Genomic DNA, 121,896 nt, shown 5'->3' with positions numbered 1-121,896 from the left:
ACCGGAGTCAGAGGAACGGAGGGTACGGGTAGGTAGGTAGGGGGATAGTAGGTCAGAGAGGTAGGAGGGAGCAAGGCCGTGAATGGCCTTGTAGGTGAGGATGAGGATCTTGAATTCGATCCTCTGGGGGATGGGGAGCCAGTGGAGGCGAGCGAGGGTGGGAGTGATGTGGTCGCGAAGCAACACTAGCCACTGTGTAGAGGGCTCAGTGTTGGAGGGAAAATGTATGTTAGAAGCTAATTTTCTCCATAACCCAGCAACAAGTAATTCAAATCTTGAGACTGTTTTTAAATAAAGATGAGCTCCTCTTTAATGACACTGCTCTGAACTTTATAAATTGCAAAAGGCATATCTATATAACACTCAAGTGGTCCGCAGAACAGCAAACCTAAAAATAACATTTTTGACACTTACAATGGGGTCCAAAATATAATGTTCACAAGTGGAGTTTTTGTGTTACTTGCAGCTTCCAGCAGATGAATTTTGTGTTGTGAGGTTTATAAATCTGCAAATTGTGAATCCCAAGTCAGTTAATTTGGTGAAAATAGCTGGTATGTAAAAAACCAGCAGAAAACACAATCAAAAATTATAGGACACAACTGTTAAGTTACTGTTTGTTAAAGATTGGCTACTTCTGAATTCTTTGAGAGAAGACTCTGAATTTGCACAGCAACAATTAATGCAGCACTAGAATCTGTTCTCAGTAAATGGGAGACTGGTCCTGTCTGTTCTTCCTTCCTGTTTCTTTTTACTCTGGTTTCTACAGTATATTTCACTCTTTCTTTGCTTTTCTCACTTACTGTCCTTTTAATAATAGCACCTTATCACATCTTCTTATTTCTTTCCAGTTCTTCCCAGTCAATATGGTTTGCTCTGTTTCTTGCTTCATCGTTGCAGCCTCTTGTTTATTTGTTGGTAGGCTGATATTCCAGTGTAACGCTGGTGGAGGAGTGCTGTGTTGTTGGAGGTACTGACTTTAGGATGGGATGTTAAACTAAGGTCCTGTTCAGGGGGATGTTAAAGATCCCATGACACTATTCAAAAGGATAAAGGAGTTTGTCCTGGCCATCAATCATCCAGGTAAAATTGGTCATTCGGTTCATGGCGGTTTATGGAACATTGCTCTATGCAAATTGGCTACCTCGTTTCCTTACTAATACACAGTCACTGCACTTTACAGAAATTCCCATTGAAGCATTTTAATACTTTTCAATGTTGTAGGCACTATATCAAGTGTGAAGATTATTATTACAGTATAAAGTCCTTTGGGCTATTTGCCTTGCTCCCTCTCTTCATCTCACTGTTCAGTTTTATTTCATCTTTCACCCATCTTTTAAATTTAAAACATTCTCTGAGATGGTTGGCAATGTATGTGAAAATCATATTTCTTTTTACTATTGTTAGATTGTGTATTGTATTGAAAAATATTGATGACAGCTTTAAAACTGATGACAAGCTTCTTTTCAAATAAGCAGAGCAACAAGAGAAACAAAACCAGATACGCTCATGGTGAGGGAGGGAGACTGGGGAGAAGTATTGCTTTCCTGACTGTAGGAATTGAAAAGGGTGCAAAGGAAATTTACCAGAATTATACCAGGTATGAGGGACTTCAATTATGTGGACAGACTAAAGAGGCTGGGATTGTTCTCCTTAGAGCAGAGAAGGTTAAGGGGAGATTTGATAGAGGTTTTCAAAATTATGAAGGGTTTTGGTAGAGTAAATAAGGAAAAACTGGCGAGTGGGACGGTAACCAGAGGGCATACATCTAGGATGATTGGCAAAGGAACCAGAGGGTAGACAAGGAGACTTTTTTTTATGCAGAGAGTTGTTACAGTCTGGAATGCACTGCCTGAAGTAGATTCGATAGTACCTTTCAAAAGGGAATTGGATACGTACTTGAAAAGGAAAAAAATGCAGGGCTATGAGTTAAGAGCAGGGGAGTGGGACTAGTTGGTAGCTCTTTCAAAGAGACAGGACAGACATGATGGGCTGAATGGCCTCCTTCTGTGCTTAAGATTACGATTTCCCCAACAGATATGGGAACTTGAATGCTGCATCTACATTTGTTACTTAGGAATTCCACTCCGTGAAGGACAACACTTCATGAATTAAAGTGTTTTGACAAGCTGTCTCGTGTATTTGCAGACAGTGAAATGTCCATTAACAGAGATGCAGAAGGAAGGGCTTTTTGCAGTGGTTATTGACCATCCACTGATGGTTTCTGGTCAGTGTTAACCTTTAACAACAAAGTTACTCAAATGATAGCCTACACTTTGAGATTACTTGACTATGACTTGAAAGAAATTGAGCAAACTTTGTACAGGTCACTGGGCAGATCAATTTGAAATACTGTGAGCCATTTGGGGCACTTTACCTTTCAAAAGGACAATGAGGCTTTGAAGAGGGTCCTGAAAAGAGCAACATTTTTATTTTATATTTGTAGCCAAGGTGAATTGGTGAATGAAGCTATCTCAATTGTCTTCAAGTGGATAACATTTTTTCTCAGTATGTCAGGCAAAAACAAGCTTACAACAATAACATTGGCAAGCTATACAGTATTAGCTAGTTAGACTCCAGCAGTACCCGAATGCACACTCTGGGGGGGTCCCCAAGCCTTGGGTCTTGTTAACCTGTGCCTAGTACTTTCTGGAATTAGGTAATCAGGATGTGTCCCTCCAGGGAGAGAGAGCGCATTCCATTCCAACAATCTATCTCTGGAATTTCCATGTGTGGGTGGGATGCATGGAAATCTCAGTTTGGTTTTGATACTCTTAAGCATGGGGATGGGTTTCCGCATGTGTCTGACACCCAGCTGACCAAAAAAAGGCAATTTGAGCCCTGCTTTATTTTTACTGCAGGAGGACTAATTGGGTCACATCTCACTGTGGAATGCCAGACCACACTGTCCGTAGGTCTTGTCTTCTCGCTTTATTAAGCCTAACCAGCCAAGAGTTGAACAGCAATTATTTTTGAATGGTTCATCCCCCAACAAAATGGTTATTTGATAAATTTGGAATTTCTTTGTTTAAGCAAGGAAAAATAATAAATAGCATTTCACTGTAGTAATCTACTTTGAATATGAACGCTTTGGACCATGACAAGTTAAAATCTGAAGTCTATAGGGTAATAAGTGTATGCGTGCGTGTGTGCAATGAATGCCTAATATATATGCATTCAGACATGGCGATAATGTCTTTGTTAAATACAATTTCATGTCCAGTTATTCAGAAAGTATAATGAGGCTGATCACAGTCAGCAGAAGGTAGTATTCTGATAGATAAAGCTGCAAAAATTATAAAATGGGAATGAGAAAAAAGAATTCAAATTGGGGTGAGTATCCATGAGATTACTGTTGGGCACTCTACTCCTTCGAAATGGTGTAGTGGAAGTCACGCAACCTGTGCTCCACTGTAACAAATCCTGGGCGGTCAGCAGCGCTGCAGAGTAAAAAAGAGAGAGCACTTTGGATAGACATTGCAACAAAGTGATGAACTAATGCAACAGCTGGATTCACAGAATCATGAATAACAAAAATAATAATCCACAACTATTTGTGTGACACTGGTGTGCGCATTTGGCTGCCGCGCTTCGCCCACAAAATATAAAGTCAATTCACTTTACAGTATATTCTGTGAAGGGCTTTGAGACGTCTCAAAGACATGATAAGGCACTATATCAAATGCAAGGATATTATCATCATTATTATATTATATGTGGAACTCACAATTCCCAGCAAAAGCAGCAGGATATTTGTTCATAGAATCATAGAATTATACAGCACCGAAGGAGGCCATTTGGCCCATCGTGTCTGTGCCGGCTCTTTGAAAAGTGCTATCCAATTCAATCCCACTCCCCCGCTCTCTCTCCATAGCCCTGCAAACTTGTCCTCCCCAAATAATTATCTACTTCTATCTTAAAAGTTGTTATCGAATCGGCTTCCACCACCCTTTCAGGCAATGCATTCCAGATGTGAACAACTCACTGTGTGAAAAAAATTCTCTTCACCTCCCCTCCGTTTCTTTTAACGACTATTTTAAATGGAGCCCTCGGGTTACCGACCAACCCGCCAGTGAAAATAGTGGAAATAGCTTCTCCTTGTTCACCTTATCGAATCCCCTTATAATTTTGAAAACTTCTATTCAGTCTTCTCTTAACCTTCTCTGCTCCAAGGAGAATAATCCTCGCTTCTCTAACCTCTCCTGATAACTGAAGTCCCTCATTCCTAGTACCATCCTAGTAAATCTCCCTTGCACCCTCTCCAATGCTTTGACATCCTTCCTAATGTGTGGTTTTGATTAACTCCTCAAGAAGCATTTGAGGCATCAAATATCATCTTAATGCCACCATTGTCTTAAAATTGTACAGTGGAGTCCTGTAGCTCAGTGGTTAGAGCACTCGCTTTGCAAGCGAGAGACCTGAGTTCAATTCCAGGCAGCCCGAAACCTAGGGCAAGTTTCCTTACTCCACACGCCTAATAATAATCCCTCCAAAACCAAAAACAATAATAAATTGGTCATTTTCAATCTACGACTGTTCGTGGGACATTACTGTGCGCAATTGGCTGCCACGTTTGCCCACAAATATACAGTCAATTCACTTTACAGTATATTCTGTGAAGCGCTTTGGGACGTCCTCCCGACATGAAAAGCGCTATATCAAATGCAATGATTATTATTATATTATTATTATTATTATTACATGTAGCAGAATTTTGGAGAATGCTTAAATTCAGTCTAAATTTTGAAACTGGTTATCTGCAATTCTTAAAAGAGGATATGAAGTTTCACAGTGAGGAAATAGGCAAAAAGAGGTTTTGCAAACAAAATTTGAATTAGCCTTGGAGTAGAGTCCTGTAGCTCAGTGGTTAGAGCACTCGCATTGCAAGCGAGACAACTGGGTTCAATTCCAGGCAGAGGGCGAAACCTTGGGCAAGTTTCCTTACTCCACACGCCTAATAATAATCCCTCCAAAACAAAACAATAATAAATTGGTCATTTTCAATCCACAACTGTTTGTGGGACACTGCTGTGCGCAATTGACTGCCGTGTTTCGCCCACAAATATACAGTCAATTCACTTTACAGCATATTCTGTGAAGCGCTTTGAGACGTCTAGAAATGTGAAAAGCGCTATATCAAATGCAAGATAATTATACTATTATAGAGATTCTTCCCTATATACATCACAATATATATATATATGGCGGATGGCTTTCCGGGGGTAATTATCCCTCAAGAATAAATAAACAAATAAATAATTTCGCCACTCAATCCACAACTGTTTGTGGGACGCTGCTATGCGCAATTGGCTGCCACATTTCGCCCACAAAATATACAATCAAATCCACTTTACACTATATTCTGTGAAGCGCTTGAGATGTCTCAATGGTGGGATGAGGTGGACTATTAAATTAAGGATTATTATATATATATATACATATAACCCTGAAGTGAATGGAAGGCTGCAGACTTACTTTAATGTCCAACAGTCTTTCATCAGCTCATACATTTCTGGTGGACATCTGGCTGGAGATTCCAGTCTCTCATTGTTTTCAAGCATTGGTAAAACTTCTTGGATTTTCTTTCCCTGCAGACAAATTAAAAGCATCCAGAAACTTATAGTATTTCACACACAAATATATTGAACTAATAAACAGCAGGTTATTTAACCCATAGCAGCAAAGTAAATTTTGGAACCCAAAATATCTTATGTTCATAGGCTTAAGGCTGTTATCTTACTATTTATGATGATGTGGAACTTTGCAAAACAGTCCAATTCAGCCTTAATTTGATAGCTGGTTTTCTGCATTACCAAACAAGAACTGTGAAAAATCAGTTTCTAAGTTAAGAATAAATTTATGTTGTTTGCAAAATTCCTCACAATGGTAAACATGAGGGATTTAGGGCTTCCCTTGGCTTGGTATCAATGCCCCACCATGAAAAGGCCAATATTTCCCAAGGTTTTCCTGATTCTCATCATGGTAGCCTCCTCTGGGTTTCTTCTGTTCTTGTTTGACCTGCTTGAAATTCTTCACACAAAAGCAATGTTGAACTTCTTTGGACTTCTACATATTCAAAACACTTGAGGTATTTTAGATAAACTTCATTTTCAGTAAACAAGATTTAATTGAACTAGCAAATAGTTTTCAGTAAACAAGATTTCACTAAACTAGCACATTTGAAGCTAAGTCATTTAGAGCATTTCAAAAGAGAATTAGATAGACCCTTGAAGAATAAAGATAACAACAAAAGGGTAGAAGGAAAGAGCAGGAAAATGGAATTAGAATAGGTAGCTTTAGTCAGGGTCATTAAGTTGCCATCACTATCACCTCCATCTTTGCTATGCATTCACAACTGTGCAGACTTCAGAATGCAGAAGAGCACACGACACTGCCAATGTTGTAGATTATTTAGTATTAGAGTAAAAGGAAACTCACTTTGTATGGCTTTTGACCAAAGGTAAATGCCTCCCACATCATGACCCCGAAGCTCCAGACATCGCTCTTACTGGAAAACTTGCTGAAATTGATAGATTCGGGTGCGTACCACTTGAGCGGCCATTTACCTGTAGTTTTAGCCTACGGTTAGTTTGGAAGGAAAGAATTAAGTTGTCAATTTTAGTAGATATTTTGTAAACAAAATAAAATAATGGGGTCCAACATGCTGGTTATGAAAACGAGGGAATTATACTTGTCCTTGATGTAATGAACAATTTTTGTAAAGGCTTATAGAATCTGTGTTTTATCGGTTGTTATTTCCAGGGCATCTGTAATTCCCACAATACACATGCAGTACAAGAGCATTGAGTTTGAATCTCACAATATGAGGCATCAATATTGATACTTCTCCAAATCTGAAGAGGGTTTGTTTAACACTTACTTTGTAGTAATTCTCTTCTGCGTTTATAGCCTTTGATAGACCAAAGTCACTGATTTTGGCATAATGCTGAGTTACCAGGAGCACATTTCGTGCAGCCAAATCTCTGTGAACATAATTCTTCTCTTCAAGATACCTCATACCCATGGAGACCTGATGGACCAATTCCACTACATTGGTGATGGTAATAACATCCCTGAAAATGCAACAATATATACTTTTATTTTAAAAGTTGTTTGAAGAGAAACATGTCATAACAAACTACAATATTGTCACTGATTAGTAAATTGGTTTTAACCACTCAACGCATCGCAATATGCAAATCCTAACGGCCGGTTTTCATACTCTTATGATGTCCAGGTTTGACATTGCCAATCCCCCATGTGCCGGACTCCCCAGCTCTTCCCTACACAAGTTGCAGACCATCCAGACCAGGGCAGCCCATGTTCTCTCCTACTCCAATCTCCACAAACCTATCACCCCCATCTTTGCTTCACTCCCTATCCTCATAGGTTGCCATTGATACCCTGATGTGAAAAGCAATGTATATCTGTATATTGTATTCCATATTCATGGAACCTGCTGTTTTATATTAGACGTTCAGGTGACCAAAGCTTCAGTCCCTCCAAATTTGCTGAAACAATGATCTCAAGAATCAAGTTTGGTGAACAAATTTGACTGATTTATAATCCTAATGACCATTTCTCTGATAACACTCTTGAGGTGCAGTGTCGAGCCATCCTGCAACAATTGGAACTCTTATTGGGAGAGTGAAAAAATGAACCAACAGATTTTAGAAATGCAGTGGTTGGATTTGCATTTTTCCTTAGTGAGATATTAAAGAATCTCACATCCAATTTGCATACATGCAGATTATTTCTGGTAACGGGAAATGTGTCATATTGTCCCATGACAAATATATTTCATCTATCTCCATCTATCTCCAAGGCAAATTTTCCATGGATCAAAGGCAATTCCAACAGGATGCCTTATTAAGGAATCTCATTAAGAAGTATTGCAAGTTATACCCAATTCTCATTCCTGCCGACAGCAATTTCTATTTTTAAATAGGTCAAGTTCTAAAAAAAATTTAATTCCTCTATCCTTAGGCCCTGAAGTTATTGATGTACATGTAAGTCACTTGAACGCTTTCAAATAAGCAAAAATAAAATAAACTATTTGGGCAATGTGTTACGTGTGAAATGACATGACTTCTAAATTAAGACCAAAGTAAGAATTTTCCTAACAATTTTAAATGTTAAGATAAATGTCTTAAGGCAAAGGCCATGAGAATTCTTGGGCCTCAGAAGCAAAGAAATAGAATACAACAACAGCTTGCATTTATATAACACCCTTCACATCTTGGGAGTGCTTTACAGTGGGCTGGAGGAGTGGGGTTGGGGTGGGGGGGAAGGGCTGGTGGACACTCAACTAGGAGAAAGGGAGGGGAAAGGTTGGTTTTAAGGTGGGATATGAAGATGGAGGGGGTAAGGCTGAGGGATAGAGGCAGAGAGTTCCAGAGGTTGGGAGTGTAATGAGTGAATGGCTCAAAATAGACTTACTTGTGAGCTTGTAGAAATTTGTTGAGTTGACCTTGTTCTGCAAGTTCCATGACCAGCATCAAGCATTCCCGTTCACAAATGCCAATCATACGGACAATGTAAGGATTATCAAGCTGATGCATGAAGTGCGCCTCCTTCATTAGCTCATCTTTTACTGCAGGGTCATTGCTTTTCAGCACCTTCACTGCAACACTAATGTCTTTCCTGTCCAAACAGATGCAGATTGTAACAGTTGCAAAAGTATTATAAAAATATATATGAAATAAGAGGGCGATAAAGCAGGACAATACTTTCAAGCATGTTCCAGCAGCAAGACAAGAGGGCACATGTTAATGGATGTCAATCCAATTTTAGGACAGGCACCAGGAAGTATTTCCTTACACTCAGCATGATTAACAAATCAATTGGGTTAATTGAAGTAATAATTTGTTGCTATAATTGGAGGATAGTAGTAAGGGAAATTAATTTTTTTTTGGATTAAACTCATAGGTTCAAGGTAGAAGAATTCCATGTTGCAAAATATACTTAAGAAATACAACCACATTTTCCTGTAAATGTTGTGATTCTTTTGGAGAGGCAAGGAATTTGTCAAACCTTTAGAGTGAAATTGTGAACTGCCCTAAACATTTCCCTTTGCCTTTTGTGTCCAATTTATTGTATCTAAGGTTTACTCATGCTTACTTTCTCATTTTATAGATGCCTTTCTTTACAGTGCCAAAGTTCCCAGATCCCAGTTCCTTTTCTTCCAAAATAAGAGAATCCTGTTTCAAATACAGGGTCTTTTCTTTCAGTTCCTCAGGGTCAGCATACGGACTTTCATAGACATTTGAATCCATAGGCATATCCCTCCGAGCACCTGCAATACAACCAAGTTTGTTTGTAAGTTAATTCAGATAATAGTTTCAGAGTGACTCAATTAGAAGCAACCTAGCTTCTGGCTCAGAAGGTTTTGAGTTTAAGCACTAGCTAAGATTTGAGATCATAGCCTAGACTGAGACTTGTGGATGTCCTGCACTGTTGAAGGTGTTGTCTTTTTTCAATCTGGGCATGTAACACGTGCGGAAACCCACTGTATGCTTAAGAGTATCCAAACCAAGCTGGGAATTCCATGCATCCCACCAACACTTGGAAATTCCAGAGATAGATTGTTGAAATGGAATGCACACTCTCTCCCTGGAGGAACACATCCTGCTTACTTAATTCCGGAAAGCATTAGGCGCAGGTTGGCAAGAGCCAAGACTTGGGGACCATGGAGTGTGCATTGGGGTCCTGTTGGAGTCTAACTGGACAAAACCCCATAGCTTACCATTGATATTGCTGCCTGGTAAGCTTTCATACTGCTTGTCCAGCTAGGACCATCCTACCTATTAGGGCTTTGGCTTGCAGGGTTAACAGGAGTAGAATGGGATAACTCCCTGCCCCCAGTGACTGGTCTGCCCTTCCATGTCCTGCTGATGAGCCAGGCTGGCTGTGCTGCCATCAGCAGTGGCCTGGAATACTGTAGACCTGTCTGGCTCAGGAACCGGATTATCGAGACCGCCACAGATGGTTGGCTCGATTCCGACATTCTGTTGCCAAGCATGTCACCTGGGAGCCAGTTCAGCTCCAAGGACATCATGCCTCCACCCACCCCCCATCCCCCCGTGAAATGTGTGAGAGCATTGTGTTGTTCTTCAAGTAACACAAGATAAAAATTAATTGAGTAAATCTAGATTTTGGTGGAATTTTATCATAAGATAGCAGGAATCACTAGACAGTGATCAGGAGCAGGAACACAATTGATTTGGTCCTTTACCCAGTCAAGAACACTGAGACTAATTATAGTACCCCAGAGATCAGCTAATTTAACGCAGACCTGGGATCTCAATGGTCTTGGTGTGGCTGAAATTCACACTAGGTAGTCGCCAACTGAGTCATTGGGAGCCCACAGTTGTTATCTTTTGAAGACAAATGATGGATATTTACATAGCTGCATCATAAGAAACATTAGCCCAATAACTTTATCCCCTTTGTGAACTGATGAGTTGTAAATATTAACAAATTTCCTACAAAATACTGGATACTGCATTTTAGAGTATATCTGTGAAGCGCTTTGAGATGTTTTCCCAACATTAACATTATTACTCACCTTCACCTGCCTCACCGGGCATTCTCTGGGGCCTGGATACATATGGATTAACGTTTTTTGCACTATTAGAGCGATCAACTGAAGAGGGCTTCTAAATGGATACAAATCAACATCAGTTAGCAGTGAACAACTTCATCCCTTATACATTAGGGAAAATGTTGCTTATCAAACAGTTGGAAAAAAAAACACTGAAAGAAGGATGTTAATTCTCCAGATTGTAGCATGTATTTGAAGCATGTAAAGCGTATGCCAAAAACCCATGTTAGTCCTATTGTGCAAGCTGAGTGTGGAGATCTATTGCATGAATATACTGAAATGAAATGACTTGAGGTGCATAATTTGTTGAATGCTTATCCAATGAGCAATTAGAAAGATCAACATTTTGACTTCTGTTTTGTGAGTAGGGGCTCCTGAGGAGCAAAATATTATTTGTTTCTGTAGTTCTAATGATCCGAAAAGTAAAGTTAGGAAATAAAGTTCAAGGCGTCTTAGATAAGGTAGTACCATAATAGACCTAAGTGGGTTTCTGAGGCTCTCCCCACTTCTAATGCTAATGGAAATTCAGCTTCACGCTGCTTGTATTTTACTGTATCAACAACAACTTGGATTTATATAGCGCCCTCCACGCTGGACGGCGTCTCAGAGTGCTTCATAGTAACGGATCCCGGGGCCGAGCCAGGGGGAGGGGGAGGAAGGTGACCAAAGGCGTGGTCGAAAAGAAAGGTCTTCAGCAGAGACCTGAAAATAGGAAGAGAGGGGACGAGGCGAAGGGAGTGAGGAAGGGAGTTCCAGAGCCTCGGGGCGTAGTGGCTGAAGGCACAGCCACCGAGGGTGGAGCGGAGGACTCTGGGGACAAGGAGGAGGCCATACCCGGAGGAACGAAGGCAACTGTTGTGAGGAGAGAGGTCAGAGAGGTAGGGAGGTGCAGAGGAGTGAAGACAAAGGTGAGGATTTTTAAGTTGATCATTCTTTTAAGATGGCATAGGGAAGACCATTCATCCGAAGTGCTATGTTTATCTCATCAGTGACAGCAAAGAACTCTCCTGTTCTCACCCAGCACGCATCACTCTTCTTGTTGTTTTTATTTTGGTGACCAGCATGAATGACAGGTCACTGTGTAACCGTTATACTGCACAATGGGATTTTATTTGCAGCCCTGCACCCAGTCTGGTGCTGAAGGCAGCATTTTTTTCCTGTGTCTTCATTTTGCAATGATGTAGCATCTCAAAAATGAAGGAGCACAGAAATTTTAATACAGTAGCAACAATTATGCAGTTATGCAGTTGTGATCCTTAATTTAAAACGTCTGACTTGAAATTCAACTCTGCGTCAGTTTCTAACAATATTTCACCTTAAAATGTAAAACTGCAGAGAATTGCATAAAATTCTTAAACCAAGCGTTAATTTGGAAGGTGATTTAAGAATTTTCCACAATTCTGTACAATCTTATGTTTTAAGCCAAAACAGTCTTAAAAGCTAAGACGAGATGTAATTTAGGATCTTAAGATCTCAAAAGAGTGGTGAGAATGTGGAATTCATTGCCGGTTGAAGCAAAAAGCATCAACGTATTTACAAAGAAATTTGACGCATATGTGAAGAGAAGGGAATAGAGGGATATAGAAGAGAAAATTTGGAGGGGTGGAGGCTCGTAAATACCTCACAGAGGCTTTGGAGCAAATTGCCTGTGTCTGTACAGTAATGTGTGAATGTAATTAGTTTTGCATTAGGGACTTTCAGAGCATCTCTAACATGTACAATCGGCTTGAGACTTCTCAGGGTAATTATTTTAACTCAAATGATTAAGTGCTCTGTAATGTTGGATTCTTGTGGTGCTCATGGAGAGGAATAAATGGGTGAGGGAAGAGAAAATATTTGCTTTGGTTGTTGATTCTAAATATGTAACGGAGTTCTTCAATCATCCAGTAGGGGTCTTCTTCATTCTATTGTTGGTTCGTCATACTCCGACTGCCCTGCTCCTCGGTGACTTTCTGCTATACATTTGCTGCTAAAGATGTCCACCTGCTCTAAAGCCTCTGTCAAAGCATCTATTGAGATGATCAGCAAAAGACGAGAGTGACTCGCCCTCTCTTTTTTCTTCTCACCCATCCAGTGAACAGTCTCGTTCGCTGCTTGATGGCAGTCAAGGTCTTCTGAAGCTCTCCATATGGAGAAACTAAGGATGTGCACCCACAGCTGACCACACTGTGGCGCTGCATGTTCACTGTAAACAAACTGGGAACAGCAAAGCTCTATACAACTGCACAAGACAAAGGACAAAGGACAGGTATCACTCCTTACCTGGAAACTATACTTAAGGTTAAAAATATATATATATGTTTTACTGTTACATGTCGGGCATTTTGAGTCTAGCAGCAACCTTATTTGAGGTGCATTGAAAGAAATTACAAAAATGGAAAGAGAATTATGAAAAAAGGAGATTAAAAGGGAACAAAAGAATTGATCGAAAAGAGAATTATGGTTTCAAAAAGAAACTGTAAAGATAATTCAAAGTCTCTCTGTAGCAAAGTCTTTAAGGGAAACAGTTCCAGACATGACAACTTATGGATAATTTGTGCATATTAAGCGCTTTGAGACATCTAGGAGATGTGAAAAGCGCTATATCAAATGCAAGGATTATTACTATATTCTACCATTTTGTCATGGATTCTCGTGTTCATGAATGAGGTTACCAATTTATGCTTTGTTTTAGTTTTGATGGATAATATTGTTGATTTTTTTAAAAAATCTTTCACTTTTCGACTATCAAACTGTCTGCCTTCAGGGTTGCAAAGCTGCCACTGCCATCCTGTGGAGTCCTGTAGCTTAGTTGTGAGAGTACTTGCCTCACAAGCAAGAGGACTTGGGATAGATTCCCAACAGGGTGAAAGGTTAGGCAAGTTTCTTTAGTCGATGGTTAGTCGATTGTCAGATCACTTTTAGCGGGGGTAATAATCCCTTAAAAAAACAATTTAAAAAAAAATTTCATCCCTCAAATGTTTGTGGGACACTGCTGTGCAGTAGGACAATTGGCTGCTGAGTTTCGCCCACAAAATATACACTTTACAGTATATTCTGTGAAGCTCTTCGAGAAGTCTCGAAGACGTGATAAGGTGCTATATCAAATGTAAGGATTACTATTATTATCACTAACACCTCTAACATCACTCTCTGCCCACAGAGTACCTGCACACTATACAGGAAGTCTGTGGTGACGTTGCAAGCGGAAGTTAGGCATTCTTCTAATTCAAAATCTTTTAGAAACTAAAAAGATGTTTAAAAACAGAAGTTAATTTTCTTTATTTTGGAGAAAACTGGAAAACCCAACAAGTTGCATATTTTGCCGATTAAAATCAAAAACCGGCATGAGTATGAAATTGTTATGGAGGTATAATTTATCGTCTTTTAAGATGTTTTCTTAATAAATGTTTCTGTGTCCAAGTTCTCTGACTAATTTTTCTCACTATCGGCATATATGTCTGGACCCTAGCCTCTACATGCACTTCCATGGGCACTTGTTGCCCTTTGGTACCTGGTCCAAGTGGTTATTACTCATGGATGAATCTTGGCAGTGAGTGTCGCAGGTATGTAGAGAGCATCACTGCTGAGCCTGACCTTTCTTCATCCAGCTGTCACACATGTGCACTATTAGTTGTTGTTGAGGATCAGTAGCAAGAAACTATGGCTTTTCCCCCTCTTTCACCTTGAGAAAGTCTAGGGCCAATATCTTAAGATTTCTGCATAGGAAATGTAAAATTATCACATTTCTAAAACAGTCAATGTGCTGAAGATGGTGTTATTTAGTCTGTTCAATGTTTCAGATATTTGATAATTGTTTATTGCTTGTTAAGAAATGTATTAGGAAATATTGCCAATTTATATCTCTCATTCGGGATTTGACATCAGGGCTTTGCACAATTCCTACATTCTGCCTAGTTGAACACTTTCAAATCTAAACCAAAACATTTTTAGGTAACAGCAAATTAAGGAACTTGCAATTCTCTATTATGCTAAAATATTTATATGTCGAGCCACTGAATTCTTTCAGTGGGCACATCGGCTTGGATTATAGGAGTTAAATATTACTCTGAAAATTTGTACGAGTGCAACTAAATGACAAGAAAAATGCAACTAGCTTCCCTCCCACAGTCTGAGCCGAAAAATCAACTCAGACTGGCAAAGAACTGCAAGAAACTTTTCCCACTTTGATCTCTGTGAATTAAGATTTCTGAGGCTGTTTTGTTCCTTCGCTGAGAAATCGCCAACAACAAAATGAAGGTGCATTAGTTTCCAACCCGAAGAAGAATTAAAACAACGTGGTCCAGATTCTCACAGAATTCACGGCACTGGCTGAGAGCTGAACAGTGACACCCCTTGGTTCAGTGTGTCAATCGCAAAGATGCCAGCAAGCATTCAAGTCATTATCATTTCCTTACAACAGTAAAACATCAACAACGATTCACATCTGCTGCGGCACATACCACACCATTAGATTCTCAACACCTTATGCAAGAATCAGTCAGTTGGATACTAAACTTAGAAAAGCGTAAAAGCAAATGATGAAGCTGGAAATGATTAACGGCCACACCATTATGCTTGAATAAATCCCAGCGGGTGGGACTGCGATCACATGCACATTTTTGAAAACTGTTAGTAAATGCCTCCGAATAGAGAAAAAAGCATTGATTAGCAGCTCTCACCACAAATTAGTTCAGGTCATGCAAAAATCATATTAGGGGGTTCAGCATCCCATTAAATTACAAATTATGAAATAGTACGTGAATAAAGACCTTCTTGAAGCCAGGCTTTGGAAAGGATGAGGATTTGATCCTTGAGAATATTCCACCAACTGCCTCAAGCTAGAAACCACAATTTCAGAACAGGAAATTTTAATTTCTCTTTTAAGGCATTGCACTTTATTCATTCCTTACTCTCATATATTTGGTAAGTTCTTCAAAGAAAGAGTTGAATGCAGATCTACTTTTCGTTCAGGCAAGGAACAACATGTGTGAAAATGCTTAACTCTGTAAAGTGTGCCTGTTGCACTCCTCCTCACTCCGAACCAGCCTGAATCTGGACTGGCAATCATTCTTGAGTTGGATCCTTCGGAGGTGTTAAACAATCATAATAATGCAAAATGGAAAGTTTAATACAACAGGTCACCTTAAAGGCCCCAATTTGTTTCACCCAGAGGGACTCTCCACATAGTCTCATCCCTACAGTCCAGATCTCCTTTCAATGTTGAGCAAAGCCATCTGTTTGTCTTACACAAGAGATTTTGATAAAGAAGGTACCTCAGCCTATTTGATCTCTAATTTGATCTGCCATACTGCCCACCTTACCATTCTTCCATTATTGGAATCAGAAATAAGTTGGGCAAGTTTTCTTATTCCACACGCCTCTGTTTACCTAGCAGTAAGGAGGATCCTGGTTGTTATGCGATTGGCTGATCGATTTTCCGGTGGTAATAATCTCTTCATATAAAAAATAAGAATAATTTGGTCACTCAATCCACAACTGTTTGTGCAACACTACTGTTTGCAATTGGCTTCCGCATTTCGCAACAAAATACAGTTAATTCATTTTACAGTATATTCTGTGAAGCGCTTTGAGAAGTCTAGAAAACATAAGGCACTATATCAAAAGCAAGGATTATTATTATTATTAAATGACACTGGTACTGCACCCAACAGCCAGCCTGTGGGAACTCAGTCCTGTATTTCATGGGGCCTAACCCATTGTTGCAGTGGATGATGTTTGTACAGTGAAAGCATTATTAAATCTTTGTGTGTGGAAATGTGACATTGTGACCGACCAACCATGAGTCAGTAATTCGCACTAACGATGAATGTGTTGAACAGACTTCTTAACCGGGTGAAATTCTGATTTGGGTTACAGAAAGTGCTTTTGCTCTGTAATAAATATAATCCTTACAATTGATACTTCTTATCATGTCTTCGAGACATCTCAAAGCGATCCACAGAATATACTGTAAAGCGAATTGACTGTATATTTTGTGGGAGAAACGCGGAAGCCAATTACGCACAGCTGGTCCCACAAACAGTCATGGGTTGAATGACCAAATTATTTTTTATAAATTATTTTGAAGGAATATTACCCCTGGAAAAGCGTTTTGCCAATTGACTAACAAATGGGTTCCTACTTACTGCTAAGTAAACAGAGGCATGCGGAGTAAGGAAATGTTTCGCCCTGCCGGGAATCAAAACCAAGTCCTCTCGTTTACGAGGCGAGTGCTCTATCCACCAAGATACAGGTCTAGTCCATGTTGGCTAGTCCATGGGATTTTCTCCCCCATTATCATGCATTGTCAAAGGTGTTATGCATAACCCTGGCCAGAATTTCAGTCCACAAATTCCTCAAAGTCTTCCCCCCCACACCCCCTGAACAGTGACATTCTAAAACTGAGTTTGAAATTCCTGACCATGACAGAAAGCAGAACAAGAAATGATAAAGCAATTCCGCTTGTTTGTCCAAAATAAATCACACTAATGAATGGAACAGTCAAGAAGTGTATTGATCTCGAACGTTGACTGGTGAGGGAGCTACTGTGGAAAATTATCGTGACCGTCAATAAAATGACAAATAAGGAATTGGAAAGAATAAAATATAAGTATACCCTGTGAAGCACTTTGAGTCATCTCAACGATGTGATAAGGTGCTATATCAAAGGCAAGGATTATTAGTAGCAGTAATGGTTAAAGCTTATGTTGGTAGGAAAATCATTATCCAAACCTTGGAACATCTTCCTGATGTGAACAACAAAATTGCATTTGTATAGCGCCTTTCATGTTGGGAGGACATACCAAGGTCCTGGACAGTCAGTGTTTCAGACCTGAGCTGGGGTTGGGAATCAGGGAGGGTGGAGGGCAGGGGTGGGGAAGGAGGGTGATCAGAGGCACAGTTGAAGAGGAGCGTCTTGAAGGAGGCAAGCGAGGGGTTGAGGCAGAGAAACTGCGGGATGAAGTTCCACAGGGTGGGGGCAGAGTGGCTGAAGGGCTGCCTGCCTTGGTGGGGAGGACAAGGTGGGGGATGTGAAGCCGGCCGGAGCCCACTGAGCGGAGGGAGCGGGCAGGTTGGTAGGGCGTTAGGAGGTCGCAGAGGTAGGGGGGAGCAAGACCATGGAGGGCTTTGAAGGTGTGGACCAGGATCTTGAACTGTATCCTCTGCGTGATGGGAAGCCAGTGGAGTCAGGCTAAGATGGGGCGGGTAGGGTCCTGGAGCCTGGTGCCTATGCAGGGAGGAGTTGGGGGGCTGACAAGCAGGGCATTACCATAAGCAAGCCTGGATGTTATGGATGCGTGTATGAGGGTCTCGGCAGCTCGCCGAGACAGTGGTGGAGCTGGGCAATGTTGCGGAGGTGGGGAAAGGCAGAGCGGGTCATGGCATGGATGTGGGGTAGAATGGATAGTTGAGTGTCAAACAAGATGCCAAGGTTCTTGAATGGCTTAATAAAGTGGAGTGTGCATCCATGGAGGTGATGCTGTCAGTGCCTGAGGTGCGGAGGCGCTGACAGGAGCCAATCAGGAGGGTCTCGGACTTGTTGAAGTTCACCTGGAGAAAGGTAGCTCTCATCTAGGACTTGATGTCTGGCAGTGGTCCTGGAGTCGAGGGTGGAGGCAGAGAGGTACAATTGCGTGTCATCCGCATACTTGTAGAAGTTGACCCTATGTTTGTGGATGATGTCACCAAGAGGGAGCATATAGATATTGAAGAGGAGGGGACCAAGGACAGAGCCCTGAGGAACACCGCACGAGACGGTGTGGGGGCTAGAGAAGAAACCATTCGTGGAGATGAAATGGAGACGGTGTGAGAGGTAGGATCTGAACCAGTCAAGGACAGAACAGTGAAAGATGCTATATAAATGTAAATTAGTATTGTACTGCATTACTGCCGATCTTTTGAGAGACCTCAGAATAGGAAAGCAATCTGAGATACCAGTGCAGGTTAATAAATTTTGGCCATGTTTTGTGGAAAAAGTGACTTCAAGGTGACTGAATGGACTTTTACAACATTCTGAAGGGAATTCGCAAAGTTGATCCAGGAGGGTTCTTTTCCCCACAAAGACAACACAAGTCGTGACCATGCTTTAAAAATAAAGAACTTTGGAGTAAATAGATAACTCAATTGTAAAAGTATGTTACTCAATGGTGATAAGACATGAGTAATATTTTTTTAGGGAAGGGCATTGATGCACAAGTTATCAGTAGATATAAGAGACAGGAGGGAGTAGACATGGTGGAGAGCTGAACATATTGAGTTGAGATTCTTTGAAGGATTTTTTTTGTGTCAAATGGTCCTTTCCGGTTACTAAAATACTCTTTGTTGCTATGGAGAAAGCAACTGTTGGCTATTATTGGCTAGAAAGCTTTTAAAAACGGGATTCACATCTGTGAGAGCAGTTGTGGATTTCATTCAGGCACTCTGCATATGTTGGTCCCAATTGGCTTATACTTTAACTTAGAAAACTGTTCAGAATATGATGAGGAGGCAATTGGTCATTGCATTGATCTGTATTCTGATCTCTGACCACAGAATCAGAGCATTTTATCAGCTCAGAAGAAGGTCATTTGGCTCATCCAGACATTCAGTAAAATGTCCGTCCTTCCTCCCTCAACACACACACACACACACACACCACACAAGCACATCTCCAGTGGTCTGTATACTTAAAATCTAGAGAAGATGAAAAAGCGCCGGAATAAACGCAAACCCACCTGAAATTGAAACTTCACTTTGGAATTAACATTAATGTTTAGCTAAAATACAGTTCTCAATTTTTATATTTGACTAATAATAATAAGCCTTCTATATTTTTAATATGTTAACAAATAGTTATATTTAGATTGTGAATGGATGTGTTCTATTGTCTCATTGCTCCTATGAAGCTGTAACTTGCAGTGAGACCAGAATAACATCAAATGTGTTACAATTGACATCATGAGATGCTGAGTTCCCAGAATAATTTGTTACCAGACAAGTTTCACTTCAACATATATTTAAAAAACTGAAAAGCACACGAATTCATGAGTTTTGCAATCAACCTTTTTTTTTGGATAAAAGGTTAAGTAGCTGTAGGTGGTAGCTGTATTACAAGGGGATTTCTGTTGGTTTAATTTAATATTGACCATTTTAGAAACGAATAACTTCAGAAAATGAACTTTTGGATTGTTCTCCAAGTTTCCCTTCCTCTCCGAACACATGCTTGGGAATATTACCATAAAGGAGCCACATTCAGGTACCTCATCCAAGTCAAGGGGCCATGGGCAGCAGCTGTTAACGGATTGTACCACCATCGAGCATTGCAGCCAATCCCATTTTTACCCAACATACATACAAGCACACACAAACATACATGCATATTCTTCCTCGCAGGACTCATTGCACGCAAAGAGCATTTGATCTTTCTACCTCAATATAGTCCATGAGTGTTGAGACCAATAGGGACACCCATCGTGTTATCACATCTGAAAACAGCAAGCTGGCTGTGTCAAAAAAAAGTGTCAACAAAATGCAAATTACTGCAGATGCTGGAAATCTGAAACAAAAACAGAAGTCACTGGGAACACTCAGCAGAACTGCTCGTGGACCCGAAACTTTGACTCACTCTCCTTTCTCCCTAGATGCTGCCTGACCTGCTGAGTGTTTCCAGTGACTTCAATTTAAAATGTCAGAGTGGCTCAGTTGGTGGCACTCGTACCTCCAAGTCAGAAGATTGTGGGTTCAAGCCGTGCCGGGACTTTGAGCTCATAGTCCAGGTTGATGCTCCAAAACAATTGAGGGTGCGCTGGTCAAATAGCCAGGAGCATTGGGCCATAAACTTACTCAGGTTTTGATTTCACCCCTGTAATTTCCACATACAATTCATTCTAAGAATGGTCATATGGGAGGAGCCAAGTAGAGGCAAGGAAATTGCCCAGAATGAGGGCAAAGGAATCACAGGGTCAAGTTGCATTTTTTTCTCGTATCATTCAGCATCTTGTTAAACAGGCAGAAATGGTAAAAAAGAAGTTGCAAAATGGGAAAGGGTTGTTGTTGAACAACCTGCATATGAACAAATTGAAGCATTAAGGCCTGAAATTCTACCTAGACGCTGCCTTTAAGGCCATTCCGCCTTAAAATGTAAAATTGTGACTAATAGTGGAAAATTTATCAATTCCGTCTCAATTTGGAAGCAGATTCTTTTCATGTCTTCAGAAAACTGGCTTCCAGATTCAGACTACATTTAAGACTTTTTACACAGTTCTGTGCCATTTTAAAGTTTGAGGCGAAACATTTTTAACAGGCTAATATTAGACGGAATTTGGGGCCTAATTACTTTTGACAAGTACCGCATACAAACAGTGCCTCTTTGTGATCTACTTTACCACAGATTATTTCTATTAGGCTTTTTCTTTCAGTGATATGAAAATGTCATCACAGTAACACTCAAAATTCCTCCGGGTTGTTCTGCCTGAGCTTTCAGATACATGTGTTCCAATAGCTCAATGCCTGATGAATTCTGTGATGTTTCTGACTTGTGCAGTTTTTAACTAGTCTTGAGTGACAAATGCATACTTACCCGAGGATGGTTACTTGGAACTGGGGGAGCTGGCATCAATCCAAATGTATCTGGGAAAAAAAAATTTTTTTTTAGAACTGGAATTAACCACCATCGATTTTTATCTATCTGAATATTTAGGTGATGTAGTCGTGGAATCCTGTAGTTGTAGTTAGCGCGTTTGCCTCGCAAACGAGAGGACTCGGGTTCAATTTCCAAGCAAGGCAAAACCTTAGGCAGGTAAGTAGGAACCCAGTTGGTATTCAATTGGTGGATTAATTTCCGGCATAATAATCCATCCAAAAAAATGTGGGTCATTCAATCCATGATTGTTTGTAGGACACTGCTGTCTGCAATTGACTGCCGCATTTAACCCACAAAATAGTCAATTCACTTTATAGTATATTCTGTGAACACTTTGAGATGTATCAACGATGTGATAAGGCTCTTTATCAAATGCAAGAATCATTATTATTATGTAAATATAAATCATGTCTCTTCAACTACAGTGTGCTGAAACATCAATACTTTCTGAATAAAAACATGGGAAATATTAACCATTCAAATCAAGAGCCATATTCGGGACAAAGTATGGTCTTGTTTTTGGAACAACCACATTGTAACCGCAATAAATACTTAAGTTGTGAGTTGTTCACCGATGGTTCTAATTGCTCTATTTTCAGTGAAAGGAGCCTGGCAGGGCACTGAAAGTTTACCATGAAAATGCAGACTCCTGATGCAAATGCTACAAGAAAATGTCAATGATATTAATAGTGCAGTCCTTTGCAAAATCAGGGGAAGGAAGGAAAGTGATAGTTGCTACAAATACCAGCATTGGGCTTAGCCCTTACTTCCCGAAAAAAAAACCTTGAAGCACCAAGCAAAATGAGTTTGAAATACAGGATGGCTGGATTTTGATCTAAAAGAACAGGCATTCAAACATATATTCAGTCCAGTTTTACCTGACATTTCTGAAATGAAAAACTGTTCCTCATTGGCACTACAGTTTAAGTAGTTTATCATCAGTTAATTTGGACACAAATTCAACTGTCTTGATGAAAAGTGCAGCCTTTCATGATCTGGTATGTGCCTTTAACATCTAATGCAGTTACTTTCCCTCTATTTTCTGCCTTTTTCTCTCATCTGTCACTCACACTGGAAAACAGTTCCACAGATATCACCAGCTCTCTGATGCCTCATCCAAGAAAAGCCATGTGTGATCTTAGACAATAGGTTATTCAACCACGAAGAGACAAATAAATTGGCCCTATCCTATTTCTGCTCAACATCATTATGTATGCACAACAGAATAACGGGGTTACTGGATGGTGGCAACCCTGGAAAGTATTTTTACCTCATAGCCAGGATACCCTGAAGCCAATTGTAGTAACCAAAGGTTCCTGGGCTGAGATCAATTAACTACAATTGGACCCAGTTTGTATGGCTCAGGACCACACCAAAGGGGTAAGTACTCACTGGTACTTCTTGGGAGCAAAAATACAGTGCATGTGCTGATTATCACATCGAACAAAATACAATTAGTGTTAAGAGGTCATTTGTCTCAGAAGTGCCCCCACCCTCTACATGATAATTATCTGTTGTGATGATATCCATTGCTGTAATTCCCCTCTCGTTGCATTGATCACACTAAGGCTATTTTATGGACAAACTTCTTTGGCAAAAAGTTTGATTACCTGTCAAAATGAACTACATTTTGAATGGCCATTGCTTAATCTACACCCGGTCAAGAAACCTGTGTGGCATGTGATAAATAGAATAGGAAGTACAGGAGAAATTCATTCAGTAAAAGGCTGAACGGCTTGGAGAACAAGCCACCAGAACAGGCAGTGGAGTAAGGAACAATTGAAGGCGTTCAATAAAGGAAACAAAGTTCATACCTAGAAATTAACAGGAGTCAGACTTACTAGATCAAAAATAGGTGCTCAGCTACATCTGCTTCCTCCACCTAGTTCTACTGTTACCCGATGTCCTCTCTAGAAGCTCTAGTGCCTTCTTCTCTGGTTCCCATACCATTCCTCAGGGCTCTATATATGGTCCTATCCTTTTTTTTGTCTGCAAGCTCCCTCTTGGTGACATCATTTTCAGATATGAGGTCCACCTTCATATGTTTGCGGATGACACCCAACTCTGTTTCTATCCTTGACTCTAGTACCACTGGGGTTTGTGAGAGATTGACTGACAGATATGAAGCCCTGGATTTAGGGCTAGAGTAGTTAGGACATGAAATGCCCTGTCGGGAGCTGTAGTTGAGGTACAATCCATTTTGGCCTTTAACAGGAACATAGACAAATACCTTAAAAAGAGTCAGCTCCAGAGATATGGGGAAAGGGCACATAAGTGGGGCTGAAAGCATTGTTCTTGATGGAACCGGGACAGGCATGATGGGCTGAATGGACTTCTGTGCCATAAAGTTCTTTGGTAAATTTCTTGGGATGTCTTCCCGACGTGAATGGCGCTTTACAAATGTAATTTTGTTGGTGGTGATGGTTCTATGGATGAGCGTTAACTTCCTTCAGCTGAATGTGAATCAAAGTCATTATGTCTGATTCTCACCAGGGCCTCAGCCTACATCCCTAGCGACTTACTCCAGCTCATCAGCCACTGTGCACTTTTCTATATTTTTGACCCTCGGTTCTCCTTTCACCAAGTCCGCTTTCCTTCTCTCAGCAACATCACGCACCGCCATGCTTACCTCATCACCATACTCTAGACTCTCATCCATGACTTTGGCCCTTCAGATTTGTTTTCTCCAAGCCTCCTACTTACTGCTAGGTAAACAGAGGCGTTTGGAGCAAGGAAACTTGCCAAATGGTCTATTTCTGCCTGGAACTGTGACTATATTACTATGGTGTTTCCTCCCTCCCATTAACAGTTATAATGCAAGAGATATAACATACCAACTGGATGATCAGGATTGGAACAGGGCTCAGTGAGAACTCGAAGCAGCCCGTCTGACTTGTGACAGTAATGATCAACCATCTAGGAAGAACAGTTTATATAATTAAAGACATAGTCAACAGCAACAAAAATATAGTGATGCTCCATCTCATCGTCCCTTGTCTTCAGTCTCAAGACATTTCATGAGAACAAATCATTGCTGCCCCTTCAAAAGATGTTAAAAAATCGTGTTAAGCCTGTATCCCACAAACCAGCACTGAAATGCCATCAAAACGCAAAACACTGCAGATGTGGATGGAGGAATGAACCAGGGAGTCACAGAGGGAACGGTCCCTTTGGAATGTTGAGAGGGGAGGGAAAGATATGCTTAGAGGTTGGATCACGCTGGAGGTCCTGGTAATGGCGGAGAATTATTTGTTGGATGTTGAGGCTGGTGGGGTGGAAGGTAAGGACTAGGGGGACCCTATCACGGTTCTGGGAAGAGGGCGAAGGGGTGAGGGCAGAGTTACGGGAGATAGGGCGGACACGGTCAAGGGCCCTGCCTACTACAGTGGATGGGAATCCTCGGTAAAGGAAAAGGGAAGATATTTTAGCTGCTCTGGTGCTAAAGGTGGCATCATCAGAGCAGATGCGATGGAGGCAGAGGAACTAGGAAAAGGGAATGGAGTCTTTACAGGAAGTGGGGTGGGAGGAGGTATAGCCCTGGTAACTGTGGGAGTTGGTGGGGTTATAAATGATATCTGTTAATAATCTATGCCTTGAGAAAGAAATGCCATGATCCTCTGGATGGCAGGTTCATTGACTGCCGTCAGTTTGGGCACCTCCATTGTGATAAAATCAGGAGGGGGTGGGGTTGGGGGTGGGGTTCACATGTAAAAGATATCGATTGAGACATTGACAGTGCTGGATTTTCATCGGTGCTAATTATCACATCACATGTAACATTCGCTTTCAGCAACACGGAAGCATTTAACTACAGATCCTGGCTCTTCAACAAATGTAGCTTTCCGAAAATATTAAGAAAGAAACTTACACAGAGGCAGTATGTTAATAAACGATCTGTGATTGTAATCAACGTTTTTCCACAAAGAAAGCTAATTGTAACCGTTTGGTTGACAAATCTTTGCAAAGTACAGTATAAACCACAATAAAGTTATTAGTGGAAGTAAACATCAGACTGATTCACATCAGGTTAGTGTGGGTCTGTGTATTTATGTAAACAGTATATGTGTACTCAGCTTTATAAGAAGTAGGTCAATTGCTATTTCCCCACAGTTAACAACAGTTAACAAGTGACTCATTGAGAGTGCATAGATGACTGAGATCGCATCTGTGAGTGTAAACAAGTATAAACAGAGTAGTCTTGATGATCTCTGTAAATTGACAGGAATTGCAGATAGTTATAATGCATTTGCTTGTGATACACACAGGAGCTTGTTACATGATGATACCAGACAGCAGCCAAGAATTTGCCAAGAACTGATTAATATTAATTATCATATTTTAAAGGACTGACGCAAGTTAGGTTATTTGTGAAAATAGCAATTAGTTACCCAAAAATAGGTAAAATGCTGACGATCAGGGTGGTGCATAAGACAATGGGTTAGCTGGCAGAATATAAATGTTCCCTTTATACAATGAATCAGCCACACAAAGAAATATAGGTTTCAAATATGTTTTTGACTTCTGACAATGGGCTTTTTAAAAAAAGATATTTTGTGCTCTTTAAGACTCTTCAACATTCACAAATAACACCCAAATAATTAATCTTTTTTTTACTAGTATTGAGGTATTTGATAAAAAAATGTTAGGCACAGATTATCAGCTAATTCTGGATATGTATGGAATTTTTAAGGCATATAACTCATACGGCATAATTACAGCCTGATTTGGGCTTTTTATTTTGGGTTAGTACCCCAGGCTTATGAACACCCTGAACACTTTGAAATTCCAGAGTTAGAAGTTATTGTAACCACTGATGACAAATCCAAGCAGAAACTTTATTTTTGGCCACCTGTTTGTCTGACACATACGGACACCCATCAACATTCTTAAGACAACAACAACAAAATTACATTTATAGAGCACCTTTCATGTCAGGAGGACGTCCCAAAGTGCTGGACAGTCAGGGGTCGGGACCAGAGCAATGGGGAGGAGTGGGGTAGGGGTGAGGGAAGGCAGAGAGGTGGGAGGGCGATTGAAGGCACGATCGAAAAGAAAGGTCTTGAGACCAGCCTTGAAGAAGGCAAGGGAGGAGGCGAGATGAAGGGACCATGGGATGGAGTTCCAGAGTGTGGGGGCAGAGAGGCTGAAAGCCTGGCTACCAATGGTAGGGCGAGTCGGGCGGGAGACATGGAGCAGGCCAGAGCCCGCTGAACGGAGGGAGCGGGCAGTTGGTAGGGAGTCAACAGGTCAGATAGGTAGGAGGGGGCAAGGCCATGGATGGCCTTGAAAGTAAGGACAAGTATCTTGAATTCAATCCTCTGGCGGATGGGGAGCCAGTGGAGTCAGGCGAGGATGGGAGTGATGGGGTCACGGAGCCTGGTGTGTGAGAGTACATGAGCTGCAGCGTTTTGGATGATCTACAGCTTTTGAAGGGAAGAGTTGGGAAGGCCGATGAGGAGAGAGTTTCTGTAACCAAGCCTTGATGTGATGAAAGCGTGGGAGAGGGTTTCAGCAGCCTGAGGGGTGAGGCAGTGGCGGAGTCTGGCAATGTTTCGGAGGTGGTGGGAGAAAGGACATGGTGCGGATGTGGGGGAGAAAGGACAGTTCAGGGTCAAACAAGACATCCAAGTTCCTGACTGGCTTTGTGAGGTTGAGTGTGCAGCCATGGAGGCTGATGCTGCCAGTGCCCGAGGTGCGGAGGTGCTAGCGTGAGCCAATCAGGAGGGCCTCGGTCTTGCTGACATTGAGTTGGAGAAAGTTGTCCCTCATACAGGACTTGATGTCGGTCAGGCAGTCGGTCAGGACGCCAGTAGTCCTGGACTTCAGGGTGGAGGCAGAGAGGTAGAGTTGGGTGTCATCCGCATACATGTGGAAATTTACCTCATGTCTGTGGATGATGTCACCAAGGGGGAGCATGTAGAGGGTGAAGAGGAGGGGACCGAGGATAGAGCCCTGAGGGACACCGCACAAGACAGTGCGGGGGCTAGAGGAGAAGTCGTTTGCTGCGACGAAGTGGAGGCGGTGTGAAAGATAGGATGTGAACCAGTCAAGGACAGAACCTTGAAGGTTGAGGTGGGAGGAGAGGTGGTGGAGGAGGACTGAATGTGTCAAAGGCAGCGGAGAGGTCGAGGATGAGGAGGAGGCAGAGAGAGACCTGGTCACACATGGTCAGGATGTCGTTTGTGACCTTGCCCAGAGCAGTTTCCGCTCTGTGGGCAGCACAGAAACCCAATTGGAGGGGTTCATAGTGGGAGTGAAAGGAGAGGAAAGAGCGGAGCTGGAGGCAACGGCTCTCTCAAGCTGGCCAGATGGCCAGTAGCTGGATAGCTGTGATGGGTCAAGGGAAAATTTCTTCAAGGTGGGGGTGACAGTGGCTGTTTTAAGCGAGGTAGGAACAGTGCCAGATGACAGGGAGAGGTTGATGATGTCGGCGAGTAGTGGGGCAAGGAGGTGGAGCTGAGATTTAAGGAGAGGGGTGGGGTTGGGGTCCAGGGAGCAGGTAGTTGGCTTCATGGAGGATATGGTTATAATAATAATAATAATAATCCTTGCATTTGATATAGCGCTTTTCACGTCGGGAGGACATCCCAAAGCGCTTCACAGAACACACTGTAAAGTGAATTGACTGTATATTTGTGGGCGAACGCGGCAGCCAATTGCGCACAGCAATGTCCCACAAACAGTCGTAGATTGAAAATGACCAATTTATTATTGTTTTTGGTTTTGAAGAGATTATTATTTGGTTGTGAAGACAGAGGAGGAGGTGACAGGTTCAAAGGTGTGGAATCAGGGATGGGTAGTTGTTGGAGTGTGGATGGGGGGTAGGGAGGGGGTGAAAGTTGGAAGGGCAGTAGCAGCTGAGAAGATTCCCTTGATTTTGGACTCGAGGAAGTCCAGCATTTTCTCGCAGTAAGAGTCAGAGAAAAGTATCTGCGAGGCATGTTGGGGAGGGCGGAGGAGCCCGTTGATGGTAGACAACAGGAGCCTGGTGTTGCCCTTCACCTCCAGGATTAACCTGGAATAGAAGGACGATTTGGCTGAGCCGAGAGTGGAGCGGTAGGTTTTTATGAGGTCCAGCCAGATGTGCCGGTGGACTGTTAGGCTGGATTTGAGCCAGCTGCGTTCGGCAGCCCGAACCTGGGTCTTAAGCGAGCGGAGGTGGCTGGTGAACCAGGGTGTGGATCAGGAATAGGAGGCAGTTCGGGAGGTGAGGGGGGCAAGGGCGTGGAGTGTGGTGGAGAGGGTGTTGTGGAGAAGAGTAAACGCAGCAACTGGGTTGGTGCGAGAGGTGGGCCAGAGGGGGAGGAGTTCATAGGATTCCAGGGCAGTGGAGAGGGATTGTGGGGAGATGTTCTTCCACTGGCGATAGAAGATGGTGGTAGGCTTGGAGTATCCAAACTAAACTGAGAATTCCTATGTTTAGCACAAATCTTTGTGGAGTAATCTCTCCTAAAAACAAAACATTTCAATCTACGACTGTTTGTGGGACATTGCTGTGCGCAATTGGCTGCCGCGTTCGCCCAGAAATATACAGTCAATTCACTTTACAGTATGTTCTGTGAAGCACTTTGGGACGTCCTTCCGACGTGAAAAGCGCTATATCAAATGCAAGGATTATTATTATTATTATTATTACTGTAGCTCAGTGGTTAGAGCACTCGCCTTGCAAGTGAGAGACCTGGGTTCGATTCCTGGTAGGACGAAACGCTGGGCAAGTTTCCTTAATCCCACACACCACTGTTTACCTAGAGGCAAGTAGGAACCCAGTTGGTTGTCAGATCACTTTTCTGGGAGTAAAAATTCCATCAATAAAAGAAATAATAATTTGGTCACTTCAATCCACAACTGTTTGTGGAACACTGCTGTGCCCAATTGGCTGCCGCGTTTTGCCCTCATAATATACAGTCAATTCACTTCACAGTATATTCTGTGAAGGGCCTTTGAGATGTCTTGAAGATGTGATAAGGCGCTGTATCACAATATCATTTGTAAACAGAAGCACTGCAATCCTGTCATAAAGGCCTGGAACAATTGTACCAAGTCTGACCCCGCTCAATGCTATCCAGCATGTGGTTGATGAACACATCAAATCAAATTGGTGACAATGTCTTACCCCTCTTTTAAGAGGGATGAGCTCAGTGAGTCTACTGTCAACCCTTACATGGATCTTGGAACTGGAATATACATTCTGGATAAAATCCAAGATTTGCCTTGTATTCCCATAGCTTCCAATTTCCTTCAAAGCCACAACCTGTTCCAAACATTTCTTAGGAGAATGAAAGCCAACCTGTTCCTTCCTGATTAACCCACAAGCCTCTAATGTGCATCATACACATGCAGTGTCTAACTGACACACCACTTTAAGAGCCACTGAAATCAGTGGGATCCCTCTCAGTTATCTGTTTCACTCGGGTCACCCTCCTTGTGGATAGAAACCACAAATTAGACTCTGAACACTGACAGGTTGCATGCCTCAGAGTGAATTTTGTTGATCAGAGCTCGGAGGGCAGCTCCAAGGCAAACTGGAGGTTCCTAGCTTGGATCTGTAAGATCTTCACCATTCTCTGTTCTCTCTCAGAGCAGCCTGTGATCAGGCATCACCCCCTCGGGCAGTCCATGTCACAGTCGGCTCTGCACCAGGGACTACACACAGTGTGCTGTCCAGCTTTGCTTTGGCCCTCCAACTACACATCAGCAGTGGTCTCCTGGTCATGCCTGGTGTGAACTTGTCTTTCCGGACGGCGGAGGGGGAGGCAAGGTCAGAAGATAGCTTTGTCACGGATCGCTAGAGAGAATACCTGCTCCATATGATACCTCCTCAGCAAATGTCACAGGTACAACAACAACAAGATTGGATTTATAGAGCGCCTTTCACGTCGGGAGGAGGTCCCAAGGCGCTGGACAGTTGGGTCGGGACCCGAGCAGGGGGGAAAAGGTCAGGGTGAGGGGAGGAAAGGGAGAGAGCGAGGATGGGGTAGAGAGTCAAGAGGGGAGGTGAAGGCACGGTTGAAGAGAAAGGTCTTGAGACCGGCCTTCAAGGAGGAAAGGGAGGAAGCAAGGCAAAGACAGTGGGGGATGGAGTTCCAGAGCCTAGGGGCTGAGAGGCTGAAAGCCCGGCCACCGATGGTAGGATGGTTAGGGCGGGGGATGTGGAGCAGACCAGAGCCAGAGGTATGTCACAATGTCAGCCAATCTCGACCATCCGTCCACCCTCGTCTCGGATGTTCCAGCATGCACCTGCCTCCCCCATTCTCCTCTCCCCAGTATTATTGTGCGTTGTGTATGTTGATAACTTTGTTGTTGGGTTTGGGTGGGTTTGATGTGTGGGGAGGGGGCGGGATATAGAGTCTTGTAGCATATTGGTTAGAGCACTCGCCTCGCAAGCGAGAGGACCCAGATTCGATTCCCAGGTGGGACAGAGCAAAACCTTAGGCAACTTTCCTTACTCCACATGCCTTCGTTTACCTAGCAGTAAGTAGGAACCTGCTGGTAAGTTGATTGATGGATCGCTTTTTTGGGGGGTAATAATCCTTCCAACAAAAAAAATTGTGAAGTTTTTTGAGACTTCTCAAAGATATGATAAGGCGCTATATCAAACGCAAGGATTATTATTATTATCTTAAATGAACTCAGCATTAACACTGTCCACACCTGCTGCCTTATCATTAGCAAGTGCCATAGTGCAGAGTCCACCTCCTCCCAATAAATTGGTTCATTAAAGCCTTCAATCTGCTGCACACCTCCTGCCAGTTCAACCACAATTACAACCTAAACTGAATCAATAAACTAAATGATATGTATAAATTGGATATATCAATGACATGTTCACATTTTTAAGATCAATGTGGTTGACACCAGATCTTTATGAAAATAGGGAACTTTCATTAAGAGTCATACTTGTGCAGCCATCATTTTTTTTAATACAATTAAATGAGTAGAGGAAGATGGCCTTCCTAAAATAAGATCCCTTATTAAATCCAATTGGAGAAGTTTGCAATGCCAGTCAAGTGTGACCAACAGGCATGGCATTATGGGGAGACAGAATTGGAGCTGTCTGTCAAATGGGAATGAAGCAGAACCGTCTGCAACACAAACAACTAAAATTCAGCTGCTGGACAGCAGTCCATCAGTCATGTCTCTTCAATCTTACCAGCACGGCACTGAATTACATTCTGCCACTTTCTTTTATTAGGTTAGCTACATTGACTGTTAATGTTGTGGCTCAAGCCAAACTCACATATAAATTATTATTTGTGTATTAGAAACAAAATGACAAGTTGGAACCTCTCATTTGTCAAGGGTACTTTAATCTGTTTGACCAATGAGTATTTTTCTTTATTTACTATTTCAGCTACCACTGCCTATTGATAGGTTGCCAGCACATTCAAGGAACTGAATTCAGTTGAGTGTTAATGTTTCCAAGGGCTACGAGATTTTTCTTTTTACAGCGGTTGTCAAGAAACCAATGTCTTCTATCCTTTTTTTGCTCTGAAGTGTACAGGTTTCCTGACTTTGCAGCGCCTTGGTGACGTGAAAGGTGCTGTATAAATGTAATTTGTTTTTGTTGTTTAATTTGCAGTATTTCACATGAATCTTTATTTAGGAATCCTTTTCGAATTCCCATTGATGCATGGGAAATTTACTCCGGATGCATATTATAGCAGAGCAGAGTTCCTGCAGGTCAGTGAGACATACATCCAGTTACAAGAACAAATTCTGATTTATATAACTCAGGTTCCTTATTAAGGGATCCCATTAAGAAATCCTGTAAAATAAACTTCAAAAGATATGCTGCAGAATTTTACTGAATGAAACATAAAACAATATACAGGCATGCCAATAAGGCTGTGCAATACATGAAAAAAACAAAAACTTTTTTGTGTTGCCTGCACACAGTTCCCATGTCTCAAGAGAGGCATAAAACATTTTCTGATTCCAATTTATCCAAACTGAATTATTTCTCCAAGGGATTTATCATTTGTTGCTTACTACTTGGTGGTGAATTATTTGTGGTGCAATTATTTTGCCTCCTCCCCTAAAGGAGCTAAATCTTGCTGGGGAATAGTTTCATGGGACCAGCCAGTTGCGTACCCAAGTGGCCATTTTTTATGTGCAAGGCTACACAGTGTCAATAAGCTATTTATGGGTCAGACTGACTAATTCTCATCCAACATTCAAACAGTTGCATCCTACCAGCAGAACTAGATACCATTCAGGCAAAGGAATCCTGGCTAATTATTCCCTCCCGCGCCCAGGGATGCCAAAGCTAATTGTAACCCATATACTGACACCCAGTTGAGAATCAGCTAATTCAGCACACAGCGACTGGATCTGGAATCTTTTTGGTCTATGTGACTGAGTCATATTGGCCAGTGCATTGTTTTCTATTTTTAAAAGTTTTTATTTTGTAAGTTTGTATTAGCATATAATTACCATACATCAGCTTGGGTCTAGAGAGTAAGTGACATGCCTTAGATCAATGACACTGAAATTAGTCACTGGGAGCTGTAGAAAAATGGCCTGAATATTATAAAAATTTTACCTATTTCCACAGGGCAAGATATCAGGCTTCCAATCAGCTCCCCCTCTCTGGTAGCACAGCAACAACAATTTTATGTTAATATAGCATCTTCTCCCTGGTCTCCTCCAAGTATAAATCAACTTGGGCAGATGTCTCAAGGTGCCTGACAGAGCCAACTAAGAGCCCAACCTGGGGTGGGGGAGGGGGGGAAGAGCAGTCAAAAGGAAAGGTTTTAAGAAGAGCTACAAAGGTGTGGAGGGGGAGATGCAGTAATGCCAGAGTTTTATGGAGTGCAGACAGAATGTTTGAAAGCTCACCCACTGACAGTAGGGCAGCTTGGACAGGGGACATGAAACAGGCTCTATAAGCAGAGGGATTGGTTGGGGTGGTAGGGTTGCTGGAGGTCAGAACATTATAAGTGAGGCAGTTTGGGGTGACTTTTGGCCAATTTCAAAGTGATTGGGGCTAATGAGCCCACCTGACCCCTACTGACTCTACCACTCTTCTGGCCAATGAAAGAGGCAGCAGGACAGCTTGGAATGACCTTTCTCCCACCCCCCCCACACACACACACTCCCTCTCAAACTAACTGTCTGTGCCACTGACAGGCACATTAACCCAGAATCATGTTTTAAAGATGACAGATATTATGAAAATGATTTCACCTCCTAAAATGATTGAATGTGGAGAGTCTTAAGTTTGCACTGAGTTGATTGGGATTTGCAAATGCTAAACCACAGTTATAATATTACTGGTCTTAAAGGTCAACTAAAATGTGGTATGAAGGGTTAATTAACAAATTATTCCAATGCCAATAATTCAATTACTTGAGTGCAATGAGCTGATCAAGCACTTCATTGATTTCTGGTGTTACTGTGGACAACCCAATTTATCCAATCAATATTGTGACTTTCCCAGAGTGAACAAGATCTTGGCAGTCAACAGATACGGTACTCTGCTGAAAATGCCAAAGTACTGTCAGAGCCTAGAAAATCACAGTGGCAGCAGAGATTGAGAAGAGTTATAATTGTGTTACATTGCTTTAATTTTAGGGTTGATGGCTTCATTAACTTGGGCCTTCTTTGCGTCCACCATGCCATAATCCTGAAGGTTAAACTTTCAGTTTCTTTGACACATAAATTCTGGAACTCACTTATTTTACCTTTCCACCTCACTTCACCCTTTAAATCCTGTCTTAAAACTTACTTCTTCAACAATACCTATGTTCACTTCCCTCGTCCCTTGCTCGGCATCGGACGTCGTGATAAGTAAATGCTCAGGAATAGCAAACAAGCAGTAATAATACTTTAAGGTATAGAGGGGAAAATGTGGAAAGTGGGATTATGTTTTTCTATTTCCCCCATACAGTACAAGTAAACAGTCTGGAGGAACCTGTGGAATAGATTGGAACAGTTATGGTATTTCAAATAGTTTCTGGAATCATTAAATACTGGAAAGCAGGACTGCCCCTGTATCGAACGTGAACGAGAGTGTTGTACTTCAAACTAGAACTAAAACATGTATTAATGCATGAGAATAATGACAGCCATTAGCCAGTTCAACCAGAAGGGTTTTCCCTAGCGGACATATTGATAAAATATCAACATTGCAATTGAACATCCAAATACAGTAATTTTCCGTTAATGAATTATTCTACCTGCCAAAGGGTGTCAAACTTTTTCCCATCCTGAATGGAAAGCTTGCCTGTTTTGTCCCTGTCAATCCGGTAATGGTATGGTTTACCCTCATGGAGCAAGCAAAGGGCGTACGAACCATTGCTATCACGATCTCTTATTCTAGAAAGAAGAAACATTGCAATGATAATTTGGTCAATGGTGTGGTACCTGTCACCCATTTTTTCAGTCATCTCCATAAGGTAATGGCAACATCAGACAAATGTAGATCAATATCCATCTAGCTACACATTCAACTTCCTAAGATTTAACATCTATCCCTTCATGTAATATCAATGAATAATTTTCCTTTCCAGAAATGAGACTTGTTCCCTTTTGAGACTCTTTACTGTTGAAACATATTTTTTGGGGGTCCCCTAGAAACAATCCATTAATGCTATTGCAGTTCAATTTCTGATGAGATGACCCTTTTAACTCCCAATATAACCGGGCACATAATTTAAAAAACAATACTTGAAAACTGAAATAATAACATAAATGCTAGAACTTCACAGCAGGCCATTGATTACCTGAGAGAGATAATTGGGTTAAAGTCTTTCCAGTGGCCCTTCATTGTTGTTTGGCAAAATTCTGTAAGTCCTGTCAAAACCATTTTTGTGGTTTCGGGTGAAATTTCTGGAGGAGGGGGATTTGGATCAATCAGGGCTGACACTTAGCAAACAGGGACGGTGTGGAAGGGAAACCTAGACATGACTGAAAGTCAGCAGGTGGACAAGTAAATGCATGGTCAACCATTAACATTAAATGTCAAAAACAAACTGTCCATTGCTTGCAAAAGCTGTGCCACCAATGTAGACCAAATTATTAAGTTAGAGAGGGTGCAGGAATATGACAACAATGACTTAGTATCACGAATCGGATCAAATTCATTCACACTCCAATTATCCATGAGTCTAGTTATCAGTCCAATTTACCACTTCAACGCAAATCCAAAAAAGATAAAAGAACTTCTGAATTTTATAATGCCTTTTACATTGAAAAGTTTCCAAGCTCTTCAAATAAATATTGTCAAATGCACTGACTATTTTTGTAGGCAAATGTGACAGCTGTTTTATGCGTAAGCAAGATCCACAAATCTCGCCTCTTCCCTCCTCCTCCATTGCGTTGTCAGTCTGGTTTGTGAGCTCAAGTCTTTGACGTGGCGCTTGAAACCACAAATATCTGGACGAGAGGCAAGAATACCACCAATTGAACCCATGCAGCAATACCTCAGTAGAGGGGAAAAGGAATAAAGCTACTGGCTAGTCTTAGTTTATAGGACTATTTTGTCTTGAAATTTAAGATCTCACAGACGTGTTCAAAATTCTTAATTTCAGAATTAATTTGGAAGCCGATTCTGTTTACGAACTGTTTATCCTCCTTGGTGGGGAGTTAAGCGATATCTCCTTGGATCTGAACTGGCTTCAAGGTGACATGTTTGGTAATGAAATGTCGAAATTGAGCCCACCCTCTTTGGTGGTCTCGATATTTCAGTTCCTGAGCTAGACGAGTCCACAGTATTCCAGGGCCCTGCTGATGACAGCAGTTTTGTTTGGATACTCTATTTCTAAAGCATTGTGATGGGTTAATGTACGTGTCAGACACAACAGCTGACCAAAAAAAACCACTTAAGAGCTGTGGAAATAAGCTGAATTAAAAAAATTCTAAGAAAACCTTGTGATCTTCAATTTCAAGAGAAATAAGGTTTAATAATTTGAGCTATATGAGCAGGGAAAAATTTGTGGCCTGAAATCCCCACAGAATTTGAGGAATAAGGAACTTTATGGGTAGCATGGACCTTTTACCTCTTGCTCAAGTCACTATAAATAGTGTGAGGAGGCAGGCGGGGGACAGAACAATATCAACCTCTGTTTTTACCAGATTTAACCAATTTAACTGTTACTCAATCATCACCAACAGTTTGCAATGCCACAAAGCTGCCTTCAGTTGAAGTGGTTCAGCAATGTAATTGCAGTTTAAAAATGGTGCACTATGACCATTGCATCATGCCACCAGTTGTCTGCCACTAAACGACAGGTCAATGCACGAAGTTCAGGTGTTGATTTTGTTACGCTGTGAAACCACTAGCCTCCAAGATAGGCTTTGTCAGAAATTTTAGAACCACTAAAGTTCCTTTTTTTGAAAGAGCTGGTTGAGCCAATTGTCATTTTACCTCCAGTGCTAAGACTTCAAGCCCTTGTGTTGACTAACCAGCAGCTGCTTCCTTCATTTTATGTCCAGCAGTAAAATGTTTTACATTGGACACTGAATGTCGAAATTGATGTGATATTATTACCAATGAGAGTATCACATTGCAATTTTGACGCCCCATCAATGCAGAACTGGTGGACTTTCAGATACACCAAAGCAGCAGAATGACAAGGTACAGGTTCAGGGTTACAAAGAACAATTTCTGGGCGGACACAAATAAATATTTCTTTACCCGCTGGCTTACGCCCTCCCTCCTGTCTTTGAAGGTGGGAAGGGAGGGGGCAAGGCGGAGGGTTTGAAGTAGAGACAGCAAGGAGCATCAACAACTTCTAGCCACAGAGTCAGCCAGTGGTCCGAAGAAGCACCCGTCCTGCAGGGGATCTTGTCAGAGAGTGAGGAGAAGGGGGTCAGGAAAGCAATCTCAGAGCCATATAAAAATGGTGCATTTTGATGCTAAGTGGAGTCGAGCTGAGGATAAGGTTGTGAACCCGTGTTGCTACCATTGGTGCTGTCTACATTTAGTTGTGCTGTTGGTTGTTAAAGAATTGTTGGGTTTTGGTTTAAGACATCTCACACGATAATAATTACTTACCATCGCCACACCCACTATTATATCAAGTGACAAACCAAAGGTATATTTAAAAAAAAGCTAATTTATACAGACAAAATTCTAATAACTTTTGTAGCACTCTGCCCTTTGTGTTCAATGGATCCTGGGAAAATGATCAGACTTGCTGCATTTTTGAACTGGTCTGTTGGGACACTCAGCACATTACCACCACTTTAATATAACCCTGGCTTGGCAGAAATTGAAGTTTATTGCTGGATCGTTCAATCTCTTATTAACTGTCAAATTGAAACGTATTTTGAACGGATTGAAATTTGTTTGCAAGTTAGGACAGAGACCCAGGAGATTAGGTTGACAATGGTGTAATACTCCTCCATACGTTCTTTGGGAAAAATGAACATTTCACTCACAGAAATTTTCCATTAGTCCTGGGGCCTCTGAGCATGCAGGCTTCACTATCTTCACGAGATTTCTTCCCGTGGAACCAGGGCATTCGCTCGTGGGCTGTTGTTGCAATCAATTTCTCCAGCTGTGGCTTCTGGCTTATGATAGCCTGTTCGAGAGCTTGCCCCTACATACAGAGGAAAGAGAAATCAGGAGACCATTTTTATTATATGCTGAACCAGTCCAGCACTTGAATCCATTCTGGCAACAAGAGGAACAGAATAAATTAGTTTGCTTCAGTCATACCTTATATAAAAATTTGGGTCACCCACTCCACGACTGTTTGTGGGCCACTACTGTGAGCAATTGGCTGCTGTGTTTCACCCACAAAGTATACAGTGAATTCATTTTACAATATATTCTGTGAAGCGTTTTGAGACGTCTCAATGACATGATAAGGCGCTATATTAAATGCAATGATTATTATTTTTATTACTTGGCATAGGAAAACATGGAACAAGACCTGACAGTTCAACCCATCAAAAACCACTCCTTCCACAGAGCATGCCCTGCCTGCAACTTCATGGCAGTTTTACTTTGCCCCCTTTGTCTACTCTGGAAACATTCTGATCTCCAAGATATCTCCTAATCTCTAAAATCAATCAAATAAAACTTCCTGAATATTCAGCCATCCTAATAATTTTATTCGTCAGGGGCCTCTTACTTGCAAGGCGAGTGCTCCGATCAATATGTTACAGGAATCCACAATATCCATGAAGCAGCCAGGGTAAGTGAATGATCAATTTTATCTGAGGGATTGTTGGCCAAGACACCTGAAGAAACTCCTTTCTCTTTTTGAATAGTGATGGGTTTTCATATGTGTCAGACATACTTGGCTGACCAAAAATAAATCCTGTCATATCAGTACTGTTATCAACTGCAGCTTTACACAATGCCAAAAAGTGTAGCTGTGAATCAGTTGTTCACAGAACAATCAGAAAATATGATTAGAAAATCAATCGTGCTTTGCGGTGAAAGCTCCTGCACTATTATTAAGCATTTGAAGCTGGATGTTGTAACTTTACCTGAATGGTTTTATGAGTGGTATTGCTGCTGTTGATTCAATGAACAAGACACACTGCTATGTTATAACAAGGGTTCTGACAACTTGATGTCAGCTTTGCTTGGTGTTTTAGTAATTAGCTTTGTTGAATGGTGTAATATGATTCAGGGTTTGGGAAAGATAGTGATTACTTTGCATGTGGTATCAAGAATATTGAATTACATAGAATTCCACAGAACATGACAGCACGGAAACAGACATTTTGCCCAACTAGTCCATGCATTTGTTTACACTCCACATGAGTCTCCAACCCTTTTAATCCCCTCTCCCTTAATCTTTCTTCTTCATTTATGCAAAAGTCATTGCTGTGATCATTGGTCATCTGCATATCTCCTATTTTGACCAACAATCCCCCCCAAAAATTGGTCATTCACTTCAAGTCTGTTGTGGGACAATGCTGTGGGCAACTTGGCTGCTGTGTTCGCCCACAAAACACACGCAGTCACATCACTTTACAGTAAAATGCTTTGGGAAGTCCTCCCGATGTGAAAGGCGCTATACAAAATGTAAGGATTATTAACATTTGATTTTTGCTTCTCTCAAGGCCCAAATGCACCTTCCCCTTCCCTGTCTTGAAATGAAGATTTGTTGAATCATCTTCTACATTTCTGCCTGGCCTTTACTGCAGAAATCGCCCATAAAATATACAGTCAATTCACTTTACAGTATATTCTGTGAAGCGCTTTGAGATGTCTTGAACACCTGTATATGTTTTTTTTATATGCTGTATATCAAATGTAAGGATTATTATTATTTGACTGCATAAATCAGACTTAAAATACAAAAAATTGAAAATTATGATGGTGCTAATTAACATAACATTATGAAACAAAGTGACCTGATGAAAATTAACACATTGACTGGTGCCTGTGTGCTTGCATTTCCCCCCCATTTGTCTTGAATTCCCTCCCAGCCCCCAGTAGTGTTCTCAAGCAGATACTCATTCAGCTCTTTCTAAATGAGCAAATCTAAGCAAAATGCATCAATATATTTAAGAGCAGTCATGGTGCACACATGAGGGAGAAGGGAGCAGACAGGTGTAGAAGAGGGAATATCAGGGGTAGAGGTTTTTGTGGAGTATTGATACTGGCACGGACGAGTTGGGAAAAATAGCCTGTTTCCATGCATATTACACTCTATGTAATCAGCACTGGGCAAATGTTGCCACCATTGCATTGCAAGCTGTACACAAGTTAAACTACCTGGGCTAGTAGATAAGCTAGCTGAATGTCTTGGTGCAGATCTTTGACATTAAGGCAGCTGTCAGGTGCAGAATGTTCCTGGGTCCTTTTTTGCATAGACTGTTAATCTGAATCTTTTGTTCACCTGCTAGCTTTACCAGATTTGTTCTCCCTTCAAGCAATAAAACTGATGAGAATGACTGAATTCAAGATGTATAGCAAAGAGTTTGCAGTTGCAGCACAGTCATAAAGCTCGATCAGTAGAAATAGAGGAATAATTTATGAATAGCGTAGGTGTAAGTTACTGGTGGAAAGAAAAATTACCAAGCTCATAGATCATTCCATTAGTAATACTCAATTGGATCCAGAAACCGAATGTTGAATTTATTTTTTGATTATTCCTAATGGAAATTATTTTGTGTGTGAAGTGTTCATTGATACTCTGTTATGTCAGGGTAGCTTTCTCTTACCTAGCTCCTTCACTTACTGGGTGCTAACTTGAAAAACATCCTAACAGGAATAACAACAACTACATTTTTTTGGCACTTTTCATGCCAGGAGGACGCCCCAAGGCGCTGCACAGTCAGGGATTTAGACCCGAGCAGTGGGTTGGAATCGGGGGGTGGAGGGCAGGGAGGGTAGGGGTCGGAGGGTGTCCAAAGGCGCGGTCAAAGAGGAGGATCTTGAGACGTGCCTTGAAGGAGGCAAGGGAGTAAGGAGAAGGGACGGCAGGATGGAGTTCCAAAGGGTGGGGGCAGAGAGGCTGAAGGCCCAACTGCCGATAGATGGAAGGGCTGGGCATGGGACGTGGAGCAGGCCAGAGCCTGCCGAGCAGAGGGAGTGGACTGTTAAGTTTCAGTCAGGTGGGTTCAGCGCCATACACCTGTGCCTTGAGGGAGCTGAGGTGGCTGGTATAGTCATTGCGGGAGGAAGCCCAGAGGGAGAGGAGTTCAGATGACTCCAAGGCAGTGAAGAGGGGGGATAGGAAGATTTTTTTCCAGGAGTAGTAGGAGATGGAGGTGGGTTGGGTGGTGGTGGGAAAGGGATTGAGTAGTTAAGAGAGATGAAGTAATGGTCCGAGGTGGCTTTGTTGGTGATGGTAATGTCTGAGTCGGTGATGGTGGTGTCCGAGATGCTGAGGCCCAGCGTAATCACCAGATCAAGCGTGTGGCCATGGACGTGGGTAGCAGAGTGGATGTGGAGGGCAAGGTTGTGAGAAGAGAGGAGGTAAAAGGGAGGAGGTCAGCAAGATAGAGCAAGAGGGGTGAAGTGCAGGTTGAAGTTGCCTAGGATGAGAAGGCATTCAGAAAAGAAGCAAAGGGAAGCTAGAAGGATAGAGATGTCAGAGGCAGGGAGGATTTGGGTGGAATGAAAAACAATGAAAATTTCAGGGAAAGATAGGAGGGATGGTAGAGGGTAAGGTGCTTGAAGGAGGGGAAGGAACCAGAGGAGTAGGGGGATAAGGTAAGTGAGGACCTGGAGATGAGCCACACCGCCATCAGTTAGGTTGAGGGGGTATAGTGGAAGCCAGCCAGGTGGTGTGTTCTCAGTCAGGGGGAAGGTGTTGCCTGGGGTGATCCAGGTTCTGTGAGGGCGAGGGTGTCAATCTTTCCATCAACAAGAGCTTGGTTGAAGAGAACTGATATTTTCTAGGGTGATACAGAGGGGACAGTTGATCAAATGGGATACGAGGTGAGGAGGATGGAAGAAGAGAAGGACAGAGCGGGAGAGGACAGGGATGGGGGCATTTTGGGAGAGAGCAGCTTGGGTCGGGGGCGGCAGATAAAATGCGCACACTGAGACTGGAGGCAAAGCCAATAGCGAAGCATAATAAACCCGTAGGCATGGAGACAGTGGGTGCTAGAGGAGACAGAGCAAAGAGGAGAGACAGGGCAGGGCACTCATTGTGTTATTTACCAGGTTATCCAACCAGGAAAATAACACAGAGAATTTTACAGGGAGAAGAGAAAGGAAGGGAAGGAGATAATATTAAAGACTGTACTAGACCTGATTCCATTAATACAAAAACTGTTTTGTGGAAATGACATTACACAGGGAGTTTTGGTCACTGGTTCAGGCGGGAGATTTTGAAATGGCGTCTCCACGCCTGGACTATTTAACAATCACAGGACTATCTCCCTCCAAAAGTATATTATTATGCGCAGGTTACACAATAAGGGCCAGAAATCTATACATATCCCATGGATGGACTGACCAGTAAGAGAATCAGATGGTCACTTGGTTGAGTTGGTATCACTCTCACCTTTGAGTCAGTGGCTGTGGGTTCAATCCCTACATAATAAATAATATAATAATAATCCTTGCATTTGATATAGCGCTTTTCATGTCGGGAGAACGTCCCAAAGCGCTTCACAGAACACACTGTAAAGTGAATTGACTGTATACTTGTGGGCGAACGCGGCAGCCAATTGCGCACAGCAATGTCCCACAAACAGTCGTGGATTGAAAATGACCAATTTATCATTGTTTTTGATTTTGGAGGGATTATTATTATTATTAGGTGTGTGGAGTAAGGAAACTTGCCCAAGGTTTCGCCCTGCCTGGAATTGAACCCAGGTGTCTCGCTTACAAAGCGAGTGCTCTTACCACTGAGCTACAGGACTCCACATCATTTTCATGCCCCCAATTCAGAGTTAAATCTGTTTTTGGAATGTGGGGGTCAGTCGAGTGTTTAACTTATGCGGAAAACCTATCACCATGCTTAAGAGTATCCAAACCAACCTAAGAATTTCATGCATCCCACCAACACATGGAAATTCCTGAGATATCTATTGGAATGGAATGCACGCTCTCCCTGGATGGAAGCATCCTGTTTACCATAATACTGGAAAGTATTAGGTGCAAGTTGGTAAGTGCCATGGCTTGGGCGCCCCAAACTGTACCCTGGGGTACTGCTAGAGTCTAACCAGCTAAACCGCATAAATAATAATAATAATAATAATAATAATCCTTGCATTTGATTGTTCACTGGAGTATTCAGCAATTTTCGACCTTCTTTTGAAACTTATGTGCTGCAATGCATCTGACCAATCCACTGATAAATTCGTCTGTCCTTAATTTTGGTCTGAGTATTTATATGTGTAAAAATGAAAATAGTCATGAATATCGGAAAGGTCTGGATTCGAGTTCCTACCCAAGTTCCTCTGATGCCAAGGTAATGGTATTTGCCTTTCTTACATTTCTTTTCAAAATTACAGTTTTTAAATGAGCTAGGTTACACCATGAGAGATCTGCCATGACAAAACCTAATAATAATAATCCTTACATTTGATACAGCGCCTTATCACGTCTTCTAGACGTCTCAAAATGCTTCACAGAATATACTGTAAAGTGAATTGACTATATTTTGTGGGCAAAATGCAGCAGCCAATTGCGCACAGACATGTCCCACATCAGTCATGGATTGAAGTGACCAATTTATTATTATTATTGTTTTTGAAGAAATTATTACCCCTGGAAAAGCGATCCACCAATCGACTAACAACTGGGTTCCTACTTACTGCTAGGTGAACAGAGGCGTGTGGAATAAGGAAACTTGGCCAACATTTCGCCCTGCTGGGAATCGAACCCAGGTCTCTCACTTGCGAGGCAAGTGCTCTAATCACTCAGTTACAGGACTCCACGATTGCCATTGATAACACTGCTTGGCAAGCTTTCCAGCTACTTGAACAGCTGGGACCTAATCATCAGGGATTTGGCTTACGGTGTTAATGGGAGCTGAGTGGGAAGAGTCCCTATTCCCAGTGACTGATCTGCCCTTCCAGGTCCTTCCGATGAGCCAGTCTGCATGGAGCAGTGACCTGGAGTACTGCGGACCTGCTTGGCTTGTGAATTGGACTACCGAGACTGTCATAGAGGGTGGGCCTGATTCCGATATTCCATTGCCATTTAAGCTCCTGCTGAGTGTTCCCATTGATTTTTGTTTTTATTTCAGATTTCCAGCATCTGCAGTATTCTGCCTTTTGTGATAGCTGCTTAATGATGTCAGTCTGACACACCACAAACAGATTGACTCTGATAAGTAGGGCCATGTCAGTAAGCAGGCTTAAGTTAAATTGCTGGTGGAGATAATTGAGGCGTCCAGTCCCACCTGAAACCTGAAGTCTTGCAGGAGCATTCTTCCTGACCCAGACAGCTGCGCTTAGCTTTTGGGCAGCACCTGCTATTGACATTCTGCCTGTTTTCCGGCACTAATAGATATACACTGTAATATGCTTCACTTACACCTACAACTTATTTTATATTGAGATCCTAGATAAAGGGCCAAGATATGATGCATAAATCACCATTAACAATAAATGGCTTTAGATAATAAAGCAAGGCGTGGCTGAGGAGGGAAAGATGCCAACAACAATAAAACCTTGCACTTATATAGCGCCCTCCACGCAGGGTAGGGTCTCAGAGTGCTTAACTGTGGCAGAGCCTGACTCCAAGCTGAGGGGGAGGGGAGGTGGCCGTAAGAGGAGGGTCTTCAGGTGGGACATGAAAGAGGGGAGAGGGGGTTGCAAGGTGGAGGGATTGAGGCAGAGTGGCTCTAAGCACAACTTTCGATGGAGGGGTGAAGGGTGCGAGGGACAAGCAGGAGATACTGGGTGGTGGATTGGGGAGTGAGGAGGTCGGAGAGATAGGGAGGTGCCAGGGAGTGAATGGATTTGAACATGAGCGTGAGGATCTTGAAGTCGATCTGTTCAGTGATGGGGAACCAGTGGAGCCTGGCTAGAACTGGTGAGATGTGGGTACAGAGTTTGGTTCTGGTAAGTATGTTGACAGCAGGGTTCTGAATGAGCTGGATCTTGTGAATGGTGGAGTTGGGGAGACCGGCGATAAGTGCATTGGAGTAACCCAAGCGGGAGTTGACAAACGCATTTACGAGGGTTTCGGCTGCATTTGGAGTAATGTACGGCTGGAGGCAGGCAATGTGGCAGAGGTGGAAGAAAGTGCTCCTGGTCAGGAGCCGGCTGTGGGGGAGGAAGGACAGTTGGGGGTCTAACCGGATGCCTAGGTTGCGCACTGATTTGGTGAGTCTGAGGGAGAGCCCAGGGAGGTTGAGGAGTTTAGATCCACAGGAGTGAAGACATTGATGGGAGCCAAGGAGCATGGCTTCCGTCTTGTCTATATTCAGCTGCAGGAAGTTTACATTCGTCCAGGCCTTGATATCTGCCAGACAAGCTGATCGAATATCGGCTGATCTGGATTTGGTTCTGGAGGAGGCAACAGTAGATTTGTGTGTGGAAGTTTACCCTGTGTCTGCCGATGACATCGCCCGGAGGGAGCATACAGATATGGAAAAGTAGAGGGCCAAGGATGGAGCCCTGGGGTACCCCGCAGGTGACCGAGTGGGAGGAGAAAGCATTTGCTGAGCTGAAATGGAGGCAGGTGGATAAGTAGGACTCCAACCATGGAGGTAGATGAGGGAGGAGAGCCAATGGAGGAGAATGGCGTGGTGGAATGTGTCGAACGCGTCAGAGAGATCCAGGAGGAAGAGGAGGCAGAGGGAGCCCTGGTCACAGACTCGTTCGTGATTTTGATAAGCGCTGTCTCCGTGCTGGGGGCAGGGCAAAAACCAGACTGCAGGGCCTCGAGGAGGGAGTGGAGGGAGAGATGTGACCAATGTTGACCTGCAACAATGCGTTTCAGGACTTTGGCAAGGAAGGGTAGAGGTTGGAGATGGGATGTTAGTGTGTGAGATTAGAGGGATCGAGGGTGCGTTTTTTGCGGAGGGGTGTGATGACAGCGGTTTTCAGGGGGAGTGGAACAGACCCTGAGGAGAGAGAGTGGTTGACCATGTCGGCCAGCAGGGTGGAGAGAAGGGAGAGTTGAGTGACTAGCGGATGGGTGGGGAGGATCTCAAGATAGCAAGTGGTGAACTTCATCCAGGTGATTGTGATTAAGATTGATGAGGGAGAAATGGGGGCAAAGGTGTGTAAGGAGGGGGTAGTGGCAGGAGCGGTGGCGGAGGGAGAAGGCGGTGTTATGGTCTGGGTGGGTTGGAAGGGGACATGGGGATAGGAAGACAATGCAACCAATGCCATGCAGTATTGCTACCCTGGAAAAGAATGGCTTAGAGTTGGAAACAATGTAGTGAGAGGAGGATGAGTGTACAGAATGATATATTTGGAGTTTGGGAGGAGCATGAAGTGAAAGTTCAGGAGAGCAATGAACAAAATAGATAGAAAGATAAATAAAGGTGTGAGTGCGTGCGGGTGAGGTTAGAATTCAAAGAGGGGCAAAGGATCACCTGTCTGAGAACAATATACCAAAGGCACAAATTGATGTGCAGAGTGCAGTATTGTTAAAAGTAGGACCTGGTCATTTTTCTTTACCTGCTCTCTATCATGGAGTTTAAGCAAGATGCCATAGATGTAACATCATTAATGTTGGGGTAAGATTATTCCTTTCTCTGTGGCTGGATATAGATAACAGAAAATAACTATTCTGTGCCATGGTGACAACCTCAATTCTCATTGCAAATAAATCCATAAACTTTCATCAAAAAGTGTGGATAATGACAGGTTTAAAAATCTGCACATAGAGAATATGCCACAGTAAAATTCTTCAGCAGGAACGTCAACCAGGTAAGTTCAGCAAAATACCTACAGCTCTCATGTGAATGTCTTTATGTAGTTTTCACCATTAACCATAACCGCCTCTATGTATCATTAATAATAATTACAGTGTTCTCATTTGAGAATATGCATGCACTGAATATTTACACAATGTTTTCGTTCAACCTCTTCTCCCCCTCTCCCTTTCCACATTGCGAGAATGTTTCAAAGTGCTTCACAGATTCAGTTAGGAGCATGAACTAGAGGTGGGAGGGAATGATGAGGGTGAGGGTGGGGGGAAGCAATGGCCAAAAGTGCTGTCGGCAAGAAAGTTGGGCTTTAAAGGTGGGGAAGGAGGGAATGGATGATGTAGAGGGAGAGAATGAATGAGGTGGAGGGAGGGGACAAAGTGGAGGGTCCCCAGAACGGAGTTGAGAGAGTGGGGCAGAATAACTGAACGTTTATCCACTGATTGTGGCACAGGTTGGAAGGGGGACATGGAGGAAACTGGTGTTCACTGAGCAGAGGAAGCAACGAGAAAAATTTTAAAAAAAAACATTCACTCTGTCCCTGGAATAACAGCTACAATATTCTATTCTTTGCAATACGTGGGATGGAATTTTGTTTTTAAATGTTGTTTACATTTTGTGGCGGTAAGTGTTACAACTGAGGACAGAAAAGACTGTGGGAAAACCCCCAGTAGTTCGCAAAAACAGAGTCAGAACTTGATTACAATCTACACATTTGCATTTAAGATTTTCTACGCTGTTCCATATTTTAATTTTAAACATTTAACTAACACCTTGTTAAAGAGAATAAACATTTTATAGGGTAGGATCGATGACCATTTTTTACTTGTGAGTTTTACAGGGTCTTTATCTTGCAAAGTGTTACAACAACAACAAATTACATGTGTATAGCACCTTTCATGTCGGGAGGATGTCCCAAGGCTCTGGTAACAACAAGTTGGATTTATATAGCGCCGCTCACGCAGGATAGCATCCCGGAGTGCTTGTGCTAACAGGAGTCAGTGCGGCAGTTTAACTAACCTGTCTCATATGAGAGAAAGACCTAATAAAACATGAAGGTTCTGATGCGCTCTCGCAGCATTGACAACTGAGTTCTGTACTGCTCGACATTGCACATTCCTCTTGTACTTAGAGCGGAAAGGGGCAAATGTGGCAAAGGTTATTATCACCTTCACTAATTATTGCATCGTACAAATACTCAATCAAAACCAGTAAATGCTGGGGGGTGGGGAGAAGTCAACACTGAGACAGGTGCTAATATCAAATATTTTTGGATGCACTTAAAATAAAGCAAGTTATGTTTAATTTCTTTAACTTATTCTTTAAGAAACTTGTTGTAACATGCTCAACATTATTTATATAAATTGCCTCTCATTTCTCAGTCTGTCATCAACTTGAATTTCGCCACCTTTGCAGGTTGGCTCTCACCAATACTGTCTGTAGTTAGATAATCAACTGCATCCTTCTGGGCAGAGCGTGTACATTCCGTTCCAGACACAGGGAGAAAGTAAGCGGCATTACTTTTCAGTTTCCAACTGTAAGTGGCATACACATATGTGGAAGTCTCAGTTTAGTTTGGATACTCTTAAGCTTGCTGATGGATATCTGCAATTGTTAAGATACTCAGCTCCCCACCCCACCCCCAATCCCACCCCAGAAAATAAAAAATTATCTGCTGATTTCAGATGTTTTCCTCTTCCTGATAGGGCTCACGATCCATCTAAATACTGTGTTAGAAGATGCTGAGATTCATCTGCCAACGAGTTCAAAACAAAGTGCCCTGTTACTCAGGTGTGACCTGTTCTCTCATTTCTCCATAGGAAAATGACAAGTGTTTCACCTGTTGAACATTTTGGCTGAAATTTATTTCTGGCACAATAACACTTTGGTTGTCTTATTATTTGTTCCTTTAGAATACAATTTACAATTATAGTACCGTAGAAACTTGAGCACTCTGAGACGCTGCCCTGCATGGAGGGTGCTATTTAAGTGCAAGTTGTTGTTGTTGAAACTTACAGTACAGCAGAAGGCCATTCGGCCCATCATATCTGTGCTGACTTTTGAAAAGCAATCCTTTCAGTACCATTTACCTATCCCCATACTCCTGTAGCTTCCTCCTTTTTAGGTATTTACCTAGCCCCCATTTTGAAAGCTAATTATAAAGTACCTTTTGTATTGGGAGGATGTCTCAAAGCGTCTATCAATGTACCCGAGCTGGGGCTGGGAGCCAAGGGGTTGGGGAGGGAATCATTACCACATATACTATAGTTTTTAGTAAAAACAATGGTTAGCTGGGTCAATAATAAAAAATCTGTCATACCTCCAAGTTCCATGTCATTTGAACATATTCTCTGATCAGCTGATCCTTCAGATCTTCAAATGGTCCAACTTTTGGTTGAATTCCATGTGGTCGATTGCACGGTTTCTTCAGAAGACAGACGAGACCATCAGAATTTTCGGCATGATATTCACAAACATCAACTGGGCTATTGTGATTCTTCCCTCCAGCTATGGCATAGTGGCCACTCATCTGTTTCTCGATTGTATAGTGGTAGCACGTTTTATCGTTGGACAGGGACAAAGCATAACCTCCAAGGAAGTTACGACTCTGACGTAAAAGATAGAGGCCATCAGCCATTCCAGCCTGCTTGAGGAAATCTTCAGCCTCCTCCCGCGTGATGCTACCGTAGAAATAGGACAAGTAGTTTACCCTATCTGACATTTTGCTTGCTGAAATTTCTGGTGCAAATACACTTTGGTTGTCTTAACGTTTGATTCTTTTTCCTGAAAGAAAACAAAACAAAGTGCGGCCTGTTACCATTTGACATATGCCAAACTGTATTTGTTCAACTAAATTTTTCCTGGAAAAAAAGATGAGAACGATGGCACCAAACACTTAGGGGTGAAAAACACAAAGTGATATTGTCATCGGTGAAAATGATCACATCATGTAACCACATTTTTTCACCCCATTAATCACAGAATCATAGAATGTTATGGCACAGAAGGAGGCCATTCGGCCCATCGAGTCTGTGCCGGCTCTTTGACAGAGCAACTGACTTCTATTAACCCCACTCACCAGCTTTCTCCCCATAACCCTGCAAACCTGTCTTCCCCAGATACCTATCCATGTTGGCTGTCTCTAATTACCTCATGTTCCTCTAAGTAGAGATTTATTTTGTCCCGGATTACGGTCCCCAGTAGCTTTCCTATCACCGAAGTTAGGCTGACTGGCCTGTAATTTCCGGCTTGTCTTTCTGCCCCTTTTTGTAGAGTGGGGTAACATTAGCCACTCTCCAGTCTCTTGGCACCACTCCTGTGTCCAATGACGATTGAAATATAATGGCCAAAGCCTCCGCTATTTGAACCCGTATCTCCCATAGCAACCTTGGGTGAAACCCATCTGGTCCTGGTGACTTATCAATTTTGAGCCCAGTCAATCTTTTCAGAACTTCCTCTCTGTCTATTTTTAATTTGAGATTCTCAGCATCAGAACTTATTTTAGTAAATAAATTGTATAGAGTAAATGGGAATGGCCAAATAAATTGCTTATAACCATTCATGCACCTGACAGAACAAATTATTGCTGTGTACAGCACAAAAATGTTTTCCACTGCATTGATATGTATGTCAGGATATTGTCAGATACATGTGTGCATTTCCCAAAATAGAAGTATTCTATGAAGCTGAACAGGAATTGTCTGTTGTAATGGGAAATGTCAAGGACACCTTCTGAGTAAAATGCTGATAGGTTTGTAGAACTGACTCTAATCCTTGGTCATGTAGAAAGAAACAGCAATTACAACCTTGTTAACTACTGACATATTTCAACTCGTATTTTTGAAACCAGTTATCCTGGTAAAAGAGAAAAGAAATGACAGTAAATATTTTGGGGTAAAAAATGTGATGAGACATTATCACCGGTGATAATTATCACATCACAACATTGCAATTTTTCAACCCAAAATGTAACACTCCAATTCAGTGCAATAGAGACAATGAATTGTTTAATATAAGGAACTGAACAGGTTCCTGCCCACTAAAGACTTCAAGTAATTAGATTTAGAGGTAAACATAGTGAAGGATTCTTGTGAACAATTGGACATGTAAGCTGAAAAGAACAAAATACAAAATGAGTTCTGATGACAGTTCCTGGACCCGAAACGTTGACTCACTTTCCTTTCTCCATAGCTGCTGCCTGACCTTGCTGAGTGTTCCCAGCCACTTCTGTTTGTTTTAGGCTGAAAAGAACACTGATCTACACTTGCCTCCAATTGATATGAATTGAATTCCATGGATCAAAGTTGACACGCTATTCCTATGAGACTTAACTCACACCTGGCACAATCCCCTCTAGTTTACAAGGATCTCAGATTCATCGCAAACATCTGATCTCCTATAATACTTCACTGGTAGACTACCGAGAATTGAAAATAAACTATCTTTGGAGTACAAGAGATTAGATACACCATTAAAAGCTGGGTATCTCCAGGCTATAATAATAATAACACAAATAATCCTTGCATTTAATATAGAGCCTTTTTCATGTCAAACCATCTCAAAAGTTTTCCATAATATGTAGTGACTTCATTTGTAGGCAAATATGGCAACATATTTGCATGCAGCAATGTCCCACAAACAGCCGTGAAGAAATTGACCAATATTAACCAGAAAATTGTTGGCCAGGCAACCCACAAAAACTCACTTCTCTTTTTGAATATTGATATGGAATCAACCACCTAATCACACAAAAGGGAGCTCAGATTAACATCACAACCAAAAGACAGCACCTCTAATTGTGCAGTGCTCCCTTATCACTACATTAGTGTCAGTCTAAATTATGAGCTCAAAGACCCAATATGAGGTTTGAACCCACATCCTTCGGACTGAGAGGCGAGAATGCTATCAACTAAGTCAGATTGACAAATGTCCCCAAGAGGCCATTTTGTGTTTTTAGTATATAGTTCAGTAAAAATATACTAATTTAATTTGAGCACATCACGTAGCACACGTTTCAATCCAATATGTGCAAAACTTCATTAATCATTTTTCAAAGATTGGCAAGAATAAAGCTTTTTTGCTCGTCCTCTAGTAGCAGTGACTACTGGGTTGACACCAAACATTGAAATTTAATAAATAAAATAGCATCACGTGTGCATAGAAGCATTTGTTCAATGTTTCAGATTTGCATGTGTTCTAGTGGAGTCCTGTGTATTGGTTAGAGTACTCGCCTCGCAAGCGAGAGGAGCTGGGTTCAATTCCTGACAGGGTGAAACCTTAGACAAGTTTTCTTACTCCACACGTGTCTGTTTACCTGGCAGGAAGTAGGAACCCGATTGTTAGTTGATCAGCAGATCGCTTTTCTGGGGGTAATAATCCCTTCAACTTTTAAAAAATAATTTGGTCATGACTGTCAGTGGGACACTGCTGTCGCATTTTGCCTGCAAAATATACAGGGAATCGACTTCACAGTATATTCTGTGAAGCGCTTTGAGACATCTTGAAGATGTGATAAGGCGCTATATCAAATGCAAGTATTATTATAATTTACAGTCAGAAAACCAGAAACCTCAGAGTTCCCAATGGTTTGAAGCCAGGAATGAGCTTTCAATAATTATATGTATCTGCATTTCAGATTATCAAAACATCCATTCAACTTCCACTAGTTCGGACATATGTGCATGCGACCGCCAGGAAGGTGGAAGGTGAACTAGATGGACCTCGGTCTTTTTTCGTCTAGCATTTCTTATGGTTTTCTATCCAAATAGAAACATTCTGCAGATTCAAACAAGACAGCACTCTGCTCATTCCAGTCTCCTTTCTATCCCTGACAGAACAACTGGAATAGCTTGTGATGTTTGAATGTTAGAAAATAGTCTCTTGTAAGTCAAAAGGTCAGATTATTTAAGACCAACTTGCAAGTTGCTTTGTAGCTTTTCAGAGATGTGATGATGTGTGTAAGCTCTCTCTCTACATACACACACGCAGAGAATACTTTAATGATAAAACTACTGTGACATTCCTAAAACTTTACTGAATTCACAGCCAATGTCCTAAGGCTCTTTATAAGTCTGTCAGATATGAATAAGTATATGCATTCCCAGCGGTAAATCCTAAATTAAATATTAAATATTAATCAGAATGAAGTAAGTGACTGATGAGTTCTGCAAAATCAGTGTTCATATATTAAGGCATATAACACCCATGTACCTTTGTCAAAAATGCAGTCAATTTTCAAAGGTCCATGCCAGAAAATCTACTTTAGTACACATTTGGACATGTTCATGAATGGAAATATTATTAGATAATTTTCTGGAACTGATGACTTTGGTACTTTTCACAGTTTACTGCTTCTCAAAGAGCATGAAATAGAGTTAGCAATAATGCAAAATCCAAACCAGACTCAATGCAAATCTGATGAGGCTGGGTTGATTGACAAGAGGGACACTCTGGACTTTGAAAGCCACACTACTCTCCAATTTGTCATGCCTTCAGGTCAGATAATAAAGTACAAATGGAGAGCTGCTCCCTATACATTGAAAGCCTGGTAAGTGCATGAGAGAGTGGGGACATTATTGGAAGTGTTGATCACTGAACTTGGGACAACTTGGAATATCCACAATTGCTTAGCAGCTTAAATATGTCAGCACTATCTATCCTAATAAGCTGAGACTGAGATGTTGTTGTGGAAGGGAGCAATAGGGTCTATTATGGGAAGCAGGTCATATCTGAATCGTGAATCGTGAGTTGTCAGAATGGAAGAATATTGCAGTGAAAATTGGGTCACACAATAACACATTTTGTCCTAGTTTATTAGGCCCATGGTGGCTATTGAACCTGCTAGCCCGCAGGATCTCAGCTTGACTATTTTGTTGTCCATTAACCATCTCTATCATATTAACCTCTTTTTATTCTGGGCCTTTGATTCCATCTCCAGCCTCTCACATCAGCTATAGCTAGAGTCCTGTAGTTCAGTGGTTAGAGCACTCACCTCGCAAGTAATAATTCCTTAAAAAAATAATAAATTGGTCTCTTTAATTCACTACTGTTTGTGGGACACTGCTGTGCACAATGGTTGCTGCATTTCGCCCACAAAATATACAGTCAATTCACTTTACAGCATATTCTGTGAAGCATTTTGAGACGTCTCAAAGATGTGATAAGGCTCTATATTAAATGCAAGGATTATTATTATTATATAGGTTTTGTCATGGCAGATCTCTTGTGGTGTAACCTAGCTCACTTAAGAGTATTTTGTTTGTTACCATTCTTGCACGAATCATTTTGTTGCAGCTCATGGCTTTACTAGATGCATCGCTTTCCTTTATTTGTGACAGATGGCAGAGCCAAGGGTGCAACGAGCACCAACTAATACAGTTGCCTGGCACGTTTTACCCAGGTAAGATTGAGAGCACCGAGTGCAGTGGAGGTGTTGTACTGGTGCCTGCGGAGACATCTAAGCATGCGCAAAGCCGAATACGTGTTGTACAAATCTATTTTAGCAAGTGCAGGTCAACTCTGGAGCTGTGTTTCTGTTAACCCGGAGTTGAGGGGCAAACAACTAGCCTCTCTGGGACTAGTTCTATAGGCAGGAAATGTGAAGTCATTACTCTGCCCACTGCGATTGATCTCTCCTGGCTTTGAGTTTTGTTTACCTGCTTACAACTGTGCACTATTTGTTCGTATTTGTAACGTTCCCCTCAGTTGGTCCAGGCTAATTGCGAGTTTAGGAGTTTTGAATCATTATTCTACAAATAAATTAGATATAGGGGGCCGACAGAGTCAATCAGTTCCTCTTCTCAGGCTCCGTCAACTCCCCCTCAAAAAAGCTGTCATCACTCCCCTCCTCATAAAATTCACCCTCAATCCCTCTAACCTAATAAACTATTGGCTTATTTCTAACTTGCCTTTCGCTAAAGTTGTGCACCGCAATGTTGTAAATCAGCTTTGCTCACACCTCTCCCTCCACTCAGTACTTGAATCCCTCCAGCCCGGTTTTCATACTCCCCACAGCAACAAGACAGCACTCGTCAAAGTCACAAACGACATCCTCTCGCTCTGTGACCAGGGCTCCCTCTGCCTCCTCATCCTCTCCGCTGCTTTTAACACAGTTGATCACCTACTCCACCGCCTCTCCTCCCTCATCCACCTCAGTGAGACAGCACACCCCCGTTTGAATCCTGCTTACCAACCGCCATAATTTAATCTCCATAAACAATTTCTCCTCCCGTCCTTGCCCGGTCACCTGCAATGTACCCCAAGGCTCCATTCTTGGCACCCTTCCTTTCTTATTTACATGCTCCCTCTGGGCAATGTCATCTGCAGACATGGGGTTAACTTCCACATGTATGCAGATGACATACAAATCTACTTTTTTTTATAGCTGTGACTCCAGGTTTTCTGTTGTTCTCTCAGCTTGTCTGTCAGACATCAAAGCCTGGATGAGCACAAACCTCCCCCAATTGAATGTTGACAAGATGGAAGCCATACTCCTTGGGTGCTGTCAACGTCTTCACTCTTGTAGCTCTGACCTCTTAACCTCCCTGGCCTATCCCTAACACTTACTGAAGCTGTAGGTCACCTGTGCGTCAGTTTCAAGTCCCAGCTGTCCTTCCTACCCCACATCCGTTCCCTGACAAGGATCGCTTTCCTTCACCTCCGTCACATTGCCCACCTACAACCGTGCCTCACACCCAATGTTGCTGAAACCCTTGTCCATGCTTTTGTCACCACCCACCTTGATTACTTCAATGTCCTCCTCACAGGTCTCCCCAGCCCCACTATCCACAAAACCCAATTAATTCAAAACGCCACCGTTCATATACTCAGCTATACTAAACTCCATACCCCCATCACACCAGTCCTCGCCAAGCTCCAATAGTTTCCTGTCACATAATGGATCGATTTCAAGATTCTCACGCTCGTCCTCAAATCCCTTCATGAACTGGTACCTTCCTGTTTCTCAGATCTGCTTACTCCCACTCCACTAACCCACTGCCTCCTGCTTGTCCCTCCGCTCCACCATTAGAGGCCATGCTTTCAGTCACTATGCCCCAAAATTTTGAAACTCTCTCCCTCAATCCCTCCACCTTGCCCCCTCCTTCCCCATTTTCAGATCATGCTTGAAGACCTTCCTCTTTCACCTCCCCCCTCCCCCTGGTTTGGTGTCAGGCTACGCACTGGTAAGCCCTCTGAGACTCTAAACTGTATGAAGGGAGCTATATAAATGCTAATTTACTGTTGTTGTTGTGGTTGTTGTTGTGGCTGTAAGCTGATTATTTGTGAATTAAGTTTTGTACTACAGGTCATTCGCCCTTTCAAATTCACGTTTCAGTTATTAAATGATATACAGCTTTGTAAATATTTCAACTCTGAAAAAAATAATTAAAATGCATTCTTAGTGAAGGAAACCCATGGGGAGAAATTCAACAGCAACAACAAATTTACAATAGGCCTTTCATGTCAGAAGGATGTCTCATGGAGAGGTGAAATTCCACTTGGTACTGGATTTATTTGATTAATCTAGCATTTTAGACATCCAAAATTCTTAAGTACAGGCTTAATTTTGAAACCAGGTTTTCGTACAACACATGTGCTCCTCGGATAGAAGTAACCAAGGGGAAAGCTAAAAAACATTAAGGAATTGTCGCTCACCATGTCAAAACAGGTACAAGAGAAATAAACAGGATGCTGGGCTGTATTGCCACATCAATTGAGTTCAGATCATGCTCAAGTTATACAGAGCTCTGGTCAAGCCACAAACTAGAGCGCTGCATACAGTCTGGTTGCCATAACACAAGAGAGCGGCCCAGGCCCTAGTCAGAGAGCAACGTGGATAATCCCCATTGGTGTTAGAAGAATGAACTACAAGAAGCGATTAGACAAGCTAGGATTTTTTAAGCTTGAAAAGAAATATCTCAGAGAGGATCCTATATAAGATTTTAAGTAGGATTGAGAAAGTAAATTTGGAACAATACTTTTGGATTTGTCAAAACAGCAAAACAAATGAAATTCAATACAGATAAATGTAAGATATTACACATAGGAAGCAAGAATAGAAAACACTAGTTCTCAATTCATGGAACATAACTTGCCAAAGGGAAGCTGAAAGCAGTCTAGTTGACTCACCGCTCATTATATCAAAACAGTGTGATGCAGCAACAAACAAGGCAAACAGGAGGCTGGAATATATTGCTGAACGAGTTGAGTTTAGATCCCTAGACATAATATCCAGTCTATCCAATACTCTGAATACTGCATACAGTTCTGGTGCTCTGCTCAACATCTTGAATACTACATACAGTTTTGGTCACCATGACACAAGGGGTTTCCCAGGCCCCAGAGGCAGTGCCGAGGAAAGAAACAAGGATGATCCCCAGTGTTAGAGGAATGAGCTATATAAGCATAATAATAATAATAAGCATAAATTAGACAAGATCGGACTCTTCAGTCTTAAGAGAGGATGATTTCGAGGGGACTTCATAGAGGTGTATAACATTTTAAATGGGATTGAACAAGAAAACTCAGCTTATTACTTTATGGTGTTCCAAGATAGTAGAACAAGAGGACATAAGTTTAGAGTTACAAAGGGCAATTTCAAGAGACACCAGGAAAGTACTCAGAGGACAATTAGCCACTAGAACAACATGCCTCCTTCAGATGAGGTGAGATCCTCATGGCCTGTTTAGATGAATGTTAAAGATCCCATGGCACTATTTGAAAAGTGAAGGGAGTTTCTTCTGATGTCTTGGCATACAGTCCCCCAGATAAAACTAGTCATTCCCTTCATGGCTGTTTGTGTACACTGCTGTCTGCAAAATTAATTGCTGTGTTACCCTATGACATACAGACACTACAGTTTCCAGTATATCCTGTGAAGTGCTTTCAGACATCCTCCTGAACTCCCGATGTGGAAAGTGTTAAATTAAATTCAAGAATTATTATAATTATTATATTACTTCTCAGGTACTTTTCAGAACATGAGCAATCATAGGAAATACCCTAGAAAAACACAACCAGTTGTATATAATAATAATCCTTGCATTTGATATAGCAACTTATAACACCGAGACATCTCAAAGGGCTTCACAGAATATACTGAAAAGTGGAGCAACTGTATATTTTGTGGGTGAAACATTGCGGAATAAGGCCTAATGTTATGCTGCTCATTTTAAAACATGAATCAAGTTCACCTTTTTCATTGGGATAGTTTAGTATATTGGGATCAATAAGCTCTTAGAAATAAAAATCATTATTTGTCAGTGCGAAGCTGGATTTAGGCTGTTGGTAGTGTAAAAATTCTACTTAATCTTTTACAGGCAAGAACGCATAAAAATAATAAATTTGGGTGAATTTGTTTATGTTTAACTTGTACGTTGCTCTGGCCAAATTGCACCTGTAGTATTGCTTCATGTCTTATCGCCATGACAAAAGGTAGAGGCAGTGGAGAGCACGGCAAACAGACTGATCTACAGTGTTGAAGGGATGAGCTCTGAGCAAAGATTTAGATCAGTTAGAGCTCTTCAGCTTTAACCTGAGGTATCTCAGATAATAATAATAACAAACCTTGCATTTGATATAGCGCATTATCACGTCTTTGAGACGTCTGAAAGCGCTTCACAGAATATACTGTAAAGTGAATTGACTATATTTTTGTGGGCGAAAATGGTTATGCACTGCTGCTATGAGTTACAACTTGTTATCCCATTGTTATCCCGCTGGTATTGGGTTCAAGTATATCTTGTGACAGTGAAAGCAGAATTTCTTCAATAAATCATTTTTTTTCCTCAATTTTTTTTAATGGGAACAAACCAGGTAAAAGATTTTTTACTTAATCACAACATTAGTTTGGATGAGGAAGTCCCTTCTGATCCTATCTTTCCAGAACACCCCTATCCGATCATCACCCCCCATCACAGCATCAAGCTGCCTTTTAAATGGATCCAAATGTTCTGCCCTCATCTGTCCTTTCTGACAACCCGATCCAGCTGCTGATTGCTCTGAGTTGGATCTTATTATTAATAATAATAATCCTTGCATTTGATATAGCGCTTTTCACGTCGGGAGGACATCCCAAAGCGCTTCACAGAACACACTGTAAAGTGAATTGACTGTATATTTGTGGCTGAACGCGGCAGCCAATTGCACACAGCAATATTCCACAAACAGTCATAGATTGAATATGACCAATTTATTATTGCTTTTGGCTTTGGAGGGATTATTATTAGGCGTGTGGAGTAAGGAAACTTGCCCAAGGTTTCGCCCTGCCTGGAATTGAACTCAGGTCTCTCGCTTGCAAAGTGAGTGCTCTAACCACTGATCTACAGGACTCCACGATTATTGGATTGGTAATGAGGTGATTAGAAGATTTATTTTACTCACAAAGATTTAAATATATCTTTTGAATGGGATTTATTTAAGCACCAGAAAAATAACGATATAAAATGGTATGAGGGAACGAACAAGGAAATTGGGTTGGAGTAGTTAGGCCAGTGGGGAGTTAGCATGACACAGACATGATAGACTGAATGGCCGCCTTCTATTTTGAAAGGAAATTTATCAGCATAAGGTGTTCAATGTTATTAAACCAACCAAGGAGCGCAGCCTTCCAATACAACAACAACAGCAACAAAATTACATGTGTAAAGCGCCTTTCACGTCAGTAAGGATGTCCCAAGGCGCTGGGACAGAGTTTCAGACCCGAGCTGGGGATTGGGGAGGTGGAGGGCAGGGGGGGAAGCAGGTTGATCGAAAGCACTGTCGAAGAGGAGGGTTTTGAGATGTGTCTTGAAGGAGGCAAGGGAGGGGACGAGACAGAGGGACTGCAGGACAGACCAAATGTTTCTGTGATGCATGTGCACATGCTTACACCAGTCAGAGGATAAAGTGGGAGGCCTCTGCATTGCAAGACCCCATCTTATAGGACTAGTTATCTGATTAATTTTACATTGTAAATCCTTATAATAATTTCTTGAATGCAACTAGTTATGTGTTAAGCGCAGTGACCAGTAAAGCGGAGTCCATTATCAACATTTTTCATGGAAGTGGCTGGGATATTAATGACATGGCTACTTAACTGGTAGTGACAAGTTAAGCCAGGGTCTTGTTATCTTACTGCAAAAATAAATAATAATAATAATAATCCTTAAATTTGATAGTCGGGAGGACTCTCAAAGTCTTCACAGGATTTACTATAAAGTTCGGTGCTGTGTATTTTATAGGCGTATAAGATAGGTTTGAAAAAATAAACCCTGAACAATACTTTAAGATTACAAGCAAGCTTTGGATGAAGAAGTCTCCAGCCCATTTGATCTCATTGTTTCAGAATCCCAAGCCTGCCATTCTCCCATAATCTGTTTATTGAATGCGGTCAGGCAGCAGAGTTCAGGCCTCAAGTTACCTTCTTGGCAATCTGTTCCATTTGTAAATTATTTAACTTCCACATGCATGTAGATCTCTCTGACTGTCAAATGTAATTTGTTGTTGTTGTTGTCTTAGTATATCTGAAAGTATTTTCCTGGATTTATTTTAGCAATCCAATTCAGAACATGATATAGCTCTACAAGGTCTTGCGTGAAACATCTGTTTTCAAGGCTGAAGATTTCAAGCTTATTTAATCATTGCTTGGAATATCCAGCGTTCTTCCAACACTGGGTATGCCAAGGCAGCAGGACAAGAGGGTCAAGAGGTTGTAAAGGATAAATTTAAGAATGACGACAAGAGGTACTTTCTTTACACCCTGATAACTAATAAATGAAACTGGTTACCAGAAAGAATAATAAAGGCCAGCAGGACACTGGGCTCATTTAAGGAACCACTTCATCCTGTAATGATAAAATCGCAGGGTGGAAGGTTGAGATCAACTGGGCCAAATGGCCTTCCTCATCTAAACTGCTCTTGTTATCGTGTGATCAGTTCACAGAGCATTTTTGTCCTGACCTAAAGGACTCGATTTAGGCCATGGCTCAATCATACCCCTAACCGCAAGGGTTTCAGTATGTTTTAACTTTTCAAAGCCTATCAAAGGCCATAATTTAACCCGTTTTTAGTGCTCTTTTTTTGTTTCTCCTCCACTCTTCAACTTCTGCTTTTTTTTTAAGCATTGCACATTTACAAGGGAACGGATGGTAAATCAACATGATTTCCTGTTCTGTGGTTTTACTGCAGTCAGACCTGTTAAGTCCAGATGCCTTTAGCTTCACCGCCATACACTGCTGCTTGTGCAGATATATTTAAATCATCTGACAGACTCATCATTGTTCAGTGTGAGCACAGTGCTAAATAGCAACAGTCAGTCGTGCTATCCTTAATATCTAAAACACTTTTTTGAGGGGAATTACATTGTGTTACACCCATTTCAAATTGGTGTTCAAACACGGCAGATCACTAGTGTTTGTCAATCCCCACCCTCAGACTGTCAGGAGAACTGAACCCAAACTTCTCTTTCTGATTCTCCCTATTTCTAAGTTGTGACCAATAAGGATTTGAACTTTTATCAGCATTCATCCCAAATTATACTTTATATCATGGTCTGTGCTGTATAGCTCAGTTCAATTTTAATGAAAGTATTTGCGTATCTCATCCATGGGAAGCACAAGGCATTGAATGTTCAATCTTTGATAGACGTTCCTCAGGGCTCTATCTTCTCTTTAATATTTACATGCTCCCACTCGGTGATATCATCAACAGGCATGGGGTTAATTTCCCCATGTATGCGGATGAAACCCAACTCTATTTGCCTCCACCCTCAACTCCAAGACCACTGCTGTCCTGACAGAATGTCTTTCAGATATCAAGTCCTGGATGAGAGCTAACTTTCTCCAGTTCAATGTCGACAAGACCAAGGTCCTACTGATTGGCAACCGTCAGTGCCCCCACACCTCAAGTTCTGAGAGCATCACTATTAATGGATGCATACCCCACCTCACTAAATCAGTATGGAACCTTAGTGCCTTGTTTGAACCTCAACTGCATTTTAAACCCCACTTCTGTGCCATGACCCATGCTGCCTTCCTCCACTTCTGCAACATTGCCCACTTTTGCCACTGTCTCTCCTGTCAGGCTGCCGAGACCCTCATCCATGCTTTCATTACATCCAGGTTTGACTCTGCTAACACCCTGCTTGCCCAAATTTCTTTCTACAAGCTGCAGATTACTCAGAACTCTGCATCTCGTGACTTCTCTCACACTAAAATCCATGTGCCAATCACCCTCATCCTAGCACGCTTCACTGGCTCCCCAGCTCCCAGAGAATGGAGTCCAAGATCCTCATCCTCACCTTTAAAGCCCTTTGTGGTCTTGCACCTCCCTACCTCTGCAACCTACCAAAACTCTACCAACCTGTCTGCTCTCTCCGCTCAGTGGGCACTGGTCTGCTCCATGTCCCCCACTCTGCCTGCTCCATCTTTGGAGGTCAGGCCTTCAGGCTTTCTGTCCCCACCCTCTGGAACTTCATCCTGGAGTCCATCCGCCTCACACTTTCCCTTACTACCTTCAAGACCTGTCTCAAGACCTTCCTCTTCGATCGTGTTTCGATTATCTTCCTTCTTTCACCTTCCTTGCCCTCTACCCCTCTTGATTCTAACCCCCAGCTCGGGTGCAAATCCTTCACATCCATGTCCTTTGAACGTCCTCCCGATGCGAAAGGCGCTATATAAATTAAATGTGTTGTTGTTGTTCAAGTTGGGAGGACACTTCAAAGTGCTTCGCAAGATTTTACTGTGAAGTGCAGTGAATGTGCATTTGTAGGCAAACTCAGCAACTAGCTTACACGCAACAATATCCCCCAAGCCACAAAGTAAATGATCGTTTTATTTGGGGGATTGCTAACCAAGACATCAAAGAAATTCCCTTTTCTTTTCGAATAATGCCATGGGATCTTTAACGTCCACCTGAAAGTCAGAGGGGACCGTTGTTTACAATAACAACAACAATAAAATTACATCTGTAAAGCGCCTTTCATGTCGGGAGGACGTCCCAAGGTGCTGGACAGTCAGAGTTTTGGACCCAAGATGGGGGTCGGGATTGGGGAGGGTAGAGGGCAGTGGGGAAGCAGGGTGATCGAAAGCACAGTCAAAGAGGAGGGTCTTGAGATAGGTCTTGAAGGAGGCAAGGAAGAGGGTGAGGTGGAGGGACTGCGAGATGGAGTTCCAGGGTATGGGGGCAGAGTGGCAGAAGGCCAGTCCGCCAATAGTGGGCGAACGAGGTGGGGGACATGAAGCAGGCCGGAGCCCACTGGGCAGAGGGAGCGAGCAGGATGATAGGGGCTTAGGAGGTCACAGAGATAGGGGGAGCAAGACCATGGATGGCTTTGAAGCTGAGAACCAGGATCTTGAACTGTATCCTCTGTGTGATGGGAAACCAGTGGAATCGGGGGAGGATGGGGGTGATAGGGTCACAGAGCCTGGTGCGGTAGTGGACACGGGCTGCAGACTTCTGGATGATCTGCCAGCCTATGGAGGAAGGAGTTGGGGAGGCCGACAAGCAAGGAGTTTGCATAATAATAATAATAATAATCCTTGCATTTGATATAGCGCTTTTCACGTCGGGAGGACGTCCCAAAGCGCTTCACAGAACACACTGTAAAGTGAATTGACTGTATATTTGTGGGCGAACGCGGCAGCCATAGCCAAGTCTCGATGTAATGAAAGCGTGTATGAAGGTTTCGGCGTCCTGTAGTGTGACAGTGGCAGAGCCGGGCGATGTTGCGGAGGTGGGGGAAGGCAGAGCGGCTCATGGCACAGATTTGGGGTAGAAAAGATAGTTGAGGGTCAAACAAGATGCCAAGGTTCAGGAATGGCTTAGTAAGGTGGAGTGTGCAACCATAGATGGTGATGCTGTCAGCGCTTGAGGTGTGGAAGCGTTGAAAGGAGCCAATCAGTCTTGTTGATGTTCAAATGAAGAAAGTTTGCTCTCATCCAGGACTTGATGTCTGACAGACATTCTGTCAGGACAGCAGTGGTCCTGGAGTCAAGGGTGGAGGCAGAGAGATAGAGTTGGGTGTCATCCGCATCCATGTGGAGGTTGACCCCATGTCTGCGGATGATGTCACCAAGAGGGAGCATATAGATATTGAAGAGGAGGGGACCAAAGTCAGAGCCCTGAGGAATGCCGCATGAGACGGTGCGGGGGCTAGAGGAGAAACCGTTAGTGGAGATGAAGTGGAGGTGATGTGAGAGGTACGATCTGAACCAGTTAAGGTCAGAGCCGTAAAGGTTGAGGTGAGAGGAGAGGCAGAGTGGTTCAACAGTGTTGAAGGCAGCAGAGAGGTCAAGGAAGAAGAGGAGGCAGAGGGAGCCCTGGTCGCAGATGGACAGAATGTCATTTGTCACTTAAAGAGCTGTTTTTCCACTTTACTGCAGGTGTTTTGAATAAAGAACCTGTAGAGCATTTCTGTTTAAAATAAGTAATTTACAGTATTGTGCATGGTTGGTGCTCAGTAAACCATTCATCTCTTCCCGTCTCAACCACTCAGTGTCTAATCTATCAGAAAACCTGGACTAGATTGTGCCTAGTTACATTACAACAACAACAACAACAAGATTCCATTTATTGAGCGCCTTTCACGTCGGGAGGACGTCCCAAGGCGCTGTACAGTTGGGTCAGGACCCGAGCAGGGGGGAAATGGTCAGGGTGAGGGGAGGGAAGGGAGGGAGCGAGGAGGGGGTAAAGAGTCGAGAGGGGAGCTGAAGGCACGTTCAAAGAGAAAGGTCTTGAGACCGGCCTTGAAGGAGGAAAGCGAGGAGGCGGCGAAGGCACTGGGGGATAGAGTTCCAGAGCTATATAACATCTAATCTTAAGGATGGCTCTTCTAACAATACAGTAATTCCCCAGCACTATGTTAGAACACTATAAGACTATGAACTGAAAACCTCGACATGGGTCTTGGACCCACAATCATGTTGACTGGGAGGCGAGAATGCAACCTTGTGAGCCAAAAAGAGATGTTTTTCTACTTTATTGCAGGTGTTTTGAGTAAAGAACCTGTAGAGCACTTCTGTTTAAAATAACTCAATTACAGTATTGTGCATGATTGGTGCTCAGTACACCATGCATCTCTTTTTGTCTCAACCACCCAGTGTCTAATCTATCAGAAAACCTGGAATGGATTGTCTAGCTACACTTGAGCTGCAGAATGCTTTTAACACAGAAATAGGTCATTTATCTCATAATGCTGTAAAAATTGCTGGTTCCTTGCAACTAAACTCTTAATTAAATCCTGTGAAGCTCTTAGAGACATTTTCAATGACCTAGAAGCGCTATATCAAATGCAAGGAGGATTATTATTATTGGAATTGTTGATTTAGCAGATGAGGTATGGGAAGATACAATGCTGCTACAGTACTTACGGAACTTCTTGACTAAGAAATCTGATTTTTGAGAAATGGAAACACCCCTCCAACTCATTCTATTTCTGGAGCGGGCATTCCTTCAGTCCAAATGACATTTGTACATACTTCTAATTATGGAAGACATTATTTTCTTAATTAAAGAATACAAGATTAAGGAATACATATCGCCCACAGAACATTTACTGTATATTCTGTGAAGCGCTTTGAGACATCTAGAAGACGTGATAAGGCACTATATGAAATACAAGGATTATTACTGTTAAGAAATCCCGTAAATTTGACATGTATTACCATGCAAATTAGTGGTAAAGACAAGATTTCAATAAACATTGTGACATTTAGTTTCCTTCAAAAGCAAAAGAAAGCAACAACAACAGTAACAAATTATATTTGTATAGTGCCTTTCATGTCAGGAAGGATGTCCCAAGGCACTGGAAAATCATTGATTGTTGGTTGTCCACCATTACCTGTCCTATTTGGCTAAGGTTCACTAGCCACAAACATGTTGACGGACAACTCTTTCTGTGCACCTTCCTCTTTCAATGTACTTTTGAAAGCGTGAAATTTTTGCTGAGACCGCAGTGTATTTGTGGCAGTTATTAGGTTACTCTGTTGAAACAAGTTAGTTTGAAGAGTTGGATAACAAACGTATGTGCAGCAGAATGCTCGAAATCACAAAGGAGGAATTGTAAATATGGTGCAAAATAAGACAACATGATTTAAAAACTGTAACATTGAAAAGAAATGTAAGAAAGGCAAATTCCATTACCTTGGCATCAGAGGAACTCAAGTAGGAACTCAAATCCAGGCCTCTCCAATATTCATGACCATTTTCATTTTTACACATATAAATACTCAAGACCAAAATTAAGGACAGACGAATTTATCAGTGGGTTGTCAGATGCGATGCAGCGCATGAGTTTCAAAAGAAGTTAGAAAATTGCTCAAAATAATACTACAGTGAACTTCTGCAAAAAGATTGTGAACTTAACTAAAAAAGGGGAACTAGTCAATGAGGACAGTCAGCCAATAAATTCAGCGACAAATGAATAAGAACACAGTATTGCGCAATGGTTTACCATCAGCAGCAACATTTCAATAATACTAGATTGGCTGGATAAGTTTGAACTTCATGTCTGATTTTATTCCCTATAAATAGAATGATGAAAAATATATGTGACACATCATATCTGCTCTGAGATATTGTCTTCGTACCATTATTACATCTAAGTTTCAGTAAACTGGGTGTGCATTTTTAGTGTCACACACCCAATTTTCAGAAGTTTGATATCAAATGGAAAATAGTGGAATCAGAGAACAACAACTTTATTTATTTATATAGCACCCTTCACGCCAGATGGCATCTCGGAGCAACAAGACTGGTGTATGACTGGGAACCTTGGACCCAAAATTCAGTTTTTGTCAAGGAATTAAACTGCTAACTCAGGCTTGATGAGTGCAAATTTTAAACCATGTTTGGTGGACATTTCCTGTTTAATGATTTGTACTTTTAAGACCTATTCTGTCTTTCAAAATGTTTTCATCATATATTAAACACTTAATAGTATATATTTGCAACTGGGTTTGTCCTTCACACTCAGGTTTTTAGTTTTGTTCCTATCTTGTCCCTGTACTGTTGAATCCTAAAGGTATGAAATTCTGAGGCAAAGTGGTTTGTATTTAAGTGACTTACAATATTTCAAAATTGTAATTAGTGGCTAGATCAGGGGGTTAATCCCTTCCAAAAAAAATTTTTTAAAAATGTTGTCACTCAATCTACGACTGTTTGTGGGGCACTGCTGTGTGCAATTGGCTGCCTCGTTCTGCCCTCGAAAATATACAGTCAATTCACTTTACAACATATTCTGTGAGGCACTTTGAGGCATCTCAAAGACATTATAAGCCGCTATATCAAATGAAAGAATTATTATTATTATTATTACATGAGTTTCATGTCCTGACATGGGCCTTGAACCCACAAACTTCTGATTCAGAGGCGGGAGTGCCAACCTATCACACAGGTTGTTACCCACATACATCCTTATCTCACCCTATGTTACCTCCAATGCTAAAATCTGCATTTATGCTGTTGTCACCTCCTGGATAGACCTCTTGTTTAGCCTCCTCAGCTTCAACCTCAGTAAGCTCTATTTCATCCAAAATTCTGGATTTTATCCTGCATCAGACTCTGCACACCCATTTCTCCTTTCACAGAAAGTCGTCTCAATGTGCTTCACAGGATTTAGCGTAAAATGTAGTTATTGAATGTTTTGTCGACCAATGTGGCCGCAAAAGTATTTACATATATTTACAAATACTGTAAACGGACTCTGTTATGTTTTATTGTTCTAGAATTACTGCAACGGAGCATCTACTCCAGCGCTCAAGTGGTACTCTCATTTAAATAATGAGATGGCTGCATCCTGCTCTCTCAGTGAAATAGCATTGGGTTCTTTATGCTGCCTCCCCTTAGCTAAATTGATTTCTAAAAATAACTTTTACACTACATGGTGCTACGTAATCTCCATATTGAAATGACTTTGTCTACTTTGTTCCTAGTGCTTGAAGGCATGACTAATGGCTCACTGTTTTGACCACAAGAATACATTTCATGAAGGCACTCTCAATGAAGGGGCAAGTACCTCCAAGGGCTTTCTATTCCAAGGTGCATTAAGAGATGCTACAATTATCCACATGGATACAAATTACAAGACCTGCTTGTTTTTACATTTTTAAATTCAAGCTTCAGCAATTATAATAGAGTACTCTGAATACCAGACATTACAGTACTTAGAGTACTAACCAACCAGTTAATGTTCTCAAACCCATCAGCTTGTAAACAGCACAATACAAGTTGTGACTCACCACTTGGTGATGAGCAGCTGAACAGCTCTATTCAGAGCATCAATATGATAGATTCTTCTATTGTTTAGAAACATCCAAAGCCTCTCAAACAAAAACAATTTTTTTTTAGGTATTGATTATAGATTTGCTCATGATATGGATGGTCGTTCCATTTTATACAAAGCAATAATACAAATTGACATTGATCTAGCACCTTTCACATGAGGACGTCCCAAGGTACTGGATAGTCCAGGATTTGCACCCAAGCAGGAGTAGGGACTACTGGGGTGTGGTGGAGTGAGGGGATGAGGAGGAAAGATTGCTAAAAGTGTAGTCAAAGTGGAAGATCTTGAGACAGACCCTGAAGGAGGGGAGGGAAGATACCCTGGGATGGAGTCTATTTAAATATTCTAAGAATCCAGCAATGAGAAAAAGTAATTCAACAATCCATTTCATTCCAGCAAAATAGATCCTAACTAGGTATAAAATGAAGGCAGCCGGGATTAGCTGGTAGCACTCTAATCACTTTAACCTCAGAAGGTTATGGGTTCAAGCCCCACATTGGGACTTGGAAATCACATAGTCTGACATTTAGGTTTCACCCACAAAATATACTTCACTTTATAGTATATTCTGAGAAGCGCTTTGAGACATCTCAACAACATGATAAGATGCTCTCTGAAATGCAAGGTTTATTATTATTAATATTGAATGCAACGCTTGGGATATACTGCATTGTGAGTGATGCTGACTTTAGGAGACCTTAAACTGAAGTCCTGTCTGCCTATTCAGGTGGATATTAAAGATCCCATGGCACTATAAGTATTCAAAAAGAGGAATTTTTTCCAGTATTGTGACCAACAATCCCCCAGTTAAAATTGGTTATTTACTTCATGGCTGTTTGTGAAACTTTGCCGTACCCGAATTGGCTGCCGTGTTCCCTCACAAAATACACATTCATTCCACTTTACACTTATCCTGTGAAGCTCTATGAGACATCCTCCCAAAGCGAAATGTGCTATATCACACAGTATGTGTTTTTATTACTATAAATATTCTGTGAACAAGTCAATAATTACCTCCGTATTACAGTGTTTCAATGTAACTATAATAAAAATTATCATTTATACAGTATACACCCGCCACCTTGAACAGTGGGCCAACCGTTGGAACAGCCACTGAGCTACAGGACTCCACAAAATGAGTGAGAGGATTTTGAAATTGATCCGTTTGGTAATTGAGAGCCAGTGGAGCCTGGCAAGAACTGGTGTAATTGTGGAGTGGTAGGCATCCCCAGACCAGCCGAGTGGAGGCAGCCGGTGGTGGAGTGGAGGGTCAGCAGGTCAGTTAGGTAGGGAGATGCCAAAGTATAAAGAAATTTGAAAATGTATCCTTATTCTTTGATTTTTGAAGCACCGTATCACGTCTTTGAGACGTCTCAAAGCGCTTCACAGAATATAATGTAAAGTTCAGTGACTGTATAATTTGTGGGAGAAACGCGACAGCCAATTGCGCACAGCAGTGTCCCACAAACAATCGTGGATTGAAGTGACCCAATTTTTTTTAAAGGAATTATTACCCCTGGAAAAGCGATTCGCCAATCGACGAACAACTGGGTCCCTAATTACTGCTGGGTAAACAGAGGCGTGTGGAGTAAGGAAACTTGCCCAACATTTTGTCCTGCCGGGGGAATCGAACCCAGCTCTCTCGTTTGCGATGCAAGTGCTCTAGCTACTGAGCTACAGGACTCCACAAAATGAGTGAGATGATTTTGAAATTGATCCATTTGGTAATTGGGAGCCAGTGGAGCCTGCCAAGGACTTGTGTAGTTGTGGAGTTTTGTGCAGGTGAGTATCCGGGCAGCAGAGTTTTGGATTAAGGGAATTTTGTGCATGATGCAGCTGGGAAGACCAGCGAGGAGGGCATTGGAATGGGGGGGTGGGGGGTGGGGGAGGGTGGTTGGGACCAGGGAGGGTGGAGAGCAATGAGGTTGGGAGGGTGGCAGAAGAGGAGAATCTTGAGGCGTGCCTTGAAGGAAGCAAGGGAGGGAGTGAGGGATAGGGAATGTGGGATGGAGTTCCATAGGGTGGGGGCAGAGAGGCTGAAGGCCCGACTACCAATGCTGGGGCAGGCTGGGTGGAGGACATGGAGCAGACCAGAGCCTGCTGAGCGGAGGGAGTGGACAGGTTGATAAGGGGTTAGCAGGTCGAAGAGGTGGGAACAAGGTCATTATGGAGTCCTGTAGCTCAGTGGTTAGAGCACTCGCTTTGCAAGTGAGAGACCTGAGTTCAATTCCAGGCAGGGCGAAACCTTGGGCAAGTTTCCTTACTCCACACGCCTAATAATAATCCCTCCAAAACCAAAAACAATAATAAATTGGTCATTTTCAATCTACGACTGTTTGTGGGACATTGCTGTGCGCAATTGGTTGCCGCGTTCGCCCACAAATGAACAGTCAATTCACTTTACAGTGTGTTCTGTGAAGCGCTTTGGGACGTCCTTCTGACGTGAAAAGCGCTATATCAAATGCAAGGATTATGGAGGGCCTTAAAGTGAATAGTCCAGCCGAGAAGTGCCGAAGGCGTAGATAAGGGTTTCGGCTCCATTTGCCAGTCACTGGGGGCAAACTCAACACCTGTTAACCCTGCAAACCAAAGTCCTACCAGGTAGGGTGGTCCTAGCTGGACAAGCAACAGTAAAGTTTGCCAGACAGCAATATCAATGACAAGCTATGCGATTTTAGCTGGTTAGACTCCAGAAGTACCCCAACACAAACTGTGGGGTCTCCAAGCCTTGGCTCTTGCCAACCTGTGCCTAATCCGGAATTAGGTAAACAGGTTGCTTCCCTACAAGGAGAGAGTGCACATTCCATTCCAACAATCTATAATAATAATAATCCTTGCATTTGATATAGCGCTTTTCACGTCTTCTAGACATCTCAGGGATATCCATGTGTAGGTGCGATGCACAGAAATCTCAGCTTGGTTTGGATACTGTTAAGCATGGTGATGGGTTTTTGTATGAGTCAGACATCCGACTGACTCCAAGAAAACAAGTCTTCACCCATTTTTTACTCCACTGATTGATTTTTGATGTAACGATATTTGTGAAAGGGATTGACCGGATGGACCGCAGCAGCCATACTGCGTGTTTCTATGTTCCTACATAGTAAAAAGAAAAGCTGAAATGTGCTGGCTGGTAATTGAAAAAAGCCAAGGTAGGATTGAATTCCAGCATATACAGTATTCTCCAAAAATGGAAGCAACTGTGATTAAAATTCTTTAGGGGATAATAAGGATTGAAATTAAATTAAAAAAATTAAATGCTGCTAAACTCAGAAGAAGAGTTAAAGGAATTAATTTTGTAAAGAATAGGTTAGTGCTCGTATTTGAGGATACAATTGATCTTTTTGAATAACCACATTACATAGTTACTTCACGTTACAGTATATCTTGTGAAGCTCTTTGAGATCTCCTCCCAGCGTGAAAGGAAAACACCAAATGTAAGAATCATTACTATTAAATTTCTCTTTTTNATTTGTATTTGCTACAGAGAGTTGCAGTAATATTCCTACCACTGCAATCAATCGTCCAAGGCTTCATAAGAACACATAATGAGAATAGCAATTAAGAAGGAAATGGTCATCAAGAAAGTAAAGCATTTGAAATGTCATAAAGCTTTAGCAATGCATGTCAGAATAGTGCAGAAGAAAATGCAAGGATTATTTATTGTTATATCAAAACCTGCATTGTTTGAACTAGGGACCAATAACAAATAACAAGTGGGATTTTATAAGAATCCACCGCAATACTGCAACTTCTTTTGTTCCTGATAGTGTAATAATAATCCTTACGTTTGATATAGCACCTTTCACGTCAGGAGGATATCCAAAAGCACTTCATAGGATATATCCAGCACTTTGGGACATCCTCCCGACATGAAAGGCGCTCTATAAATGTAATTTTGATGTTGTTGTTGTTGTATTGTAAAGTGCAGTGGAGAAGAAGGATCTGAAATCCGATGACCAGGAGGTCGAGACAATATGGGTGGAAATAAAAAATAACAATGGCAGAAAATTTGAATGGGAGTGGTTTATAGACCCCCAAACAGTGATCACAATATAGCAAGGGTATTAACCAAGAAATCAGTGGAGCATGTAGGAAAGGTAAAGCGATAATAGTAGGTGATTTCAATCTCCACATAGATTGGGAAAACCAAATCGGCAAAAGTAGGTCAGAAGAAGAGTTCATTGAGCGTATGAGAGATAATTTTCTAGAGCAGCATGCCGAGGAACCAACTAGGGGACAGGCCATCCTAGACCTTGTTTTGTGTAATGAAACAGGGCGAGTTGGCAGTGTAGATATTAAGACTCCTCTAAGGCAGAGTGATCACAATATGATTAAATTCTGCATTAAGTTAGAAAGGGATATAGTTAAATCCAAGGCAAGTATTCTGAATTTAAATAGGGCTAATTTTGTAGGTATGAGGAAAGATTTAGGTAAAATAGACTGGAGAATAAGATTAAGAGGTAAAAATGTAGACCAACAGTGGCAAATATTTAAGGATGTAGTGCAAAATTTTCAGCGGTCGCATTTTCTCTTGCGGAATAAGAGTACCACAGGGAAAACAATTCATCCGTGGCTAACTAGAGCAGTTAGGGAAAGCATCAAATTAAAAGAAAACGCTTATAAAACTGCCAAGAAAAGCAGCAAATCTGAAGATTGGGAGAGTTTTAGAAACCAGCAAAATCAACTAAAAAACTCATTAAGAGCGAGAAAAAAAAGAGTATGAGGGTAAGCTAGCTAGGAACATTAAGTCTGATTGTAAAAGTTTTTACAAATATATTAAGAGGAATAGGCTAGTGAGGGTAAAGGTAGGTCCACTTCAGTCAGAGACGGGAGAAGTTCTAATGGGGGATAAGGACGTGGCAGAGTCCCTAAATGGGTACTTTGCAACTGTCTTCACTCTAGAAGACACAACAAGTCTGCCAACAATAGACATGCACCAAGGGGATAAGGACAGGGAGCAACTTAGGGAAATTTTCATTAGTGGAGAATTGGTGCTAGGGAAACTGTTAGCACTAAAAAGTGACAAATCCTCTGGTCTGGATGGCTTGCATCCCAGGGTTTTAAAAGAGGAAGCTTATGAGATAGTGGAGGCCTTATGTCTGATTCCTTAGATTCTGGAACAGCTCCCATGGATTGGAAGATCGCAAATGTCACACCACTATTTAAAAAAGGTGGAAAGGGAAAGATGGGGAACCATAGGCCAGTTAGTCTCACATCAGTGATAGGAAAGATTTTAGAATCATTAATTAAGGATGTGGTAGTGCGGTATTTAGAGGAGCACAATATAATTAGGCCAAGTCAACATGGCTTTACAAAAGGGAAGTCATGTTTGACAGATTTCATAGAGTTTTTTGAGGATATCTCGAGTAAACTAGATAAGGGTGAATCAGTGGATGTGGTCTATTTGGACTTCCAGAAGGCATTCGATAAGGTGCCGCATAAAAGGTTAGTCCAAAAGATAAGGGCCCGTGGAATTGGGGGGAGCATATGAACGTGGATCGGGGAATGGTTAACGGGTAGGAATTAAAGAATAGGGATAAACAAGTCCTTTTCAGATTGGCGGGATGTGACTAGTGGAGTCCTTGGGTCTCAGCTATTTACCATCTACATCAACGATCTAGATGTGGGCATCGAAGCTAATATATCTAAATTCGCGGATGACACAAAACTAGGAGGAAGTGTCAACACAGAGGACGACATTAAAAAAATGCAGCAAGACATAGATAGGTTAGGTAATTGGGCAGGTAGGTGGCAGATGAAGTATAATGTAGGGAAGTGCGAAGTCATCCACCGAGGTAGCAAAAACAGTAGAGCAAGTTATTTTTTAAAGGGGAGAGATTGGAATGTGTTAGCGTCCAGAGGGACTTAGGTGTCCTTGTACACCAATCACAGTAAGTTAGTTTGCAGGTGCAATTAGGAAGGCGAACGATATGTTAGTATTCATTATGAAAGGATTAGAGTATAAGAATAGGGAAGTCTTGCTGCAACTATATAGAGCCCTGGTGAGACCACACCTGGAATATTGCATGCAGTTTTGGTCTCCTTATTTAAGGAAGGATGTACTTGCCTTGAAGGGGGTGCAGCGTAGATTTACTAGGTTAGTACCAAGGATAAAGGGGATGAGTTACGAGGATAGACTGACCAATTTGGGCCAATATTCTCTCGAATATGGAAGAATTAGAGGGAATCTTATAGAAACCTATAAGATCATCAAAGGGCATGATAGAGTAGATAGTGGGAGATTGTTTCCCTGGTTGGAGAAACTAAAACCAGGGTCACAACCTTAAAATCAGAGGCCAGCCCTTTCACATTGAGTTGAGGAAGAACTTCTTCACTCAAAGGGTGGCGAATGTATGGAACTCACTACCCCAAAGGGCTGTTGACGCTCAGTCCTTGAACATATTCAAGACTGAGATAGATAGAATTCTTATTGTAAAAGGGATTAAGGAAATGGGGATAAGGCAAGGTTAGGTTATTAGCTGGAGTTAGATTAGAAGATCAGCCATGATTGAATGACAGGGCAGGCTCGAAGGGCCGAATGGCCTACTCCTGCTCCTACATGTTATGTTATGGATTCACTGTGTATTTTGTGGGCAAACATGACAGTCAAGTTGTGCTCAGCAGTGTCCCACCAACAGCCTTGAAGTAAACGACCAGTTTTATTTGTGGATTGTTGCCAGGACACTGGGCAAAAAAAACTCCTTTCTCTTTTAAATCAGTGCCATAGGATCTTTAACATCTACCTGAACAGGCAGACTTTTCAACATCTCATTTGAAGGATGGCACGTTCAACAATGAAGCACACCTTCAGCACAGCACTGGAATGTCAGTTTAGACGACTTGAGTTCCAAGTACCAATGTGGGGTTTGAGCCCACAACCTTCTGACTTAGAGGCAGCAGTGCTACCAACTGAGCCAGTTGACATTAGAATTATAGACAATAGAATTGTGGAGTCCTGTAGCTCAGTGGTTAGAGCACTTGCTTTACAAGTGAGAGACCTGAGTTCAATTCCAGGCAGAGGGCGAAACCTTGGGCAAGTTTCCTTACTCCACACGCCTTATAATAATCCCTCCAAAACCAAAAACAATAATAAATTGGTCATTTTCAAACTACGACTGTTTGTGGGACATTGTTGTGCGCAATTGACTGCCGCGTTCGCCCACAAATATACAGTCAATTCACTTTACAGTGTGTTCTGTGAAGCGCTTTGGGACGTCCTCCCGACGTGAAAAGCACTATATCAAATGCAAGGATTATTATTATTATTATAGGTGACATGCATTCATGGAATTCAGTGTGGTTTGGATGCTCTGATGCACGGTGATGGGTTTCCACATGTTGGACATTGCTGCGTGCAAATTTGCTGCCACATTCACCTGCAAAACACAGTCACCTCACTTTACAATGGAATCCTGTGAAGTGCATCGAGACGTCTTCCTGCCTTCCCAACATGAAAGGTGCTATATCAAATGCAAGGATTATTATTATACCCCCTCATCTGACCAAACAAATACATACACTAGTGATAAATTACCTCTAAAACAGATTGCACACAGAATCACAAAGTAGAGCGATTTGTAGCAAAATATATTATTCAAAAGAAGTTGCAATAGAAAGTACATTGGCAGATGAATAAGGGAAATAGCATGAAATGTTGATAAATAACCACAAAACAACAAAGATAAAAGGTTGGCTTAGGAAAAGAAATTAAAAACATATAAGAATTATGAAAGGATTAGGTAATTTGGACACTAAGAAATCCAGTTTAATAATTCAAATTGTAGAGTAAGTTAATGGTCTTAAATATGAGAAGGCAGTAATTGAATGTGAATTTATATCCTATTCACTATCTCTCTCTCTCTCTTGGATGTCGCAACCAACTCGCTGATGTAAGTAGCTGCCGCTCAAGCGCCACACTTCCCACTTGTGAAACCATCACTCAAGTATGTGTGCTTTGAGCTATGGACAGTGCTCTCGAGTATTTTGTGATGAGCTACGCTACCCAACAGGTACCTGCCATTCACATCTGAGTGAGGGCTAAATTTGCTTGTTGAATGTCAAATGGCCAGCTTCAGACTATCTGGGGGTGGGGGGGGGGGGGGGGGGGTGCTTAGAGGCAGAGTTTCCATTGAGTTGAGCTAACTCAATAACCATCTCATTGACAACAGAAAGTTACAATTGAGTCCACTGTTTATAGTGGTCTTGGTACTCCAGTTCCTGAGCCAGGTGAGTACATGGTGCTCTAGGGTACTGCTGATGCAGACCAGCCAGCCTGGCTCATCGGCAGGACTTGGAAGGATGGATCAGTCACTGGGAGTTGGGATTTTTCCCATTCACCTTGCGTTAATCCTGCAAGCCAAAGCCCAGGATGGTCCCAGCTGAAAAAGCAGCGGTAAAGCTTGCCAGACAGTGCTTTCAATGGCCAACTATGTAATTTCAGGTAGCAGTACCTAACCACACACTCTGGGGTTCACAAGCCGACAACCTGCCCCTATTACTCTCCAGAATTAGATAAGCAGGGTGAATCCCTCCAGAGAGAGAGTCTAGGGTAATTTTTATATGTAGGTGGTATATATGGAATTATCAGTCTGGTTTTAAATTCTTAAGCATTCAGAAATAATGGATCATTATGCATCGAGATTGGTGAATCAATATGTGCTCATACTATCATCAGCACAGTAAACATCTGAATATTGTTTATATGGCAATAAAGCTATTGACAGAGCTGGTAAAGGCAAAAAGTTCTTATAGGTTGGCAATCCCAGTGAGAAGAGCTTGACTCTCACAATGAAACAGCAGGCATGAAGAAAGGAAAGGGTTAACGTACAAAATATTTCAGACAGAAATAGCATTAATTTCAATGCGCTACCTGTGTGCATTGAACTGTATTTCAATGCAAAGGTGCCCTTGAAGAGTGAAAGCTGCTTGCAGAAAAATACCTACATATTATTCTTGAAATTAAGATTTTGCATTATCCTTACTTTATATGAGGGAGAAAACATATGCATAATAGACAGATTTGGGACTAATTCAGTGATATGGCTATGTATATGAAATGTATCACAGTAACATTTTACCTGTGGAATTATTCTTTTCCAAAAATATTGTGTGGTTTAAAGCAAGCATCCTTTCTTTGAATTCTGTTTGAATTCATTTGAGTCCAGGGCTTTCTATTCTCCACTCCAGAAAGCTCCTGAGAATACAGCGTCTTAAAAATTAATTGCAAAAGAGCAAGAAAACCGGAAGGTGTTCAGGGCTTCCTTTAATGTTTGTATTCTGAAAAAAAACATACGAGGTATTTGGGGCAAAGCATCTCCAGTTTGTGATCTGTTTTGTAATTGTGAAATGACTTGGTCTATTTTAATCATTCTGGCTGCACTCTCCACCTCTCAAAGTCAGTCAGGAACCTCGGTGTTCTGTTCGACTCTGAGCTGTCCTTTCTCCCTCATATCCGCACCACAGCTGACACCGCCTTCCATCACCTCCGGAATATCGCCAGACTACGGCACTACCTCACCCCTCACGCTGCTGAAACTCTGGTCCACGCCTTTATCACCTCAAGGCTGGACTATGGGAACTCTCTCCTCGCCGGCCTTCCCGGCACCTCCCTCCACAAGCTGCAGGTCATTCAGAACTCTGCAGCTCATGTACTGTCCCGCACCAGGACCACATCACTCCCACCCTCGCTCGCCTCCACTGGCTCCCCATCCCCCAGAGGATTGATTTCAAGATCCTCACCTACAAGGCCATTCACGGCCTTGCTCCCTCCTACCTCTCCGACCTACTATCCCCCTACCTACCTGCCCGTACCCTCCGTTCCTCTGGCTCCGGTCTGCTCCACATCCCCCGCCCCAACCGCCCTACCTTTGGTGGTCGGGCCTTCAGCCTCTCAGCCCCGAGGCTCTGGAACTCTATCCCCCAGTGCCTTCGCCGCGTCCTCCCTTTCCTCCTTCAAGGCCGGTCTCAAGACCTTTCTCTTTGACCGTGCCTTCAGCTCCCCTCTCGACTCTCTACCCCCTCCTCGCTCCCTCCCTTCCCTCCCCTCACCGTGACCATTTCCCCCCCACTCGGGTCCTGACCCAACTGTATAGCGCCTTGGGACGTCCTCCCGACGTGAAAGGTGCTCTATAAATGCAATCTTGTTGTTGTTGTTGTTGTTGTTTAACTGCCGGAGAAAGAAAACTATTAATGAGAAACTGAGGCAACACAAATAGGACCCAAACTGACTCCATTGGCTCCCTATCCTTCAGAGGATCCTGTTCAAGATCCTGGTCCTCACCTACAAAGCCTTCTATGGCCTCGCCCCTCCCTACCTCTGCGACCTCCTAACCCCGTATCAACCCACCCGCTCTCTCCGCTCAGCCGGCTCCGGCCTGCTCCACGTCCCCCCAGCCACCTGCCCCACCATTAGCGGGAGAGCCTTCAGCCACTCTGCCCCCAATCTCTGGAACTCCATCCCCCAATACACTCTGCCTCATCCCCTCCTTAGCCTCCTTCAAGTCCCACATCAAAACTCTCCTCTTCGACCATGCCACCGGCCACCCCCCTTCCCCTCCCCTCCCTTCCTGACCCCAGCTCAGGTCTGAAATGCTGTACACTGTCCTGCGCCTTGGGACATCCTCCCAACGTGAAAGGCACTATACAAATGTAATCTTGTTGTATTCACTCCATGGGATGAAAAATGCAACTTTTCATAATAGATTTGATAATTATTGAAGAAGCTGTTGAATCTGTTGTGAAATATAGCATGTTTCCATCCACTCCTAAAGACTGCCTGTGGAACTGACGCCTCCCTAATTACAAGATAATAGTTTGCTCCTTTTGTGGATTTCAAAACATTTTGCTGTCCTCCTGCCTGAGCAAGTCCAAATTGGTTTAAACCCTGGAGGCAGCATTTGCTTGCTGCTACGCAGGATAACGCCCAAGTTGGTATCCGAGTTGCAGTTGCAGTTGCACTTGAACGCCAACTACTGCGATCAATTTAGCAAAGGGATGGTTAGTTGGAATGGTGGTGGCGAGGCCAGTAGGAGGAGAGTAAAGGAATAGGGATGGGGTTATTTTTATCCATTGCCAGCTTTTAGGAATAAATGGAAAATACAATATTTTATAAGATTTAATAACTAGTTTGAGATTCATTTAATCTGTTATTAAACAATACATTTTGCACCTTTATTTTAACAGGTAAAGGCGTCACCACGTAACAAAAATCAGAAGGTACAACAGGCCTATGCCTGATCTGCATAATTTTCATCGTGTGTGTATATTGGCTGTCAACCCGAACTGAAGCTCCACACCCTTCTGTTGACCTTTGTTCCCTTCACTTTTACTCTATTTCTTTCATTTGTTTTCTTCTTTATCTCCAACTTTCAAACTTTCCTTTACTTCCCTGTACATTTAACTGTAATGTTCCCTCAACCTTATTCCAAAAACTGAAATTAATTTTACTACAGAAATTGTCTCAACTTTCTCCTTTAAGTCAAAGAAGTTACATAAAAGTAATTGCTGTTGTTTTGATGATCATTAACAATGTTAATTTTTTTTTTCTTTTAATTTAATCTTTTTTTCTTAATTTTTAACTTAATTTAATCTTTTTTTCTTCCCCTTGTCCTGATATACCTTTCTTCTTTGTATGATCACTTTATCTCGTTTATTCTAACATTATTGCTATCCTGTGACACAACCACCCTTATTGCTTTCCCTTTTTACATTGTCTATAAATATGTATCTAAAGCATCTCACATGATTTAATGATGAGACTGAGCTTAGATGTAAGAATACAGAACAGGAGTCGGTAGGCTGGTAAAAATGAGAGATCTCCACCTTGCACAAAGCTCCATAACTCAGAAACCCAAAGTTAACACTTTTGTTTTGTTGAACTGAATCTTGTCTGTTATATTTATATTACATGCAATGCCATTTTTGAGGTTAAAAATGTGGACGAAATTATATTTCAGACTGATTTTTTTTATCCAACTATGGAAAGGTTTAGTTCTGGCTGTCAGTAAACCAAACTGCTGTGAGAAGAGGTTATTATAATCAGTGAATAATGTATGTTGCTTTGTTACACTCAGAAAGCATCTAACATTTACCTATCACAATACATTCAATGCAAAACGATAATTTGTCTTAACTTAATTGTCTAAAGTATAAATAAACTAGCTAAATTTGACATGGATTTATTCATTAAGTTAAAACATGAATTATTTCCTTACTGAAATTCTACACCTCCTTTATATTACATTATGACTCAATTTTTTATTATCCTTAGGCAAGTTTCCTTACTCCACATGCCTAGACCTGATTGTTAGTTGATTGGCGGATTGCTTTCCAGGGGTAACAATCCCTCCAAAAAAATTAGTCACTCAATCCACAATTGTTTGAGGGATACTGTTGTGTGCAACTAACTGCCGTGTTTCGCCCACGGTCAATTCACTTTACAATATATTCTGTGATGTGTGATCAACAACATATGGCATTATATCAAATGCAAGGATTATTATTATCCCTGTAATTTATGATGAGCGTGAGCACTGGGTAATACAAATGATTTGCACACTGTGCTTTCACCTTCAGGGCTCATGTGGACTCCTACCCAACCTGCTAATGACATAAACAACTCATTAACAAATGGAAGGCTTTGCTTACAAAAACAGTCACTGCACTTGACAATTATTGTAAAGTATTTTGAGACTTTTTTTCACAATATGGCAATACAAAAACGTAAGTTCTATCCATGGGTCCAGTGTATAATTTGGTTGGTTATTCTAAGAGATGGAAAAAAAATCAGATGTGCACATTAAAGGGTGTTCAATTACATTATCTTCCTACCTTCCCTTTAGCTGTCTGGGGTAATGCAGGCAAACCACTAAATGTTGGCGTTCCAGTGATTTGATTGGACGTCCTCTCGATGTGAAAGGCACTTTACAAATGTAATTTTGTTGTTCTTGAGGGTACAATGATCTATTGTACAAAGTGTTAACAGGAATCTTTCTAGTTCAAGTCAAGCGTGTGCCTGGCATTGTGGCTTATATTGCAGTTATATTTCAACAAGCACTGCCTAATAATCTTGCAACCGCAGGAGCTGTGGTGTTTGTGCGATTTACTCTGCAGAGTGAATTAAGGCAACTGTGTAAGTGAGGCTTCATGTTTTGCCTGCAGACCTTTGCTGATCTCTTGGGAAAGTCTGCACAGGTCAGTAATGTGCAAAGCTCCTCAGTAATCTGCCTGAGGCTAACCATAGCCATCTGAATGGCATCAGGTGTTGCTAGTTATATCTACAATCTTGGAGATGCTCTTCTTTATTCTTATATCCAGGTCACTTATATATAGCATGAAAAACTATTTTATATATATATGACAGGAATGCATAGGTCTAGGGCAGTGTGATAGAAATACATACCAGACATGCTAACACCAGGATGATCCCTGATGACCATATCTGGAGCCCTTAGCTCTCGAGAGACAATGGTGCTGTTCCAAGTACTAAAGCCAGCTCTAACTTCAGTGGCAGCACTCCAATAAATAGTTGTTTAAAAAACAGATACTTTGCATAGTGAAAAGTGGAAAAATATTACTGTTCCTCTGATCATATCTGTCTCATTCCCCAGATTGACATCCTTCACCTTGATCTGCATTATAAAGCACATTTCAAATCATTCTGATTTTTGGTTGTACTTTATGCTCTCTTCTTTATAATCTTAAGCTCCACATTGCGAGAAGAATAAATTAAAAATCCTTGTGTTTGGTACAGTGTTTGATCGTGTCGTGATGTCTCAAAAGTGCTTCCCAAGAAAATAGCTGTTGTAGGCAAACAAGGAAGTCAAGTGCAATGGCTGGTGTTTTTTAAGTGAATGAGGAGGTCAATTTGCACACAAAATGTCCCACAAACAGGCCAAGATGTGAATGATTAAGGAGCAGAAGCTGGCCATGTTATCAGGATAAACTCCCTTTTTGTTTCAAATAGTACTGTGGGTTCTTTCATGTCCACTTAAACAGACAGACTTAGTTTAAAATCTCAACCAATGGACAGAATTTCAGTTTTACAATGAGCATGGAAAAACCTCTCTTAACAACTGCAGATGGTTCATTAGATGTAAATTGGCATCAATTAGTGACAGTGCTGAGATCAATTATTCTCCCTATAGTTAGCAATAGAACGCTCAACTCCTGCTCTGATCATCCAATCTAAACCCATCTCAGCTGCTGTTTACTGCATTCCTCTCAGTGAGTTTCACTGCCGCTCAGCCACATCGCTGCGTGGAAATATTCAATGAAGCATTTCACCTCAGGGAGTTAAGAACAAGCCAGCAGGACTAATCCAATAGAACCATGGCTCCTGCTTGCTTATAATGGAACCCTATTGACTCCATCCATATAGATGACCACAGCTCCTCTAGCATCTGGCAGAAGTAAATTCTGCAGGAGTGGGGGAGGGGGGGGAGTGTGTGGGGGGAGTATGGGTGGGGTGTGGGGGGATGGGAAGGGTTGGGTGAGCGGAAGTGTGCAGAATCGTGGGGGATGGGGTTATAGGGTGTGGGTTGGGTGGGGAAGCTGAAAGAACATTTCGTCTTAAAATTTCAGAATTGAGGAAAATTCTTAAATTCAGTCTTAATGTGCAATCTGGTTCTCTTTAAAATCTATAAAACATCAGTTTCCAAATTAAGAATCATTCTGCACAATTTTAAATATGACAACAAAATATTTTTGCAGGTTAAGAATTTTGCAAATTTCAGGGAACACATCACATATTAACCATTAACTTGTGGATATTCAAATATGCCAGCCTGGACCAAAGGAAGGCACAGTCCTGTCTCCCTTGCAGCGTTTTCATTTACGCCCCTGGAATACTAATAAGGATTAATTTTTTTCTAGTACCTTATCACGCTGAAACATCTCAAGGTGCTTCACAGATAATTACCATCAATTGCCGTGACTGATGTTATGACAGCCAAAATAGGAGAATCATTTTAATACTTTGGTTCAGTTGACAGAGTGTCATTTTGGTTTAGAGGGTAGCATTCATGCCTCCTGGTCAGCAGGTATAGGTTTGAGCCTCACATCGGGTCTTGAGCCCATGATCTAGGCTGACAGTGCAGTATGGAGGAAGTGTTGAATGGGTAGAGGTGATGTTAAACCGAAGTTGCATTTGCTAGCTCGAGTGGACGTTAAAGATCACGTGGCCCTACTTTAAAGAAGATTAGGAGCATACTTTTGGAATCTCAGCCAATATTTCTCTCTTGATCATTAAAAAAAGATCAAGTTTGATCATTCATCATGTGGGATATTAGAGGCACAGATTATCTGCTGTTTTGTTACAAATAAAAGTCAGTGCTCCATCAAAGCAGCTCATACTGTAATGTGCTTGACATGTTTCAGTATGCTGGGGTCGAACCCAGAATATTATTACTTGCAGTATTATTGCTCTGGTTCAGCATAACAAAAAAAACAATAATAAATCGGTCATTTTCAATCCATGACTGTTTGTGGGACATTGCTGTGCGCAATTGGCTGCCGCGTTCGCCCACAAATATACAGTCAATTCACTTTATAGTATATTCTGTGAAGCGCTTTGGGACGTCTAGAAGACGTGAAAAGCGCTATATCAAATGCAAGGATTATTATTATTATGTTATCCTGACCCGTGATGATGCTGCTTTGGTGCGATCTACTCCTTGCCTGGAATGGGGTCTAACATAAAATATTATTACTTGCAGCTTTATTACTGTTATTACACACTTGTTACTCTGAACCACAGGGTAGCAAATCGATGCCACTTTGATGCGATCTCCTGGGGTGGCGTTTCTGTGGGTCGATGGGAATTTGATCGGAACAAACCATTCTTCCAAAGTTGGGGCCTGGGGAGTTTCACTCTCAAACTTGTCATTAAGACAGGTTTTAAGGGCACGTTTATCTACATGTTTTAATTGGATTTTCTGTCCTGGTAATAATTATTACATCACATACCAAATAACTATCAACACAATCTCCGAGTGTGTGAGTGCTACCGGGGCTGAATCAGATGAATCAGCGACATTCAGCTCTCAGAGGTCATCAGATAGGCATCACAGGACTGTTGAATCATCCCTGAATCCCTTCTGTAAAATCTGGTGACTCATAATGTTATCCTCTAAGTAACTTGGGATAATGGAGAATTGGATCGTATGGCTTCCAGCAAGGAAAATCGCATTCATTGTAGCCAGATTAACCTGATACTCAGTTTCCAAACACATTTCTTGCCTTGATATGAAAGGGCATTTGGACAGCACTTAAATCTCCAGGGAAATATTCAGCTAGTGTATGAAGGATTAAACAAGATACTACATATAGTAAGTAAGAAGAGGAAATACATGCACTCCATAGATGGGATAGAGCTTGCCAAGGGGGAAGTTGAAAGAGAACTAGGGGTGCTAGTTGACTCACTGTTTGTTATTTCAAAACAGTGAGGCAACAATAAACAAGGTAAACAAGATGCTGGGCTATATTGCCAAACAAGCTGAATTAATTTCCCCAGCTGTCATGTTCAAGTTATATAATATTCTGGTCAGGCCTTGAATACTGCAAACAGTTCTGGTCACTGCAACATAAGGCAGGCCAGGCCCTATAGGGTAGGGAGACTATACGTCCTCGATTTCTGAGATGGACTATCGTGTCCTTGTCCAAATTTGCTCTGTCTTGAGTTCAGCAACAAACTGAGCAACAACAAGATTACATGTGTATAGCGCCTTTCACGTCAGCTGGACGTTCCAAGGCTCTGAAAGCAAGAACAATAACATTCTAAAACAGATACAGTTTTGAAATATATCAGAGAAACACAGTCATTAATCCAACAATCTTCTGCAGTACTGCTAACATTAACAATTGTGGTGAGTTCAATTTTTTTAATATGTGTCCCCAGATTTGATATGGTCACCCTGTATACAGGCAGTGCAGAGTAGAGTAACAAGGAAGATCTCCAATATTAGAGGAATGAGCCATGCGCAATGATTAGACAAGTTAGATGTCTAAGCATCTTATAGGAATATATACGGAACTGAAAAAGTAAACCCAGAACAATACTTTAGGATATACCAGAGGACCGTAGATTTAGAGTTGCAAAGAGCAATTTCATGACAAAATATCAGAAAGTTTCTCTTTTCTCCAGAGTTGCCAGGACACTGGACTTTTTTAAAAACAGTTTGATGCTGTGATGGGAGGATGGGAGTGTGGGTGTTCTGGAAAGAGGAGATCAAATGGGCTTCATCCTAAACACACTTGTGATCTTCCTGTTGTCTTTATTGATCCAAATAATTCATATTTATTATATTCCTTACATTTTGTATAGCGCCTTTTATGTCAGGAGGACGTCCCAAAATGCTTCACAGGTTACACTGTAAAATGTAGTGACTGTGACTGACAATTTGTGCACAAGAATGTCGCACAAGCAGTCATGAAGTGAATGATCGAGTAATCTGGAGAATTGTTGGCTGGAACACCAGAAGTTCCCTTCTCTTTTGAATAGTGCCATGAAATCTATAACACCCACCTGAGCACAGAAGGAAGTGTAATTTAACCACAAAGGAGTTCTGTCAACAGACGAGATCAGGAATATACAATTGGAGTATGCAGTACTCATTATTCTACCAGTTAGCCTGCATTTGGTTTAATTAGCAAATTAATAGCAAATTTACATTTTCACAGTTAATTATTCAGATAACTAATGGTTCCACAGTGGCAGAAACACTGATTAAATAATGAATTGGACATAACTAATGTATTCCAGCCTATAATCTGGCAGTTCTTAGTGCCTTAAATATGTGTGCTGTCAGGTACTTTTTGTGTAGAGTTTAATTCCTCCCCAGTGTTTGACAGATGCTTAGTTTCCTCAACTTGGCCCAGGTTCAGTTTAATTGATGTGATATTTTTAAGGAGGAAAGAGTGCTAACTAAATCCTGCACATTTTGAATTAAGTCAAAATCTAAAACTAAAGTTGTGATTTTTTGCCGTTAAAATAAAAATGGCAATACAAATAATTATCACACTAACATCTTCAATGTTGGAAGGTAACATGATTCTTTGGCTGAACCTCCAGGCATCGGCATTCTGCGCCCTCAATACCTCTCTTCTGAAACCAATTTGTAAAATAGTAAGTTACAGCTAGTGTCAGACATGATGTGCAGTGTTTATATGTTACAATAATAACTATGTCTCATTATCACCAGCACTGTCCTATTTATAAACTCCAACTGGATATTTATTCATTGTGAAACGTAAACTGCAAACCCTTTGAGAGCTTTAAAGGGCTTCAATGCACCATAACTCATATTACTACACTCACAATGTCCATCTACAGTAGTTATTTAAATAGCTTTCCAATCTATCACATTACCAGTTTATGTTTTGCAATTAACACAAATTCACTTTGATCTATAATTTTCGAAATACACATGTGGAAAATGTTCCGTTCCAAGTGATTTAATACATGGGATACAATATTTTGGGCTATGTGGCAGTCCATAATAATAATAATAATAATAATCCTTGCATTTGATATAGTGCTTTTCACGTCGGGAGGACGTCCAAAAGCGCTTCACAGAACACACTGTAAAGTGAATTAACTGTATATTTGTGAGCGAACGCGGCAGCCAATTGCGCACAGCAATGTCCCACAAACAGTCGTAGATTGAAAATGACCAATTTAATTATTGTTTTTGGTTTTTTGGAGGGATTATTATTAGGCGTGTGGAGTAAGGAAACTTGCCCAAGGTTTCGCCCTGCCTGGAATTGAACTCAGGTCTCTCACTTGCAAAGCGAGTGCACTAACCACTGAGCTACAGTCAGCTGCGGCTTTAAACACTTTAAAGTCCTGTTTTATTTTTTTCCGGTGCAATATGTGTGTTTGAATAGTCAAAAGCACTGAAGCCATGTTAATCTCTGCATTCCACATCAAAGCTTCTTGTTGGAAATGTAAAATACATAATAAGAATTAATTTCCACCTCTATTTGTAGGAAAAAACTTTGTTTTAATTACAGTTGCTTTGGACAATTAAAGCTATGCTTTTATTTTGAAACAAAAAAAACTAGTTATCTCTCTTGCACTGCTGATGTTTCAGAGACTGAATGCAAAAGGTACTGAGCCACATACACCAGGCTGGGCCAGGTTCAATACACAACACAAATATACAGTCAATTCACTTTACTGTATATATTGTTAAATGCCTTGAGACGTCTCGAAGGCTTGATAAGGTGCTGTGTCAAATGCAAGGATTATTATTATTATGAGACACACAGCTCATGAAAAGAACAGACTTCCAAATTCAAGCTAAATTGAAGAACTTTGCACAACTCTGTACAATGTTACATTTTAAGATAATATTAATCCTTGCATTTGATATCTTGTTCCTGATCATTATCCATTGACGCCTGCTGGAAGGTTCACTTGTGTAATTATCAGGCGACGGTTGGATTAGACGTAGCTATGATATCTGGTTGAATAGATTGCCGATACAAAAAGCTTACAAAAAGTGAATGCAATTTTACCAAGCAATAGTCTCTGTACATTCTGATAGAAATTTCATCTGTGCCTATATTTACTATTTACTTAGCATTTCAGAACATACAGAATTTCGCAAGTTCTTAATTACATTATCCCTTCCTCCCTCCTCATAGTTTTAACACTGAAAATTATCAAGAATAAATCAAACTATTGCTGAATATTTAGAGCATATTTATTTCTGAATGATGCCTCTCTTCATTTTGTTAAATTAAAATATTATTATATTTTGACAAAGAGATTCAGCTGCTGCTACTAACAGGTTAAAATGATCAGTTCTGACTACCACTAGTCCCAATACGGACTGTTGATCTCGGTTTCACAGCACTGTGCACATGAATATATGTTTTACACATATATTGCCACCATCATTATCTCTCAGATCCAATCTATCTCTAGCTTGAGCTGCCAATGATGAATGGACAAATCCATGTCATAAATCTTTCAGCATAAAGGCTTGCTTTACAATGTTGGAGCTTGGTACAATGAAAGGTAAGGTAATTCACCAAGAGGACTGAAAGTAATCTCGTATTCTGTTTGTCATTTTCAGGTCAACAACATTCTGCACCAACTGGCTATTCGGACCACAATGAGTTTCCCTTCAGTTAGCAAGTTAGAAAGTTAGCAAATGCAAAACCAAAAGCAATTTCCTGTCTATATCCACACATACACACACTACACTTCACATATCATCCTTTTTTAAGAAAGCTGGTCACGTGAAATTCTCTCAGGTAACACACATACTGAAACAAGGAAGGTTATAACCTCACGTTCTTTGGTCAGGTCTTGATTACCGGAATTCTGTGATATTTTGGCACAAGTAGTTAAACATTTCATTACCCCTTGTAGTGATGAAGCGTTTGTATACAATCATAAAAAAATTGTGATGAAAGAGGCCATTTAGCCTATCCAACTTAGCTATACTAGCTGTACTATTCTGTTCTGACGATGCCACCTTTCACACCAGAGCAACTGAAATGTTTTCCTTTTTCCTTGACCGAGGATTCCCATTCACTATAGTAAGCAGGGCCCTTGACTGTATCCGCCCTATTTCCTGCACCTCTGCCCTCCCCCCCCTCTTCCCAAAACCGTGATAGGGTCCCCCTTGTCCTCACTTTCCACCCCACCAGCCTCAGCATCCAACAAATAATTCTCTGCCATTTCCTTCACTTCCAATGTGACCCAACCACCAAACATATCAGAGGTAGAGAGGTGCGAGGAGTTGAAGGGATTTATAGGTGAGAATGAGGACCTTGAAGTAATTCCAATGGGAACCAATAGAATCTGATGGAGTTTGGTGTGCGTGAGGATGTGGGTGGCAGAATTTTGGATCAATGGATCTCATGGATGGTGGAGCTAAGGAGACCGGCGAGGAATGTGTTTGAGAATGAAGTATATTATAACAGAGATCCATCTTGTAGCATGAATACTGAAGGAGTAGCAGGAACGATTTTATCCTGGTGTTATCTTGCCACTGTGGAAAAGGAAATTCCTGCAGTGGTGACGATTAATCCCTCAAAAAAAACAATAATAAATTGGTCATTTCAATCCAAGCCTGTTTGTGGGACACTGCTGAGCGCAATTGGCTGCCGCATTTCACCCACAAATATACAGTTAATTCACTTTATAGTCTATTCTCTGAAGCGCTTTGAGACGTCTAGAAAATGTGAAAAGCGCTATATCAAATGCAAGGATTATTATTATTTGCCTCCCCTCCCCTCTCAGCATTCCGAAGGGACCTTTCCCTCTGTGACTCTCTGGTTCATTCCTCCATCACCAACAGTTTTGTTTGCCTGTTTTGTTGCAATCCCCCCTTTTATTTTGCATTATTAACACCTCTTTAACCCATCATCCCCTGTCCTCTACCCCATTTTCTCCTTTGTCTTCCTTGCCCTGCCTCCCAACATGCCCCAGTTCAGATGAAAGGTCGTGGACCCGAAACATTTGACTCACTTTCCTTTCTCCATAGATGCTGCCTGACCTGCTGAGTGTTCCCAGCGACTTCTGCTTTTCTTCCAGCTATACTGGTACTCGTGCCTCTGAATCTGTCTTCTCTAATCCCAAACAAAAACAGAGAGAGCTGGCAAAGGGTCTGATGAAGGGTCGTGGATCCAAAACGTTGACTCACTTTCCTTTCTTTATAGATGCTGCCTGACCTGCTGAGTTTTGCCAGCTTTGTTTTTGTTTCAGATTCCGGCATCTGGAGTATTTTGCGTTTTGTTCTCTAATCCCAATTCTGGTCATGATCCAAACTCTTTTATATTGTTCCTCTTGTTTATTCAATTATCTTTTAAATGTCATGGTCTTAGCTGCAATGTCAAATTATTTATGCAGCATAAGCACCTTTCACATAAAATAATCTTGCAAGGATTTTAACAAAATGAGATTAGAAATAAGAGATGTTGTTATGCACACAAATTTGGAAGCTGATTTGCATCAGGAACTTTTCCAGAACAACAATGAGATGGGTAGATAAGTGTTCAGAATTTTTTAGGGAGAATTTGCATGAAGGAGGTGAACTATTGAGATCAACTAGGAGAGACATGTCTTTGAAAAAGCAGCAGGACATGCTTGAATCCATTTGAATCGCAGGGCAGATGGGACCTCAGTTTAATGACTCTTTCAGAAAAGCAATCTGGAAAATAAATATATAATTCTTGTTTTCAATATAGTAGTTTATCATATCAGACCTCTCACCAGTGTCTAACACACTCGACAACGAGTTACTTTGAAGTGCAATGAACGTTGTTGTGCAGAGAAACACGACAGCTAATCTGTGCCGGTAATATCCACCAAATACAATGAAATGAGCAGACATTGAATATTAAAATCCACTCATGGCAAAACATATTCTCATAAACTTCCGTCTTATTCACACAAACATGATTTTTATGTTTGAAAAGATCTTTTAAAGAATATTTTTGAAGTTATTTCATGCTTTCTAACATTTTAGCCAGTAAATAAAACCACACTTATGAGCTCACTTGTTTGGGACTATTTGTTCATAGTAAACTTTAAAATTTGCGCTATTTTTATTATACAAACATATTAAAGGATTAATATGCAATCGTTACTGACAGAGAACTCACACAATTAACATTGTTGACGAGAAATTGAACTTGAGTTTAAATTTACTTTATTTAGTTAGCATTTCAGAGTGCGTGGGATTTTGAAAATCATCAAATTTAGATTTTGAAGCTCTTGAAAGAACTTACAAAAAATGTCCTCAAAATCACTATTTAAAAAAGAAATTGCCAAATATTGCCACTCTGAAATGCTAAGTAAAAAGAGTAAATCCTGACCTTGTTGAAAATTTTATTGATATGTTTTGGAACAAAATACTGCATAGTATTCCTTGCACTTGATATTGCACCTTATCATGTCGTTGAAACATCTCAAAGTGATTCATAGGATTTTACAGTAAAGTGGTGTGACTGTGTATTTTTGGTACTTTAACTACAGAAATTGAGTGAATTTCAGCTACTGCGTAAAACTTCATTAGCCCTCGGGAGTTAGCTAGTGTTGTTACATAGATGACTGATGTTATTTCTTTTAAAGGTTTTTTTTAATTTAGCTGACAGAAATTTGGGAGTGTGCTGTCATATTTTAACTAACAACCTTCTTTCTCTCCAATTAGAAAACTCTTACTAACTTAATCACATTTCATTATTTTAAAATATGGAATATAATTTATTGTAGGCTATTAACAAAATGGAAATCATGTCCACGAAATTTTTTTAAGAGTGTTAACAATCACCCCCAAAATTTAACAGCAAAGACAATTTTGATATTAGTTAAAAATTCAGAAAGGTTTACGCTCGGGTCATATTTCCTAGCCGCCATGTTTAGAATCTGGTGGATTACTGTTTGTTTTATTAAAGTTTATTAAATATTTTGTTTGCTCACCCGCCTGGTCTCATAAATTTTCTGAAACAAGTAAACCACATTCCAACAGCAGCAGGAACAAGTGAAAATTAACATTAAGTATGTTGGCATCATTCCAAGGACCCATATGAACCATTCATTTGATTAATAACGCAACTGCAACATCAATTCATTATTGTGTACTCATCCCTCAGTAACTGTCGTCATTTTCTACAGCTTCATGTGTCCCTGAATATAACATATGCTGTATTGTATAACATGAATTTAGTCCACAGCTTGGTGCGCCTGCAACAAGTAGATAGCTACTGTATGAACACAGAGGATAACTGCTGTCATTTAGCATTGAAAAGCTAGAACCTAAGAATAAAAAATTGGCTCGATTAATGGTAATTAACGATATCTATGCTGGTAACACAAACTGAATAAATTGATTAATTGATTGATTAATAACGCAATTCCATAAATTTATTCCATAAATTCTAGATTCAGCATCCATACACTGTCTGCCTTCTTTGTATACTACTCATTTTGTATAAATACACATTTGTAAAAAAAATCTGCAATTTCAGCGTGTTTGAGTTCTGCTCAAACAATACAATAACATAGTGCCCTTCACAAAGGAGAGTGTCTCAGGGAGCTACACAGTTGTGGGTTAGAATAGAAATCAAACACCAAAAACGTGCTCAATAGACAAAACATTTGTATTCATTCACCAAGGATCCCATAATTAGAGTATTTTGGCAACTATTTAGAGTTAAATGACACCAATAAAACACATCGCCAAAATACAACAGGAAAATCTAATACCATTAAAGTAGAGTACATACTAAAATGAACTGTTAAGCAACCAAATGGTAAAAAATGTTTTATCTGTGATACATTTTAATTTATTGGCACATTTCTAATGGCAATTATTAATTTAAATCCCCTACCATCCACATGTGGAGTGTATCTTTCGCCCACAAAATTCACAATCGATTCACTTTACAGTATATTCTGTGAAGCGCTTTGAGACGTCTCAACGACGTGATAAGGCGCTATATCAAATGCAAGGCTTAAGAAAGAAAAGCAAAGCAGGTGGCAGGCCTTTCTGAGCGCTGAATCCCAGTTTTGTGTACACACCCAATTCCACTCTTGTACAGGGAAAGGCAGGGAGAGGGAGGTGACTTTCTCCAGCTGCTATGTTATACCACCATTTCGGGAGGGGGAGGAAAAGTCACTTTGGAACATTTTCGACCTTAGGTGGCTTGCACGAAATGATCAGAAAGTAGCATTTGGGAATGCTTGTGTGTGTGAGAGAGAGAGAGAATGATTTGACAGCACAAGCTGCAGTGAGCAGCACTACACACAGCATTTTGTGGCCAAAACCTCCCTCTTACTTCCACAATTTTCAGTGGCAGTCTGTTCCGGGTTCTGTGCCACCATTATCAGTGGATGTGCATATGTGTGTGTGTGTGTATATATATATATATATATATGCAATATTGTGAAAGCTCCTGTTCTGCTGAGCTCCAGGATGCTGTTCCTACCTCTGCACCAAAGTCAGCTCTCCAGAGCCTGGGTATAAAAGGAAAACCCTTTCGAAACGATCGGGGGTGGGGGGGAATGCAAATAATTTCCTCCACTCCAGAGGCGTTTTGCAGTAAGTTTTTAAATGCATTCCGATTAAAGGAGCGGAGTTTACAGTCCGCACAACGTGTTACAGTAACTGTAACCTCCGCAGCCCTTAAGAGAGTTGGTAACAGCAGCGATTGCTGAAGGATCAAGTGCAAACAGCGTGATATCCACACAGCAAACACCTCCTGAAAAACACCCAGCAATCGGAATGAACTGTATTCTTTGCGCACAGATGTAGTCATTTCCCCCCCCCCCCACCCACCCCCAAAAAAAAATCAGTAACGTGGTTATGTACTGGAGAAAATGCATCTCTAACAGAGAGCAGAGCAGCAGTAAATAAGGCAATTCTGCCACATACCACTGTCACTCCTCACACACTCCTCACAAGGCTGTGTTATTGCAACTTTCCCAAGTGGTTCAATTCTACTGGATCTGACACTTATTGGTGAAGCCCCAAATCTCATACCTTCTTGAGCCCACACGATAACAAACGAAGACATAAATAACCGGGGACTGACCGATGGTCTGACCGATGGAATGAAACTGCGCAAACATTTTGCTCCTTTTCAAGGCGTTTCAGTGTGTTGATGTGTTTATTGGGTGCGGGTGGTCTCCCATCCGTTTTCACCTATCCCGGTCAGATTATTCAGACTAATATACATATAATATATATCTAAAGACCGTCAAAATGCTCATCAAGTCAAATTGCAAGGCGTTTGCCAGACTGCAACGGTCACAGTACGAGCACTGTTAACTCTTGCTGCAGCCACCAATGATCCCCACTTCCTCGAGCAAACACATCTGAATATCAAGGGGTAAAACTTGGCAAGTTGTGAGAAATGCCTGGATTTATGTTAAATTCACACCTAATAATAATAAATAATAATAATAATAATACTGCCTTACTGCCTCTATTACACATTGCTATAATCTAGCAATGAACGATTGTAATAATCCTTAATAATAATAATAATAATATTAACCCAAACTGAAGCACACAGCTCCCCTTCCATGAGTCCTTGGGAACAGCCCCACTCCCTTCACTTACCTTAGCGACTTCTTCTGTAACAGTCTAATAGCTCTCACAGCCAATTCAGCTCATACTAGAAGTTTGAACGAATAAAAAAAAATCCTTTGGTACAGTATTGTTGCAATTTACAGAATGACCATGTAGACAGATGTCCTACACACTTCTTCACCAGGAAAAAAGGTGTTTAGGTTTTTTTTAAAAAAAACACTTCACCCCCACCAAGGGAAAAAAGTTTCGAATTGTTATCTGATCCTTGTTCAAAGGCAGATGTTTGAAGAGAACGAGCTGTGGAAAAGTGCACTTACTTCCTCTTTATGTCTGGACTCCACACTTTGCTGTTACTTCCTTGAGTTGCTTTTTTTTCAGAAAAAAAGCTTCAGCCTTTCACTGGACAACAATTATGACGAACAGATATAGATAGGAACTGCTCTCAACTGGAGGGCCCCAAAAAATTAACGTTTCAACATCCAGTGAATCATTATTGCATAAACCTACACTTTGGCATCTATTAGATCTTCAGTTCTGAGATTCTGTCAGTACTTTGTACCCTGGAGAACAACACCAATAATTCCACACACCCATAAAAAGAAGCATGATGGAGATTAGCTTATAACTACTAGATTAGGTACTGCATGTGTATAAATATGATGTATACAGATCAGACTTATGCGTATACTGTACAGTAAAACACGTATAAATCTGATCTGTATAAATCGTATAATCACCTAAATCATACATCTGCCCAAGATCTGTTCAAGAGTTTATATTCTATGCAAGTTTGACATAATGCTTTGCAAAACTCATATTAAATGTATGATCCCAATTGATACAAGGTATGTGAGGTTTACTGTATTTGTTTTCAGAGTTGTCTGACTTTTTGTAATATCAGAAAGCGCACAGAAAAATTATATACCCTGTTTCAAAACAAGGTATGGTAGGCGTCAATTATTTGCTCATTAGTTGGCACTCTTCATCTCCTAGGTCAGATATTGCTCCAAGTTGGAATTTAATCTCATAACCTAGAGTAATACTGCAGTGTAACATTGAGAGAGTGCTTGCAGTGTCAGAAGTGCTGCCCTTTGGATGGGACATTAAAGTGCGGTTTTATCTGCTTGTTCTTCAGGCGAATGTTAAAAGATATCTAGGTGTTCTGGAAGCTATTCCAAGTGCCTGGCAAACACTCACTAGATTTACAGAGCATTTATTGTTAATGGGGCTTGACTTCTGCCTTGACCTACAAAATAAAACAACATTAATCATTAGCTTTTCGACACAAAAAGTCATTGTAAAAACAAAAGCTCTTTCTTTGACAGACATGAGAGATTACGACTCAGAGAAACCTCTGTGGCATTGACTCCTATATTTCTGACCAGTCCTGATCTATTAAGAACCATTTGATTGGCAGCAGTGCAACATTTAAGTGTCCTGGTGGCTGATGCCTAGGCCCAAATTCCAAGCTTTTTAATCCTATAAAACTATCTTGACTTAAAATTTGTGTAGAATTGCGGAAAATTCTCAAATTCAATCTTAATTTAGAAATCAACGTTTTGTGGTTGTTCAAAAGTAATGAGCTTCCAAATTAAGGCAAAATTTAAGAATTTTCTACAATTTTGTACAATTTTAAATTTTAAGATGAAATGACCATGTGGTCTAGGAATATGTGGAATTTCGGAGTTATCTCGTTTTCTGTTGCACATTGATGTGTTCAATGGTGTGTTTTTTGCTGCTGTTTGTTGGGGGATACATCTCCGTCATGCAATACATGACGGAGATGAGGGACTTGTTTAGTCTCTCACTACTTCCCAAATTTCTGTTCTCCTCTGCAAAGGGGCACCAAATGGAATTCTGGTATTTTTCTATCAACGATGGACAAATTGAATGAAAATGTCTTTACCAGGATGCTGCTATTTGCATTCTGGTAGTTCCTTAAGGACCGCATTATAAGAGACCTGGGAACAAACTGCACATCATGCTGTCTCAACTGCAGGTAACACATTTCTTGGGAAAAAAAAGAGGACGTGTTCTGATATGTAAAAAAAAAATTTCAAAAGTATTGTTTTATGTCTCTGAGATATACTTTGACCCATTACATTACTTTCCAAATTTTGTCAAATACAATGTTTCAGTAATAATCTAAACTAGTTATTTGCAATGACATACCTACCCCTATCAATTACCTATTTAGGAATCTTTAAGCACTCCTGATATCCAACTTTGCATATTTCATCCAAAATATATTGCATACCCTTCAGATGGGAATGTCTAGCAACAATTTATGATCACTAACAATATCTTAGTGCTTAGTTTCTCTGTGGACTGGCTGGTTCTCAGTTCACGCACCATGGGACTTAAAAGCATATGAACATTACAATAATAAAGATAGTCAAACATTAGGATAACTTGATTACTATAATAACAACAACAAAATTATATTTGTAAAGCGCTTTTCACATCGGGAGGACGACCCAAGGTGCTGAACTGTCGGGCCCCAGGACCCCGACTTTTAGCTCAACCTCATACTAAAAGGCTCATTGCATTCCATTGTATTGCACAAAATCATTATTTGAGAAAATTACCAGGTTCCTACTTATTGCTAGGTAAACAGAGGTGTGTGGAGTATAAAGCATTTATGTAGCGCCTTTCAGGAGGACATCTTAAAGAGCTGGACAGTCAAGGGTTTGCACTCAAGTTGGGGGTTGGAGTCAAGAGGGGTGAAGAGCAAAGAGGTGGGGGCGGGAGGATGACCAAAGGCTGGTGAAAGAAGAGATGGGTCTTGATGGAGGCATGGAGGCCAGGATTAAGGGACTCCAGAATGGACCTCCAAGGGTAGAGTTGTTGTTATTGAATAATCTGTAGCTTGTGGAGGGAAGAGTTGGGAAGTCCAGCGAGCAGGGAGTTAGTGCAGTGAAACCTGGACATAATGAAATCATGGATAAGGGTCTCGGCAGCCTGAAAGGAGAGGTGGTGATAGAGGTGGGGAAATTTGCAGAGGTGGGAGAAAGCTGAATGGGTCATGGCACAGATGTGGGGTTTAAAACAAAACACCAAGGTTCCGTACTAGCTCGGTGAAGTAAGAGCGTGAATCCCCGATTAACCCTTACAAATGATTAATCCTTACACTGCTGGCAGGCATGAGGAAAGCACTGTACTTTCTCCCTGAGCCAAGTTCTGTATCTTGTGCTTATGAGCCATGATATGTAGAATAATGTAACATTTGCAGAAATAACGTTATTCAGACATCCATGGATATATTCATCATTGTAATATTAACAACATGCACATTCAAATTAAACTTTTTAAATATAAACTATATTTTTCCTGTTGTCTCTTTACTAATCTCTTTTTTCTAATTTTCTGCCCTTTCATTGAAGGTTGATTTTATCCCTGTTTAGCTTATTGTATCTTTTATATTTTTTAAATCTCTGTTTGTCTCTCTTTTCTTCATTTTCTCCAGCTGTGTTCAGGGATAGGTTCGGGCATTTTTCAAACATTCTTTTTTTTGATACGTATAACCTTAAAGGAAGGTTTGCCTATAAAATACACAATCACTACACTTTACAGTGAATCCTGAGAAGCACTTTGAGATCATGCTCTCTATGTGAAAATGCAAGGATTGTTAGATTGTTTCTCTAACAATTAAGAGCCCAAACTCTGATTGATGTTACTTAGTCAATAAACGTGCATCAAACCAGCATCTGAGATTCTGCTAGATTCACTCATTATCAGTCCCCCAACAATACAATATCCAGACAAGCAAACTTAGTTAAAATGCTTGAAAGGTTGTACTCCGTGGAAAACTATAATTTTGAAAACCTGTTGAGCGAAAAATTAATTTTCACTTCTGCAAACTATATTTTTGTCTTGGTGCTGAACAGCTGCTTATATTTTTAAACTTCACAGAGACAATTGAGGTAAACAAATTCTTTGTTACTGAGCTACTGCGCTACTATCTGTGCTACTGAGACCTTGGGAGGAGGAGCTGGAGGAGGTGAGGTCTCTCTGTGAAGGACACCAGGTGAGGGATGTATTCTGAACAGTGGAGATGATGAGGGAATGAAGAAATATCCTGGAGTTCTTTCAGCTCGCCCTTCCCTCTCCACTTTCAAAGGCCCCTTCACGACTCGCCTCTTTCACCAAACCTTCGGTCACCATCCCCCCATCCCTCAACCACAAGCCTGTCCATGCCCACCCCCACCACACCCCCCCTCCCACCCAGCTCAGATGACCAACCAGCTGTGTAAAGCATTTTCCCAATGTGAAGAGTGACATATATGTAAATTAAGTCGTAATTTCAGAGTATCCAGAATTTGTTACATTCTTAAACACAGTTTTTAATGTAGAAGCCATTTTTCTTTAATTTCTTTTAACTGCTTCACTAAATAATAAGCTTCAACAACAACAACAATTTGAATTTATATAGCGCTCCTCACACAGGATAGCTTCCTGGAGAGCTTGACAGTAGCGAAGCACGATGCTGAGCCAGTGAAAGGTTACTCAAGAAAGGTGACCGTAGGTATAGTCAAAGAAGAAGTTCTTTAGGTGGGATCTGAAGATGGGGAAGGATGGGGCAGGGCAGAGGGATTGAGGGAGAGTGTTCCAGAGTTTCGGGGTGTAGTGGCTGAAAGAAAACCAGGATGCTGGAGGAAGTTGAGCAGAGGCAGTGAGTAGTAGGTTGGAGACTAAGCAGGTCAGAGAGGTATTAATAATAATAATAATAATAATCCTTGCATTTGATATAACACCTTATCATGTCTTTGAGTTGTCTCAAAACGCTTACAGAAAATACTGTTAAGTGAATTGGCTGTATATATTTTGTGGGCGAAACTCGGCAGCCAATTGCGCACAGCAGTGTCCCACAAACATTTGTGGATTCAATGACCAATTTTTTTTGAAAGGAATTATTACCAATGGAAAAGCAATCCACCATCGACTAACAATTGGGTTCCTAACTACTGCTAGGTAAATAGAGGTGCCATGACATGAAGAGATTTGAAGACGAGTGTGAGTATCTTGAAATTGATCTGTTTGGTGATAGGGAGCCAGTGGATGCTGGCTAGAACTTGTGTGATGGGAGTATGGAGTTTAGTGTGGGTGAGTATGCAGGTGCCAGAGTTTTTGATTAACTGAATTTTGTGGATAGTGAAACTGGGGAGATTAGCAAGGAGGGCTTTGGAGTAGTCGAGACGTAGTATAATAAACGAATGGGCGAGTGTTTCACTTTTGTTTCAGGTAAGGTAGAGTCGGTTCAAAGTTGAAATTGAATTTAATAATTTGCTAAATTTTGCACACTCTGAAATTATTAGAGTAAATTTAGAACAAGCTTGAATTTCTACTCATAGATTTGCTGATTAACACCGATGATATATGTACAGTATATAATCCTATATAATTGTTTCATTTGATGCAGCAGCAAAGATGTCTAAATGTCTCAAAAACTTTTCAAATACAATATTTACACAGAACAGAGACAAATTGACAATAGTAAAAGGGCATGTTTCACACACGACCAAAATATTCAAACCTTTGAGACAAATATATTATAGAATATTATACTAGATACAAGATGGCCTGAAATTCCAAAAGGAAGTAGATTGTGTTAGTCTTCTGACTCCCTGCTACAAATAATATAGGAAGGAGTGGCTGGGAATAGAATATCAGAATTAATGACAACTCATCGGCAGGACCTGGAATGGCAGACCAATCACCGAGAATAGGGAGTTATCCCACTCAGCTCCTGTTAACCCTGTATGCCAAAGCACTAACGGATAGGGTGGTCCTAGCTGGTCATGCAGAGGGGAAGTTTACTGGACAGCAATATCAATGGCAAGCTATGGGGTTTTAGCTGGTTAGACTCCGGCAGCACCCCAACACACACTCTGGGGACCCAAGCCTTGGCTTTTGCCAACCCGCGCCAAATACTTTCTGGATTTAAGCAGGACACGTCCCTCCAGGAAGAGAGTGCGGATTCCATTCCAACAATCTATCTATTGAATTTCCATTTGTAGGTGGGATGCATGGAAAGCTCATCTTGGTTTGGATAATCCTAAGCATAGTGATGGGTTTCTGCATGTGTCAGGCACGCGGCTGACAAAAAAGCAGTGGTGGGTTAAATAATTTAAAAAAAGGAAAATAATGCAAATTTCTGACAGTATAAATGTTAATGCAAAAAAAAATTACAATGACTTTGTCTGTAACAAGGGAGAAGTGATGAATTATGTACATCTCAAAATCAGTTGCACATACAACTGTCCACAAGGAAACAGAGCGCTGAAGTATAAGAATCCACCTGATATGTTGCCCTTTAAATTCAAGCAGGAGTGATATTCGGTACCACATTTAATTAATAATTTCTATTAAAATTTATATCTTGACCTTTTTGCTTAAAATAGTTTAAATTGATAAATATTAAAGAGGATATTTGGGCAGTTATTATGCATAGTTAATCTTCAACCATTTGAATGAAATTTTCTGCTCTTTAACATGTTACTATTTGTTGCCTGTAATGGCCTGTAATGGAACATCAGATGCAATGAGGCATTCATGTTCCCAATGAGTAATAATAATTATTCTTACGTTTGGTATAGTGCCATTTACATGAGGAGCACGTATCAAAGTATACCTGGGGCAATGTTGGGTCAAGACACTATTTGAAAAGAGATAGTTGAGCTATCTACTGATAGTCCTCAGTGGTCAGTCGCACTAACACATTTTAAAGGACAAAATTTGACACGTAAAAAATCCTTTAACTAGATTGAAATATAAAATTGCTTCCTACTTACTTTCTAATGCTGTGTTATAATGAAGAGTATTCTCTTCTGGTAGAACTGCTAATTGCCCTGGGCTGTTCTCAGAGCACATTCAGTGTGGCAAACAGCCACCTTACATTCACCCGCTGATTTCAACATCCATCTGTTCTGAACTCTAGAGAAAGTCCCTCAACAGCCTGAGAACTGGCTTAGTTCCATCTCACACCTTGGTCTGAAACCTGGGATGATTTTTCCTTGTCACTAAAAAGGCAGACAAGCTCCATTCCTGAATCTCACATGCCTAGAAATATTGCTGCTGCCTTTCTCACAAATTCCCGTTTTTGTATTCATCTCACACCTCAGTTGACTGGTGCAAATTGGCCAGTTCACACTGTAACACAGATTCTCACTTAATAATTTAAGGTTTCTGGTTTTCCGACTGAAAATGAGTATAATAACAATCCTTGTAATTGAACTAGCACCTTATTATGTTGTGGAGACATCTCAAAGCGCTTCACAGAATATACTGTAAAGTAAATTGACTGTACATTTTGTGGGCAAGGCGCGGCAACCACTTACGCACAGCAGTGTCCCACAAACAATCATGGATTGAATGACCAAATTATTATTATTACTACTTTTACTATTATTATCCCCAGAAAGCGATCCACCAATTGACTAACAACCAGGTTCCTATTTACTGCTAAGTAAACAGAGGCATGTGGAGTAAGGAAACTTGCATAAGGTTTCGCTCTGCCCAGGAATTGAACCTAAATCCTCTCGCTTTGCGAGGTGAGTGCTCTAACCAATATGTTACAGGACTCCACGTTCTCCCAACCACCTACCATAACCTGGAAATAGGTTAAAACAATTTGGTGCTAAAATAAATTATTTTGCTCTGCTCACTACTTGTAAATGGATCATATTTCTTCTCTTAATATTTTAAAACCATTTTAATACCATATTTCTGTGCACTGATTGTGCACAGTGGCAGATATGTAGAGATGTGTGAATGGCACTATATAAATGAAAGTTGTTGCTGTTATTGATGAGATGGTGGGGAAGGAAGAGCACCTTCAGAAAATAATTGGTAGTTATCTTTTGGATATAGGACCAGTCAGGAGAAGCTGCAGATTTTTACCCGCTACTTGCCAACATTATACATTGCTTTTAGAATAAATAAATTAGGATGATTTTATGAGACAGTAAGACCATAAACACTGTATTTATATACAAATTCTGTCAAATTTAACAAGTGTTTGGCATAACTCATGGAAAATATTCCAAAATTGATTTGCTATGTGTATTCAATACGGTAAACGATTACTGATGTAAATAGAGAAGCACTTGTCAATCATTGCTTGACCACACATATCAGTTTTATTTCCTGCTAAGTATCATCCTACCAGTGAGTGACCATGTGAACTGAAAACTCAGTAACTGATAAAAATGTAATGAAAGAATTTGAGGTTTGCATCACAAATATTAACAAAGGCTCATAAAATTTACTAAAACCAGCCATCTTCTGCCAAGTCAAAAAGTCCTACACCAGGACTTTGAACTCACAGTCAAGGCTGACACTCCAATGCAGTGCTGGAGAGGCACTGCATGCCATGGTGCTGTCCTTCAGTTAAGACTAGGTCTCATCTATGAGAAAAGAGAATGGGTTTTCTCCCAGTGTCCTGGCCAAGAATCCTGCAGATAAAAATCGGATTTGTCCTGACCAAAATAAAATTGGTCATTCGTTTCATGGTTCTTCATGGGACAATGCTATGTGCAACCGAGCTGCCGTGTTTGTCTACAAATGCACAGTCATTCCACTTTGCAGTAAATCCTGTGAAGCACTTTGGGCCATCCTCTTGACGTGAAAGGTACTACACCAAATGGAAGGATTATTATAGTTATTATTTTTAGTATTATTACTGTGGGACATTGTCGTGTGTAAATTGGCGGGCACATTTGCTGACAAGTATAGTCACTATGATTCACAGTAAAACTCCTGTGATGTGCTTTAAGACAGTTCATAGGGTGATAATGAAACACTATATTAAATGCATTATTATTTGTTATAAACAGTAGTAGAATTGAGTTTGGGTCATAGTGAAAACTCAATGAATACAACAATAAACAACACCTCCACATCATAAAGCACAGAAGCAAGTGGGAAAAGGTGATTTATGTTTCAAATATTAGACTTCTATCCAAGACTAAATATGAAGCAGGCCTAATGTTTTTTTGTGTGTGGTGCACGGTTAAGTGAATTACTCATATTTGAAAATCAAAGTCCAATGCTTATAATAATTTGCACGTGAAATTTATATTAATAAAAACAATTTGGGCTAGGGAACATCATGGAAGGCAGTTTTGAATGAAATATTCAGTAAGGATACATTTTAATTGTTTTCGGTTACTGGAAGAATTATGAGTTATTGTAGAAATAAACAATGATTTGGATTAAAGTCAAGCAGAATACCATCCGACCATATTCAAACTATTAAAATATCCAACTCATTCCCACTGTAGAAATGTTCAGCTCAATTACATTGCAATGTTTAGTTCATTCATTTTACAACAATGTCCAGCCCCTACATATTGCAACAATATCCAGTTTCATTCATATCACAATAATGTCCAGCTCATTCCCATCACAATGATGTCCATGATATTACCATTACAAGAATAATCCATATTACACAAATGACCAACCCATTCCCATTACATGAATGTCCAGCTCATTGCCAATACAAGAATGTCACTGGGAGCAGGGAATCATTCAACCCTTCAAGCCAAAGCCCTAATGAGTAGGGTGGTCCTAGCTGGAAGACTCACCAGACAGCAATATCAATGGCAAGCTATGCGATTTTAGCTGGTTAGACTCCAGCAGTACCCCAACACAATCTGGCATTCCCGAGCCTTGGCTCTTGCCAACTTGTGCCTGATATTTTCCAGAATTAGGTAAGCAGGATGTGTCCCTCCAGGAAAATAATACCCATTCCAACAATCTGTCTCTGGAATTTCCATGTGTAGGTGGGATGCCTGGAATGGTCAGTTTGGTCTTAAGCATTGTGATGGGTTTCTGCTCGGGTCAAGACACCCTGCTGACCTAAAAGAAAATCACACCTCCCTCATATTGTAAGAATGTCTAGCCCACTCCCATTTGAAGTATGTCCAGGCTCATTGATATTGCAAGGAGTCCCAGCCTTAATTATATGACAGGAATGTCCAACTCTATTCCCATAACAATACACTAGAAAACAACTTGTTCAATTTATCACAGATTTATAGAAGTTAGACTCTAGCAATACTCCAAAACAGACTCTGGGATCCCAAGCCTTGGTTCTCACCAACCTGCGCCTAATACGCTCTGGTGTCAATCAACTGACTGACCTAAAAACCCAATTATAGAGTCTTAGTTTTTTTAGCTACTGTTAGGCATGTGGTAAAAATATCAGAGTAAGGAAACATTGCCTGTCATGTGAAACAAAAGATATTATAGTTTCACAAATGTATGTATGTGTGGAGTCCTGTAGCTCAGTGGTTAGAACACTCGCCTTGCAAGCGAGAGACTAGGTTTGATTCCCGGCAGGACGAAACCTAGGGCAATTTTCCTTGTTCCACATGCCTGATAATAATCCCTCAAAAAAATATATAAATAAAATAATAATTTGGTCGCTCAATCCATGACTGTTTGTGGGACACTACTGGGCACAATTTGCTGCCGCGTTTCACCCACAAAATATACAGTCAATTCACATTACAATATATTCTGTGAAGCACTTTGAGACGTCTGGAAGACATAAAAAGTGCTATATCAAATGCAAGGATTGTTATTTATTATGATTACTTTGACATGAATAGTGGCTTGCCATTTTTCAGATAACTGTAATTAGCTCCACTCTCAGTGTACAGTTTGCCTGCAAATAGTCACTGTGCTTTACAATAAAATCCTCTGAAGCACTGTGAGAAACTTCGATGATGTGATAAGACGCTGTATCAAAGGCAACAATTATTATTGCACAGACGTTTAAAGACATAACTATTGACAATGCAATTATTTTTCTTTTGCAAAATTGTGGTGTGACTGTGGGATTTGGGGGGAAACATCTTCACTAATATCAATGTAAACTCCTGTCACAGCATGTCACAGTGCCACAACCTTCTATAAACCTGAAATTCCACCTGGCTTATAAAAGCATTTTGTCCTAAGCTGTAAGTTCACACAGAATTGCAGAAAATTAAACCATAATTTGGAAGCTGCTGATTTTTGAAAGGAACTGGTTTCCAAACCAAACTAAGACTGAAATGAATAATTTTCCACAATTCTTAAATTTTAAGACAAAAGTGTCTTGCGGGCTAAGTCTAGGCCTCTGGTGGATAAAATCATCCTATGGACTGAATTGAGCCCATGTTTGGGTGTCAGCTTCAACAGAACATCAGTAAATCATTTATTTGGGGAAATTTCAAAAATCTTTAATGCTTTAATGTGTACTTACTTTAAATTAAATAGATTCCTATAAATATTTGCTACGTGGCAAATCTGTCAATATTTTAACCACTGGGTGTTGTTTTAGCTTCTGGGATTGTGAGCTGCAATTGCAAGTGTGCTTTTCACAAAGCAACTCCAGATCCTGCCAGCTGGGGTCAATAACAACCAGGCCAAATGAATTTTGTTCAATTCTGGTTTGCCAGCAAGGAGCTTCACTGTAAGACAGTACAAACTCACAGATTAAAGAAAGACCTCTCTGAAGCAATGCTTACCTGTCAATTTAATCCTTTCATTGCATCCCCTGAGACAGAGGATGCCTGACCCTGATTTAAATACATAAATGAAGAAGACAATCGCAAATTTTGGAAATCTAAAACAATTGAAAATGGCTGAAAAGCCACAGCAGAGCAATCGGCACATTAAGCAAAAGAGCGGTTCATGTTTTGAGCATGAAACATGTTCATTTCAGGAACAATTTAGTTTTGTTTAAAATGTTTGCCTGCTCACTCGTTGCTTTGAATTCAAGCCTATCTTGAAAACGTTTTAAGATCTATCTCTTTGATTGTACCTTCAGCCAACTCCAACCTATCACCACTTTCCCCCCTCCGCATCTTCCAGCTCAGGCTCCCACTCAGTCGCTCAGTAAAACGCTTTGAAACCATCTCCTTATGTGAAAGATACTGTACAAGGGAAAATTGTTATACATACCGGTCGTATTTCACAGTAGAAACTGGATGTGCCTTTTATTATCTGTAAATTAATAGTTTTGAGAAACTTGAAATATTGATGTTGCAACCGTAGTTCCTTCAGTGTAAATGAGTCATTGGATGTTGGAGAAAAATAACTGATTGGTGTCCACAGTGCCACCTGCTGCCACCACAAAAATGAACCAAAAATGAATTAAACCGTCCATAAACTTTACACCCACGGATTCTCAAAAAATGATAGCTTGGAGGTGATTGCTGATTTTAAATCAGCAATATAATTCATGGGTTCAGATGATAATTATAAATCATTTGAACACAATCTTGTGTTTTGGTTTGCATCAGCTGGATTCTTTAATAAGATTACTTGCTGACTTGTGATCATTCCTGGATTCCTATTACTCTCGAAATGAGAAATATTTTCTCACTGCATTTGGGAATGAGCACCGCTAATTTGATGTCACGGATGAGATGCCATTTCTTCTGCTATAACTTACAACTGATTTTTGGTACATTTTATTGTGAAGCCGGTGTATGATTCCAAATAACGTTGTTTACGCATGAGTGCTGAAATGATTGCTAATCTTATTTTAATTGTAAATTAAATTTTAATTGATTGTATTAGTGTTGTATTGAAGTGGTGTTTTAATTACAAAGATTTATTAACAGACTCATTACTCTAAAATTGTAACTGCTGCAAAGTGTAGGTGAGTGGAATTTCAATGGCAGGGAAACAAAGCAAGATGAGGTTAAGCTTGATCATTTATTTCAATCTGATATGGGGAAATGTATTTAAATCCTTTAAGTATTGTCTGTCAACTAAATGTAAGAATCATTAAGTGAGTGGACTAGCTGGTAAATCGATAGTTCTCTATTGTACTGCCCATTGATCAAAGATAGTCAACATTTCCCAAGTGTGCAACCATATAATTACGTTACAACTAGGTCCCACTAACTACTTAGCCCTTAAGGGACGTAAATGGTCATTAACTTTGTCTGCTCCTTACAGAACTAAAAATATTCTTTGCTTCTCTCTTTCAGCTGTTTGCAATTCATCTGATGTCCTCTTGCCCTTCTATGACTTATTATGGTTACCCTCAACTGACATTTGTATGACTCTCAGCCGTTACCTCTAATTATTTTCTTGTATCATTTAAAATGTTTTTGGTTTTGGCTTTCGGCTAATTTTGACTTCCTTATTCAATCCCTGTGCTTTTTGTCTTATAGATTCTTCCTTTGCCACAGATGGATTCATCTCTTTTTCACATCTCTTGAAATAGTTCAGAAAATATTCTCTGTGATTTCTTTTAACTTTATACTTCCAGTTCCCAGCTCACCTCAATGTTTTTTTCTTCTGAAACCTTGCACAACATTGTAAGTGTATTGTTCAGATTTTTATTACAAAGGGTTGAGCAAGTGCTCATTGGGAAAACTGCAGTGGAATTGGCATCTTGGAACTAGCACTACTGGATAATAGTGCCTCAAGAAGTCAAGTATATTTCCTTCAGGGACCCTTGCACCATGTACGTCATGCCAAGCCTTGAAAACTCAGCTCTGACCTAATCTTGTGCCAGAGCTGAGCTCTTATAGATTAGTGCTGCAGTGAGACACAGGTTTCCTAAGCATCTGGTTTAAAATGCAAAAGGCCAAATGCTGCATATGCTGGAAATCTGAAATAAAAACAGAAGTCGCTGGGAACACTCAGCAGGTCAGGCAGCTCTCTCCATAGATGCTGCCTGACCTGCTGAGTGCTCCCAGCAACTTCTGTTTTTAATTTGATTTAAAATGTGTTTGCATTTGCCCACAAAACTTACAATCACTGCACTTTACAGTATATACTGTGAAGTGCTTTGGAATGTCCTCCTGACGTGAAAGGCACTATACTAAATGTAAGGATTATTATTATTAATAATAAAACAACCTTTTCATTTTGAAATTATGCAATTCTTCACACGAGCAGGGTATATTTGGACTGCCTATTGTAAGTAGATACTATTAATATTACAGTGGACCCATATCTAGATGGAAGTTTTGTAATTTGTGGAAAAGTTCTCTCAAGATAATAATAATAATCTGTGTATGTGATATAATGCCTCCAAGCACTTTACAGGATTTATTTTTACTGTGAAGTGCAGTGACTGTGTATTTGTCAGCAAATGTGGACCGCAGTTCACACCAAATTTTCTGGTTCATGTTGTTTTACCTAAAGCCTTGGAACAAATGGTTGAGCTCCTCAATCCATCAAACACTGTCAATTTTATTGAGGCATGTAGGTGTGGTAATATACTAGCAGCAGTGTATAATCAGTTGGAGGAACAAAGCTTTCCCTCATAACAACAACAACAAAATTACATTTGTATAGCGTCTTTCACGTCGGTAGGACATCCCAAGGCCCTGGACAATCAGTGTTTCAGACGTGAGTTGGGGGTTGGGATCGGGGAGGTTGGGGTGCAGGAGGGGAAGGATAGTGATCAAGGCCATGGTCGAAGAATAGTTAGCTAGAAAGGTCTGAGTCTGGGAGTAAAGTCTAACGGCCACAATTAACATTTAATTTTGCTTTTTTCCTCATTTCAGTTCTCCCTGCAATCCCATCTTCTTATTTCACCTTTACTGGTGCCTTATGGTCCGTGGGCTGGAAATGGCCTGCACCCCAGGGCCATCAGGAAGTGCTCCCCTGAACATTCACACTAGTCTAGGTAAATTCATGTTCAATCATTAATGTGTTATCAGATTTTTCTTGATTGAATATTTTTCGATTTATGGCATAAATGAAGAAATAGTCAATCCTGAAAATTTAATTTTTATGCAACTCATTTTAGGCACTCTAGCCTGACATTGCCAAGACCAATCTTAACATTTTAGCAATTCTTTGCAGCCTCTATGATGGATCCAATTTAATGCCAGATTATGCTGAATTTGTGCTGTGGATCTATGACGAGTAGTAACCGGGGTGACACTGAGCAAAGTAATTTCACACGTGATCTTTACAGTCAACAAGAGCTGAAACTCCTGTCAAGGTTGAATACAAACCCAAGGCCCTGAGGTGAAAGGACCGTACAATATGTGAATTCACTGCACCACCCAGTTATCTAAACAGCATTGTATTTTACAACCAACACTAAAAGCTTCTTTTGATACCAGAACAAGTAACTCAGCTCAAACATTCAACAAGGTATATGTTATCGCTGATGAAATTGTTTACAGTTGTGTAAGGTATTTAATTCTGATATGCTGGTGGAAGTGTGGTTGTAGCAAGAACATTTTGTTAACCTCCTTCAGAAGTGTGATTCAGCCTCTCCACTTGTGATTCATTGTGCAGAAGACCAAGGTTACGGTTTAAATTAACACCAACCTAGATTTCGTCTGTAGCTTGGTTCATATCATCTGCCTGTTGCTGATGGAATTCAGGGAGAATATGCTTCATTTGAAAACCAGGAGAAAGAAATGAGAGCTGTGGCCTCAAAGATGGCATCTGAAGCGATGGAGAGTGAATCTGTGTCACAAAATACAGAATGATCTGAAACTGCCTTTCAGCAAAGTCCTTATATTGTATTGATTATCTTCATCTTTGAGTAGCATTCACACTGACAGCATCATGGACTCTGACCTAAGTTAATCATTATTCAAAAAAAGAGGGGAGTGTCTCCCAGTGGCCTGGCTAAAAATCCCCCAGATAAAATTGATCATTCACTTCATGGTTGTTCAAGGGTGAATGCTGTGCACAAAGTGGCTGCTCCGATACCCTACAAAATGAACAGCCACAACATTTTCCAATAAAATCCTGTGAAGTGCTTTGAGACATTGATGTGAAAGGCGACATATCAAATGCAAGGATTTTATTAATATTCTGCAAATCTATGTATGACATCCTTGTGGCTGGAAGACATGTTTCGCATAGCCATCTCTGCAGGGCTTTACACAAGTAAGATATTACACAAAACAACTCAATGAACATCATACAATATGTAACATACAAGAGTTTATGTGGATCTGCAGTAAAATTATTTCTTCAAGGCCAATCAATCCAGCTAAATAGAAACAGCTAAACAAAGCACAGCTTTTATTGATTAAATGTGCCAGATTCCTTCCAAGAGGAACTTGAGTCTTGGCAATCTGGTACAATTATTTGTTTTTACCAGAATCACAAGAACCTTAATGCCATAAACTGTCATTCTCCAATGCTTAACCCTGCCTACAGCCCTTTCCTTGTCCCATCCATATATTTGCCTACATATATTGATGAGATGCTGGACTTCCTCAAGACCAAAGCCACCTCTGCCTTTCCAACTGCTACCCACACCCAATCTCCCCTTCACACTCCAGCCCCTACCTATCCCTCCCTCCACACCTTCGAACCTGTCTCCCCCTCCTCTCTCACCACCATGATAGCCCACATGAAACCTACCACCTGCTCCCTTGACCCCATCCCTGCCCTTCTTCTTACCTCCCAGCTCTGCTTCCTTGCCCCTCTACTCACAGACCTCAGCAACCTCTCCCACCCCCTTAAAAACAGACATCATAATACCTATCCTCAAAAATCTTCTTGTTCTCAAATTACCACACCAACTCCAACCTCCCTTTCCTTTCCAAAATTCTTGAACGAGTCGTTGCTTCTTAGATTCGCTCATTCCTCTCCCGCCATTCCCTTTACGAACCCCTCCAATCGTGTTTCCATGCTACCCACAGCACAGAAATAGCTCTGGTCAAAGTGACAAATGACATTTTGTCTATCTGTGACCAGGGCTCTCTCTATCTCTTCATCCTCCTTGACCTTTCTGCTGCCTTTGATACCATTAACCACTCTATCCTCCTCCACCACCTGTCCTCTCACTTCAACCCTCATGGTTCTGTCCTTGAGTGGTTCAGATCCTACCTCTGACACCATCTCCACTTTGTCTCCACAAAAACGGCTTCTCCTCCAGCACCCACACTGTCTCTCGTGGCATTCCACAGGGCTCTATCCTTGGTCCTCTCCTCTTCAACTTGTACATTGATGTCCAGCACCTTGGGATGTCCTCCCGACGTGAAAGGCACTATACAAATGTAATTTTGTTGTTGTTGTTGTTGTTGTACATGCTTCCTCTTGGTGACATCATCCACAGACATGGGGTCAACTTCCACATGTATGTGGATGTCACCAAACTCTATCTCTCTGCCTCCACCCTCCATTACAGGACCACTGCTGTCCTGACAGAATGTAGATCATCCAGAACTCTGCAGCTCATGTCCTATCCCGCACCAGGCACTGTGACCCTAATGCCCCCACCCTCACCTGACTCCACTGGCTCCCCCTTCCTCAGAGGATAGAATTCAAAATCCTCGTCGTCAAAATTCAAAACTCCATCCCACATTCCCTTTGCTTTGGTAACTCCCTTTCCTCCTTCAAGGCACATCTCAAGACCCTCCTCTTCATCCATGCCTTTAGCTACCCAACCTGCCCTCCATCCTCCCTGATCCCAACACCCCCCACCCCAACTCATGTCCAAATCCTTGGGACATCCTCCTGACATGAAAGATCCTATTACAAATGTAAGTATTGTCATTTGTTTTGTCAATACACGATTACCAAATTTGACAATAATTTCCTATGATGTGCTTTGAGATGTTTCAATATTATAGGCACCATAAGAAAGGATTATTATATTGTTAATAGATTTTCTTGCTTACATGTGTTCTGTCTATTTTAGTCCTTTGATTCATTGATCAATTTTTTTTAATAATGTAGTTGTGTCCATTTTGGTATTGTACAGTTTCTGCTCTCAAAGCGCTAATATAGATGCTACTGTATTGCAAAACATTTGAATAATTTTTGATTAAAAAACTACATGGTAACATGCACATTAGCTAAATTGAAATGCTTAGGGTCATTGAGACTTTCTTTAAACAGGGGAGGGGGGAAACAATTATAACTCCTGAGTGGAATAAGGAAACATCACTGGAAGAAAGCAGCTGGCTTTGGCATTGTGACAGTTTTAATTCTGAATGGAAGCAGACATTAATTAGTGGTTCATAAAAGAAACTGTATTCATAATCATTCTGCTCAACAGCGAATATTGCATTCATGGCCAATTTAGTCTGTCTGTGCTTGATTGCTTTGTCTATTCATATATGCACTGAAAGGAGAAAGAGTACTCATCAGTAAACAAAAATCTCATGTGCTTCTTAATGATGCCTGCAGTTTGCAATGTTATTCCTTTGAATTCATTTCAGTTATCCATGGGAATGTTGGTTTTAACCCTTTTGAAACTTCAATCAATGGGCAGCAGAATGAAAATTATAGGAAGAAATTGTGGCTAATGCCAGAATGAGTCCAACAAGCTATTTGAGAAAACAAGTAAAATCAGGAGCACACCAAGGCTCCTATTCAACCAGAGCCTAGGAAATCAAGTTTTTTTAAATTATATTATATTCCTTTTCATTCGATTCTTTGCATAAGAAGCTATTAGTCTTTTAATCTCTTTCAGGGGATCACAAGCAGATGTGGATGAGTTTTTCCATGGCCCTTCCTGAGAATAGGAGGCTATGGGGTATGTGCCAAAGGATGAAGAAGATCAGTTTTCTGAACAGTCATTAATTCAGATCTAAAGGATAGAATGGCCTTTTGTCATTCTGACATTTTTATATTGTTTAATTCCATGATCAGGATAATTGATTAAACAGCAATATTCTAATGCACATTCTGTGGTTCCCATAACTTAGCTCTGCATCTAAAGTCTCTGGGATTAGGTAAGCCTGTGTATCTCTTCAGGCAGAGTGAGTACTCCAAACCAGAAAAACGGAAATTTCCACATGTACATTATGTGGAAGGTTTGGTAGTTTCATTTGGAATCTATTAAGTGTAAAATACGCAGCTAGCCAAAAAAAACTATGTAAACCTTGCACTATAAATTTAGAAAACTCTAGACAATTTACATTCCATCATCTCGGAAAATCTGCCAATGTCATTAGCATGGTTCCAGCTTGCACTACTTCAAGCTGTTACCTTCTGTTTCTCAATAACAGGACAGTGATGTTCTTTTAATGCTTTTTTATTATAATTTGGAACATCCAATACCACAGTTCTAACAAGTATCCGTTGCAGTGGATATGTTGAAAAAAGAAACAATCTATACATTTTTCAAGCTGATAAGATTGTTTCAGCTACAAGTTGTCTTTTGATAATTCTACCCTGTGAGTATACAGCACAGAACCTGCAGTCAATGCTGAGCAGGTCTGAAACATGGCATTTGCCAAGCATTCATGCACAAATTGTAGTTTCTAGTTTGCTATTGAAATTGCACAATTTGCTAATAAATTTGATAAGGTAAAAAGAAATCCTGGTCCCAAAGTCCATTTTTCGAACCCTTTCTCAGGCCAGAAAGGTCCAGGTGAGGATTATAGACTGTGTTTTGCTTTCATGCTGTTTCTCGTCAGAGGAAGGTGCTAAAAAGACTGACAATGCTTGTAAACAAAATGCCCTCTGCCAGTGTGATTTTTTCCTGTGATTATTTTTGTGAATTTGGTCGAGAATCTCATGCCACTTGAATCACAAATTTAAATTGCAATCAGCGCAGCGACTTCCGGTTTGCAAATGTCGCATTTTCAACCCCATTATTTTATACATTGTCTTATTCATTGCCTCAAGTTAGTATTTCAGCAACTGAGCGCTTTCCTCTGTGCTACTAATTGTATGTGTGGGCACAGTCCTTTATGTTTCTGGAAGATATCACTGGGTACATCCTCATTCACATGACAGATAATAATTTGCCATCTGCTCTACGCAACTAATGTGACATAGCAAGAGAGGCTTTCTCCTTTCATTTTATGAGCAGTGAAAATGAAAATAAATTCTTTGTTTATTAGGAGCACAGTTCTTAAAAATATCTTTAGTTGAATGGTATCTAGCATCACTGACTGGGGATTAAGGATGTTGAACCTCCAAGTAAAGGCGCAGAATGGTTACCTCTGTAGCATGCTAATAGGGGAGGGGGGAAAATCTCGTCCACAAGAAAAATTGGTTGGCTATACCTCTAGAACCCTAGTTGTCTAAAGCAAGCAACACATACTTATGAATGTTTGACAGTCACTCCAAAAGTGCACCGAGCAAGCCTTTGTTTACACACCTTTTACTGTCAGTTGAAGCACTTACCGGCTCTAAATGCATTCTATAAATGTAACAGGCAATTACTTCTGGGGCACCTAATAGATGCAGCACTGAGAGCCTTCAGCTGCATGGAGTGAGTGTCATGTTACTTTAAAGAGCAAAGCTCAGTGATTAAACTGAGGCAGAACAAACGGACAAAGACTCATGCTCCCCACTCATCCTCAGGAATTTTTTAAAAAAAGAAATGGCTTAGATCCCCAACATTATCTTCAGAACAGTACTACTGGCTCGAGAATTCTAATTAAATAGCAGGTGAAAGCTTGCTCCATTTTCCTTCTAAAATGTTGTTTTCTATCAACAGCCATAAATAGACTAAAATGTGGTTTAAAATGGCCCTGTTGAGCTTGTTGATCGGTCATTCAGTGCCGCAATATGGCCACAACCTTATCGTATCAGGGGCAGAACTCAACTCACTGGCAGAGATTGCATCTTATTTCTGGGTTTCTTAAACATGTAGAGTTCCAACATATGGATTCTTATGTACAATTAAATAAAATGTAATATAAATCAATCAGCATGTTATGGTATAGTTACTGTTTCCATTGTTTTGGACCCAATAATGAATAAGCATAATCCCTGTGATCCAATAAAGGATAAGAAAAGAACAATAATCCATGCATTTGGTACAGGACTGCTTTCCCATCTAACGGATGTCTCAAAGGGCTTCACAAGATATAGTGTACAGTGAAGTTATTCTGTATTTGTAGACCAATGCCACAGCCCAGTTCCGCAAAGCAATATCCCAGAAACAGTCATGAAATTTTATTTGGGAGATTGTTGGCTAGAACACTGGGAGAAACTCTCATTTCAAATAGTGCCATGGGATCTTTAACATCCACATGAACAGATAGACAAGACCGTGGTTTAATGTCTCATCCAAAGGATGACACCTCTGACAATGCAACACCCAGCCCCCAGCACTGCACCTGAGTGTCAGCTTTGACTATGAGTTTCAAGTCCCGACAAACTGCTTGAACCCACAACCTTCTGGCTCAGATTCAAGAGTGCTACCAATTGAACCAGACTGACAAAATGGACAAAAATTTGGGTCAGCTAGGTGTCTGACACATGCGGAAACCCTTCCCCATGCTTAAGAATATCTAAACCAAGCTGAGATTTCCATGCATCCCATCCACACAAGGAAATTCCAGAGATAGATTGTTCCACTCTCCCTGGAGGGAGGAACCTTGCTTACCCAATTCTGGAAAGTATTAGGTGCATGTTGGCAAGAGCCAAGGCTTGGGAACCCCAGAGTGTGCAATGGGGTACTGCTGGAGTCTAACCAGTTAAAATTGCATAGCTTGCCCTTGATATGCTGTCTAGCAAGCTTTTCTGTTGCTTGTCCAAGTAGGACCACCCTACCTATTAAGGCTTTGGCTTGCAGGGTTAACAGGAGATGAGTGAGATGACTCCCTGACCCCAGTGACTGGTCTGCCCTTTCAAGTCCTGCCGATGAACCTTTGCTGTCATCAGCAGTTTCCTGGATTATTGCAGACCCACCTGGCTCAGGAATCGGACGACCGAGATCGCCGCAGAGGTGACATTCCATTGTCACTTTGTCACTTTGGAGGCAGTTCAGGTCCAAGGTGACCCCACGTATAGGACACGTGCTGTGAGACTGCCAGTGCCTTCTTACATCTGGTATGATATTTAGCCATAGTGACCAGAAGAGTCTCTGCTAAAAGGTTAATTATTATAAAGTTAATAAAGGTTATTATTATTCATTGATCTCAGACAAATAATAGTGAGAGGCTAAATTAACCTGTGGGGAAAAAAATCAAGAAATATTCCCAGGTCAATTTATATTCAGTGGCTTCTATTGCAAAGTGCAAGTGTCTGCATGTCTACTGTTATTCTGTATCCCCTCTCCTGCCAATGGTTGAATAGTCTGCTGATGTTTAATGCCAAGGCTCACTTCTAAAGAATGGGCAGTTGGGAAGGTTATTGGTGTGTTGCTGATGCTCTTGTAACCATTCTGCAGAATGAGTCAGTGCTTTTGTGGGAGGAGTGAAAAAAACTGTTTCATAACAAAGTCCTGTAGTACATTTCATGGGCAGATAGGAACAGGAGTAGGCCATTCAGCCCTTCAAGCCTGTTCTGCCATTTAATTAGATCATTGCTGATCTGTACCTCACCTCCACTCCTAATTGCTTTACAGTATCCTTATGGAAAAGTGCATGTGGATGTCAGGTGAGCACAGACTCAGGCATGGCTGTGATCTCTCCCCCTAACTACTCGTGGCTAATTACCCTCCCAACACTCACCGTGTAAGCTCACACATTAAGAATGACCATGTGCATGAAGTCCAGAAGGTGCCTGATACCAGTGGAACTGTACATTAGCATGAGATAGTGGCTTCAGTGAAGGAGGTGAGTATATTGGCAAGAGGGAGAATTCAGAATGTACTTGTTCACTTCAATGGCAAATGCTACAATATAATCTTTTAGCTAATACACAAAGACACTAAGCTGGTAACTAAGAAAAAAAGCTATGATTTCACATTGTACTGTGCACTATTCAGAGAAACTTATAATTAAATATTTGCCATTAGTGTTCCATTTTGACTACTTTGTGGCATCTTGAAAGTAACTACTTTATGTAGCCTGAGGACATAGTTTAGGTCTGAAAGAATAAGTTCCATTGGAATTGACACTGGAAAGCTCACTTACAGATGTTCAGTTATTAGATATTTTCACCATAAGAAAGTAATGGAAAAAGAAGAAGCAAATTGTAAGTTAACTAATAATGAGCATATCTGTGTTTTTTTATGGAGATCCAGAAGATAGTTGGAATAAATAATGTACAAACCTCTAAAACTCACGTCTCCAATGTATGGGTCAGAGCGAACCTCTTGATATGTCAGTCACCTGTGACGAGTGTTTCAGGCCCTGCATTATAAAGTGGCACAACAAAATGGCCAACTTCCTGGTCATTGGGCTACCGTTAAATTCACTTCCTCTGCGCTGTGCATGCACACTATATGGAAGACACGGCATTGTTGTCACTTCCTTTGGGTAGAGACATAAATGGTGCTTGGTGCATAGAGCACATGCAGAGTGTGCGGGAAGTGACCTTAGCGGTGACATGATGACCCAAAAGTAAGCCATTTTTTTACGATGATGGGATTTGAACATTTCAATTTACACTAAGAAAATTTTATAGTTCACAAGTCAATACAAGTGCTCCCAACATTGTAGCGAGAAGCATTATAATTAGGTTGTTCTGTACAAATTTCTCCATAATCACAAGATCACAAAATTGGTTTAGATGAAGAAATTCCTTTGTTCCATTTGATCTCATCATTCCAGAATACCCACCATGCGCAGCATCACGCTGCTTTTTAAATGAGTTCAATGTTCTGACTTTTGACTGTATGAAAATTGTTTCATTGAAATGCTTATAGGGTAGAGGACATACTTTTATTCCTTCAACTAAATATTACCAAAAAGATTCTTTCCTTCACTGCAATGAATTTTTCAGCCTATTTAGAACTGCAAATTTCACTCCCAATGTTTCTCAAGAATCTCAAATCTGTTTTAGTCACCTATCATTCAATGATTATCTCAGTAGATTAATTAATTATGATCTGCATCGCAAGAAATGCCTAAATTCAAACATTTGACATCAGCACTCATTAAAAAAAGATTGCATTCTAACAGGATTGCCCTATATTACCCAAGCTCTTATATCTGCATTTAAAGAGCACTAAAAGAGGGAATTAATTTTAAGGACGTGTCTTCCACATAATGACTTGCAAATCATACAATACAATACAAAATTACATTTGTATAGCGCCTTTCACATCGGGAAGACGTCCTAATTCCTATTGCCATCACACTGAATGGGATGACAAATTGTTTCAACTGGCAAAATCTCATTTGAAGTGATTATTAAGGTAAGGATATCTGAATAAAATATATTGACATGGTTTATTTAATAAAGGCATCAAACATCATCTGATGCAGATGATGAACAAAACCAAATTGCATGAATTTCAACCTTTGGGGAGGAAACTACACAAAGCCAAACCAGGTTTTCCAGGTTCAAAGGTAAGCTCTTTGAGACCAGCATAGATATAAATCTAAACTTGACCAGTATATACCATTGTAGAAAAATGTTTTGGGTCGTCTGTCTGTCTGAAACATACAGAAACCATCCCCATGCTTAAGAGTATCCAAAACCAAACTGAGAATTCCATGCATCTCAACTACACATGGAAATCCCAGAGATAGATTGTTGAAATGGAATGCACACTCTCTCCCTGAAGGGATGCATCCTGTTTACCTAATTCTGGAAAGTATTAGGCACAGGTTGGCAAGAGCCAAGGCTTGAGAACCCCTGAGTATGTGTGGGGGTATTACTGGAGTCTAACCAACTAAAACCACATAGCTTGCTATTGATATCAGTGTTTGGCAAGCTTTTCCACTGCTTGTCCAGCTAGGACCACCCGTTAGGGCTTTGGCTTGCAGGATTAACAGGAGCTGAGAGGGCTGATTCCCTGTCTCAGTGACTGGTCTGCTATTCCAAGTCCTGCTGATGAGCCAGGCTGGCCGTGCTCAGGAACCAGACTACCGAGATTGTTACAGAGGGATGGCTCATTCTGAGTCAACGTTTCGGATTCATGTCATTCTGATATTGGCTCGATTCCAATGAGCACCTCACGTTGGAGGCAGTTCAGCTCCAAGGAGACCCTGCATAATACCATTGTGAAGACAATTTCATTTTTATGATGAATATTTAAGCCTCACCATTCATTGGGAGCAGGAAATGGGAGGCATGTAAACATTAAACTTCAGAAAGGATCATTTTTCTTATAACATGAAAGAGTTGCCTGCTCAGAATCTAACATCCACTACTTTATAAGCAATTGGTTGCAATGAAAGTTGGAACTATAATTGTACCACCAGTCTTAGGTAGCTGATCTAGATACAAAACTTTCATCTTCCTCCATTTCATTAATTGTGGCACTTTATAAATGAGCTGAGTTTAGTAAGCATTTTTAATTGAAAAATAGGTCAATGCACAATGTGTGACATTAAACACAGAAAATGACTGCTTTTGGCATAAGACCATATCAGATGCATAATACAATATGAATATAAAGGACAAACAACGCAACAACAACAACAACAACAAGATTCCATTTATAGAGCGCCTTTCACGTCGGGAGGACGTCCCAAATCATTTATGCAAACAGAAAAGATTAAATGATTAAAAGAAAAAAAAGTAAAATAACAGAAAATGAGAATGTTTAGAAATGAAAGCAAACAAAATGAGAAGAAAAGACAGCTGAGTAAAGGAAGGAAGGAAAGAAGGAAGCAAGGAAGAAAGCAAGAAAGCAAGCAAGCAAGAAATAAAATGTATTTTTATAGTGCCTTATTGAATCAAAATATCTCAATGTGCTTCATCACCCAATATGATTTTCTGTAAATGAACTTTTTGAATGGTCAGGTAATTAGGGTCAAGGTTTCAAGCATCAGAGAGGGTCTGGAGAAGAGTTCAACGATGATTATGGGCATTAGAGCTCTTTGTTAAGAGGTGAGACTCACAGAGATTAATTTAGGAAAAATAAACTGAAGGGGATATTATCCAGGTTTTTAAACTCATGAGAGACACAGATGAAATGGGTGTAAACAGGCTATTTCACTTAGATCCTGAATAGAGGGCATATATTTGGGTGGTTCTCCCAATGGTCTAGTGAATAAAAACACTGTCAGTGTATTGAGCTCTACAAACCAGAAAGTTGCAGGTTGAAATTGTGATCTATGTTGAGTTAGCTGACTTCAGCCAGGGTAGCAGAAGAGATGCTAGTATTGGTCTCATTTCCCATAACAACAACAAATAACATTTGTATAGCACCTTTCACATTGTTGTTTAATAATTCAAGGTCCAATTAAAAAAAATCCTTTGCGATTGGAAATTCAGAATTTTAAACAAACCAAATGTGCCATTCAGATTATAAACTGGTACAAATTACACAACAGAGTAGCAGATGACTCACATAGATACAGGTTGATTCGCATTTAGATAAATGTAAATCTTGCTGACATGTCAGTGGAGCAGCAGATCTGTGTTTAAAGCATAATTCTGTATACCTGACCCATTCTAAGTGGTAATTTACAGAACATCATGAAAGGGCGGTTCTTACAACTTGCAAAGGGCAATAATATAAAAAAAAAATGCGCTTTTCTTTGGGAAACTATTCTCGCTGCAAATGCTTTAGAGAGCAAATAATCTTGCTGGTGGAGCAAATGATCCCACTTTTCTTGTGTCAATGCTATTAAATGATTGGTGTGTTACTGTCGAGCATTGTGCCTGTGGAATATGATTAGTATAATTGGGAAAGAATAAAACATTCTAAAAATAACTAGCTGTGGGATGGAACAACCCACAATAAACACAATTTCATTTTGATAATTCAGATTTGAGTCACTATGGATCATGACTGAAAAATATATTGAACACAAAGATTAAACTTGCAGGAGGTTTAGCATTCCCTAAAAACAAAGTGAGCATCAGCTCTGTACTCAGCATATTTCATAAGCATGTAAATATAATAGTGGTTAGATCTATATTTCTACCAGTCTGGGGTAACTATAGATTCAGTACTTACATTGCTTTATACTATTTCTGGATTCTCAGTCTCCAGCCCAATTTCTAGACTTTCTGCGAGGAAAAATCTTGAAATCCAGTTCTTTACTGTAAGATGTGTTTAATATCTGAAACCTGAAAGCCTTAACCTTCAGACCATTGTCTTAAAATTCTTAAATTAAATCTTTATTTAAAAGCGTTTTTTTAAATTGAACCTTAACTCAATCACATTTATAGAGATATAGAAATAATTTAATTCCGTTAACATCCGTGGTAGTGTGCAATGCAAGAGATATCACACATCTGTAAGAATATTACCTTAGATCTACTTATAAATGATTTAATTCTGCCTTATTCCCATATGTGCCATATGTTTGAGGCAGCTAGATTGCAATAGTTTTGCTCTCAAAAGTTTCCTGACCCTTTATTAACTTAGCAATCATTCAGAGTTCAGACATTACCAAGTATACAAACTCCTATCTTTGCGGAAAAGGAACTGCAGAAAATCAACTTCCAAATTAAACCTGTTTTCCAAAATTCAATACATTCTTAAATTTTAAGACAGCCTAAGAATCTAACAAATGTTGAAGCCCCAATTGAGTTCAGATCTTCAGAAATCATGCAAAAGTGGACAGTGATCTGGTTACAATACCAATAAATTACATTTGTATAGCCATGTCTCAAGGTCTTGGACAGTCAGGGATTTGGACCCAAGCAGGGGTTTGGGATCAGGAGGGATGGAGGACAGGGAGAGAAGGGGTAGGAGGGTGACCAAAGGCGTGGTCAAAGAGGAGGGTCTTGTTACGTGCCTCAAAAGTTCTCCGGGAAGCTACACTGTGCGAAGGGTGCTATATAAATGCAAGTTGTTGCTGTTGAAGGAAGTAAGGGAGGGAGTAAGGCAAAGGGACTGTGGGATGGAGTTCCAAAGGGTGGGGGCTGAGAGGCTGAATTCCCGACTAACGATGGTGAGGCAGTGGGGAGGAGGAAACAGACCAGGTTGATATGGGGTTAGCAGGTCACAGAGGTAGGAAGGAGCAAGGCCTGGAGAGCTTTGAAGGCAACGACAAGGATTTTGAATTCTATCCTTTAGGGGATGGGGAGCCAGTGGAGCGTGGCAAGGGTGGGATGATAGGGTCATAGAGCCTGGTGCAAGAGAAGACTTGAGCTGCCGAGTTCTGAACAATCTGCAGCTTGTGGAGGGAAGAGTTGAGAAAGCAGACAAGCAGAAAGTTTTCTCTGTCGACCCTAGATGTAATGAATGCGTGGATGACGAGCTCGGCGGCCTGAGGGGAGAGGCAGTGGCAAAGCCCGGCTTCGCAGTTACTAAGTACATTTCTGGTTGCTGAAACAAAGGGTCTATCAAGACTTAAAAGGCATTGTAGAGAACAACAAGGCTTTAGAGGAATGAGCTATGAGGAAGCGTGAGTTGTGAAGCTCGACACTCC

At 40.9% G+C, this 121,896-nt stretch overlaps 1 protein-coding gene across 4 annotated transcripts; it reads right to left on the bottom strand.

The window, feature by feature from the left end:
- Positions 1-2,781: 2,781 nt before the first annotated feature.
- On the bottom strand, positions 2,782-94,211 carry syk (spleen tyrosine kinase). Of its 4 annotated transcripts, none has more exons than XM_007900029.2 (14): positions 94,087-94,211; positions 48,780-49,243; positions 37,587-37,747; positions 34,382-34,520; positions 24,038-24,119; positions 21,141-21,190; positions 15,352-15,420; positions 10,565-10,655; positions 9,118-9,292; positions 8,437-8,640; positions 6,878-7,070; positions 6,436-6,576; positions 5,473-5,585; positions 2,782-3,437 (listed from the first exon to the last, which is right to left on the bottom strand). In XM_007900029.2, exons 2-14 carry the CDS (start codon positions 49,179-49,181, stop codon positions 3,362-3,364), a joined length of 1,896 nt encoding a protein of 631 aa, XP_007898220.1. In that variant the 5' UTR covers positions 49,182-49,243; positions 94,087-94,211; the 3' UTR covers positions 2,782-3,361. The 4 variants fall into 4 exon arrangements, with proteins under 4 accessions (XP_007898220.1, XP_007898218.1, XP_007898219.1 ...); XM_007900027.2 differs by lacking the exon at positions 94,087-94,211 and adding an exon at positions 93,800-94,050; XM_007900028.1 differs by lacking the exon at positions 94,087-94,211 and adding an exon at positions 65,579-65,713.
- Between the last annotated feature and the right edge of the window lie 27,685 nt (positions 94,212-121,896).

This window comes from Callorhinchus milii, unplaced genomic scaffold (assembly GCF_018977255.1).
Source record: "Callorhinchus milii isolate IMCB2004 unplaced genomic scaffold, IMCB_Cmil_1.0 Scaffold32, whole genome shotgun sequence".
In the NCBI taxonomy this organism is placed as follows: domain Eukaryota; kingdom Metazoa; phylum Chordata; class Chondrichthyes; order Chimaeriformes; family Callorhinchidae; genus Callorhinchus; species Callorhinchus milii.
Note: the sequence above shows the minus strand (reverse complement) of the source record. Positions and strands in the feature narration are given on the sequence as shown.

What these genes read in the sequence shown, in the direction of transcription:
- syk (XM_007900029.2), bottom strand. Translation starts at nt 49,181, where the DNA reads ATGTCAGATAGGGTAAACTACTTGTCCTATTTCTACGGTAGCATCACG. An exon ending in AGTTTGACACCCTTTGGCAG is followed by an intron (nt 24,120 to 34,381) that starts GTAGAATAATTC and finishes TGTTCTTCCTAG; the next exon opens with ATGGTTGATCATTACTGTCA. An exon ending in CAATCCTGATCATCCAGTTG is followed by an intron (nt 21,191 to 24,037) that starts GTATGTTATATC and finishes TTTTTTTCCCAG; the next exon opens with ATACATTTGGATTGATGCCA.